General features: G+C 46.8%; 4 protein-coding genes across 13 annotated transcripts; 2 read left to right on the forward strand and 2 right to left on the reverse strand.

Moving 5' to 3' along the window:
- Positions 1-467: 467 nt before the first annotated feature.
- LOC132334031 (pre-mRNA 3'-end-processing factor FIP1-like) lies at positions 468-21776 on the forward strand. 7 transcript variants are annotated; one of them, XR_009488320.1, is made up of 18 exons: positions 468-912; positions 1669-1708; positions 4562-4646; positions 5790-5896; positions 6608-6666; positions 7688-7798; positions 10015-10145; positions 10860-10984; positions 11952-12057; positions 13050-13248; positions 14077-14103; positions 14640-14697; positions 15105-15160; positions 16250-16454; positions 17974-18132; positions 20461-20651; positions 20872-20996; positions 21114-21776. XR_009488320.1 is itself a non-coding variant. In XM_059859724.1 (17 exons), exons 1-17 carry the CDS (start codon positions 819-821, stop codon positions 20591-20593), a joined length of 1614 nt encoding a protein of 537 aa, XP_059715707.1. In that variant the 5' UTR covers positions 468-818; the 3' UTR covers positions 20594-21776. The 7 variants fall into 7 exon arrangements, 3 of the variants coding, with proteins under 3 accessions (XP_059715707.1, XP_059715706.1, XP_059715708.1); XR_009488318.1 differs by having other exon boundaries at positions 20872-21776; XR_009488321.1 differs by lacking the exon at positions 20872-20996.
- A 1397-nt stretch (positions 21777-23173) lies between these two features.
- Positions 23174-52149, reverse strand: LOC132334030 (ligand of Numb protein X 2-like). 3 transcript variants are annotated; one of them, XM_059859722.1, is made up of 11 exons: positions 51992-52149; positions 39405-39843; positions 36750-36976; positions 35251-35447; positions 33676-34041; positions 31607-31789; positions 30420-30594; positions 30039-30249; positions 26199-26357; positions 25116-25279; positions 23174-23909 (listed from the first exon to the last, which is right to left on the reverse strand). In XM_059859722.1, the coding sequence occupies exons 2-10, from the start codon at positions 39791-39793 to the stop codon at positions 25144-25146; spliced, it is 2043 nt and encodes a 680-aa protein (XP_059715705.1). In that variant the 5' UTR covers positions 39794-39843; positions 51992-52149; the 3' UTR covers positions 23174-23909; positions 25116-25143. The 3 variants fall into 3 exon arrangements, with proteins under 3 accessions (XP_059715705.1, XP_059715702.1, XP_059715703.1); XM_059859719.1 differs by having other exon boundaries at positions 23174-25279; XM_059859720.1 differs by lacking the exon at positions 51992-52149 and adding an exon at positions 47706-47835 and having other exon boundaries at positions 23174-25279.
- Positions 52150-84764: 32615 nt separating this feature from the next.
- LOC132333881 (ras-like protein family member 11A-like) lies at positions 84765-96477 on the reverse strand. The gene is made up of 4 exons (XM_059859413.1): positions 96070-96477; positions 94672-94728; positions 92315-92397; positions 84765-87465 (listed from the first exon to the last, which is right to left on the reverse strand). Exons 1-4 carry the CDS (start codon positions 96212-96214, stop codon positions 86998-87000), a joined length of 753 nt encoding a protein of 250 aa, XP_059715396.1. The 5' UTR covers positions 96215-96477; the 3' UTR covers positions 84765-86997.
- A 6237-nt stretch (positions 96478-102714) lies between these two features.
- Positions 102715-131748, forward strand: LOC132333655 (ubiquitin carboxyl-terminal hydrolase 12-like). 2 transcript variants are annotated; one of them, XM_059858947.1, is made up of 9 exons: positions 102715-102827; positions 115973-116053; positions 119658-119731; positions 120536-120762; positions 121953-122029; positions 122814-122897; positions 123524-123721; positions 125906-125984; positions 129434-131748. In XM_059858947.1, exons 2-9 carry the CDS (start codon positions 116028-116030, stop codon positions 129533-129535), a joined length of 867 nt encoding a protein of 288 aa, XP_059714930.1. In that variant the 5' UTR covers positions 102715-102827; positions 115973-116027; the 3' UTR covers positions 129536-131748. The 2 variants fall into 2 exon arrangements, with proteins under 2 accessions (XP_059714930.1, XP_059714929.1); XM_059858946.1 differs by having other exon boundaries at positions 102721-102827; positions 119518-119731.
- Positions 131749-140134: the final 8386 nt, after the last annotated feature.

Genomic DNA, 140134 nt, shown 5'->3' on the forward strand with positions numbered 1-140134 from the left:
GAGTTCCCAGGTGGAGCTGCAGCAGGACCCTCAGGCGCTGCATCTCAGGCCGTGAAGTCCAGCATTCACCGAGGAGCCGCACGGCCGTACCCGGGAGGTGCCAAGGCCACCCAGACAGACCCGAATATGTCCCCAGCCGTTCGGGAGCAGCGCTGCGCTGACAGCAGTGGCACGGAGCGGCGTTCTGTGCTTCCCGGCGCCTCCTCGGCTATCCTGCGGGACTCCTCACGCCCTTCCCGGGCGGCTCGGAGCGGGAGGAGCCACAGCTGCCGTTCGGGCTGTGCTCCGCACGCCGCGCTCCTTTCCGCGGCGCCTCAGCCCGGCGGGACTCGCGGCGAGGGCCGAGAGCTCCAAACGCCGCTCAGCGGAGCGCTCCGCGCAGCGGGGCCGCGGGCAAGGCCGCGCTCCCCTACCGCGCATGCGCGCGCAGGGTTGGCGGGCCGGGCTTGGCGGGCGAGCGGCGCCGGGGCCCGGCGGGGCTCTGAGGGCGGCGGTAGGGTCTGGCGGGGCCGTGAGCGCAGCTCCGTGCGGCCGGCTGCACTAGGGCCCTGCGGAGCTGTCGGGCGGCTCTAGGGCCCGGCGGGGCACCGCGGGCGGCTCTAGGGCCCGGCAGCGCGGGGCGGGCGGCTCAGGGGCCCTGCGCGCCCACGCCGGGGGTCTCGCCCCCCCTCCCGCCATAGAAGGAGCAATGGCGGCGCCGTAGCGCGGCCGCCGAACCCCCGCCCGAGCGCCGCGCCCGGGCCCGGCGGGAGCCGAGCGGGGCCGCCGCTCCTCCTCCTCCTCCTCCCGCCGCCGCTCCCCGCAGCCCCGCGGCCGCCATGGCCACCGAGCTGGAGCCCCCGGCCGCCGGCGCCGTGTCGGGCGCGGCGCCGCTGGAGGCGGAGGAGGACGAGGAGCACTGGCTGTACGGGGGTAGGTACCGCCGGCCGCGGGGGCAGCGGGCCCGGCCCCGCCTCAGGGCCGCCCCCGGCTGCGGGGCCGTGCGGGACCGGGGGCGGCCCCGCGGGAGGGAGGGAGGGACCGGCATCTCTCCCTGGGCCTCCTCCGAGGGACCGGCCTCTGCCCCCGGGCCCGGAGAGGGACCCGCGTCCGCCCCCGGCCTCCCCTCAGGAGCGCTTGAGCGGCTCTTCTGGGCGGGTGGCAGCGTGTTATTGTCCTTTTATCAATAACACTGGTGCAGGGAGGTTAACGAAATGCTTTGTTAAGAGTTTGAGTTCGCTAATCACCCAAACCTTGTGAACCCCTGGGCTAACGGGACTGGGATGTGGCCTGTATAAACCACAGGACTTTATTGAAACGTCTTTGTCCTCCCCATAGGCTTTCCACATGAATGCTTTTATGTTTCTTCTTCCCTGGCACATTAAAATTTTATGTAAAGACCTTGATAGGTGACTTCAGTTCCTATCTGATAGTTGTCTCTGAGACTTAGGATATACATTTTGAATTTGGTTTGGTGTGAGACATCATCTCTGCCGATGGATGGTGTTTGTTGGGTTGGGTTGATTTTCAGTTGTTCCATTTCTAGTTGAACTTTGTTGAAATGAGCATTGGGGTTACAGTGTCTTGGCACCACTGGTTATTTCTGTACCTGTGATGCGTTTTGTGCTTGAATTTAGCTTTTTTCCTTCCATTTGAATAATTCCTTTGTTCTTACTGTTGCTTTTGCAGATGACACCACTGGTAAGCAAGAGGATGGACCAATTTCTGGGTGAGTCCTGAGGCTGTTTATTCACTATGGCAATACATGGTGTAAAGATTGAGCCTTGTTGAGCAGAGCTTGGTGAGTGCTTTAGAACAGTGCTGTTGCCAGGAACAGCAGCCTGTCCTTTCCCCATCCCATGGGATCATCCCCAGCTGCCCTCATGGGGGTAGCAGGCATTTATGGATGTGGAAGCTGAACTGGATGAGTGGACTGGTTTGATTTAGAACTAACTTTTAGCCCTCTTTTTTTCTCTCAGCAGTTAGTTTCAAATCAGATCTCTTTTCCAGTTTAATTCCCTGGGAAGAATGATGCCCTGAGGATTGGCTTTGTGCTAGCCTGGCCTTGGTAAAACTGGCCTGTGCTTTAGTCTGGGAAAGGTCAAAACATTGAACTTGGGTTAAAATCTTGAGCTGCTCAAACCAGCACTTTCTGTGAGATCTCTCAAGTGGTGTGGGTAAGACTTGGAGATAAAACCAATCATCAGTTTGGCTTTCTGTGTGTGGAAGGGATTGTCTGTCCTGGGTTATATTCCCTCTCTATTTGTAGCTGTGTGCTTTGCACCAGCAGAGCTTGGTCTCAGCACAGGATTACCTGTTTGCCATTTTAAATGTAACATTTTTCAGAAGGCTTGGTTTTCACCGGGCTTGTGTGTGTTCAGCCCCTTCCAAAGTTCAGTTTAGGGTTTATTGTAGGTTCAGTGTCTGGAATGTTGAGGTTGTTACAAATACTGTCCTACTTCTGTGCTTAAGGAGTATGAAAGCTTGTTCAAATAAACAAGTGGTAAAAAACATGGTAAATTGTTACCTAAATACATCAAATGAGCTTTGTGAGGAAGAACAACTTTTAGACAGAAATTTGCAGCTGCTTTACATGAATCTGATGTTCCTTGTCACGTTCATCTGAATGTAATTTTACTTCACAAGCAGGACTAAAAATCTGAATTTCTAGCAACTGTTTCCAATACGTGCAAAATGTAAGAAGGAATATTAGTGGCCATGCTTGCTGTCCTTTTTTCCCCTTTTTTTACTTCCTCCCCCCCTCCCCATATTTCTTCGTTGTACAGTGAGAATCTGCCAAAATGAAGAGCTGTGGGGTGTTTTAAGAAAAATGACTCATTGTTAGCTCTGTTGTCAGCAGCTGCAGCTCCAGGGATGCACTGCTGGCTTGTCTGGAGTGTTTGTCCCCAGCCAGGGAGCAGAAATCTGCAGAGTTTGGGATGCAGCATCACTGACATTCCTGAGCGTAAGGGATGTGTAGAGGCCAGCAGGATGCTGTGCTGCCAGCAGTGCCCAGGATTATGTTGGCATTCTGGGCAAGTGAAATCTCTGCCATGTTTTTCTGTGCCCAGACAGTGCTGGGGACTGTCAGCTGCTTCATTCCTGGGAAGCAGAGAGGTTAGGGAAAGGCTCCTGGCTCCCAAGTGTCTCTCTGAACTCCAGTTCATACATTTTAATGCACACCCACAGATGCTTCATGTGACTTGAAGCTGAAGGTAACACCTGTCACTCTTCCTGAGCACAGAATCTCAGAGATTCGGGGTGGAGGTCAATGCTGAGTTCCTTGGATTGGCCAAAAAGTTTTTGAATCCAACAGAGAGATTTTCTCCTGAGGTCCCTGCTTTGGTCCTCATGTGACAGCCTGTGTCTGCAGCATGGAAATACCTGGAGGCTGATTTTCCCTCTGACATCTTGGCTGCCTTTTATACCTGACGGCGTGTGCAGGTGTCATGTCAGGAACTTGGCACCCCTGGGACCTGTGCTTGGTCAGCTGCCCAACCTTCAGCCCTCTTTTTGATCTTGGCCTGATGAATTTCTTTGTGTATGGGACTTGCCCAAAGTGGGGCTTCAGTTATGCTCAGATTGTTTGTTCTTTGTTTTACACTCAGTAACAGCTGAGTTATTTTGCCTTTCTTGTGTGGTGTCTCATGTCACTCTGAAGTGGCTTTAATGTGACCAGTGTTTGGATTTTGTGAGATGTTGCCTGTTCATTTTTGAAAACAGTCCTGTGGATATTTGTTGTCCACCGTGGGATTTTAAATTAATAGCAACAGCCCCACAAAACACTGGTGGAGAATTGGATTTCTTTGGCTTGGGCTGTTCTGATTGTCGCTATTGAAAAAACTCAGAATTATTTTGAAGTTCTACTAAGCTTTACCTATGACATTAGAGACAGATAAGCTCTCTGTATTTCAGTTCTGTAACACTTGGCACACTCTTTTCCAGTATGTGTACATCAATTCCACTTTCTTGCTTGTCCAGTGCAATAAACAATGCTAACATTTGTACAAACTCTTAAACTGGAGTTAAATCCAAACCTGACCATTGTTTCATCAGGTCTTATTTGTAATGAATGAGAAGAATGGGTGCATAATTTTCCCCATAACTTTTCCTTTTCGAATTTTAACTACTTACTGTAAACTATTTGTAAAAACACTAAAATCACTCTTTCTTTAATTTCTCTGGGACAGATGACTTTGCTGCTGACTAAATGCATGTATAATTATTAGTATCCTTAAGGAGGAGGTGAAATTTTGCTTATTATGGTCTTATTCTTATCAGCTGTGGTTGTGCCAAATCCGAGCTGAGCCAGCTGCCACTGAGCTGCTGAGTGCTGTCAGGTGCTCTTTGGATGTGTGAAACTGATTCTTCCCAGCAAAAGCAAAGCCAAGCCAGGAGGATGGATTTTTTTTGTCAGGTAGTTGAGCAAATGCCAGCAGAACAAACAGAAGAAGAATAAAGCACTGTGTGAAAGTCACCTGGGCAAAGGTTTTAGAAGTGGTTGTAGTGACCCTGTAGGCTGGGCTTGTTCACTTTCTCTTCTGTGTCATGGTCACTTTGTTTTCTCTGTCCCCTCCTCCAGACACACAGAGCCTGCTCACCCACTGCAGGAGGCTCCCCAGGAGAGCCGGCCCGTCAACAACGAGGACAGAGAGATGGCCCAGCACGTACGTGTCCCACTGCCCACGGTGCCATGGGGATTTCTGTGCTCTCAGCACTCCTGGGGACGAGCAGGGAGTGTAAAGATCCTGGTACTGCCTAATACCTGATATCTGCAGTGTTGGGATGTGCTGCCAGCCATTCCCAAAGCCAGGTCCAGAAACAGCCTTGTTTTGTCATCCTGCCTGGAGTGGTGGGGAGGGAACCCTGGTGCAGGCTCTGCTCGTACCCTCTCAGAAGGCAGATCAGGGTCTCTGATGCTGCAGTCTGGTAGGAAGAGTAGATGTGTTCCAGCTCAGTATTCAGTGTGACTTCTCAAGGACCTCTAAATTATGGGAAACACTGGGATGGAAAGCCCAAGATGCTAGGAATCAATTTTGGTTCAGGCTCAGACCTCTGAGAAGGCAATCTGGTGGCTCGGTGCTGAAAGAGGAGGAGGAGGGTTGCTTCTCCCCACCCTCCTCTCCTGGACTCTTTGATGGGTTTGTTTTCTGCCACATCAAGGGGGTTCATTCAGGGTTCGTGCTGTGGAAAAAGTGGGAGGGTGAGGGATGCCTTCCTCGTGTGGGGTGAGGTGCTAATTCAGCTCGTGCTTCTCACAAAACTGCACTTTGCTGGATATCTGGAAGATTTCTTTTTCTATTCCTTTACTTTTGTGCCCAGCACTGGGATTGCACTGGAGTCAAATCTCAAAAATGAAGTGACTTGGGGGCTGTTTGTGCTAAATTAACCAAACCAAATTCCTCAGCAGCTCCCTACCACAGATGTTGTGGTGAGAGAATATTTGTCTTGAGGTTCTTAGGTGAAACCTGGTGAATGTATTTTGGTGGTTTTCATTTGTGGTTGTGTACTGTGACCATGGCCCTTGTGAAGGAGGTGTGTCAGAAAAGCCCCAGCTCTCAAAAAGAGTGGGGCCGAGGAACTGAGGGACGTGGTGAAATTCTTAGAACTGAGCTAAACCTTCCCCAGGTTCACAAATATTACCCCAAATTTCATGGAGGGTCAGATCTTCAAAGGACATGGGAGTTTCTCTGTGGGCAGCTGCCCATTGTTGTTGGAGGCTGCTCAGGAAGCTTCCTGAGATTTGGCTGTGCTGGAGAAGTCTCAAGTTGTGTGTATTGATGAGCTGCTGTGTGACTGTGCTGTTGCAGGCCCTTCCCAGTGGTGAGGATGATGAGGATGACAGTGACAGTGACAGCGATGATGATGATGTGAAGGTCACAATTGGCAACATCAAAACGGGAGCGCCGTCCTACATGTGGGTACTGCTGGGGGTTTGGGGCTGAGGGATCCCAGCATGTGGGCATGGAAAGGGATGAGCTGAGAGCTGCTCTGGCTCCTGGGAGCAGTGGCCAGAACACCACAATGGGCTCAGGAGCTGATGGGCAGCTCTGCCCTGCAATTGCTTTTTGGAGAATCCATCTGTAAAATGAGAATGATAAACATGGGGCTGCTGCTGGAAAATTAACTTAACTAATTCCTGGGCTCCCTGGGGCAGAATCAAAGGTGGGAAGTTCTGTTTAACTCATCTGTGAAAACTTCCAGAACCAAAATCTCTACTGCTAAGAATTTGCATAAGCTGTGAACTTACTAATTTCCAGCTGTCTGATTTTTTGTGGCTCAGAAATGGCAAGGCTGGATTTGAGAGGCAGGAAATGATACTTTCTACAACTCTGCCTAATGTGCATTGAATAAAAATAATGAGAGAGCATTTTGCTTGCTGCTAGCAGCCTTCCTCTTACACGAATGACTTACCTGTGCTTTGCTGCATATTTTAATTTTTCCACTTTATGGATAATTTCCTTCTCTTGTTGTAGAGGTGGTTTCACTCTGATGGATGACTCTGAATAGCAAACCCAGGTGAACTAAAGCATCTCCTGAAGGGTGTCAGGGCTTGAATATATTTTGCATGAGAATCTTTAGCCAAGTAATTTATTCAAATGCCAACATAGTGATTCTTTTCCAATAGGGGAACTCCTATGAATCTAAACTTAAAAACGGGTAGAGGCTATGGAGCATCAGCTTCAGGTACTGCCATTATTTTTATCCTTCACCTTTCCAGTGTTTCACCTACCTGGCGCTGACAGCTGCAGCAGCTGCAAATTTTGCTCTGTTTAAAAGAATATAGAATTAGTGTAAACCAGCAATAGGAAGTGCATTTCCTAAAAATCAGTGCTCCCTGCATAGTGTGAGGGGGCAGGATGCAATGGAGTGATTTAATTACCCATCACTAAGCAAGGTGATTATAATTCTGTTTAAACTAGGAAAAAAATGTATTGATTGATACTTTTATAGTAAAACCCCAGAATATTTCTAAAAATATTGTTGCACTGGGGCTGCGCATTGCAGCTCTGGAGAAGGACTGGAACTCAGTGTCTTGAGCTACTTGCAGTGTAAGATGCTAAAAGAAACAAACTCTGGCCTTGAGTAACAGCTGTGTTTATTCGGCTACTGAAATTTTCCACACCATTCAGTTTAGTTGCTCTTGTAAATTGAGTCTGGGATTCTGTCCTTCCACATGTGTGAGACTGTCCTTTCACGGGCTTCATCTACTCCCTTCCACTAATTGCTTTATCCAAATGAATTCTCTTCTGATTGAGAAAATAAGAACAAATTCCCTTGTAGGTTCTGTACCTGAAAGATTTTTGCAAACTCCTGTTAGTCCACTAAAGACTAATCTGAAAAAGTCTTGTTGTGAGAAAATATGTCTGTCTTGGGAGGGGAAAATAGATACTTTGCCTGGGGAGAAAAATAATTTCATTTTATTTTCATTAAATTTCATGCATGTCCTAATGATTTACTCTGTCTGTAGTACCAATCTGGGTTGAATTTGCTTCTCTGCTGTTCAGCTGCAGGTGCTGCACACCCTGTTTGTTTATGGAGTGACTGGAGTCCTTTTTATTAAAAAGCTGATTGTGGTTACCTGCGTGCTGTAAACCCGGTGATTAATTCACTGCAGTGCTTTGTTTTTGCTGGAATAATTTGCTGAGCAAATGAGTGGATTAAAGGCATTGCATTAAAAGTTGTAACAGTCCCTCTCTCCCCAAAGCCAAGTTGCAGCCCAAAGGTATTGACTTGGATGCCGCAGGGAATATAAATGGATTGCCTGTGATAGAAGTGGATTTGGATTCATTTGAAGACAAACCGTGGAGAAAACCAGGTGAGGCCTCACAGTTCCTTGTAGTAAATATTTTCTGCACTTCTAGTTGTGTCTCTTGATTTCCACACGTAATTTCTGTCCATTTATTGTTGCCAGGGAACAGGGAAGTTGGAACAATGTGTGTTGCTCAGTCTCTGCTGCCTGGCTAGACAGTCAATGGCATTTACTGATTGAACAAGCCATGCTCTACGTGAAATTGGGTTGCATTTATTCTAGTAATTGAACTTCCCTAAAGGGAACAGCTATTTTTTTAATTGGTCTATTTTATTAATTCCCTACTTCCTGAGAACATTGCACTGATACCAATCCAATAATGTTTGGCCTCAAAGGCAGCTGAGTGGGGTCAGGATTTGGCTGTTGATATTTGTTTTCCTTTTCCTGTGCAGGAGCTTGTTCTGTGTCCCCAGGCCAAGCCCAGAGTTGTCCCTATGGTCCCTCTTCATTTGGGGCTGCCCACACTTATTTGTATGAGAGAGATTTCTCCTCTTACAGCTGTAGGATGCTACAAATCAGCTGCTGTTTTTCTTCTAATACAGAAGTAATTGAAGGAACTAGACATCCAGATTTTTGCTGTGCTACTCTCATAAAATGTGCTCTGATGAAATGTCAATTGAAACAAAAAGTCCACTTGCCTTTTCTCAGCCATCATTATTCTCCCTGCCAGCTCCTGTATTTTATTTATCTTTCAGCAGTATTGCTATGCTGAGTAAGTAGAGCTTTCCTGATGTTGCCTGTGGTGTGGTCTGGGTATCTGTTGCCCACATGAAGGGCACTCCAGTGCTGGAAGCTCCGTGGGCATGTCCAGGTATCAAACCAGCACTGAAACACCCTGCAGATAGTGCAGGCAGAATGGAACAGAAGCTTTTCTTCTGCAGGGATTTCTCCTTGATTGCGAAGTGAGACAGAGGGGAATAGGAAGAAAATGAGTTAGAAAGAATGCAGTGAAGTTCAAAGATAAAGCGTGGACATGGTTGTGGCCATGCTGACATCCCTGGACCAGAGTAGAGCCAGCTGGCCCTAAAACAGTGTTGGAATGCAATAGAGGGAAGATTTCTGCAGAGCTGTGTGGTCTGTAAGTTTATTTTAGATAGCAAGTAGCTCATTACTCAACAGCCTTTCAAGTTTATATCCTTTACAGTTAATTGTTCAGCAGCTTGGTATGTCTTTGAGTGAGGGAGTGGAAGGAGAAATCCTGTGTGGAAGAATTGATAGAGGTCTGAAATAGAAGCTGATAAAATCAACAAGTAAATGTCGTGTTGCTGAGTCGGTGTGGATGCAGTTTGCGTGTTTGGGTGGTACAGCAGGAAGAGTGGCCAGCCCAGGAGATAAGCCTCACTGCTTAGACCTCACAGTTAAACCAAGCTCAGCTTGGGCAGAGTTTTCCCTTGCTCTTGTAGCAGCTCTTTGTTTTGGAGTTGGTCTGTGTAGGAATATCTTTACCTGGGGGATGTTTGAGGGACACCTCAACAGGGCAGGAGGTGCTTTGTAGTGCTGGGAGGGGTGCTCCTGTAATTCCTGCAGCTGGGACTGCCCCTCTGCATCTCTGGTTTCTTGGCAAGCATTTTGTGGTCACCTCTGTTATTCAGAAGTGCTCGTGCTGAATTAGCACACTGCACAGGAGACTGGCAGTGGGAGATAACACTCTGGGATGGTTAATTAGGGTTGTGACTGAACTGTAATTACTTGTGTAGTCTGGGATGCATCAATAAAAACCTTCCACTCTAGCTGCCTTTATGAAATGGGTGAGCCCCAGAATCTCCTCTCAAAACAGCAAAGGCAGTGATGGTCAGGAGGTGAATGTGTGGGCTTAGTCCTGCCAGGAAAAAGGTTCTGTGCCTCCACCCCATTTTTGTGGTGGGGGCTGGACCTGTCACTCCTGTGCTGTGCCCAGCACTCAGCTCGTAGACAATTGGAAGAAACCTGCCTGTTAAAATCAGGCTGGTGAATAAGTGATTGCAGGGAGCTCCCAATGGCCTGTGCAGGTGCTGTCCTGTGTGTCCCAGGGGGTCCCCCTGCTGCTCAGGCCGTGTTCCCGTCCCACCCAAGGTGCAGCCACTGTCTCCTCTGTGGCACCCACAGCTTTCTGACAGGGAAAGGCACAAGCTGGGCTCTCTGGAAAACTTTTGCTGCCTCAACCCTTTATATAAGAAGTTAAAGGACAGCTTGAGAGTGCAAGTGTGCAGAACCTCTGTGTTAACTCCTGCTCCCTCTGCCAGGTGCTGATCTTTCTGATTACTTTAATTATGGATTCAATGAAGAAACATGGAAAGCTTATTGTGAAAAGCAGCGGCGGCTTCAGCTGGGGCTGGACCCTGCTCCTCCCATCAGCACTGAGAACAAGATCACGGTGGGTGACGTGTGACTCCTGCTCCTGGCTCCAGGAAAACTAGGATTGTGTTTGTAGTCAGAGAGATGAGGGTGTAAGAGCAGGAGATACCGCAGTTCTGAACTGTTCTGTGTGCTTTCAGCAAGCAGAAATCCAAAAATTAATCTTTAAAAAGTAAATCTCTGTTGAAAATCTTTTCTGTGTTGAAGGAATAGTTCCATCAGCCTGGCAAGTTTGAACCACTCCAGCAGCAAGACTGGAGTGAATTTCCAGTTGACTTGTAGGGGTGTTTGCTTGGAAAATCCTCTGGATGAGAGAAGTGCAGGGAGGGGAGCTGAGCCCCCAGGGTTGTTTTGCTTACTGCTGGAGCCTGCTGCAGTGGTGTGGCTGCCTTTTGTGTTTGCAGACTGCTTTGGGCATCAACCTTGCAGAAGTCCATGATGGCCATCACAGCTTCAACCAAATTGTCAGTACAAGTATTGCTCATTCCAGTTTTGACTTAGTGACTCATGGAAAATGAGATGAGTTTAATAAACTCATAACAGGGCTTCTGGTGGGAGACAGTGGACAGCAGGCTGAGGCTGGAATGGCCATTAACTGACAGAAATGGCTGTGCCTTGACTGAAGAAGAGGTTGCTGTGATTGTTTCTTTTCTTTTGCTGAGGGTTAATCTCTGGTACTCCATTCAGTTAAAGGAAGAGTACAACACCCTTGTGTTATCTATTTCCTTCATAGGTTCAGCAGGGAAGAACAGGAAATGCTGAAAAAGAAGTGGAAAGCAGCATCATCAAAACAGAGTTCAAAACAGACTTCTTGGCTCTGGTGGGAGGACGAATGAAGGCTGGGCCTCCTCCCAACAGGTAAGAGAGGAGCATGTGTTTCATGGGGGCACCTAAGAACTACCTGGGCCACATCTGAATCTCCTCAGGCCTCTAAGAGAAGCTTTTAAGCTTGGCAGGAAGCTGCTGTGGTCACTCATTCAGTGTCACCTCCAGCAGTGCAACCCCTGCCTGTCCATTCCACCCTCCTTGGTGCAGGGAGGGAATCCTGGATCTCAGCTGATGGGACACATCTCTGGGAGTGGAAGGAGCCAGGCAAACACCTCAGCTTTGAGGGCTCACACTGCTGACATTGCTTGTGCTTGCTTGGCTTATTCCTCCTCCCACGATGTTAATCTTTGCCTCCTCAAGTGGAAGTGGATTACGAGTTTGGCAGAGGATAAGAGGAGCTGTTGGTTCCTGAGCCTGTGTGCGACGCTGCTGGATGTGTGGTAAAACAACTGAGTCATTCTGAGGGGCAGCCTCTGCTGGGGAAACCACTTGGCCCTTAGGAGATCGATGGGGTTTCATCAAAAGCTTCAGAAGAACACACCAGACGAGCCAGAGCTTTGGGCTCAGGGTGTTTCTGTTGCTTCATTCACAAAACACCTTTTGCACACAAGCCTTGCAGAAAGCAGCCCTGCATCCCAACTTTACCCCTTGTCTGGGAACCAGCTCTGTGCCTCAAGGATGAGCATTAAAGCTCTGCTCAGTCTGTTGGATTTAAGCATTTTGGGAGCGTTTCTGTCCCAGTGTGTAATCCCTGTTTTTACACCTTTTTGTGGTGGTTCTTTGCATAACACTTCTGGGTGCTCAGAGAGCCCAAACCCACCCCTGCTCAGAGGGAAACTGTTCAGGAATTCAAACGGGCTTCTCCTTGCCTCCTCATCCCCATTAGAGAGATGTTTCCCTGGTGGGAAAGAAAGCATGAAAGAAATCTGCTGACAGCAGGGAAAATTGCTCCTTGTGGTGCTTCTGAGCCTAAAAAGGTGCCTGTGCTTTGTCCCAGGAAGCTGGGTGGGACCATTGATGTGATCGGGGGCCAGGCAGGCACAATCCGCAGGGTGGAAGGGAGACGCCGGGATAAGCACGCCTCGGAGGAAAACCCCATCCAGGTAAAGCCTCTGCAGGGGCTGCCTCGACAAATTGCTGATTGTATTGCACTTCTGGTGAGCCCTGGGCAAATGTCTGTGTGCTCCTGACCTCCTGTGTCCCAGTTCATACCTGCAGAGCAGCAGGTAATGCATTGACCCTGCTGAGGTGTGTGCATGGATCATTCCCTTCTGCAGGCTCAGTTAATTTCTGGGTTAAAAGCTTGGTCTTGCTACGAGCCAGATTTGTCCTTTAAAGACCAGTCTTCCCTTTGGAATGGTAAGGCCTGAGTTCTTTCATCATCAGCCCTCCCAAAGTATTACTAGGAGTGTGTGTTCCCTTCCCTTCCACTGTGGGGTTGGAATCTTCAAATCTGCAGTGAAGGGTTTGTACCTGGGGCTGGTGTTTCTCTGTACTTTAAAGTTGCATTTAGTCTCAAATCAGTTGGTGCAGCCCACACCTCAGACTGAGTCTGGGCCTGTGTTACTGGATCTTGTCCCTTCTAAGAAATGAAAGCCTGGGTTTAAAACTGGTCTTAGTTCTGGGCTTGCCTGCCCAGTGTGTGACCATAATGTTCTGGTTGGTTCCTAGGCAGAAAGCTGCAGGGTCTGAGGAGCATCTGCCAAACCCCCTTCTCTTAACCACCTTCCTCCTACCAACTCTGCTAACTTGCCAGAAAAACCTAAACATGGAACCTTTCCCTTCCTAGGCCAAATTCCTTGGGTTTTTCTCTATGGTTTTGTGGTCCATTATTTTTTTTAGTTGTCAGTTTCCCAGATTTTGCCAACAAGAAGAGTTTGCCTACGAGACAGAATTTGTTGGGAAAGGGTGGTTGTTGTTCCTCCCCCTCACAGGCAGTGCCAGCTGCACTTCAGGTCACTGTGGTGCCTCTGTGTTTTGGTCACTCTTCAGGCACGGCCACAGTCCTGTTGTGGTGATGCTGCCAGCACTGTGAGGGCCCTGCTGCAGTAGCAGAGGGATTAAAACACTCTCTTCTCATTTCTGTGCCCCCAAGGTCCTGGGAGACCATGGCAGTAAGCCCCAGCCCCCCCAGCAGCCCCAGCAGCCCTCCCAGCCCCAGCAGCCTCCTCAGCAGCAGCCGTTTGCTCCACCAGCAGGGCCTCCGCCTCCCCCACTGGCCGGGCCTCCTCCTCCACACTTCCTGCACCCTCCTCCTCCAGTGACTTCTGTTCCACCTCCCCTGCATCCTCCAGGTATGTGGTCACTCCATGGAGCCTGAGTTGGGATGTCCCAGGCTTGGAGCAAATCAGAGCTTTAATGCTTCAGTGCCATGGCATGGGTGAGCACTCAGGGAACAGATCCTTAGCCCTGGCCAGCCTTTGTTTGGTCTCCATCAACCTATTTAATATTTGCCCTGAATACTTAAAAATGGCAGCTGGTCCTTGAAGAAGAACCTCTGGGCTTTGTTTCCCTGAGGGAACCTTCCAGTGCTGAGCCATTTGTTTTATTGATGAATGTCAAGAAGCAGGTTGCTGTTTCTCTGGAGGAAGCTGAGAGCTGTTGCTTCTGCTTAAATACACCAGGCTGAAGTGAGGGGGCCACACTCTGGGTTTCCCCTGCAGCACCAGGAGCACTTCATGCAGTGACTCCTGCCTGAGGAGGATTTGCTGCAGCACTCAAGGTTCTTTTCCCTAGTAACTTTTCCATGGTAGCTTTTCCTCCTGCCTTAGATTAAAATGCTTGGTAAAATCCAGTTGGACACACTGGAATGGAGCCTGCAGCAGGTTCTCCTCTCCAGCTCTTTCAGTTGTTCTGAAGACCAAATCAATTGTTCGTGTGTTCACACTCAGAAAAGGAGTTCCCCAGCAACATTTTAAATTATAAAGGTAAAGAGATTTGGGAAAATTATATGGTTTATATGCTAATTCCTGCTTAGTAGCACCAATTTTTCTCCTGCTCTGTTTTCTCCAGTATGTGAGATTTATTCAAAATTGTGCTTTGAGGTACAGAGAGTCCATGCAGTACAGAGAGGTCACGCTTTCCTTGTTGTCCTCACTTGTTTTCCCTGCTTATTTCCACAGGCCTGCCACCTCCAGGTCCAATTCCAGGTAGGTGTTACCTTGTGCTTAGTAACAGCAACAATTTTGATCACACAGGTTCAGAGCATTTGGACTAAGTAACATGAAATAGGATGGCACCAGTTTAGAGCACAGCTAATTTAAGATGAATAAACTCCAACTGAGCATTGAACCTGAGCTGCTTATCTTCTATTCTGACACAAATCTGTAGAACAGAATAATTTGATTGTTGTTTTCTGATCAGAATGCAACATGTCTGCATCCCAAGAACCACTTTTCCTCCCTAGGGCTGTAAGAGTTAATTTTTACTCCTTGATGAATCTTATGTTCAGTATTTATAAGCCAAAATAGAAGGCAGTTTTTGCTTTGTTTTTCTTTCTGTATCCCTACAAAACTAACGGAGCTTTAGTGTGTGAATTTGGGGAGGAGATCCTATCCTGAATGAAAATTATTCTATTTTAAATAGGGCCTTGTTTAGGGTAAAAAGATGCTTTATTTGTTTTTAACTGTGAACAGCACTCATGAAACTGCAAGATCTTGGTGCTGATTTACCCTTGTGTATCTAGGGCTGTTCCCACCACCTCTGGCACCACCACCAGCTCTCCTCATCCCAACCTTGGATGGGTAAGACCACACCTGGGTAAGATCACACCACGGGAGCAGCTGCCCTGGAGGGAGGCGAGGAGGAGAACAGGTCCAAAATCAGTGCTGGGGATGCATGGTCTGGTCTTGAGTTGGGGTGGGGGAGAGCAGAGTCTGTCAGGAGTCCTCTGTGCATTCACCTGGATTTGTCATATTCAAGGCACAGGAAGGAGCCAGTAAAATCTAGGTAAAGCCTAGAGTAGTTCATGGCATGATTTGTTACTGCAGATGCTTTCTCTGAAGTGCTCCAGGTAGTTTGTGAGCAGTGGTGCTTTCCCAGGGCAAACAGTGGGATTATGGCAGGTTTGGAAGCTGTGGCAAAACTTGTGAGCATTTCTGGTAGTGGGGGTCCCTGATGTCAGTAACTCACCCCCTTTTCTCTCCCAAAGGCAGCCAGCCAGCTACAACAACAGGCAGCCTCCTCCCTTTGGCTACAACTCTGCAGGTGAGCACCGGGCAGGACACATCCCACTGCTGCTCTCTGTCTTCCCTGGCTCTTGGGAGCTCAGGCTTTTCTGAGGCTGGCACACCATGTCTGCCCCAGCTCCAGCCTCTTGCTGTGCCCCAGAGGGTGCCAGTCAGGAGCACAGGCTGGGTGTGCTGCTCTGAGTGCTGTGCAGGTGTGGTGATGCAGTTTTGTGACCCAGTGCTGAGGCTCAGGTCGCTGTTCAGGGCAGATCCCTGGCACAGAGAAGCCTCCCCAGTGCCTCAGCAGTGTGTTCTCCTGCCTGTTTGCACACATATGTGCTCACCCTCACTCATATTCTCCCTTTTCCCCAACCTCAGGGATTAGCACAAGCATCCACAACTACTGAGCTTGGCGTCTCCTCCCCAAGCTTTTGAATCTCTCCCCTACTTCACCCTTTCCCTTGCCTACAGGCACCATCTCCTGTGGTTTGGCAATGGGAGAGGCAGTGCCAGGATTTCAGCAGATTCCCTTCCCTGGTGCAGCCCCAGTTGTCTTCCAGTCCTGTAGTGACCAGGAGTGGCTGCTGGCTGTGCTGAGCAATGGAAGCACAGGCAGCCCTGCAGAGGCTCCCTGCAGGACAGGGCTGGAGGAGTGGCAGTGCCAGTGGCAGTCCAAGGAGAGGAGCCTGCAGTGCTGCCAGATGTGGCCCTGCTTTGGGATATGACCTTGCCAGTCCAGCTGGCCACCTCTGCCTGGGAACTGCTGGTGGCTCTGGGCTCTCCAGGTGACATCCTTCACTGGCAGCTGGTGCCCCTGGACCTCCCCAGGTGCCACCCCAGAGCAGAAGGTACCTGGTGGGAGGTGGGACCTTGTACAGGTGACCAGAGCCCAGGGCTGACAGAGGCTGTGCAGTGCTGCCTGTCAATGCCTGCTCTTGGGCCTTCCTCAGGGAGGAGTTCCCTGTTCTTAGCAAACTGCTGGGAGCTGAGGGGAAGGACAGCAGGGAGCTGGGCCATTGTTTCCTTGGATCCAGCTCTGCTGCCAGAGGGGATCTTTGGAAAGGGAGGGACAGAGAGGGTGCTGGGCCTGCTCTGGATGATGGAGGGTTCTGCTGTCTGGCTGCAGATTCAGGTTTCATCAGCTACCCCCCCATCTCCACGTCCCACACGCCCTGGGTGACCACGGTGGACAAGGGCACGAGCAGCTCCAGCAGCAGCCACTGGGAGTACTCGGGCTCCAGGCGGGACCGGGAGCGCGAGCGCGAGCGGGAGCGGGACAGGGAGCGAGACCGGGACCGGGACCGCACCCCCACCACCAGTGAATACAACAAGTGAGTGCTGCCCTCCTGCTGCTCCTGGGCAGCCCTGGGCCACCTCGGGGTGTCTGGCCAAGGGCTGGGTATAGAGGACACCAGCTAAATTCTCTGGAATGTCTGGGGAGGAGCTCCTTTGGATCAATAACTACAGCACCGACAGGGAGCTGTGCCACTGGCTGATTTCCTGTCTCTGGGTCTGGGATTTTTTGTTTAAATCCAGCAGAACCAGTTCCTCTTGCTCTCCCACGAGGCCAGTCAATGAAATAGCCCCTCTGTGTTTACTCGGTGTTTCACAGCTCGATGTGAAGCTCTGGCTGCAGGAGCTGCTGCTTCTTGTCTTCTAAATGTCAGTGTCAGATCAAAGGACAAACAGCCTGCTCTGCTCTGCTCTCCTGTGGGGCTGGGAGTGCCATTCCCTGGGAGTCAGCCAGGAAATGGGAACAGGACTGGAGAGATCACCTTGGTGGGAGCTGCTGTGGCCTCAGCTGACAGCAGTGCTGGGAGCACTTGGGAAAGAGCAGGAGCCTTGGAGCCTCCCTGTGTTCATCTAAGGTGGAGGCTGGGCTGCAGAGACTTGCCAAACCCATCCCTTTGGTGTTCAGTCAGCAGCAGCGTCGGTGTTTTGCAGGCTCCAGGCTCAGAAATGCCAATAATCATTCAAAACATGATCAGAATGTGCATTCCTGGCACAGGGTATTTCCTGCTGGGGAGCTTCCCAGCCCAGGGAGGGAGCAAACAGGGCAGTGTCCTCCTAATTTTTTTTTCCCCCTTTATAAGCTTTTGGGCACTGCGGATGGGAGGGGGGAGGAAGAGAACAGAAGACAAACTTGCTAAAATTGGAAGACCTCAGACTCCTCCACTTCCTGGTCCATGCTGGAGCCAAGGCCTGGTATCAGCACTCCTGGGCACATTGCTGGAATTTCTGGGTGGTGTGGAGCACTCTGGTGCAGGTCAAAGCAGGGCAAGTGGCCATGCAGTCCTTTGGAGCACTCCCAGCTGATTGATCCTGGGCATTTATTTGTCCAGCTTGTTTCCAGGAGTGTCAGAACAATGTCTCTGATGTCCTTTCTCCCAAGTCTTGAGTGTTGTTCCCACAGAGGGTCTGTTAACCCTGCAGATTTTGGCTTTCAGGAGTTGAGCAGGGGGCTGTAGAGGGGAGTGTGGGATGTGCCTCAGTTTGGGGTACACCCTGCCCACTCCTGTGGATTGAATGAGGTGCTTTGAGTAGGTAGAGGGGTGCAGACAGAAAGCTGCGCTCACAGTTTGATGTTTTGAGCTTGTGGGGAAGAAAAGAGCTGCTTACACCAAAAGGTGGGGGGTTATCTGGGGTGTCTGTGCTGAGGGACCCCAGCAGCAAGGAGGGAGTGATGGAGGAGCGTTGTGTCCTCGTGTGTGCTCCTGGTGCCGGTGCTTCAGGAGCACGCCCGGGCAGTAGGAGGTGCCAGATGTTGCCGGTGAGGGTGGTTGCAGCCCTGCCCGGTGGCTCAGGCCCGGGGGCCGTGTCCCTGTGCCCACGTGTCCCTTGTCCCCCCAGTGACGATGAGCGGTACCGCTACTACAGCCGCGAGCGCAGCTACGACTTCGAGCGCGATTACCGGCGCAGCCGCGACCGCAGCCGCGAGCGCGAGGAGCGGCACCGCGAGCGCCGCCACCGCGACAAGGACGACGGCAGCAAACACAAATCCTCCCGCAGGTCAGTGAGGAACTCGTGGTCTGGGGGTGAACGGCAGCCTGGCTCATCCCAGCTCCCTCTGTCCGAGAGTTGTGGGCAGGAGGAACCCTCTGGGACAGGGAAAGGAGACCTTGGGGTTGAGTTCCTGCTCTGTGGTGAAGGAGGGAGGGATTGAGCTGGGCTCAGCCTCTCAGCAGAGGCACCATCTTAATGAAAGCACTCACAAAGGAAGTGCAAGGCCATGACAGAAGCATCAGCTTTTGGCCCTGCTGCTCCTGTGCGCCAGGACAGAGCTCACAGAATCAATTAGGTTGGAAAAGACCTGGAAGATCGAGTCCAGTCTGTGACCCAGCACCGCCTTGTCACCCAGACCATGGCACTGAGTGCCACATCCAGCCTTTCCTTAAACATCTCCAGATCTCCAGCTACAGTGACTCCACCACCTCCCTGGGCAGCCCATTCCAATGCCCAGTCACTCCTTCTGTAAAGAACTTCCTTCTGCCTGCACTCAGAAATTGCTTCTTGAGCAGGAGGAGCAGAGCTCTTGGCTAGAGCTTGATAGTGAGGGGCTGATGGTCTGCACCAAGGTGAAAGTTCTGGGGCAGAGCAGCATGTCCTGAAACCACAGCTTTTCTGCAGAAAATGGATTTGCAGCAGGTGATCTTCCTGGAAGAGCAGTCCCCAGCAGAGCAGCAGCCCTCTCTGGGCTGAGGCAAGTTCTGTGCTCTGGTCCTGTGTCACTTCACATCTCATTAATGACTTGTTCTTGCTCTTTTTTTTTGCCGTGTCAACTCCCTGCTTTTAGGGGAAATTCCTGTCAGCTCCAGAGGTAATTACCCTTATTTTGAAGCTGGTATCAGAAAAACTCCCATGTAGTGACTGGAGGAAAAAGGCTGTTTTTATCCTTAAGGAGATGAGTAAGTTTTCAAGGAAGAACTGATTGCTAAAGGGTTGGAAGCAAAATGATAGGAAGAAAGACTAAGACCATAATAAAAAGTTAGTACAGGGCAACTAGAAGCTGAGCTGGTATCAGACAAAAAAGCCATTGGCTTTAGGGTTATTTCTCAGCTTTCTCTACTCAGAATTGAAACCTTGGAGTAGATACCTCACTGCAGGAATCCCAGCCCATGGTCCCCTCCAACCCAAACCTTCTGGTATTCCCTGCTTGAGGCACACTGAGGTTTGAGCCTGTTTGAGGTGCTGCAGATGAAAGGGTTTCATTTCCAGCTTCCTGCAAACAGAGCAGTCTGCAGGAAATCACTGACGCTGGTTCAGTATTAGAGGACAGTCACAGTGTCCCAGCATAAACCACTGACACATCGGCCACAAGGTGGCTGAAGGTGTTTTGTGGAGAGGCAGCAGCCTTTTATTTTTCCCTATTTTTCTTGCCTTTAATGGCTGTGAAACCATTTATTAAACCAGCCAGAAAATTACTTGAAGCCAGGAGCTTTTCAGCCAGGTTCAGCCAGTTGAGTGTCTTCTGCTCAACTGGAATTCCAGCTGTGCTAACAATTGGTCTGTGCACCTGGTGCTGTCCCTGCTCATGGAGCTGTGCCTGCACAGTCACAGTTTATCCTGGGATAAATTTATCTGCTTGTTCCTTTACTCTGGGCTGTGCTTTGACTCTGCCACCTTCACACCACAGTCAGCTCCTGAGAGCTCCTGTGGTTTGAACCTGAGAGAGAAGCAGCAGAAAATCTCCTCCTGGTGGGGACCAAACCAGCACTCTGCCCTTTTCCTGGTGGGAGGCAGAGCTGCTCCTGAGGCTGTGTTGGCTGCATGGAGCACAGGCTGAGGGCAGGCACAGCCTGCTCAGGCCTCTTCTGCCTGGGATTGCTCCCACATCACAGAAATCCTGGCTAAACATCCTCAGTTATCCACCCACATCTGGAAAACTGGGGGAGATAAAGGAGTTCCAAAGCATGAAGCCAGTGAAGAGCCAGGTCAGGTGTGAGTCAGCAGAAGTAGAAACAGGATCTGCCTCCCATGGGGAACCCACATTTCTCTCACTCCACTGATCCCTTTGCTGCCTCTACTCCAGGGATTTCCCACACACGTTCAGAGTGAAAGTTTCAAACACATCTCTGGTTTAGGAGTCCTCCTCCTCTCAGCTTCAGAATTGTTGGAGCTCGCTCAGGAGTGGAAGAACAGCAAGGTGTTGCCTGTGGACACTGCCAGGAGTGGCTGTGCAGTGTGGCAGTGCTGATGCATCCCGAAAATCCCTGCCGTGCCCTCAGCACTGCAGAGGTGGCTCCCATTGGTGGGGATCAAAGCCCCTGTGCCATCACTGGTCCCTGCTGTGGCAGGGCTGTGTCTGATGTCACTTTGTCCCCTCTGTTCCCTGCTCAGGAAGCAGCACGAGAGCGAGGAGGGCGAGAGCCACCGGCGCCACAAGCACAAAAAGAACAAGCGGAGCAAGGAGGAGAAGGAGGCCAGCGAGGACGGTGCTCAGGAGGGTGAGGAGCAGGACACCAAGGAGTGAGCCAAGCCCCCTTCAGCCCTCGGCAGGAACTCTCTCCTCTGGAACCAGCATGGAATTGGTGATGTTTTGTTTGGGGGGGTGATTTTTTTTTATTATTATTTTTTACTTTTTTCCAAGGGAAGAGGCTGACTGGGCGAGCCGTGGCACAGCCAGCAGTGCTTCAGGAGCTGAGGCTGCACGTGCCCTTAAACTTCCTTTTTTTGTTTGTTTTTGATACAAGACAATACAGCAGTACTAGTTACAAAGCACTGAGCTACTCTACTCATCCACATCCCTAGGGAGAACTTTGGTGTATCAGATCCTATGGTTTCTGATGGAAGATGGCTTCAGCTGAAACTAACGCAATTAGGTCATAGTTCTTGGTTCTTTTTGGCATCATCATTCCTTTTTGAGAACTAGGACAGTAAGTGCAACTTGAAATTTATTGTCCAAAGAACAGCGTGACTTAGATCCCGGGAGCCAGCTTAGAGTCTGGTGTCCAGTAGTGAAAAGTCTCATCCCTGAATAAATTTCTTTATAGCTACAAAAACAACTTCTGATTTCTCCGTGGCCAGCTGGGCGTGTCAGGAGGAGCTGCAGGATCTGCTCCAGGTGGGCACAGAGGCTGCCTGGATGTGGCAGCTTCCAGAAGCTGCTGAGGGCATTCACACAGCGTGTGCAGAGACTCCAAAACTGGTTTTTTATCCATTGCAAAGGCAGTTCTGTCATGTTACCACCCCTGCGTGGGGAATCAATGAAGATCCACAGCAAGAGCGTGAATTTCTCTGTAATTCTTTTTGACATAACTTTTATTTCCTTTTTTTACTAAGAGTTGACTGAATAACCTAGAGTACAGTAGAGAACACCAAGTCCCAGTTAGCAGTTTGCCCTCATGGGACTGGTGTTTCTATTTGGGTATCACCAACACTCCTGTCCAATGCATTCCTTTCCCTTAGATCCCAAAATAAATTTAGTCAAATTCCAGAGTTTCTTTGGATTTAGTATTGGTTGGGGAAGGGGCAACAGAAATGTTTCTAGGTGGAAAGAACAGGGGAAATAATTTTGAGGGGTTTTTGTCTGTCTGGTCATTAGGTTCCTGCCCTTCTGTTTGTGAGTCCACAAATGTCTCACTTTCCTTTGACTTGTTATTTAAAACTGTCTGAAATATTTGTCCTAAAATAATATGTTTCTGAAATGTTCTGTATTTTTTGGTATTGTAATCTTGGAAGTCTTGAGCATGGTGGGAAGGGTCCAACCTGTGCCAGAAGAGCCCTTTGGTTTGGGTTCAGCATTGTCACAGTGCAGTGATGGTTTGTAACTGCAGAGCCCAGGGGAGGAGGAGGAGAACTGGGACTTCTGCTGGGTTTGGGTTTTCATGGAGTTTTTTTAATGTGCTTGAGCTCGTGGGAAATGTGTGTGCACTGAGCCAGGGTTAGCTGGGATCAGGGTGCAGGCCCTTCCTGCCTCTGCAGCCACGGTGGAGCCCAGATTTAGGAATATCTCTCAGTGCCCCCTGGGCAGCTCTGCCAGCTGCAGCACTCCCAGCTCCTGGCACTGGGTGTGCAAGGAACAAGGGAATCCTCCTGGCAGCTTCTGCTCAGGGCTGGGCTTCAGCTGGGAGTGCCCAAAAGCTTTCAGGAGAATGGGATGAACTTGAGGAGAAATGCAGACCAGAGTGGTGAGGAGGATTCAGGAGTGCTTGCTCTGTGCCCCATGGCACTGCACACCTCAGAGCCAGGGCAGTGCCAGGGCAGTGCCAGGGAGGGGGGCCCAGAGCCCTGCCCAGCCTCCCCCGGGAGCCTGCATGTGGTGAGGGTGGGACCTGCTGGCTTTTCCAGCACAGGAGCTCTGACCTGGCTGGGGCAGCCCGTGCCAGAGGGGCCTGGCAGTGCCCCCAGCCCCCTCTGAGCTGGCTTTTCCTGCCTGGATCAGGAACGGTGCTCCACTGGAATGCTGCACCCCGGGGAGGGGGTTGGCCCCAAACCAGGACGTTTCTCCCACCTTTGCATGCTCAGGTGTCCCTGCTGCCTCCCCAGGGGTGGCCAGGGCTGTTCCACACCCACTGCCTGACCTCCTGCAGTTAATGGTGGTCACACCCAGTCTCCATCCCTGCACCTCGGGTGGTGCTGGGGGACTGCGATGGGAAATCCAGCATGGATTCAGTCAGGGCTGCACCTCCTCCTCTGTTATTTGAATGAGTTGGAGCCAGGTCACAGAATATTCCCAAGTGGGGGCAGGCTTTTGGGGCCAGGAGCAGCTGTGAATTTGAGGTAAGTCGTTCTAAATTGGTTTCTTTTCATTAAATAGAGGTAAATTGTTTGCCTTTACTATCAGGGCAATGTAAAGGTGGGGTGTTGGAAATAATCTGGAAGCTGCTGCAGGTTTAGTGGTGTTGGGATGTGGGGTTTACTCTTGCTGAGGGATTTTTCCCAGCCCCAGTGTATTTCAGGATAGTCCAGCTCCTTTCCTGGGAGAAGCAAAGACAATTACACTGTTTCCTGCCACAGGGTCACTTTTTGCAGCAGTCTTGCTGAGGTGACCTATTCTGGGGGCATTAGTTACTACATGGAAAGAAAGGGTAAAAACCACACCTAATGCATGTTTTTCAGCAATATTACAATAATTTATAAAGGCATCAAAACAAACTCAACATCTATTAACAAGCTGATTTTGGAAACAAAATTTAAATTATGAGGACATTTTGGTGAAGTTGAAGGCACCTTGAAAGGAGATGGAGTAAAAATGGTTCTGCAGCCTCCTCCTCCCTCCACTGCCAGCCCAGCAGCTGCACAGCTCTTCCCTGCTGCCCTTTCCCCACGTTTGGGGCAGGCAGGGGGAACCCCTCTCTCTCTGCCCACATCAGTATTTACTGTTCCAGGCACAGATTCTGCACATTGATTGGAAAGAGATAAAAAATTGCTTCATGTTTTTGTGTCCCAGCGAGGTCAGTGATGAGTTTTCTTTGTGGATTATTTTGCTCTCAGCATTGCCCAGTAGAAGAACAAGAAAGCAGCCCTGGAGCCCAGCTAGCCCCAGCTGTGCTGCCAGAGTCCCCAGAGGTGTTCCTCAGCCCAGCCAGGGCTGCTGGGGGATGGAGCTGAGGCTCCTGCAGTGTCCTGGGCTCTGGGACAGGCCCTGCTGTCCCTGCAGCTCCCAGCACAGGAGGTGAAGTCACTGTGAACAAGGCCCAGGGACAGCAAATGTCAAATTGCCAGTCCAGGAGATGCTTCAGCCAGGCCTGGGCTCTTCCTTGCAGGGCAGCTACAAGGAATTAAACATTCATTCCAGGCAGCATTTGGACAGGGGACAGACTCCTTGGATTCTTACAAAGCTGGTCCTGCAAAAGGTGCAGCAAAGGCAGCACAGGAGCAAAGATCTCTCAGTGCAACCTGGTTTGAGAAAAACCCATCATCTCTACTGCTCATTAAACTGCTAAAAAGGAATTGCTGCAGGTGGAGTTTGCAAGTAGGAACTTTCACAGTGTCAGAGGTCAAAGCACCCTCCCTGGGCTTCAGTTCTTTAATTGTAAATTTTAACTGCACAGTGGGTTTGAACTGAAGCCAGGCTGGGCACAGTCTCCTTCTGGAGGTGACTTTTCCTGCAGCCAAGGATCCTTTGAGCATCCCCTGATCCCATCAGTTGATATTTTGCTCCAGCTGCAAGAGGGACATGAAGGGACCTGTAGGAGAAATCTCACCTGCCTGGCAGTACAGGTGCTTCTGCCCCTGCCTCAACTCTGCCCTTCATCACTGGAAACATAAAAATAAGACAGGCATCAGGCTGGGCCAGGGCTGTCTGACACCAGCCCCTTCCCTTCTGGGGAAAAAGCTGCTTTTATCAATCTTAAAACCAGGGAAACCTGTGTGCAATAAGTGAACCTTGCCCTTGACCCTTGGTAAAGTCACATTTTGTGACATCATATTTCAGTGAAACCCCTCTTGCTGATGCCTTTGAGGGTGGTTCTTTAAGCTGTTGGAATTGTCCCTTTGCAAGAAATCAGTGGAGTTGGCAGGATCCTAAACTGGGATTTGTGCCAGGTCCCTCATGCAGGTAACACAGCTCCACCAGGCTGCCCCAGCAGCTCTGAGGTACTGTGGGGTTTTCTTGTGTTAAATCATCCCTTGGGTTACTTACACCTAAAAATGAAGACTGGGAAATCCTGATAGGCAGAAATGCCTAAATTGGGTCCCCATCCTTACAGATCTAGTAGCTGCTTCTAAAAGCCTCTGTTTTAACCTGTTCAAATACTCAAGGGAAAGCAGAACCCTAAAATCAAGGCAAGCCTCCAGGGCAGGTAGTGGAGAAACACTGGGAAGAGCTCTCTGTGCTCCACCAATCCTAAGGAGCTTTAATGAGCCTGGGAAGCTCAACAGCTGTTGGATTAACTCTTACTTTGAATTCAGCATCCAGATTTGTTGGTAAAATGTTTTCCACAAAAAGGAAGCAAGGAGTCTGCTGTGGCAATGCACCAGGAGCAGGAGTGGAGCAGTCCCTGCTTCCCTGTCAGGTGTGGCCTGGGTGGTGCCCAGCTGCTCTTGGATACCTGGAAGTGTTGGGGGTTCTTGGAGCTGTCACACCAGGCTCCCTGGCCAGGACACCACGGTCAGGGTGACTTTGTTCCTCTGCTCCTTCAGCATTGGGATTAATTCTGAGTTGCTCATTCCTATTGCTGGCACTCCGTTCACTGCCACGATTTCATCTCCACACCTGCCCAAAGACAGGATCCAGTCAGGACTGGGTTCATGATTAACCCAGCACCCATCCCACCCTAAGCCAAAGCATCAACTCCTCCTTGAAAGAACTTTTCCCCTTGAGTCAGAGGGCAGAGAAAAGGAGAACACTGCCGGTGCTTGGGTGACAGCAGTGAGGGTCAGGCAACAGGGGAGGAGCTGTGCTGGTCAAGCCCTGCTGGCCCAGGTCAGTCCTACAGCTCCAGGCACTGAGCTGTGCTGCCACCACCAGAGCTGTGAGAGGGCCCTGCCCTTCTCTGGCACACCCAGCCCCTTCTGAGGGGCTGAGCCCCCACAGCCCTGTCCCACCCTCCAACAGGAGCCCAGCTGAGCCCAGTGCTCCCAGCTCAGCTCTGGGAGCAAAGCGCAGCTCCCTGCACCCAGCTGTGTCCCCTCCCTCTGTCCGTGGCAGCCCTTGGTGCCCCGGAGCCAGCTCAGCCCCCCTGGAGTGCCTGTGGGGTCCTGCAGCCCCACCCTGCTCCTCTCACTGGGATCTCAGCACAGCCACCTCAGCAAAGCTCGAGTTAAGGTCACTGCACAGGAGAGCTTTTGCTGCTTGTATTGGGATACTTTTCCTACTCCAGGAGGTTTTATAGTCTGGAACCTCCAAGATTCATCTCAAACATCCCCTTTTTACTTTTACCTAATTACTAAATTAAACCCTTCAGAGTTAGATTTTAAAGGGCTGTAAATTCCTTTTCCTTGTACCTTTTTGGAGAAACCAAAACACTGCTTAACGCGGGCCTTAGTTTGTTACAAGCTTGGCAACAGAATTAACTTTCAAACTGTGCAAGAGTCATTAACTGGAGCTGAGCTCCTTCCAAGGCTCAGGGAACCCCCAGCCCTGGTGGTGGTCATGGTTCCCACACACCTACTTGAGGGTACCTCACACCTACTTGAGTTTCCTGTCCCGGAAGGCAGGAGTCCCGGGCACGATGGTTTTGATGAAGAAGGGTTGGTTTCCTTTGCTTTCCTCAAAGCCTCCCACGATGCTGAAGCCCCAACTTTCCAGGTTTCCTTTACTAAGAACAATATCTTGACAGAAGTGAAGGTAGCTGTGTCAAAAACAGAGAAGTTATGAGGAAAATTGCCTGAGCAGGAATTTATGTTTTCCCTCATGGAAAGCACAGCTATGAACAACCTCATTTTCCTGGTTTTTAGGATTTCAGACACTCCTTTGCAAGGTGTGTCTGAGGGTTAATTCTCAAATGGGATGATGCCAGTCCTTCAGAAATCTTTTCTGAGTATTGGTTTAAGAGCTAAGAGGAAATCACCCAGTTCTAGAGGAGTTTGGGATCTGCAACACTCCTGAATAACTTCATGAGTTCTGCTAATAAACACCCTCAGCAGCAGAGACAAAGCCAAATGAACAGCGAGCAGCAGCTACACCCGTGCAAGTGATGAGAGTGGAGGGGTTTGATCCCCTCTGTGCCCTGCATGGGTACAAGGGAGGCTTTCAGCATCACTGGCAGCAGCTGCCAGATGAGAGCAGGGGAGGGCTTTCCTGCAGGATCCAGGATGTGCATTCTGCTATTGGGCTCCTTGGTGAGAGCTCCTGGTTCTGGATGCTGGCCAGTGAGGTCTGTGTCCTCAGGGAGCCTGGGCACGGGGAGATGGAAGTGCCAGCAGCTCTGCCGGAGCTGGTGGCACAGAGCCCCGCGAGGTGACACGGAGGGTGTGGCAGGAGCTCTCCTGGGCCCCGGCTCCCAGGCTGGCTCCAGCTCAGGTTGTATCCTGGCACGGAGGAGCTGTGAAACTGCTGCTCATCATCACCCGCTGAGCTATTCCAGCAGCTAAACTAGCTAAACTTTTCCTAATAAACGTTTTTGCCTCAAGGGCTTTGCTTGAGCGGTTTGCCGAGGAGTTTCAGATTTCAAAAGCCTTCCCAGTTAACTTCTCACCAGGAGAAAGATCCAATTATCAACTTTCAAACTGTAATTTAGTTTTGTAGGAGTTTTTCACACATAAACACCAGGAGACCCAGCTCGAGCTTACTGATTCCTCCATGCTTCCCTTCCACCGGCACCACACAAGTGCAAAAATACAGCTCTGAGCCACGGCCGTGGCAGCTTCTGCAAATGAATAGCCCCGAGAGCAACAGTGGCAAGGACGACGTCAGCACAGAACATAAACAAAAACATCAGGCAGTTCCCCAGGAGCTGGAAAGGGCTGTTTGCTAGGAATCCGTATTCCATATTAAAAAGGGGTTCGAGGAAGAGAAACTTTAATTTGCCACAATCAAAAATGACTGTGGGAAAAGAATTGGAGAGTTTAGGGAAGGTCGAGGTGCAGGGTTTATGGTGCCAAGCACGCTGCTGAGCTGGCAGTTCCTGGTCCCTGCTGGAGCTGCAGGGGTGGGACTGGGAGCTCCTCATGGTTCTTGTGGGAAGAGTCAGACTGGAGTCAGATAAATCCCAGGGAAGAGGGAGGCAGGAAAACTGCTTTTCCACCTCAAGACTTCTCCACAAGCCACACAGTGCACTGTGCTTTCAAGAAACAAAGGTTTTAGAGAGAAAAGATAATCAATCTAAACTTTTGTTTCTGGTACCTTTGGGATCCAGGGTGTGCTGGATTGGAACATGGGCCCAGTCCAAACCAGCTTTTGAGATGGTATTTTATACTGTCAGTGGCTGGTGTGGATTTAACACAATGCTAGGAAGAAATCAAAGTTTCTGTTTGACAGAAACAGAAATCACAGATACAAGAATCATTGCCTGAATGAAACACTGTGGGCTCAAGTGTTGCAAGGATCAAATTCATTTCCCTAGCCCTGAGCACTCATTTCAACTCACACCTTCCAGCATCATGTCTGGGTTCAAACTAGAAAGAAATACGTTCCTCTAAAAGAAAAGGGATACTTCTGCTGGAGCAGAGGAGTAACTGAGGGAAAAAAGCTGAACAAACCCGAAATTGCACATGGAGTTAGCTCTGAGCTCTCACCCTGCAGGACACACCAACACTGGGGCCAGGGCAGCCACAAGGAGTAGATCCCAGTGGAACAGCTGGTGCTGGCTCCAGTCTGGGCACATTTCTGGGGTTTTCTGTGCCATTGTGGTGCACACAGGGTCTGTCAGGGCCACAGGGCAATGGACATTCCCCTGCAGCTCTGGGGGTTTGGTCCTGTGCAAAGGAAACCAGTTTGGGTGGGTCAGGAGCTCTCTGCAGTGGAACCACCCCACAGCAGTGATGGCTCTGGGATCTCACTGCAGCTGCACCTCCCTGGGCCAGCCAGAGGTGCCAGAGGCACCCTGAACATGCCCAGGTGACAAACACCATGTGGGTGACCAGCCAGTGGCCACCAGGTCTCACTGGGAGCAGCTGGGAGAAGCAGGAATTACAGCCCTCTTTAGTGCTGGAAACAGGAGAAAGGTTCTGTCAGCTCTCAAAGTGGGATCCTTGCTGTGTGCCTCCTACCAACCCTCACAGCCAGAACTGCACACACATTCCAAGGCCAGAATTCAGGCTGGAGTAAAAGGAATCTGGAATCACTTCTTGCTTCAGGAGTCAAAAGAAGGGGGAACATCAATACCAGCAGCAAAGGAATTCCCAGCAATGCATTAAATGCAGGTGATGTCAGGACACTCCTGAAATGAAGGCAGGAGACCCAGGAGCAGACTCTAGTCCCTGCAGCAGAGCGTGGGGAGGCTGCAAGTCACCTGACAGCCAGAAAAATTGGGAAAGGAAGAAAAGAAGCCCAGCCAGGCTTTGCCTTGCTGCAGTTCACTGCAGCAGCAGCTCAGGGAACAAAGACCAGGCAGCATCTGAGGGTTTGTGCCCTGCTTTGGGCTGTCCAGGTGCAGCTCAGGGCCAGTTCACACCAGACCTGCCTGGAGCAGCCAGGCCAGTGCCTGGGGGAGCAGAGGGAGATGGGAGGAGGTGCTGAGGACAGGCCAAGTACAGGAGACACAAAGGCTGCCTTTCCTCGGGCTGGTTTGTTGAGCATTTCTTTACAGGCTGCTAAGTAACATAACAGAGGCTTTGTGAGTGGTTCTTCTTTAGGTGTCCCAATGAACAGGGCTGTAAATGAGCCAAGCTTCCCACAGAAGGTTTGGCTTTATGTTCCACCTGCAGATGCTCCTGCAGTCGGCTGGGATGACAAGTGACTCTGCTTTTCAAAGTGTTTTGATGTAACTGCTAAAGGGAGGGAGCCAGAGGTTCACCCTTCCAGGAAGGAGAGGGAAATTCAAGCTTCTCTTGGAGCTTACCAGGTTAAAACCTGTGCTGTAAAGCTTGGCAGCAGGAAAACTCAACTGTGCAGAATCATTTCTGCTTCATGCTGAAGATGACACAGTTACAACAGCCAAGAAGAGTTAGAAAGAATGTCTGCCCCTAAGTGAGATGATCAGATTAGAAACTCCCAGACAGCCCAGGTGTCTCTTGGCTTGTGTTAGGGGATGCAGAAAGAGCCACAGAGGGATTTCAGTCAGTACTTTAGCAAGGACTGTATCTAACATTGACTACTTCTCTTTAAAAAGGGGGTTTCAGGGCCTCCAAAGCATGGTTACTGTCCAACAGGAGTGTGGGAATGATGGGTCACTCCAGAACAGCACTGGAATTTCCTTATGTACTCATTACTCAATGATCTCATTGGCAAATGAGGCTTGCCACTGCCTTTCAGCTAAACAGGAATACCAGGAATGCTTCCAAGTTCATCAACAAAGTAATTAATTTCTAGTGTTTGAGTGAAAGTCAAGCCTGTAATTAACAGCTCTCCATCCAGTCCCTGACAAATATACCTGGGCAATCCAAGCCACGTGATCCAGAGGGGAGACCAGCTGAATCCCTGCTCCCTGATGTCCAGGGCTGGCTCTGGGGAGTTCAGGGACAGGATTTCCAAGGCTTTCAGTGTGACTGAGTGGGAAGCTGCATTGGATTTCAGAGCTGAGACAGCTTCGTAGTAGTTCAGATGAGTCAAATCGATGCCATTTATGCTCAGAAGTACATCCCCTGTTGATGAAATAAAATGGATTATTACAGACCTGGCCTATGGAGCCCATTTCAGCCTCCAGGGGTCATGGGAACTCCCTGTTTCCAGCCTCTCTCAGTGTCCAAGTCCAGCTTCCATTGAAAATACCCCACAGTTCCTAAAGGAGAAAGGGTCTCAGAGCCTCCCTTACCTCTCTTGATTCTGCCATCTCTGAAGAGGCATCCAATGGGCTGCACACTTGTCACATAGATAGGGAGCTTGTTTTTGTTATCCCTTCCACCTCCAATTGTGATTCCCAGAGATTCCTTTGGCTCCTTTTTTATTGCAACTGTCTTCTCATGACTTACATATCCCTGAGGCAAATCCTACAAAGCAATGACAGCACAAAATGCACTTCATTAATGCCTTTAACAGAAGCCCAGCTCTGGAAGACAGCAACATTTGTCTCCTTCATCCAGAGCATTCCAGCAATGTTGCTGGAGGGCAAAGTCAGCTTCCCATGTCCTTGCTGGGTGGGAATACAGAGCAGCATTTCTGAGGTGAACCCTCAGTGCTGTCCTAATGATCCCAAATCCATTTGCTGCAGGGAGATGCTCCCTCTGAGGAGGGGAATTTTGCACTGAGGAAGAAGCTGTGAGCTCATCTCAGGGCTGCTGCCAAGCAGTGAAGCTCTCCCTGACTGAGTGTTTAGGTTGCAGTGAAGGCACACATTAGAGCACAGGCTGTACAACAGGATGTCAATGCTGCTGAGGGATTTAAATGCAGGAACACTCCAGCCACACAGGTCAGGAACACCCTGAGCTCCAGGGACTGAAACACACCACCCTGAGCAGCTGCAGCAGGTTTGTCACTCAGCTGGAAGTTCTACACACAGATTATCTCTCTGGGTTCAGCACCCTGGGGATTGTCCTCTTGCTCCTGCAGTTTATTGTGCCCCACGAAGGGGTGGCAGAGCCACACTGCAGTCACAGCAGCACCACGGGGCCACCTGGGGATTCTCCTCCTGGACCATAGAGGGCTCTGGCTCCACACCAGCTCAGCTGGGTGTCACTGCAACACCCTCAGTGTGCAGGCTTGATGGATGTCAAGAACCAAATCCCAAAATATCTCACGGATGGCAAATTCCTTATTGCCCTTTCCAAATGATTAAACACCGGCTCTGCATCAACACTGAAGAAATTTTGTCACCTTTTTCCCTTAAAATGCTGTTTCCCTATAGATGACAAAGGGGTTTTTCAGTACCAAAAGCCCCAAACCTGCCAAAGCAGGAATGGAGCTGCTGATCAGCCTTCTGTGATAAAACACCATCCCAGAACAGCACAATGCATTTGCTAAACCAGGAACAAGCAGCACCTTGGCCTCATTTCCCAGCCCCACCTTCTGGTAGTTGGATTTCCTCCTGTAGTGGTTCTGGTCTGGTCGCCTCCGGTGGTGCACGGGGCTGCCCCCATTGCTGCTGCTGCTGCTGCTGCTGTTGGAGGTGCTGCCATCCTCCCCTGGCTCCCCCAGCTGCAGCCCAGACTGCCTCAGGATCACAAAGTTCACTCTGGATTCCGTGGTCTGCCCAGAGAAACAAGGAGTGGAAATTAAAAAGACAGAGAAATGGGTTAGAAATGAGGGACAGCCCTCATTGCCCTGGGGAGAGAGAAGGGCTGGCATCAGTTCCTACAGAGGTTCTCCAACAGGTCCTCAATGTGATGCAAAGTCTTTTGTGATGAGCCAGGGAATGTGATTGGAAAAAGAAAAAGGGAATTAGCAAACATGAGTCAGAAGGAACAGGAGCAGAGACAGGCTTCACCTGTGCCTCCCTCCCCCACAAATGCCAAACAAGAGGAGGTGGAAAGGGATGATTAATTCCTGCACTTTGGTACAAACAACCAAAATAGCATCTTGTGTTGTGCCACAGAGCAAACAGAGCTGGAACCCTGGCTGGTCCACACACAGTGACCACAACAAGCACTGGATGCTTTCATTGCACAGGAAGTTGTTAAAGCTCTTTCCCTCCCAGCTTTGTTCATCTATTGTTCACCATCTCCCATCCATTTTTTCCCCAGGGTACCTCTGGTTAAACACTTCACCAGCTGCTTGGCTGGCCTTGGCAGGGCTGCAGGGGAAGTGCTCCATTGTTCCTGCTGCCCTCATTGGGTTTGTTCCTTCAGGTCACCTGACAGAACCTCACTCGGAGGGACTCACTGCAGGGAAGGCCCACGTGCTCACTTGGGGCGTTTCCTGCCCTGCATGGCAGAAATGCAGCTGCTGCTCTCACTCCTTGCCACAGGACCCTGCTTCCCTGGTGCCAGAGTGAATTCCCTGGCCTTGGAAGAGGGATTTTTTTTAAGTTACATTTAAGCAAGGATTTCAATCAGCCCTCAGAGGAACAGATCACGTTTGGAAAACTGTCGCAGTTTTCCACAAATGTCACTTCCAAAGAGATTCAACCCCCAAAGCTCATGAAGCCAGTTCTGAGACTTTGGTAGCTGTTCCAGTGGGATCAAAAGAGTTCCTCATATGGGAGTTGTGTGCACACATTGCAACAGGAATGCAGCAGCACTTGTGGGATGCAAACACATTCTAAGAGGCCACAGAACAGAAGCACGACATGAAAAAGGACCTCAGGGCTGGAACTGCTCTTTCTCCCATGCACTGCATGCCTCTGACAACTGTGAAGAGAACTGCCTCTCCCTCCTGCTGACCTCACATCCTTTCTGGGATATAAACAGAATGGGATGAGGTGCATTGTGTCACAAACTGGAGGCACTTGCCTGGGGAGATAAAGAATTTAAACTGATCTGTGTGATATCTGCTGCACATGCAGCAGTCCTTAATCCTTTAACTAGAATTCCTTGCCCACTTCTTCCACCAAAACATGCTGCAACAGGAGCACATTCCACAGGGAAAGACCACCCCTCTTCTACCCATTCAGTACCTTGGAATGCTTTTAGCCTGAGGTGCCCCACATTGTCTCTTTTCACAAATACAGGTAAAATGGGGAGAAAGGGCTTCAAATCAGTCCAAAGGAATCTGTTCTGATCCCATCTCCAGCCAGCACCTTCAGTGTGACAGCTGGAAGCACAACAGGCTGCCCTGATCCCTCCCTGTCTGCTGCATGAATCCACCCAGTGCATCCCAACATTCCCTGGGCAAGGCTGAGAGGCTGCAAACGCCACACAGGAGCTGCATTCTCCTCAGCTGAACTCCTGTGCCATGAGCCACTGCTTCCCCTCAGACCTGTCAGGGCTGACTCACCTCAGATTCCCACTCTTGGTGTTTATCTTCATTTGGAAGTGGTGCTTCCCACACATCCAGAGGGGAGTCACTTTCCATGACAGATATTTGGGGGAATGCAGCTCACCCTGGTGTGTTCTGTTAGCCCTGGCTCAGAACAGGAGCCCTGTCATCAGCCCCTCACAGCCATTTCCACACAGCCTCTCCATGTCTGAACTCACCTGGATTATCTGGGCAGCAGCCTCAGGAGTTCCTTGCCTCAAATCCTGACCATTTATTGAAAGGACTCTGTCATTCCGACTCAGCTTCCCATTCTTGGCTGCCAAGCCCCCCTCTAAGAGATCCAGAATAAAAATCCCTGCCTCGTCAGTCTTCCTGATCAGTTTGATTCCCAAGGGCTCGGATCGGTCTCTCTTCACCAAGGTGACGTGGATCACTTCCCGGCTGGTGGAAGTGGAATCCTGCTGGGCAGTCCTGTTGGAAAAGCCCTTCTCCTGCAGGACCATGAGGTGCAGAACAGGCCCTGGGTGGCGCAGGAAGGAGACAGCCTGGCAGTGAGTCACGCTGCTGATGTTGACGCCATTCACCTACAAAGACAAACAAAGCACTCACTAATCAGAGCCCACATTAATTAGGCACTGTCCACAGTGGGGCCTGGCCAGGCTGGGGCAGCATGGAAAACTCCATCCTGCAATCCTGACTCTGATGCACATTAGGGAGCAAAGTTTTCTGAAAAAGAATGAAGAAAGCTGATGGAATTAGACTGTAATTGGTGAATAACTGAGGCCAGGGACAAGACAGGACAACTCACACAGCTAACAAACCTAAAAATGTTCAGTCATTCCTTCCATGCCATGTAAATGTAGATCTGCTTTTCCTTAATTTCCAGCATTCAGGCTTGGAGAAGACCCAAATTTCCACTTTTGAGTGGTCCATAGTCTACAGGCTTCTGGAATCATCCACTTAATTATGTGATTATAGGCTGACTCTGAGAAGGACATGTTTTGCTTTGCCTGTTATCACATAAGATTCTGTGCCATCTTTTAGGATGTAAACAGGGCTCCTAAGTGTGGGACCTGCCCTATTTGCTGAGACTAAGACATGGGCAATCCAGCTGGATAAAACAGGAATCACTCCATTGGTCTGCCTGAGAAAGCAGCTCAGAGATCTCATCAGCCACCTGTGTGGGGGCTGCCAGCCCTTCCTGATGCCCAATCCCATGGGACAGTGAGGATTTACAGCTTGGCAGATGATTGGGCAACCATGGCTGGAGGTGCTAACAGTTGTCACCGTGTGTACAAGGTGTCACCTCAGTCACCCAGGGCCACACAGCCCTGCCAATGTGGGCAGTGCCCTGGCTGTGGGTCAGGTGGAGGCTGGAGCTCTGCATTTACTCACATTTTGGAGCTGATACTCACTGCCAGTCAGCAGCTCTCACCCTGGACCTGCCCACGGAGAATATGCAGCTTAAGCAACACAGTGGAGCAAGCAATTATGAGACTTCCTAACTAGAGCAGAGAAATGGGGCTGCTGTGTGAAATTTATCAGGTAGGGATCTTTTACTTTATCCAAAAGGGCCTACATTTCAAAAAGCTGTCAAATATGCAAGGGAAATACGAGTCTGACTGGAAGGAATGCCAGAAGTGCTCCTGAGCCCCAGCAGACACACAATGCTGCTGACACAGAGGTCTGAGCAGTGCTCTAAAACCCTCAGCTGCAGAGATTTCCCAGTTTTTGCAGGCACTCTCCTCCCCCAGTCAAAGGAAGCAATGGGGCTACCAGGGGGTTTTCCCTACCTCAAGGATGTGGTCTCCAGGAGCAATTCTTCCATCAGCAGCAATCACAGAGTCCCGCAGCACTTCCTGAACAACGATGTTCCCCAGGGGGGTGTCCTTACCCCCAACTATCCTCATCCCCAGCTCTTCCTCAGGATCTTCCCGGTGGATTTCAATGGTGGTAGTTTCAGCCACAAGACTGGTTCTCTGAGGAAGGTCTGGTTGTGGAAATTGAAGAGAAAAAACAACACATTAACAGAATTTTCCTTTTCACAGCACCCCAAGATTCAGGTTGTGTTCAGTCTGGAACATCTGGAGGAAAACCAGCCATGAGGAGACATAAGGTCACATAAAAAGCTTAAAACCCCTCTGTTTCTTTAGAGCTTCTCCAGATTTTTTCCCATTTTCTCCTAGCTTTTGGTGAACTCAAACTCTAAATTATTGTTGCTTGGGATTTATGAAAAGGCATTCAGTATGGTTGGGCTATATTAAGAGATTTGTTTTTCTCCTGTGATAGCTTCGCCTGCTAGAAGCACACACATAACAAATTCCAGTTTCCATGATGCCCATGAGGGAAAGGGACTACCCAGCTGTAATTACTGCTCTGCAACTTCCTTCCTCTAATTTCCTTTGCTCCCCTTTTCCCATCCCCCCTGTAGAACAGGAGGAATGTTTGGCTGTTTCACAGCATACTGGAGATGAAGCAACGCTGCACTTTGAAGATGAAAGTTGCTGTTAGCAAGTGGGCTGAGATCTCCCAGCCTGGGGACACTCAGGCAGGCCCAGCACTGCCTGGCAGAGTGAAGGGCAGGTGTCACACCAGGGATGCAAAACCTGCTCCAGGTGTGCTTTGGGAAAATGCCAACGGGGAACTGAACTGACCTGTGAGTTACCTCTGTCCCAGGCACAGGGGCTGGCAGTTGAGCCTAACTTTGAGACAAGGCACTGAGGTTTCCACGCTGCTGCCTCCTACCAAGCTGAGACAAGGCTGCTACACTGAAGTGGAGATGCTGATTTGATCTGCAAGGCTTCCAGAGCTGCCTGTTAATCAAAACCTAACTTATGCTAGAAAAACACCAGGAGGGAGGTACTGACCACTCCAGGAAACTGCCTGTATATTTAACTTTCCTAACATGATTAAACAAGAACCTGGAACACTTCCTAGTTACTAATTATCTGGGTTCTGCAAGGGCTTTAAGTGCTCCACGTTCACATTGACAGGGACTGCCTTTGTTTCTCCACAGAAAACTGCAAATACTCACTGCAATCTCACAGAGTTTCTCCAAGTGGCTTTGTACAGTTTTGTGCCTGTGAGCAGATTCTGCCACCCCTGATGCACATGAATGCATCTCCCTTCTGCTGAAGGAAGAGATGCCTCTGATGACTACTAATGGCTGAGTAGCATTAAGGATGTCTGACAGTGCTGGGGGCAGTTAAAAATTGAATTTTCTGAGATAATTGCCTCATTGGTATATCATGAAAGGTAAATACATAGTTCCACTTCTGTCCCAAACTCTCACCTTCTTCAGTCTCCTCAAAAGCTGGATTAACCAGTCCAGGCTCTGCAGTCCCCAGTGACACCACAGCAGCTCCAGAGCTTTCTGCCACAAGTGAGGAGCCTCCACCTGGGAGCTCTGGATCCTTGGGTGTGTTTGTGTCCCCCTTGGCAGGAGGCTCTTCCTTCCCTTTGGAAATGGGATTCCTTTTCCGCTGGAGCTCAGATTTGTATTTCTTAAACCCAGGACACCTGGAGAGAGATTGGCAGGGACTGTCAGTGACTGTCTCTGCCTGGGCAGGTGACCCAGCACACGAAAGCTCTGACAAACCTGTGGGAAGAAGCTGGTTCCAGATCTCACCAGAGCAGTCCTGGTTTCTCAGATGATAAAACTGATTCTCATTTGACCTTCAGTTTCTACTTATACAAGTATCAGCTTAAGTGCAGTGGCTTATTATTTCACCACTTTTGAAATTATTAAGCAAATTATTTGAAAAATAAGAATGTAATAGAAACAGAAGTCTCCTTTGCTAAATATTTACCTGGCAAACAATCCATAAAGAAAACAATCCTTCTTAAATATAAGCAAATACTGAGCTCTGACGTACAGATCACTATGAACTGTACCTTGATACAAAGAAAGTGGCTCAAGTTTCAAGCTCAGCTTTGAATTAGGCTTTGTTTTAACACACCAGCTACACACGAAAGCAGCAAGGGAGGATTGGGCATTTTCTGTTGTGGAATGAGACCTGACCCTGGACCTGGTGCACTCCCAGGCCATGCAGGTGATGGCTCTACCTGAATGGGAACAATTGAATTCCTAATCCCACTGAGTGCTCTCCAGAGGTCAGAGGTCCCAGAATTGGGATGTAATTGTGCACACAGAGTGTGCCCTGGATGCAGAATCATCACCAGCCTGCCTCAGCACTAATGGATGACAAAGAACAGCTCTTTTATCACAAGTGTTTATAAAAAAGTGAGGAGGTGATAAATGCAAAAACATCACTTTCAGAGACATGAGTAGTACTGGGTGTTCACCAGAGTCACTTTTCAAATTAAACTGAACTACTTACACTCTGGCTAAAGAAGTCTCATCCCAGTATTACTTCCTCTGGTTTATTCCTACTCATTTATTCTCCAAGCAGTAAAATAACCCCAAACATAATGACAGAAGCTGAATAATCTTCTTGTGCACATGTCCCTCTTCAGATATCAAAACATAAATTCGATTTGCAAAAGGCAGGGAAGTTTCCCGAGAAAACAAGTTACTGTGTGCTTCTTCTTTCCTTAAATCTTCTCCTATCAGTTAATCTCACTTAAAACAAGAAAACACCCAAATCCCAGTGCAATTTTCTTTTTTTTCTCTCTCTGTTTTTCAGTGTGATGATCCACTTGCACTCACAGCCCAGGTGAAATAGCCTGGAATCCTAGAGTACTCTGTCCCCAAGAAAGATTCAAACAACGGTGGAATATAGAAGAGAATGATACAGTTTCCAGGCAGGTCTCTAATGTAAACATCTGAGGTGCCTCTCTCCCTCCCCTATGTGTAACTCCTGTGCCAGAGGGATTGCAGAGTGACAGGAGTTTACTGATAGCAGGGCAGATTTGCAGAGCAGAGGAAGGCCCAGCCCTGGTGTGAGCCATGGCCCCAGCCCGAGCAGCCAGGACAAAGGGCTGCTTCAAGAAAAAGGAGAATATAAACTTTCACTGAAGAGAAAGGGGCACCCAAGCACCCTCCATCCCTTCCCCTGGCTCTAACACAAGCTCTCAGCTTGTGGGGACTGAAGACAATGAAAACACAAAGGTTCATCCTTGGCTGGAGCTGCAAAGGTATCCTAAGTGTACCTGCTCCCTGGTTGGCTTATTTTTAAAATATGTCATTGCCACAACAAACTACAACACAGCTGAATGAAACAAGCCTGTGGCATTTCCCATTGCTGACAAATCCACCCTGCCAAGGAAGGTCTGTTCCACCTGCAGCAGGGCTTGCACTTAGCCCCCCTCCCTGCAAATCATTAACCAGGTAGGAACAAGGGTTCTCCACGCACCACTGCAAGAGCTCTGTCACCTGCACTCCTTTTAAAGTGACAGTGTCCTGCCTGCCACCAGCTCAAGCAGCAGGGAAGCACCAAAAAGTCTCCCTTCCTCTACACAAGAGGAACATTAAAAAACATAGTAATTTTCATTTGCTTCTCTTTCTCAGCAAAAGAATGAGAGAAGATAATGGAATTATAAGTAGGTGTTTCAGCAAGTGCACAATGTGCAGCTTGGAGGGACTTGCACTATTTGAATCAAAGACTTACGTATTGCACATCTTAATTGGACCAATTAAACTGGCAGCACTGCACAATCCCTTGCTTTCAGAGCCTTGACTTTGTGCCTTTCTTCTCTGCACAAGGGAAACAAGAATAAGCTTGTTTGCAACAACTCCAGAGCTGGTGGCCCAGTTGAGGACCCACAAATGTCTGGGTGTTTGACAGGTTTAGCATCTGCAGACAGGCTGAAGGTGAGCAGCTCAGAGCAGACAATTACACTGTCCTCACCCACCCACCTCTGCAGCCTCACCCTGGCTTCTCTGGTGTCCCACCTTGCCCCAGTTTAGGGAGCTGCTCTGAGAACAGAGGGCTCTGATAAGCAGCACAGCAGCCCTGGCAATAGCAGGATGGAAAGGGGAATGCACCTGTTCTGCAGGTGAGCTTCCAGCTCACAGCGCTGCATGGTCTGCTGGCACTCAGCCTTGAAAGGACACAGCACAACCAGCTTATCCAGCAGGTTCCTCACCAGCAGGCTGGACTTGTGGCACTGCTGGAAGGAGAGCTTCTTGCGATCCATGGGACAGAAGTTGTACTCCTGCATGAAGTTCTCGAGGCACTTGAAGCAGTACGTGTGCCCACAGGGCGTGTCCATGGGCTGCAGCAGGGGCTGCAGGCAGATGTGGCAGATGAGCTCATCGTCCACCTCGTCCTGGAAGTTGTACAGGTGATTGTCCAGCAAGGGGTGGGCCTGGCCACACTCACAGCACAGCTCGGGGACTTGGGGCACGCTTTCCTCAGTGACGGGGTCAGCCATGGCAGCCAGCACCAGGGAGGAGATTGTCACACAGCAGCTCTGCCACAGACCTTTAGGGAAAGGGAGAGACATTTCCAGCCAACCGCCTGCTTTGAATGTTAAAAGTTAAACTGTATTCCTGCCTGGAGCTTCCTCCCCCAGAACCTGCACCCCCAGCTGGCCCCCAGAGAGCTCTTCCTTCCAGAGGCACCCTGTGAATGAACAGCCCAGGCACCAGAGGATGCAAGACCTCATTCAGCACAAGGTTCAAGCACGTGGATAAACTGAGGCTTAAACTTTACACACACACACACACACCAGAGACAGACTAAATAAACTCTGCCCAGCACAGGGACTAGAAAAGCTGAGACAAAAACTGCATGTTTTTGATGGAGAACAACCCAGAGAGGGAAGGGAAAGGAAGGATACACAAGACAGTGATTTTTAAACTTCCTCTGGCTTTTCTGATTATACCAAATCTTTTAAAGACGCGTGTGGTGAAAAGCCAAATTGGGGACTTCTGGTTGTTAGAATTTTTGTTTTGTATTTGGGGGGGTAGGGAGGATGAGGCAAAAGAAGAGGAATAAATTTCAAAAGAAACTTAAATCTAAACCACATTTCCTTCCTTTCAAGCCCACTCCCTTCAAAAAAATTTGTTTTAACAAACAATGCATTGTTCCCCACTCATCCATGCCTAAGTTCCCCCATGGAAACAAATTTCCTATAAAAAGACTAAAGCTTCCTAAGTGGAAAAAAACATAAAGAATAGTCCACATCATTTGTTGCAAGGTTAGAGAGAGGATTGAGCCTCAGCTCCTCTCAGCCAGGGAGAGCAGGATAAGGGACAAACTGAGTCCTTGTGGCTGCTGCTCTGATTTTAACAGAAATCTCTTCAGTCACATCCATTTTGAATCTTGCCTGTTGTAATTAAATATAAAATTCACTTGAGTTTCCTAGCAGATTACAGGCACAGGGATGACTGCAGGGAGGATTTTTTTAACCTGGCAGTTATTTTAATGAAGTAGGAAATGTGGTATTAAAGGAAGCAAACTACATTACACGGTGGGGGGTGTTGTGGTGATGTTTTGAGGAGTTTGTGATTGGTGGAGTTTTTTTTAAGTAAAGAATCCCAGACTCTGAAAACAAAAAAAATTACAAAACTGTGATGAAATGGAAAATTTCTGACAGATGATGTGGAAAACACCTGAAAACAATGATTTTATCTGGAACAGGTAAGCAAGAAGGAACACTGGTCTGCACCAGTGCCTGGAGGACACAGCTGGCACACAGCAGAACTCAGGGGAGACAAGAACAATAAGATAGCAGGAACAGCAAGAAAAAATTAGTCATGAGTTTCTAATAAAAATCATACATCACTCCAATTAATTGTCAAGGTAAGTCAGCTATTTAATTAAAGGAAGAATGTATCACCAACAGAATCAGCCATTTCACAGGCAAATTCTTACCCAGCCATAGGAACATGTTCACTTCAAAAGATTAAAACATCACTGTCACGGTTCCAGGTGGGTACAACAGGAGTTATTTGCTCCTCTCTCCCTGCTGCAGTGCCAAGAAAGCATCTTCCCCTTGAGGGAAGCACTCAGGCTGGGTGAACATCCCCGAGTCCTCTGTTTGCATTCCCTCCTCAACTCCTGCATGGCTGGTGCTCCCCAAACAAAGCACAGCTCTCAGACAGCACCCATGGAAATGAAAGCTGAAGTGGCCATGACCTCCTCTCTCAGAAATCTGCCTGCTTTTGGTGCTTGCCTCCACCTGAAACAGGCTGCCCTTCTGTTTGCCTTACTGGCCTTTTTGCCAGCCTTCAGCTGATCTTGAATGATCTTACAGGTGCAAAAGGAGCATTTCAACATCAGACCATCACTTAACATCTCCTCAATTCTAATCAATCAACTCAGCACCAACAGGTAATAAAACAAGGAGCTTCCAAGGCAAACAGTACCAATCAGAAATACTTGTGCTTCGGGTTGGACTATTTGCATAAAACTTTGGCAGGTGATGAAACAAATCCACTTTCTTAGCAAAAACAAACCTCACAGTAATTTTGCTGATAAACTACTTTTATTGGGGTTTTTTTGGTTTTTTTTCAGATTATTTATCAAATTCATTCTCTGCTCTGTGTTTAAAGGTTACACAAGATGAATCCCATTGATGAGTAATTTCTAAGTAATAACTTGTGGAAGATAAAAGTGTCACCAAAATTTTGCTGCTCCAAGCCGATCTGCTGTCTCACTTCCAGATCCTTGAAAACAAGGGGTGAAGATTTCATTTAAAGGTGCCCAGGTGAATTTTACTTTTCCACCACTGTCCCTTCAACAAGGAGGACACTCCTGCAGACACCAGGGAACCCAAGGCTGACACCTCTGTGATGAAACCCAGCCCAGAGCCTTGGGCAAGGCAGGGCTGAGTGAGCAGCACGAGGAGGGCAGCAGGCTCAAACAAGCCTCCCTTGCTCAGGGACTCAGGCACTAAGCAGAGCTTCTGTAAGGGAAGAATTGCTAAAATCTCATCCAGTACAGATGTTGCTGCAGCCCAACAAGGCAGAGTTGAAGTATGTAGAAAATCAGTGTTTCATCATAACAGGCATGGCTCCCCTCAGCTTCAATGAGCCACGTCAGAAGTCAATCCAGAGAGCCCACAGGATCCCAGCTTTGGAGGGGAGTGACACAAATTCCATCCTTTGCAACCCAATCCCAGTTCCTCATTCTAACCTCCAAAGGCCAGACCAACCCAATCAACCCCTCCATCCTTGTGCTGCTTTTTTGTTCCATCATTTCCCACTCTCCAGCTTCCTTCCAGCAAAGGGTGGCACCTTCCCTGCTGTTGCATTTCCCCAAAGTTCTGGAATCTCTCCGTGGCTTTTCACCCACATCATGAGGGAATCACAACATCAGGATCCAGCTTGGTCCCCAGTTACTCCACGCTGACTGCCTGGAATTGTTAAAGCCTGACACAAACATGTGCTGCTCTAAGGGACTCTGCTGCTCTAAAAGGGTGATACAAGAAATGCCTCTGGAATCAGAATTATTTGGAGAGTAACACACCCTATGCCTAACAAAGAATTGAAGGAAATAGACCAGCAGAAATCTCTTTATATTTCCTAATTTCTTATCCCATAAGGATTTCTTTGGGATCACCTTTATCTTTACTATATTAAAAAAAAAAAAAAAAAAAAAAAAAAAGAATACCAGTGTTGGCTTTTTTTTTTTTTTTAAGTAGGATTCCTGGTACTGTAACACTGACTCAAAGACTAGACTTTTTTTTAAAAGATGACTTATCAGGTAGTCTAATCTGTATTCCTGCCAAAGCAAGACTATTCCTGACAATATTAGCACATTGCCTATTCTTGTTTTAGCTCTGCCAGGGCCCAGAGCCTCAGCTCTGCCCCCCTGCACATCTACAACACTGTTAACAGCTCTGGGAGGGGTCTGCCAAGAACCACACCAGCACTGAAAACCCCGGCACCATTCCTGGTGGGCAAACTGTTCATTCCCTGCTCAGCAGCCCAGACTTGGAAATAGAACTGATGACTCACAGCTTGGGGGAAAAAAAAAAAAGCCTTTTAAAAAAAGCGTGATTATCTAAATCTTCCCAACCCCGTGCCTCCACTTGTGCTGTGACTGACTGAGCAGGAGCTGTGCCTGTGGTACCTGGCTTCACAACAGCAGCATTCCAGCTTCCCAGCTTATCACCAGCATTCCCAAACACAGCTCTGGCTCCTGCTTTCAAGCCATTTCACCGAGCCACTCTTGGTGTGGAGCACAAAATAAAGTTCTGTTCAAGCCAAGCCTGTCTGCTCACATAATTCCAGCATTTGGTATAAGTGAATTTTGGCCATAGTGTATCTACCTGAATTTCATTTCTTTGAGGGGTAGCACTGCTGCTATTTCCATTTAAAAAGTGAGAAATTACATCACCAGAGGCTAAGACAGACCCACAGAGGCAGCAGCCCCTGAGAATTTAACACTTTGTTCTGGCTCTGAAGAGGATCTCAAGGGACCCACCTAAGGCCACATAGGAAGCTCCCAGGGAAAAAGAACAACACAAACAAAAAAGAATAAAGTCAAGCATGTGTCTATTAACTAACTGATTTCTAAAACCACAAATATGGTGAGTAAGCAGATCACATTCCATATTGCAAAACACAGAACCACGCAAGCAGTCTGCAGCAAGGACACAAAACAGATATGTAAAATTCTTCCTGAAGGATATGGGTGACTAGAGAATGTCTCAAACAGCTGAAGTTAAGAAATAATTTTCAAAAAAATCATCAAATAACTGGTTCTCAATATTAAAAAGAGAGGTGTGTTGTGGGAAATATTTTAGAAATGCCATGGTTAATGCTTTGGGGCAGCTGTAGGTTAGCACTGACATGGTGATAAAGAAATATTGGGCTGAAAACCCAAATAAAAGCTGGTTTGGGGACTGTGGGGCACGTGCCCCACATCTTCTGCTATGTAACACTTCACTGCAATAATTATGTCAGTTATTATATTTATAACAACATTTCCCTGGGAGACTGGATTTGCAACATTCCAACTAAAGGCTAAACAATAAATAAATTTTTTTGGGGCTGGCCAAAACAAGCCAGCACAATCTGGATGGAGATGGCTGAGGGCACACACCAGCAGGGCACTGACCAAACCTAAAAGCAAGTTCCAGATAGATTCTGATGGAGCAAACCCAATCCTCTAGAAATAAAACATGAGAAAAAGGGGCAGAGCTCTTCCTCAACTTACTTCTAACAGTTTTCACTCAGTTAAGAAGTTTTGTGTTTCACAGAATGGCATTTTTTTTACATTCCAGAGACAGAAAAGTGCACTGAAAATTGTTCTATTACAGGGGGGCTTTTGCTGAATTTAATCACTGCTGGGAAGAAGGGTTCATGAAATGAGACAGGTTTTATAGGACAGGCACTCCAGTCCTGACTGAGCACTTCCAGTGGGTTACCACAGCATTTCACAACCATCACTGAGCTGCCCTTAGTTTACAACAGTGGCACAGAAAAGTGTTGAAATAGCAGAGGATTTTTATAAACAATATTGAAGGAGGTCAATTTTACAAAAAACCACAACACCAAACTCAAGAATGGTTTCAGGTGTTGATACCATTTCCTACTATCTTTATTATTTTCTGATATGGCTAAAGATTAGGCCACTGAATGTAAAAATCTTCTGGAAATGCTGCATTTATACAGCTAAATAAGAAGCAATCCTTTCAGTGATTGAGCTTGCCTTGAAGCCACAGGATTTCTAATGAGCCACCTCCAAGAGAGACTGCTCAGCACTTGTGTGAACATTTTGACTCAGAAACTCTAAATCAAAGCTGCTTTACTGTAATCAATATCAAGAAAAATGGAAATTTAAATTTCCATTGTCCCCATCATTTTTATACCCATTCTCTAATCATAAATGTGAAAATAAGTTGTATTTAAACTCCCTGGTGTTTCTGTGCTCATTAAACAATTTGGTATTTTATCCGCCTCAGCTTCTGGGCAAGTATCTGTTTTCTCCACCAGAAAACAGAAAGCCAATTGTATTTCCATTAATTATAATCAGAATCCTTATCCTGTTAACAACCTATCCCAGGAAACCCTATCCTGAGAGATGAGCTGAAAGGCTTGAGTAGAGCACGACAATCCCATGGAGTTTTCTGCTGAGCAACTTGTGCAGGATCAGCTCTGCAGCACTGATGGATTTCCATTTTTAACATAACTCACTTCCAGACAGATTTTTAAAAATTCTAAATTTTATTTTAAAAGTCTGGTTAGTATATCTACAAAGTTCAACACTAGGAAAGATTTGTAATCCTCAGTTTAAAAACCTTGCTAGCAATCAACAGTTTAAATTGTGAGCACTTTTAATATGAGCAGAATGAAAAACTGACATGAAAACTTAAGAAGCTGGTACTCATAATTTATTTCTCAGAGTACCAGATGCTCAGAACATTTGTTTCTCTCTCAGTTAATGATTGCACAGAACAGTAACTGTCTCACAGGACCCAGAGTGTTAAAGTAGCAGGGCTAAACAAGTGTAATCTCAAAAATTAATCCCAGTTCTTTCTGCAGAGCAGGAGGTTCTGGGATTATCATTCTGTTAATATTATCTGGGTAACAAGAGCCAATAAATTTCCCCTCTCCTCCCTTCTTTAGGAATTAAGCTTTCCACCTACACTCTTCCTTTAAAGGGGATCAAACAGTGACTATTTTAACATAGTGCTCAGAAAAAATGGATACATTAAATGCCATCACATTGAAGACAAGTGCTGCAGAAAAAGCTGTTTTATTGATGTATTTCTTCCTGCTTTCTCACCCTTGCTAGACACTTCCACTATATCCACCCTCCTTTCTACAGCATATTCCACACAAACATGCATGTTGCTCATTTTGTGCTCACAGGAATCCTTCAGTCACTTAAATCCATTTGCTTCTTTGCAGAATTTGACCCAAATATTCCTAGGGAAGTTTTACCACCACAGGGGTGGATCGTCTTTTTTTTTTTTTTTTTTTTCTATTGTATCTATAATCTTCTCTCTCCAGGAAATTAAATACTCCCACCTCCACCCTCACCTACATTTTCAATTTGGCAGCTATCTGCAACTCTATCCCTAAAAATTGGTTTGATGTTTGTGGGAGAAGCTTTCTACAAAGAAAAAAGGAACCCAGTGCTATCATTTAAGAATTTAATCAGTAATTAATAATCAAAGCTTCTCCTGCCACTCCAACAAACAGCCCAAAACCAAACAAAGAGGGATTAGGAGATGTGATGTTGAGATTTGGGTTCATCTGAATATCTGGGAGCACACTCACTTTCCAAAGAGCTGTGCTTGCTCCTGGGAGCACTAGGTAAAAATCCAGTGTCTAATGGCTGCAAATGAGTATCAGATGCTGTTAGCTCATCCCTGTGTGTCTACCTCCAAATTCCCTCTTTTTAGAGAGAGATGAAAGCAAACCTGCACACCACTGTCCATCTGTGATCTCTAGCTCAGCACAGCACTTCCAAAGGATACAGGGGAAGAAGCAGACTGTGCACTGTCTTTTATTTAACTGGATGTTTTTAAAGTCCCTGTTTGAATAATCTCACCAGGGTGGTCACATAAGAGATATTTAAATGTAATGTGAGAAGGGAGGAGGCGGGAAGAGAGAGACTCTTGCTTTTGGGAGACAAAAGGTATTTCTGTAGCTCTAAGCCTTGCTGTCTTGTGAGAAACTCCTACAGAGCTTTAATCTTTATCACATTCTATCAAAGTGCTACTTTAAAATTAATTTCAGTTAAAAGAAATTAATCTTGGCTACTCTCAGCCTTAAGCACAAAACAACTAATTTTCTAAGTTCGTTCAAACACAAACAAGGAATTGTTGTTTTCTACAAAACTTTACCACAAGCAATCCAGCAGCATGAAAGCAGTTCTGCACCTGGAGATGAAATATTTCCTATCAACAGTCACAGTTTTTAAACATCAGAAGCACCAGATTAGGGCTTTGCTGCAGGATAAAGTAGCACAGAACTTCTCATTACCTGGTCCAAGTCCCAGTTTCAGGAGCACTGGTTTTTTAAATGTTCTGTTTAAAGAGTTTGGCACTTGCAATCTCAGCTCTACAAAATAAACCCAAGGCAGGATGGCTGAGGGTCATTCCAGAGGGTCCAGCAGATTTCCCCTGGCTGGCTCTTCTTTCCCAACAGTTCCTGTGCCCGATGCCATGGGTGACAGCAGGGTGACAGCAGGACACGTTACCCTGCTCAGACTTCCTTTCACGGGGTAAGAGGGCTTTTTATGCAAAGTACTTTCCAGCCCAAGCTTGTTCACACTAACTAAAAAAGCTGAATTAAGAGCTAATCAAGTCTGTAATTCCCCTTTACATTCCATCTCACCCTCAGATCGTGGTAAAGGGGAAAGAAAGAAAGAAAACATGTTACCTTCATTTAAACAAAATGAAACCTTCTCAAACTGTGGCTCCCCAGGGCAGCTGCAGCTGAGTTTGAAGTGAACTTAAACTCTGCCAGTGCCTCTGGGTAGGCAGAGCTGCTGCAACCAGTAGTGTAATGCCCTTCACCACAGGTGACAGCTCCTACGTAAATAATGAAACAGCAGAAGTCAAAAAAATAAAAAATAAAGGTCTCTGGATTAAGATTACCTTCCCCTAGAGACAGACAGAACAGTATTATATCTCATTTTCAGAAGTCTTGAGACATATTCTGCTGTTGAAGACCTCTGTGTTAGTGGTTAATGAGCTTACACAGTTGCACATGGCATTGAAGGTGCCTTTTCATCCAATTTCATGCAGTTTCTCTGGGTGTATCTTACTGACTTCAAACAACCCTCACAGCTGGAAGAAGCAGAACTGCAAGAGGCATTTTGGGATATGCTTCTTTCTGTTCAAATCTTATCCTGGTACCAGCAGCAGGACTTTAAAACCCGTCGTTATCTTGCCGTATGGGGCACATATTTGCAATATGAGTGAATTGATAATTATATTTTCCCTTGTTCTAAAAATAAATTTAAAATGGGAGTGGCTGCCTCATCAGCTAAGGGAGCTGAAGCAACAGAGCAAAGTCCTTGAGCTGTTCCCAAATCAGTGAGCAGCCACATTCCTCCTGAGCCGGCCGCGAGGAACCTGCGCTGTGGGGAGGGAAGGGGGAGGAATCTCCTTTCTCTGCTCGGTTTTCACCCCCGGAGATTCGTGCTAAAGCAGCCCCAGGTGTTGCTCTCACAGGGAATTGGGTTTTAGCCTAAGGACTGAAAGGCCCAGGAGAGCCATTATGTTTATTTTTCTGTATCCTCCTCGAAATAATCACGAGGCAATTTTTGCTCCCGCTCAGTTGTGACCATGTACAAGAGGAAATCCTCAGCTCTCAGTTCCCAGGGAAGGGACTGCTGCCCTTATTTATTTGCTGTGTAGGGATCTGCAATAGCATTTATTAGGTGAGAAGAATTTCTCTGCTATCAACCTCCCATCCCTAGATAAGTCTGAGAACTTTACAAATAGGGCTGCTTATGATTTACTGGGCTTTCAGCAACGGCCACACGCATGTCACAGGTGAGTCCCTTGAACCCTCAGGGGAACAGGGCAAGTTTTATCTCAACTCCTTTTTAACTGACAGAAAATCAGCTTTTAAAGAGACTCTGCTGCAGCTGTTTACAAAACTTTCATGATTTAAGGTACAAGTAAAGAACAGGCAAAGTTAGACAACACTTTTAAAAAACACACAATCCCTTTTAGTGCTACCATTGGAGAATATTCCAAATAAAGAACACTGCAGTCTCCAAACAAAATTTGCACAGGGAACCTCTAGACTTAGGGGATCACTATAGAAATATATATATTAAAAATATTTTAAAAGCCTTTGCCTGTAAGCTGCTGATTGTGTCTCCAAATTAATCCAGCTTTATTCCATTTCCCTCCTTCCAGCTTTAAGTGCTTTTTCCTGGACCAGCACAGTAACTCTTACTGCTCATTCATCTAAATCCCCTCTAACCCTTTAGATGGCTTGTGAGATACTGACTCGTGGGCAATTTCTTATCTGAAATATCAGAAAAACTGCCAGATATTTTCATATTTTCAAACTCCATTGGTGTAAAGAAATTTCTAAGCCAAGAGCAAGGTTTTATGTGCTATAAATCAGGGACCATAAACTGATGAGGGACCATCAAATGCAATTCCTAACAACTGTACAAGCAGCACCACTAAAGTAAACTGAGAAGGAAAAGCCAGACAAGAGGGTTTTGTATCAAACCAGCAAAACATATTCAGGCCTGTGAGTAAGGCAACAGCTGCAACTCCTCTGGGGAGATCCACACGAGCAGAATGAAATGATGCAGCTTCATTTTCAAAGTGAAATCAATAGAGCTGTTGCAGCAGGAAGTTTTTATTTTAATGCAGAAAATAAGAGATTTATGGCAGTGCCAGGAGAAGAGAAAATACAGCAGAGGTGTTTCGTGAGCTACAGGTACTTCATTATGCAGTGATATTTATTCTTTTAGGTATGGAAGTCTAAGACTCTACAATCCCATAAATGAGTAAATTCTTTTATTAACCACATTTGGGGAAGTACTGCACTACTGTAGTCTAAAAACCCATTATTAAAATTTCTAGGACTTACTGGAATTGCCATTCAGGGAGCACTAAGTCTATCCAGAATCAATCTCAACCTGTTTCATCAGCTATCTTCAAACCTCAGGGGGTTTTTTAGAGGTCACGTAGCTGCCAGGTCCCTTCTGGAGCTGCTTTTTCCACCTTTTTGAGCCCTCATTCTCCAGGCCATATGGTTGGTTTCTCAACTCTTGTTCACCTCCCTCAGTAATGATTTGGTTAAAAACTTGAAATTTGTCATTCAACAGATGGTCTTTTTTGCTGCACACCACAGGTCCTCCTCTCCCGTTCATCCCATGGGGTTTATGCCAGTGTATCCTTGTTATTTAAATGAAACCCATCTGCACCCAGCTTACATGATAACTCTTAGAGTGAAGGTGTGGATTTCCAGCACGGCTGACTTTTCCAGCTGGGGAGTCCCCAGAGAAGGTTGGCCTCCTGTTTATCATTTCCCTGCTTCATCCCCAGCCATATGACCCCTTTGTTTTGCCCTGCACAAGCTCTGGTGCTGTTCTGACTTCATAAACTGGTCCAGGGAACAAATCCCTTTGGGGAAGGGAATAAATATTCCCACTGCCTTAGGCCCTTTCAGCAGCAGACACACTACATCTGCTCAGGGAAATTGTGAAAGACGACTTGCAGTGTGCAAGAAAGAAAGAAAGAAGTTTTGTTTTGAAGGAGCCATGTGTGCAATCTGCTGTCCCCTGGCTGGAGAGCTGCCAAAAGAGCTCCGGCATCAAGGACAAACGTCAGCGCCGTCCCTCAAAGGCACAGCACACAACTGGCCCGGCTGCAGGAGAGCTCCAGCTCTCTACACCACCCAAACCTTGGGCTGCCTGAGCCCCCAGGGGCTTAAGGATTACACAGGACAACCCTGGGCTTCTGTGACAGGGACAGAAACTTCTCTGGGCTGTCAATTATCGCCACTGTGCCCCTGCTGCGACACACTCTGCACAGCAGAGACCTCCCCTACCACTTACATCTGCACTTGAGCTGGAATCGTTTTTCCTACGGAAACTTTATGTTCTGGTCCTTTCGCCTTGGCTAAAAAACTGGAGCAGAAGTTTAAATGTGACACTTTTTCCGCTTGGTAAGCAGCAGGGAAGCACTCATTCTGCATTTCTTACTTTCCGGAGGTAAAGTAGATCCCAAAAACCGCTCAAGGAGTTGAAAGTGCCGTTTCAAGCGGGGCTTAAAGCAAACTAAGCCTGCAGTGCCACCGTAAGGGGCAGTCCCGCTGTCCCTGCCACCTCCTGCGCTGGCATCAGCTGGCTGCTGCCTGGTCTGCTCCTTCTCCATCAGATCTCTCTCCTTCTGACATTACCCTCGAGATAACAAGTGCACCCAGCCGAGCAGAGCAGAACCAGCCCTTCAGCAGCACACAGCCTCACCCCGCTTTACACCCCTCATAAAAAAAACTCTCTTAAATAAAAATCTGTACAGATAGAGGGTTTGTCTTTGGGTTAAACTAAGCCTTATCATCACCTGTACTTCTCACCTTTAAGGTATTTCCAAAAGGTCCACATCTCACCTTGCTGTGCTTTGCTTGTTTATCTCAACTCCTATTTATAGTCTTTTTTTTCCCCCCCTGCATTAATTACCAGCAAACTCGCCGACTTCGCCGCTCTCCGTCTCCTAGCAAAGACATTTTTGCCCCGCTGCCTCCCTGCGAGCCCCACGAGCAGAAAATCGCCGGGTTTGGTGGGTCCTGCCCAGGCACCAGCTGTGAAGAGTTAAACCCTGGGGCCGGCAGCCTTCACCTGCGCTGCCCGTGTCACTGATAAGGGACATTGGCCGCGGTCACGGCCGAGTCCTCCGCTGGGAGAACGGGAGCTTCGGGGATCCGCGACTCCCGACCTCAGCCCGGCGGGACCTTCAGGGAACCCCGCATCCCTTCAGGGACCCCCCGAGCCCCTTAAGGGACTCCGCATCCCTTCAGCCCCGGTGGGACCCCTCCCGAGCCCCTCAAGGGAGTCCCGCGCTCAGCCGGCCGGGACCCTCCGAGTCCCTCAGGGAGCCTCAGCCCGGGGGAGCCCCGCGCCTCCTCAGGGACTCCCACGTCCCTCAGTCCCGGCGGGACCCCCTCACGCCCCCCACACCGTCCCCGCTCACCTGGGGCCGCCGGGGCAGGGAAGGGCTCGCTCACCCCCGGGATGGGGAGGGAAGAGGCGCTGCGAGCCCAGCGCCGAGCCGGCCTGCGACGGCGGCGAGCGCGGCGCCTCCACCAAGTTTCCGGGCGGGGAAGAAAGTCGAAACCTACGTGAGAGGAGGAGGAGGAGGCAGCGCAGCCGCCCAGGTGTCACTCGCCCGCCCGGCACGGCTCAGCCCAGCCCTGCCCTCCCCTCACCGCCTCCGCCTCCTCCCCCTCCGCCGCCGCCTCCCCGGGCCGCGCGCGCCCGGCGGCCTCGGCCCGCCCCGCCAGAGGAGCCGCGGCGGCTGGGGCGCGTCCGGGCCTCGGCTTCCCGCTGCCCCCAGGGCATCCTGGCTGCCCTCGGGGCACGTCCCGGGCCTCGGCTTCCCGCTGACCCCGGGGGCATCCCTGCTGCCCCCAGGGGCAGGTCCCAGGCCTCGACCGCACTCTGCCCTCGGGGCACGTCCTGGGCCTCGGCTTCCCGCTCCCCTCAGGGCATCCTCGGCACCCTCGGTGTGCATCCCGGGCCTCGGCTTCCCGCTCCCCTCAGGGCATCCTCGGTACCCTCGGTGTGCATCCCGAGCCTCGGCTTCCCGCTCCCCTCAGGGCATCCTCGGTACCCTCGGTGTGCATCCCGGGCCTCGGCTTCCCGCTCCCCTCAGGGCATCCTCGGTACCCTCGGTGTGCATCCCGGGCCTCGGCTTCCCGCTCCCCTCAGGGCATCCTCGGCACCCTCGGTGTGCATCCTGGGCCTCGGCTTCCCGCTCCCCTCAGCGCATCCCCGCTGTCCTCAGCGCAATTCCCCCTCGAGATATTCCCACTCCCCTCAGAGCATTCCTCCTTCCCTCAGGGCATCCTGGCTCCCTTCGGGGCATCTCAGCTGCCCTCAAGGCAATCCCCATCCCCTGGGGGCACCCCTGCTTCCCTCATGTCAATTTCCCTTCTGGCAATTCCCACCGCCCTCAGGGACAATCCCTGCTCCCCTCAGAGGAAAAGATGGCACTGGATACCAGGGAGTGCTGATTTACCTGTCATTTCTATAAACTCCAAGTAGTTCCAGGTTCCAGTGTTCCTATTAAGGCAACTCCCTGGAACTCTCCTGCTTCCAACCAGCAAAATGACAAACCACACACATGGGGTTTAAAAGTTTCCAAACTGTGTTAGCACTATGTCCAAGCTTGGAATTCCTCCCAAAGGAAGAGACCAACCCCGCAAGGCCCAACCCACCATAGCCTCTGTGTTACAACTTCTTTCTCTTGTTCATCACACAGCCTTGGAATTGCTCTTTCTGCAGACAAGAGGGTCATGAAGTAATAAAGAAGATGGCGTTTGTGACAATAAAGAGAAGAAAATAGAACTTTGAACCAGAGGAGGATTTATTAGGAAGGGAACTTTTGTACACTGAGAGGTAACGTAGTGTGGATGGAACTAGCACACGCCTGTCTGCATTTGATCATTTAGGATGTCACAGAGTTGCTGATACAGACCTAAATGGAGGGAGGAGAAAGTCCTTTCCATGTCCTGAAAACACCTCTGCTTTAACAGGGCTGGGCATCTGTGTTATTCATTCCTATTCAATAAATGAGAGAAGAGACCATCTTTTATTTCGAGACTGGAACTAAATGATATTTAAGGTCCTTTCCAAGCCAAGCCATTCTATGATTTTATATCAGTTTTTAAATTCAATTTGTCCCTTTTGTGTCAAATTTTCTATGGAGTCTTTCTGGTTCATTGCTACCTCATTAATTCATTCTGTTCCCTGTTTTTTTCTGTTGAAGTCTGACAATGAGGGACTGTGAGCTGTGCTTGAGAGTGAGTGAGGGATCTTTGTGTTGCACAGGTGAGGCTGTAGGAGGTACACCATGTACTGAAAAAGCAGCAAGGTGCTTTCATTATTTTATTTACTTTATTCTTGGAAATCTAATGGAACTGAGGCACACCAGCAATCCATCTTTGCCCACATGAGATCCATGTTTCCACAGGACATGAAGTGTAAGGTGATTTTGTAGGGCTCAGCTGAGAATTATGATCCAGCTTTGCACACTCATTGATTTTGGTTCGGATAAATTAAATGTCAGATAGGATTTCCTTTGAAGCACCAAAGCTTAGGAGGCTGGGTAGCATCCATCAGATCATTGTGAACAAAAAATATTTTAGGAATAAACCTGGAAGTGTATAGCCAGCTCAGACATGAGCACCAGAACCTGGTGCAGAGACATCAGGCTGGGTGTGCACCCCAACCTCACACCTGAGCCTGAACTCATCAATCCAGAGCTCATTTCTACTCAACAGCCTGGCCTGTAAACAGGCAAAGCTTAAGCTGAGCTCTGTAGGGCTGGAGAACTCCCAAGAGAAGAGGTTTAAACCTTAGCACAGAACCATTCCCTCTTCTGTGCAGCTGTGGTGTGAGGCCAGGAAACGTGTGGGTGAACCTGGGGAATTGGGGAGACAAACCCCAGGGAAATCTGAAATGGATGCAAATCTTCAGAATGAGGAATTCTGTCAAGTTAGCACTCTCTGGAGATTTTTATCAGGTGTTTCTGGGTGGACAGTGTGACCATACATAATTAAGATCTGGTGAAAGTTTATTGTATAAGCGTGCTGGAATTCTGGTTTGGTTTTGTAATAAAGGAATCCCACTGAGTCATGGCTACTAAATGGACTCATAGAGGACACAGGTCTCTTCTGCAGAGCTAACACAAATGTAAGGAACTGAAATTAGTTTGTTTTTTAGCCCAGGCAAAAGCAGCCACATCTTAAATAAGGCTTGCCTTGATGACACGAAGACTTTACTGTGTTACTGGTTCCTACCTGCTCCTGTTCATGCCCTGGCAACAAGGCACATCAACCCTTAGCTCTGCACTATGAACCAAAGCAGGACACTGATCCAGCTGAAAAGCAAACCAGGTGAAAATCTCTATAAATATATTTGATCTTAAATATATAAACACATTTAAAATCGATGGATATATTTATGAAGCCAAATGGAGTTCCCCAATCTAGTTTATAATTCATAGGTGGAATGGATGGATGAGATTCTTCCCTAGAAATGCTAAGGAAGCAGTCAGAAGGGCAAAGTGGCTAAATATGAAACTGATCCTGGTGAAGAAGGATCCCAAGCCACAGCTGAATATTCAGTTTGCAAAGTGTAAATTAATTGCTCCACGGGATTGTTGTGCTGGCAATTAATGTGTTGTGTAAACCTGAAGAGGAGGCTCAGATGTGTTTTGCATGGAAAGCATCTCAATATTTGGGAGAAAAATAGTTTCTGGGATAACACTCAAATGTTGACTTTGGTTAAATTGGTGTTGGTGAGAATCTCAGCCAGCTGTGCCTTCTCTGGCACCTCTCACAAACCTCACACTCTGGTCTACTGATTTTGAAATGCCAAAGTTCTGCACAACTCAAGGAGTGTTTATTTACTAGCACTTCTGCTGAATTACTTGTGTAGCTTTTGAGAGCTGCAAAGACTCTCTATCACAAAATCCAGCAATCTCTGGTTAAGTTTTATCTGCTTTCACTGCTGATAATTTCCTCTGTGTGATTTGTACAGTAACCTCTGTGTGGGAAAGATTAATGTCCATACTCCTGTGCAGTGCATGTGTCAGGATTAAAATGCAGCTTTCTGGCAAACAGAATTTAAATATCAACTGAATAAATTTGTGTGTTTGCAGATTATGAATTCTTTTATTTCAGAAGATTCAGACAACTTTTTTTTTTAATCCAAAATATGGTGTTCAATAAGCAAAATAATTGGAAAAATAACAGCAGGAAAATTGGATGAGAAAGCAAAAACACATCACACAAAGATTTACAGATGAGTTTAATCCCATTAAATTTGCATGAACCTTGGTAGCTGTGTGTGTGGCTGTCCTCTTGTGGGAAGGTGCAAGAAATTTACAACTGCACGGCATTAATTTGGGACTCAACTTTGATGTTTCATCACAAACAAAATTCCCAACCCACACACAAGAATGTAAACACAATTAAAAACCAAATCCCACAAACAAGGAGAGAGAGTCATCCCAGGAATTTATGATCAAATGCCCTGGAATCTCCCTTTTGTGGAAAGCAGAGTGATGGAAGCACGTGTGCATGAGGAGCAAGGGCATTCTGGTGAGCCCAAGGTCCCAAACACTTTGTTTGGATTCATTCTGCCAGATTCTAGAACTTTCTTTGTTGCTTTCACAGTGTTTTGTTCTGTTTTCTATAAATTAGTGCTACCTGTGCATTGCACATAGTGTTTTATAGGGAGTAGCTGAAGGCCCAGTGTTTGGAATTTATAAATGGGAGCAAACAGACTGTTAAGAAATAAAACACAAGAATCTTGGATGTGTTAGTAATGATTTAGGACTATTTTACATTATCTATCCTGGTGGTGTTTTATTAACAGTGGGCAGTTATTAACAATGTTGGAGTATTTTATTTGATGGATCTGTAGGATGTTTTCATTAGATGTAAACAGACTAATTCTCTGCTTCCAGAAAAGTGCCTGTTGGCAGATAGAAAGAGGGCATCTGGCTTTTCTTAGGAGGGGAAAAACCCATCTGGCTTTTTGCAGCTGAGCAGGTATGATAATATAAGGATAAAAAAAAAACACATGAAGAAAATCCCTTTCTGGGTTTGCTCTTGTGAATGATATTGATGTCTGTCTCTTAATTTTTAAATGATACAGTTGAAATGCTACAGCTTCTTTGTAACCAACTCAGATTTCTTTTTGTCATAATGCTTCTGTTGCAGCATTTTCCATGAGAGTTCAGAAATACTTCACCTACCAAAAAATGATACTGTAGCAATAAATAAAATAATATTTCATTAGGCCAATTTCAGGTCCCACTAAATTCTCCTTTATTATTTTACAGGAGTGAACTTATCTTTGTGGTGCTTAGCCCAAAAGCCTGACTCCCCTTCCTTATTAATTTCTTGAAGAAAAGAGATAAGGTAGTGAGTTTCCAGCAATTATTTCTATATAGCAACTATGGTGCTCAATTTACTTTATAGCCTGTAATTACACCACTATTCTTTTTGTTAAAACTGATAACAGATACTAAGGAGACTTGATCCAATTCAGGAATATTATCTATACAGTTTTGTGCCTTGGAGGTACTGCTGCTCTCTGATACAGAGTCTATAGTAAATAATGTGTTCCTGCAGGGTTTAGAATTTGACCTCCAGCCACTTTTGTTCTGCTAACTGGTTAAAAACAAACTTGATTTTCTGTGTTTATGAGCTTCTTGGGCAGCTGGGCCAGAGGAAAGGGCTGTGTGTGTCCAGGGGTGTTATCCTGTCCCTGACAGGAAACACTTCCCCTTGGAGTCCCAAGTGGGGCTGTGCAGCTCTGATCTTCCTGGAGAGGCAGGAGCCAGGGAAGTCTGCAGCACTGCTCCTGTGGGGGACAAACTCCCTGCCATGAGTGTGGGAGCAGCAGCAGTGACTGTGGAACACAGAGCACATGGGGAATTCCTGCAGCCATTCAGGCCTTGCTCTGTCACTGCTGCAAGGTAATAGAGCACCTTTATTTCTCCAGCATAAATGCAAAATGCTCAGTAGGTGTGAGTTTGGGGATTTGATCACCTTTCATCTGGACTTGTCTGCCAGAGGATAATGCTTGGTCCAGGCTTCTTCCACTTTTCTGCTTCAGCAAGGGCTGCTTGGCCATGCAATGTGTTGAAGACACCTCCATTTGGAAAACTAAACCAGAGATCCCCTTGGTTTATGCCACCACAACATCTTTCAAACCATTTTCAAAAGCAGAATCTCTCAAGGTGTCTTTTTTGTGGTATTTCACCCAGCCATACATTTACAGCCCACACCTGGGCTCAAAAAATGTCCTGAGTGTCAAACCAGCCATCAGCAGTGGGACCAGGAGCTGTGACAGCTGTGCAAAGAATGGTAAAGGATAAAGATAATGATCCTAAAACTCATAAACTGACAGGTTCCTCTCATCACTTCTTCATCCATAGCTTGCTGCAAGCCCTTCAGCACAGCAGGTGCCAGAGGAATTTAAATGTGCATGTAGAAAATATCTCCATAGGGATTACTCCTTTGGTGCCTGATTTTCACTTACTTCTGGAACAGAAGAGAGGCTCAGTGTCCATTGATTTCACTGTGCTTAACACCATCCTCCAATGGAGTGAAGAAGCATCTCAACATCAGGAAATGGCTAGATGTTTGTTAGAGCAGCAAAATGTACTGAAATAACTTGACATTTCTCCCTGGAGTTTCCAGTTACTAACGTTGCCCTGGAATACCTTAGGTATTTTCAAATCAATTTTTAATAACAGTAATATACATCCCAAAGGAATGTGGGATGGCTGCAAGTCTCATCAAGCTGTAACACAGATCTGGAGCCATACTAGTTAAACACACTTTTCTTCAAAACTCTGCTCAGTCAAAGTGACATATTTCCAGCGAGACTGTTCAGTCTACACCAGAAAAATAGACATATCCTGAGGAAAAACAAGATCCATCCAAATAATTGCTATGTGCTGCAGCTGGAGCTCTGTTTCCAGAAAATAGCTAAATATAAACATTCCAGACTGGATGGGTGGGAAGCCAAGGCTGCCTTGCAGCACAGATACCCACTAAATAGGATTTTCTATTAACAAGCTAATCCACAAGAATTCATTCTGCACTGAGAGGAGATCAGAGAAAGAAGCAATACAGCTGCTTCAAGTACAGTTATATAATTAATAGGACTTCTCTGAAAATGCCACTGTGGCCTCTGCTAGGAGTTATTTCTCACATTCCTGGACCAAGCTGCTCCATTTCCAAATCCAGAGGTTACATTCAGTTAGCTGTCAGTCAGGAACTCTGCACCATCCCATCCCTGCAGCTCTGGTTTTCCTCTGCTTGCTGCAGTGCCACTGGAGATGATGTGAGAAGGAGCCACCACTTGGGTGCTGCTGTCCCAGATTCCTTGGAAAAGACACTGCAACCCCAGCTGTAGGACTTTACATAATCTTTGTACTTGTACATCACTTCTGCTTTTCTAGGTGACCTCTAAAATAGAAATCTGAAGAGTCACAACAATAATACAGCTGTAAAAATAGAATAAACCTTTCATAGAGATACTTCAACACTTGTGTCACAGCTTGGAGCTGGGTTCTGGCAGACCCAGTCATTAAACCCTATATGCTTCTGTAACCTGTACTTTAGGCTCTTTTCTGGAGAAATGCAATTCTGCAGAGCTGCCACCTGAAATTCAGGACCAGATGCCACAGGTTTTTTGATGGTTTTCAAGGATGTATTACAGGAGTTTGCTGGCCATAATTATGGATCCTTGCAGTAATGAAAGTCTTCTGTGCTTCGCCATTAAGCTGAATTCATATGCAAGGGATGGTGGAAAGTCCAGCCACAAACAAAGGTGCTGCCTGTGACACAGGACATTCCAACAACGATTCTCTTCCTGCCACTTCTCCCCCTGAACCCTCAAGTCACCATCTGCGGAAACTCAGGGTTTTGTGCTTTTGTCCACAAGACTATTTGAGGGTGTTTTATAGTCAAACGCCGAGAGCAGCCCTCAGAGACTGTTCTGACCAGTTTTAGTGGCCTGCCCTGAATTTAAGCTATGCATGACTTAGGAAGAACGAGCTCGTTAAATACATTCCAGAGGTGACTTAGCATAAGAAAAAAACACACCTCTTCCGTGCAGCACTAGCAAATGTGCTGCTAAGTCAGGTGGGGTTTGCCTGTGAATAATTTGCTTGGCTCAAGTTAAGATTCGGCTGTCTGAACATAATAAAAGAGGTTGGAATGAGGCACATCTGCCTCCAGCCCAGTCACCCATACTTGTAAGATCTTCAAAATACTGATAGAAGTAAAAATAGTTTTACAGGAAAAATGAAGGGATCTGGTATGAAAGAGTTACTTTCAGAAATGGAACGTGTCTGTGACTGCAGATATTTTAAATAGATCTCACCAGAAGAGCCTTCATTTGTGTTTTCACCAAGATGTTCCTATGATGGACCTGGAAAGAGCGTGCTCCACACCAATTCTCTCCTCATTATTGCACAGTAAAACAAGAAATGTACTCAAGAAATTAATAATCATTTTAATGACAACTCAGTTGATGTCAGGTGAAATGGAACACACATCTGTCATATAACAGTCACTGAAGTACATAAATTAAATCTGCTCTTTTGGTCATAACCCCCTTTAACTTCCCCTTTTGGCTGAAATGTGGAGCCCAGCTCTGAATTCAGAAGAAATGCAACAGCTACCCTATTTGTCCTCCTCAGAGAAGGGATGTTTAGGAACCAGCTGCTCTGGGAATATCATCTGCTATATCCCAGTGTGTTTGCTGACAGGAAGTGATTTGACATTAAATCTATTCCAGATCAGAAATCACTGCTCACTTCTAGTGTTATCCTTCCTACATTTTTCAGATGATTCAATGGTCAAAGTAATGATCATTATATATTAAAAACTGGGGAAAAAAAAAAAACCCAAATAAAAAACCAACCAACCAAGAAAAAAGGCCAAACCCACAAATTCTACCTCCATGCTTAAATGAGGGATATCCAAACTATTAATCTGTGTACCAGGGTTTAGCTGGTTAAGAATTTCTTCAGCTGTGGGACTGAAATATATCCCCAAAAACGAATCACCCGAACAATATTATCAACCACCTACTCCATCTCATAGATCCAGCAATTCCCTCCTGTGGCTGAAGATGCTGTTTTCCAGTTGTGCATCTCACAGGACATCTTTTGTCACAGGACATCTTTTGATTTCTGGCCCAGCTGCACTCCTCACCAGCCATGGCAGCTCCCCTCTGCTGATGAGTCCACTGGCAAGTTTGTCTTTTTTACTCATAACCCTTGGTCTTTCTTAATCTCCTTTTCCCCAATCATCAAAAAGCACTTTTCAGATAGTAATGTGCAGATTTGCCTGCTGGCAGACTCCCAATTCCCAGTTCAGGTTACTGATTTAGAAACTGTGCTTTAGACACTACAGGACAACAAAGAACATGTTTAATAGAACTCAAGCAGCTGCTTTTATTCTTATTTACATCTGCTTCTATCTGTCCTTATTCTTTTGCTAATTGTGGAAATCAGCTCAGCACTTCTCTTGCTTTCTAGAAGAAGGAAGCTTCCTGAGTGTCTTCACTTGCTGCGGGGGTGAGGAAAGCTCATGTGTGGAATTTTGGGAAGAATTTGCCAGATAAGGCCCCAAGTCCAAGCCAGGCATGCTATTTTTATCCCTGATATGACTGAGTTGCAGTAGTGATGTTACAGTAGCAGTTAACTTAGGGTTCAAAGCAAGGTAAAAGGCAACTTGATACTCCGTAATTTTGTGTTATTAAACATGGGCTATGAAATGTTGCTTCTGAAAAGGCTATTTTGTAGGCACATAACAAGAAAATTCCTTTTTCTTGGCATGGAGATGTTGCTTCCAAGGATCTTGGCACAGAACAGTGTGAATCTATCACTTTGTTGCAATCCAAAGCAAAATTTGGTTCAAAAAAGATAATAATAAAATGAAATAAGGGGAATAATCTGTGTTAATTAGGGTTAGTTGTCTATGCACAAACAAAAATGCTGACACCAACACAGACTTTTCAGTTCAGCAGAACCTCTGCAAACAGGGGTGTTCTCTGCCTGGCTACAACAACGCTGCAGGGGGTGGGTGTGAGTAAAGGAGCAGGTCAAAAACCTGTCCCTGGATGACACCGAGCTCGGGTGGAAAGAGTCCTCCAGCCCTTGCCGTGTGGTCACAGGACAGCAATCAGAGGGTACTCTGAGCCCTGCAGCTAAACTTTAAGCTGCTCTTAAAGGAATAGATCATGTGGCAGCTGAGGCATGAACTTTCTTGCTGCTCTCTGCTCTCAGGCTGCCTTTATAATCAAAAAGATCTCACAGTCTACTTTCCCTTTCCCCTGAGGAATGGTTGGGGTTTGGGCTTTCTGCTGGATATCCCGGCTACTCCCAGCTCAGCCCTGTGGTGGAAGCAGCATCTGATGGAGAATGAGCCCTGCTCAAACCCCATGTTTTGTAGTGGTTTCACTGCTTCAGCAAAGAGATTTGTGTGTTTATTTGTCAAATCAATTAATGGCTACATTATTTTCATATTTATTTCATATCAATTAATGTCCACCAGCATAGGAGGTAAAGTGCTTATATTCCATTTTTTCCAATCTGCACTGCTATGAGCACTGATAATATTACATGTGGACTTTTATTCCCTTAACTGAAACACTTTAGCTACAAAGCATAAAAAAATCCATTAGGATAATTCCATCAATCCAGCTGTTTTGTAACAGTTGTGACCTTCTGCTTGTCCTGGAAGCCTGAGGGTTAAAGAGCAGCCTTTTGGAAACAGCCATTGTGTTTGGCAACAATTTCAAAATTTGATTTATGTTCTTTGCCTTACTAACGAAGCTCCTTAGCGACAGGAGAGCTGTGAGCGTTCCCTTCAGTCGCTTTGCTTGTCTCTGAAGGTCCCCTGCTGTCCCAGGGCTGTCCCTCCCTTGGGAGCACTGCAGAGGTAAAGTAGGAGTACCCTCTGCTGGCACGTTTTGCGCTGGGCTCTGTCCCACAGCTCTCCAGCCTGTTTCTGTCAGTCCATAGCACATTTCCCAGTTACCCTTACCTCCGTTTGTTCATGGACAGATTTCCCTTCAGAGGCATTTTTATACTTTAGTAACTTTTACTATTCTACCTAAATTTTCTGGTTTTTCCATCATAGTGTGATGTTGTCATTGTAAATAATTTCTTTCCCTGCTTGGCTTTCAGGTCCTTGAGTTAAATATTTTTCCAACAATCAGCAGCTGGACAAAACATATTATAATTTGTTTTTAAGTGCTGATACACTTGATACCATACATTAAATATGGGATGCTGATGGGATTCCAGATCATATACCAGAGATCACAGATAAACAGTAAGAGTCTTGAGGAAGTTTTTACAACAGAAATCTAAGGGGGAGAAGAGTTTTGGTTTCTTTTCAATCACAAAAGTAAATAGCAGAGAAGAATCACTCTTCTGGGACTGGGAAATAAAAATTGTCTTGGGCTAGAGGTGAATCCAGGCCCTGTTTAGCCACTCTTAGATGGAATTCAGAGAGGAAATCCTGGGATCTGAGCCCTTTGATGAGTCTGAGTACAATCGAGCATAACTTGGGAGAGAGGAGTAGCTGCAAACCAAGATTAGAAATCCCCTTGGGGCAAGGAGGAGGGAACAGATTTTACTGCCTGTGGTTTGCCCCAGGGCTGGTTCTGAGCATTCCCTCTCCCAAAGCCTCAGCAGATCTTTAGGAGAGAAAAGCCCCGGTTCCCTCGGGCCCCTCATTGTCCTTCCATGTTTAACCCTGCTGTCTGCCCATCTCTGGCACAGAGGAACCACCTGCCTGCTCTGGGGCCCCTCACAGATGTTTGAAGGCTGCTTTATAATGGGGCAGCTGCCGTGCATTGATGGAAACCAACAGAAAACCACAGCAGTTGTTCTTTCAGCTTCTTCAGGGACAAGTGTCTAAAGCAAAACTTGGTGCCTCTGGCTCTGTAACAGCAGCAGTCCCATCCAGAACATCAAAGCTGTCACTGAGCAAGCAACACAGAAGACATGACAAAATCACACAGTAGGCTGCACATAACATGGTAAATGATTGTATTTATTTTCTGTGTTTACCTCAAATAATCCTTTGGAGGTCTGAAACAAAGTCAAGGCTGTGCTTGGTAGGTGTCAGTCCTTCGAGACTGATCCCACAGCTCCAGCACCGCACCCATCAATTGGGTAACAGCTGAGCTGGGGAGGAAAACAACTCAGCTGGGTTTCCTTTCCTGCCCTTGACACCTGGGGATCTCTGGTGACTGGCACGGCCCTGCTTGGATGTGTCACCTTGTGAGACAGCACACCTTGGGACAGCACGTTCCAGAGGTGTTGCATCAATTCACTTTGGAATGTCTGTGTTTCTATTGCTTGTTATTGGCTATGAATTATTAATCACAGCTTTGCAGTTTACACTGCAGCCCAAAATCCCATTGTATTCCCAATTCTGACAAAAATAACCATTTCAAAAAGCTTTGACATCTGCTTTTCTGGAGAAATGGGATCTGCTTTCTTTCCCTCTGTCACACTGTGAAAGGTAGCTGGGAAACACCTGGTGATTTACAAATCCAACACCGCTGTAAGAGTTTGCAAGTCTGAAGCTCTGTGATTACCACAGACCAAGAAGTCTGTTAAATGAATAGATTTGGATTTTTTCTTTCCAGGAGGAAGTTGAGCAGTTGGCTTTGCTTTGCTGCTCTGGTTCATATTTAAAGTCAGACATAAGTAGAGCTCACCTCAGCCCCTTCTTTCTTGGATTCAAAATCTTTGCAAGGTTGCAGATTTTTGACTTGAGATCACTTGGCTTCTTTTCTAGGGTCTTCTGATCTGAATTATTTGTTTTCAGGAGGCTTATCTGTCTTTAACAGTACTTTGTAAACTGAGGGGCCAGATCCAGCTGAGATCAAAAGGTTCCCACCAGATTAAGGGAGGGAGGTAAATGAGGACCCTTTCAGAATTCAGAGACACAGACAGAGCTGTCATTAGCAAGGCAGACAGTGAGATTTCTCTTCTCCAACCATAACTATTGGCCCTCTCACGCTCCTATGAGGTTATCAAACCTTGTACCATATTAGGATATTAATATCTCATCCAGTATCCCACTCTGAGTTATGTTGGATAACTGTGTTCATCTGAAGGACAGAAAACAGAAATGGGAAATACCTGTTAAGGTATTGGTCTAATAATGCATTCATTAGGGGCTTGTCAGATGAGAGTGGAAAAAGGTTTAGTGTTCCTTGGCTTGACGCTTTCTAAATACTTGTTTTATCTCCCTTTTCCTCCTGATCCTCTAAAAACAACCCTCACATCAAAGTGCTTTGGCTTCAAAACTTCAATCTTGAAATACAGTTCCATGATTTTCACCTCTGCATCCCCAGAAGTCTCACCCAGATCACCTAAGCTATTTCCTGAGTATATGCATTGAAAATGATACAACTTTTAAAATTTTTGAAGTAACTTCAGTCATGGTTTTGTTCGCAGTTTCTGTGACATCTGCAGACCCCTTTAAAGTAAATGAATATGGCAAACTTCCAGCAAATTTAGAGATTTGGGTCCTGTCCTTGCCCACAATGTAGTGTCAACAGCACACTCAATATTTATCATTGTCAGCTATCAAAAAGCAGTCGCAATATTTGCCAAACTTCTTGAAACGACAGAAATCCTTCAACGAATTAAGTCTAGGTGTGAGATACTTCCTGTAGCTGGGTGAGTGGTAATTGAAATAGGCGTCAGTGCATGGTACGGTGTCCAAGAGCCTGCCCTGACCGCCCTGCCATTCCCGAGTGTTCAGCCGAGAGACAGCGAGCATGTGTGTGTCTGCGAGAGGGTGGGGAGGAATATTCATGCCATTGAAAAGACTCGCGTTGTTACTTAACAACTACATTAACCTCCTGTCACGAGTCATGACCTTGTGGTGACCCTGGCCAGCAGAACAGCCCAGTTTTGAAGTACAAAACATGAAAGAGTGAGAAGGAAGGAGCAGAGGAGGAGGAAAGCTCAGCTCTCCATGGAAGAGGCTTCCAAAGGCATTCAGACCAACGCGGAACAAAAGCCGCTGTGCGCGGGCCATCCTCACCCAGGCACTCACTCGCTGGGAAGGGTTTTCCTGGGGAGCCTTTCAGAGCCAGCTGCAACCTCACACGACCTTTCAAAGAGCACACAGACAGCAGCCTTTCGATCTCTTGATTCTGTCCTGCTTTGCTTTGCAGCACAGCCCTGTTTGCACAAGCGCTGCTGGAAGATAATCCCACCTGAATTTCAATAATTCGGGGAAGGGAAAAGCTTCACTATCCAAAGGTGCTCTTTCTGTAGCTGTTTTGGTCCCTGGAGTAGTTTTGGTAGCAGTGGTGGAAATTCAAAGCCTAAGTCTGTAATGTCAGTTTCAGGAAATGGGCAAGGTGACCCCAGTTTTAAGCAAGAAGGAAGAAGGTGGGATCTGATGGGCACAGGTGGAAGGGCAGCAAGAATTTGTTTTGCAATGAACAGTTGGAAAAGTTTTGTGGAGCTGTAAAATGGTACGATGAAGGCAGGCTGGGAATCTCAGTGAGGGCTGTGGAGAGAGATGATGAGAAATTCCTCTGGGTGAAGGGCTCTGAGGGGAAATATCAACTCACAGAAGCTCAGACAAAGTGGGTTTTTTCCCCCCTTATTTTCTAACAGAGTAGCAACAAAAGTGGTGACATCTTGGGGTGGCTTCAGTGAGCCTTGAGGAATTATTCAAGTTTTGCTGAGCACAGTTTTTGGTCAGCAGGCACCTCACTGCTTGGGGAAGTGCTGACCCATCTGACCAGTGGCTCATTTATTCATTTGCCCTCTCCAGCAGATGTCAGGACAGGATGTTTTAGAGGAATTTCCATAAAGAGCCTTTCTAAAATAACCTGCTTCAAAAAGAGGCTCTTGGTGCAAGCAGAGATTGGCTTCTGTTCTGAAGCTTGAGGTTTATGAAAATCGCTGTTTCTCTTTGATTTTCCAGTAGTAAATAATTATAGGTTTGACATCCTCAAGCTTTTAAGTATCATGAGTCAGACATCCAGCTATGAGATGGTTCATAAAATTCTCAGTAACCTAAAAATAATAAACACTGGGTTATTTTTGCTTTCTTCCTGGATTTGCATCCTTTAGGGTTACAGGTCTTTGGTTTTCTCCTGTGGCTGTTTTAAGTGTCCTCCTTATTCCAAAGGCCAAGGACTACATGTGCACAGCAAGTTCCAGGAGTGAGGTCATCCAGAGAAGCTGGACAGCTCTCAGGAATTGCAACAAAACCCTGACAGCAAGCAAAGGAGACCTGGCACCAAATCCTGCAGGGTAACCATGTGCCAGGCCAGGAAGTTCCCAGATGTGTAAAGCCATATATTCTCCAGGGCTGTATCTGCTGTTTGATCTCCAGGAGGCAGCAGCAGAGAGCCCTTCCCGTCTGACAACAGCCAGGCCAGGCCAGCTGGGCCCTGCTCCCCTCCCACTTCCCTCTGCAGCTCCTGCCTTCAGCTCAAAGCTGCTGGCCCAGCTCTCCCTGTTTACATGTCTCCAAATTCAGGGAGGAAAAGGGAATATCAAACAGACCTGGGCTCTTTTGAAGTGGCTGGAGGATGCTATCAGGTCCAGGGGGTGTGTTGTGCCTTTGAGGCTTGTTTGTCTTTCCCTGCCCCTTGTGTGCAGACCTTTAACCATTCCAGTCTCCAAACCATCCTGATTCCAAAGGAGCTTTAACCATTCCAACTTCCAGAGCCATCCCAATCCCAGGGCAGCAGCCCTGGCTCCATTACAGGGCTGGGGTGGGCTGTGTTGAAACATTTCTCTGTGTGGTTTTCAGACATGGAAGTTTCTGTATTCTTTTGAAATAAATGATTGGACTGAAATAAATTCTTTTCTGCCAGGAAGAAGATCAGGGATTAGATTTGTTTTTTAAGGAGGAGGTTTTGTCCCTTGGCAGAGAACTTCCTCCTGTAATGTCAGCTGCAATGTTTGCCATTTGGAGACCTTCAATCATACACACACACCCCCCATTAAATAATGGCCTTAAAATCACCCTGCTCCTTTTCTCAGCTTTAGCATTTAAACCAGGAGCTCTCTGCGACTTCGGGCTGCATCCTTAAACCCTTGTCTGTGCCTGCTCTCTCCTGGTCGGTGGCTGGAATTGCTGCTTGAGCGCTCCAGATCGTGTTGAAAGGTGAAACTCAAAGCACCTGGGATTTGCTGGGGCTTATTTCAGGACCGCCCCACTTTACCAAACCTCCTTTCATGTGAGCAATCTTTTAGAGGTGAAAAAGGGTGCTCTTATCAATTAGAAAGTAGCGAGGCAGATAAAATTTTGAAACTCCAAATTCTTGAAGTGAGTTACTGTTTTGAATATCAATACTAGGGAAAAATAACCAAACAATAAAAATATTTCCGATTCATTACTAAGAGCTTTTTTAAATGCAGGCTCTGATTCATCGAGTCTTTTTTTAGATTTTCCAGGAACTGGACTAAAAGCAGCTCAGCTGTAGAATCTCAGAATAATTGAGGTTGGAAAAGACCCTTAAGAACATCGAGTCCAGCAGTGCCAAGGCCACCATTAACCCGTGTCCCCAAGTGCCACATTTACACATCTTTTAAATCCCTCCGGGGATGGGGACTTCCCTATGCAGCCTGTTCTCTCCTTCTGGCACAAATTTGTGCTCTGGCCATATGCAGGCAGCAACAGGTTGAAATATCCTTACTTTGATAGCATGAACTCCTGTGTTGTGCTACTTGCATAAAAAAAAGTTTAAATTCATTTTAGAAATTTTTTGAAGACCAAAATTATCAACAACGTCTCTGAAAAAAATGCCAAAAAAATGAAAATATTTCTTGACTTTTTTTCAAGTTTAATTTTTCCATTTGTTTTCAATTTAAAAATATGAAAAGTATCAGTTCTATTTCTATGAATAATTTTAGGTATTCTGGGTTTTAGGCAGCTGCCTAACTGCTATTTCTGTTTGTAGATAATTAGTTATGCCCTAAATGGAAAGCAACAGGAATTTTTAATTCTTTAGTGTTCTAGCCAGTGAGTCCAGGTAACCAGGAAGGGGAGCAGGGTTGAAGTTTTAGCACAAGCTGGATTCTTTATTATCTGGGCTATAATGTTTCTGTGATCAACCTTTTTTCCTCCCCTCTCTAGGCCTGGTGAAGGCAAAGTTGGGTTCTACAGGATCCTCCTTCTTTGCTTCTCAGATTTCTGGGACACCTTTGCAGAGCTTAGAGTATAGCAACAGGAGGAAAGTATCTTTTCTCTTCAGCTAAAATTGTTTTTCACATCCCTTTCCTGTTGAAAATCACTGTTGGGTGATTTTTATGTAGGAGCCATTTGCAAAGGTTTGGAGACCTGGGGATTGCACAGGGTGTCTATAGCAGAAAAAGTCTGCAAGATTCAGATTAAAATTATCAGAAATCTTCCTGAGAACCTTATGTTCTGGTGTGGTTTGTTCTTAGATTTTGGGGTGTGATGCTTAGGAAAAAAGGTTGGAAGTAGCCTGAGATGGCCTGGCCAATCTTGCCTGGATGATACAGAGGGATTGCATTGAATCATGCAAAAAAAAACCTCCTGCAGATTGGTAGACTTTGTACTTGAGTGGTTATAAAGCATGGGCAGAGATTAAAGAGTCATCTTTAATTGGATGCCTTTTTAGGGTCCAAAAACGTTGTGTGATTTCTTTTCCTTCTAAGTATTGTCTTATGCCAAAATATTCTCCTTCTCTATCTCCTGTAATTTGTCATAAAATTCCTATCCTAGTCTTAGGGACGTGGTGATAATTTCCATGACAACACAGAAAGCTTCCAGAAACAGAGATTTCTGACTAAATATATGAAGGTTGTTGAAAAGCACAACTGTGAGAGTTCTGCCTACCCACTGTAAATAACAGACAGAAAAGTTAAGGTTACATGATCTCATCTTTTGAAACTGAAATGTTCTTCACATCATGTTGATTAACTGAATGCCAGATTTTTTTTTTAATTGGGTGAACAAGCATCTCTCCAAACAATAGCAATAAGCCCTTCATGTGCTGATCCACAAAGCCTTGCTCTGTGTCATGGTTTTAAATAAAAACACACAGAACAAATACCCAGAACTGAGGCTGTCTGACAAGATGGCTGGAAACCATTGAAACACTTCTAATCCAGCATTTGGTCTGAATGTAAAACTCTGTGAAAGTGCAAATGTAATTGAAAAATGTGCTCAGATCTCAGCCCGCAGTTTTAAACCCATGATAAATCCTAAAGCCTCATGTTTGGAAATGTTCAAAACCAGACTCCAACCCTGAGCTGCGATTCCCCTTGTTGGCTGATCTACCTTTCGATGGAGTATCCAGTTCCTGGGTGTCAAATGGGTTTTTATAGCAGTTTTCCAGGATTTTAACCACCATTCCCTGTTACATGAACAGCACCCCTGAGTTTGATGCATTCTGAGGCAGGATCAAGTCAATCCTACAGCAACTTAAAAAGAGAAGAAGCCACTGGGCCTTGCCCAGGGGTGCAGCATGATAAATTCAATCGAGTTCCATGTTGGGGAAGGAATCAACCTTTTCATAAATGTACTAATGGGTTTAGAAAAGCTCTCCCTGAAAGCCATGTTCATCATTGCCTGTGTGCTGCACCCACACTCTGCAGTGACTAAAGGTTCCTAATTCATGGAGAATGGGAATGCTTGGCCTTTCACCCTGCCTTGCTCTTTTATTGTGGCTCCTCTTTGCACATCTCAAGCCATGCAATTTAACCTGGTGAGAGAACTGGCCATTTCCACCTTTCTTGATAAGTGCTCCATTTGCATGGAAAATCATGCAAATCAGCTGTTGAATTTTTGTCTTACTTAATTGCAAAGCCATGTGTAAACAAGCTGATGGTGTTTTGTTTGCTGACAGGAAAAAAAGCCCAGAATTGGGACAGTTTATATTTGGCAATGCTTGATTTTTGTGGGTGGCTTATGGCCTAATCCTGATGGAGACATTTGGTTTCTATTGTATGCAAGAAAATAACAAGATTTTAGAAAAGAAATCCCGACTCTTCTTGGTATGAAGTGTTTGATTCAGCCCTGATCCATTCTTTTCCCTTCTGTTATATTAATAAAATCTGAAGTAACAAATGAAAAGGGATTAATTGCTTACTGGCATCCAGCAGCTTTGGTCCTGGTTCTCCAAATTTTCTGTTGCTACTTTCATTGCTAGAAAGCTGTAAAATGTTACAATGCTCTGTGGGTGAAATTTCGTTTGCAGAGGTAGAAATCATTCCAAAAGGGGAGGAAAAGAGACTTTTGCATGTTAGCTTTTCTGTGTCAAGCCTTGTACCCTGGGAGAGTCCGGGAGCTATATCCCTGTGCATGGCAGCATACAGGGACACCACCCCTCTGCCCACAGCACGAGGATAATGCTCAGGATTGGGGCTTGAGGGGAAAAAGATCCCTCACCACGTGAGGCACTGGCCTTTGCCAAGCAGCCTCAGGTTCTCCAGAACCCACTCCCACCTTTCCTGGTTTGCTGTCACAGTGTGGCTCAGGATGTTCTGAGCGTTGCCTTTGAGCAGACTTTTCAGAGAGCTCCTTTGGAGGTGTCTGCCACATTCCAGGGAATTATGCAATGAAAACCTCCCTCGTTTCCCCTGCAGACTTTGTGACAGACTCATGAGATAAATTCAGGAGATTCCCATCTCCTGGTTATCCAGACATCCACAAAATGGGAGCTGGCAGCTCCACTTGGGTGCCTCAGGATCTGATCCACAGAGAAACACCTGGCTGGACAAGAATTAATGATGATGTGATCTGGGGGAAAAAGGAAATCCATCTTTTCATACAACAGAATCTTAAATTGGATCAGCCTCTTGGATTTCCAATGATCCAAAGGACATTGGCTTAGCCCCATGACTCCTTTTCATTCCACAACAGCCTGTGGTATTTTAGTGATAGGGAACTGTGGGGAGCTACATAAGCCATGTTGTTCTGGGCCAAAAATAGTTTCACAAGAAGTGACTCCTGCCAAAGAATTGGTTCACTTAAGTCACAGACTTTGGCCTCAAAGTGTTGTGGAATGCCATGAGCTCTAAATGCAGGAGGAAAAACATATTTGCAGGCAGAGTTTGCATTTGATTCTATCAGTGGGGACGCCGAGTAGAATAAATAAATGAATTTCAGGAACAGACCGTATCTAGCTCTAATTAAAGGAAGATTTCAAAAATTGCCAGATTAAGTAAATACTGTATTAGCTCTGTCTGTTACAGCCATGGCAAACCAGCCCATTTGGAAGCTGAATTGTTTCCTGGAGGCACATAAGAAAGAGAGTGTGTTCTACATGTTAGCACAGAAAGTCTGGGATGAGCAAAGCACTCCTTATGCCCAAATTAAGAGCCCAAATACTGCTCTTTGGGCTGTGGTGGTTTTCTGTGCTGGGTAGGAATTGCCCTTCAGTTACTGTAGTAACACAGCTCCCAGAAACATCTGATGTGAGGGAAAACTCCTGGGAACTGCTGTAGGAAATTTCACTTCCAGCTCATTTTGATTCTGGTGTCTCAAAGAAGAGAGACTCTGAACCATGGGGAGATTTGATAGAAAAACAAGAGAAATATGATGCAGTTGTACTCCTCATCTGTGACAGCTCCTTGGTACAGCCTTGGTTCAGAGGTTTTGTGCCACAGGAAGAGCCACTGGAGCTCTGGGTGCCCAGTTCTTGTGGGTGTCATTTGTCCCACTTGAATTTTTCAAAGAGGTAATGGTAAGCATTAAAATATGTGGGCTAATGAGATCATATCAAACCTATTTTCTGCTGAAAATTTAATTTAAAAATTGTAATCTCTTCATAAATGGAGATAGCAGGGTCTCTCTTCAGGTCTTTGCAGTAGAAGTTCATGCAATGTACAGCAAAGGCTGAGGCAAGAAAATCTCTCTTGCACCATGAGGGCAGAGCTCATCTCTCCACACTAAATATTTGCCACACCAGAGAGTTGTCCAGACTCTCCTTACAGGATCTTTTAGACAAGGTTTTCTATCTATTGTGTAAGGTTGATCTATATGGTGTGTCCAAATAAGGGAAAAATAGGTTCCTCTCTGAGGCACAATCCATCTCACCCTGGCAGAGATATTTCCAGATGTCCAGGATAAGACAAAGTGTGTCCTTCAAGTGCTTACTTCTCCCAGTTGTAGAGAGAAGTTGGAAAACTGGCCCTCAGATATATTTATGTGTGCTCTGGAGAGATCCAGAGGTACTGACATTAATCTGGGCTGCGTGCTCTCCAGGGGTGCCAGCAGACAATTCCTCTGTCCAGCTCTTTACCTATTAACAAATACAGAACATTCTTACCCTGGATTTTCCTTGCAAATGAATAATTTCAAGTGTTACAGTCTTAGAAATAATTTAGGGAACTTTCATTATTTGTGCATGGCTGTAGTATCACCCAGAAATATGTTAGAAAAAGACAAGGAGATAATTTAATATTAGGGACAAATCTGAGGAATTCAGTAAGGAACACTCAACTGGGATTCCTGAGTCTAATTACTCTGCTTGGATTTCTCCTGTAATTTATGGCAGCCTGTCCAAGCAGAAACCACTCTGGCAGTGTTCCAGCAGACTGACAGGATACAGGTTAAAACCCATCCAGCTTCCAAAGAGATGGTTCCTCCCTCCCCACTCCCTTTCTTTCCACATTATGTCTTCAAAATGAGCAAGCCCAGTGCAAATCTTTGCACAGTCTGGCCACATCTCCTGCCTTCTCCTGCCTGCTGGAGTGCTCAGTGCACCACCAGTCCTCCATAGATTTCAAAGTCTTCATCTTAAGGTGGGAATAAAAAGAGAGTTTTGAGGGAAATATTATCACTGGCTCTGAGACTTTCCAGTGTAAGATCAGCACCCTTGCTTCCCACTGCTCTCTGCATTAGGACTGTTTTATTGGAAGTGCTGCTTGCTTCATGTCATCAGTTCAGGGATGGTCTGGGTGTTACCTGGGGCAGCTGCAGATAAACAGGGTCACCTTCCAAGGCTTTCAGGGAGCAGGTGTGCTAAGGAGGAAGTTTATGGGTAGCTCCTGTTCTGTAGGATAACAGAACCATTTGTGTGGAGACACAGGAGTGGTCCAGATGTCCATGCCACCCACATCTGGCTGGGCTGATGGAGAGGAGCCCTGGGCTCCCAGTGCCCACACTGACAAATCCAACATGGATTTTCAGCTCAGACCAGGAGACAGAGATTGAGAACGAGTGGTTCGAAAGTGTGGCTTAGCAGAGTGCAGCTTCCTGTGGCAGGATGTGCAACAGCACTGTGGGGATCTGGGTGCTGGGATGCCGGGATGTGAGATCAGTCCCTTCGGCTGGGAAGGAAGCAGGCTCGGTTTGCAGGCAGGAACATCTTTGGTTACCAGTAGGTGTCATTGCAGGTTTGCAGTCACTGGGGCCCAGCACTTGTGACAAGCACCCAAACCATGGCCCTGCTTCTTGGAACTTCACCTGCTGCCATGGATGGAGCCAGTTTCTAATTCCCACACCGCTGGGAATCCATGGCCACTTTCTTCAGTAATTCCTGCTCTGTGTTGTTCCTTAGCTGACAAATTTGTCCCCAGAAGTCCCAGGGGTGTGGAGCAAGCAGCTTTGTTTCTTCTGGGCATACATTCCCCACACCCAAAGAGGGCACCTTTGGGACCCTCTCTCTACAATGATGATATGACTTTGCCAAGGTTCCCAAATCACCATCGACTGAGCCATCTCAGATTTCAAAGAAGCCCAGGCTGCTTCACTGTCTGGAGACTGGATCAAGAAAAACAACCTTTGTATTACTGCTGTATTGTTCTTTGGATGGATCAGTTTTCTGCCTCCCTTGCCAGGTGGCTGCAGCATGTTTGTGTCAGCAGGAGGAAGGTGAGCAGCCCGTGAGGCAGAACAAGCAGGTGGAGGTTGCAGTGGGGCCCTAAATCCCACCCAGTTCCTACCTCCATGTGCTATCTCACATGAACATAAACCCATGTTTGGACCCACTCCAGGCTCTTTGGATGCCACAGATTAAAAATACAATCAGAGCTTCAGGCTCCTGTGGTGGGGCAGCTTTCCTGCCCCCAGTATCTCCTGTCCTACACCAAGCATGGGTGGCCAAGGCTGGGGCAGGAGCAGGGAAGGTCTCTGGCACTCTCTAAGTGCCACTCCCAGCCCCAGCTCTGCTGTAATTATTTCACCCTCAGATTCCATTTCCTTTTTCAGAGCTGTAGCACAATGACATCTATACATGTGTGTAATATACTCTGGCCTTTTTCTTCCTGTGTTGCTCCTGACTGATTAGAGGAGAAATTCTTGTTCTCAGTCCCAAGGCATTTGTTCTTGCTTCCCATTACCATGATCCAGATCTCCAGAGGAATCCATTCTTCTTGTAGTGCACTGTATGTTCATGGTGCCTCCCAGCTTTACAGCATCAGCAAGCTTCACTCACCTGTTCTGACAATCCCTGCCAGGGTCCTGCAGAAAAACACTTTACAAGTCTGATCCTTCAGCAATTTGAGTAACTGGCCAACACCAGTCCAGTCCTTTTTGAGCCATTCTGTTATTTATTTTTAAAATAGTTCTCTATCTACAGCAAAATTCTTCCAGCAAGCCTTGTTTTCTGTGGTTTAACTCTGATGTCCCAGTGGGTATTTTGCCAAATTCTGCCCTCATGTCCACATGGATCAATGACACACCCGTGGACATCAGGTGAACTTCTATTCCCTTACATTCCATCCCCAGATGCTTGTGTTGATGCCTGAGTGGGAGCAGTCAAAGCCCATTTTTTGGGGCTCTGGCAGTGGAAAATGTTGGCCCTACAGTCCTGTATAAAGACCCCCCCCTCACACATCCCTTCTGTCCCTCACAAGTGGCACAACAAAAACCTGAAAAGTGACACAGAAAAGCCTCCGTGGAAAATGTAAGGAGGATGTTACAGAAATGAGGGTGAAATGAAGAACCAAGAATAATAACTTATAGACTTAAAAAATGCAAAACTGACTTGCTGTTATCCTTCCTTTAAAGCCTAATCTAGCCTAGACTCCCAAGTCTCAGATTTGTGGGGTCTATAGAGTGCTTTTAGCCAGAAAGAAAGGACTGCCATGCACCTGCCCAGCATTTTCAGCTGAAAGACTGAAAAAAGAGAGTGTGGTTCTGCAGGGCAGCTGCAGGTCTTTTCTCATGGCCTTGTAAAATGTCAGTGATCTGGGAACCACAACTGTAGCACCAGAAAATGTTCAAGCTCCTTTTTTCTACTTAGAATTCAGGTTAAGTTATTTTTCTTAACAGGGGGTGGAATTTCAAGGCAAAAAAATTATTCAAGAAGCTGATCCACTGAAATCAAGTGAAAGATCTCATGCACACAGAAGTACTAATAGAAAAATAGGTTGACAATGGCAAGGGGTTTTTTTGGTGGGGTTTTTTTGGGTTTTTGGTTTTTGTGTTTGTTGGTTTGGGTTTTTTCTCTATAATTGCTTGAAATAAGGTGGTGCTAAATTTATGTTTTTAAAATTTTTGGCTGCCATGAAACTCACAGAATAAACTGGGCTAAGTAGCTCTTTATAGTTCATTTTATTTCCTGCTCTTTTCTTCACAGGTAGTGATGATCTCTTTTTGGAGTACCTGGACTCACTGCAACATTGAGAGGTAAATTTCGTGTGAAGAGTCAGAAGAGCACTCAGAGATCTTGGTGCTTGTGCAGCTGCCTTCAGCATCAGAAACAGCAGAGGGAGGGAGACACACCAAAGAAGGAACATAACCAGAAAACTGAATTTAAATAGTATGACCCAAATTTTCCATGACCATTTTAATCAGTATCTCCTCAGTTGCTTCTATGCCCTGCTAAGTAACAGCCCAAGAGAGCCCTGTTTATTTTTATGTGAGAGCTCCTTCTGAGACCTGGATTTCTGGGCAGGCACAGCTCCTGCCATCACTGATGTTGTAATAAATGAAGATGTTTGGTGAGCTGGGATGCTCCCAGGGCACTGCCACATCTCCAGCTCATGGCACAGCAAGTGTGCAGCACTTGGAAAGCTGCTCATAGCAGAGAGCATCTTTTAAACACTGCTTGATCTTTAAAGGCAGGGAGCTGCTGCTGCTGCTGGGTTCAGGCTTTGTTTTGCTCCCTGAATTCTTGTGGTCAGATTATTTACTTTATTGTGCCATTCAAAAGCAGTGGGGAGGTAATTCTTTGCCTGTGTATTTTTCCATTGATGTTGAGCAGGGCTGGATGATTACATGGGTTGTGCTTTGTTAATTATGAGCACTTAGAGAAAAATCCCCTTGCATTGTTGCTGCGGCGGGCGGGTAAGTGTGCAGCCTTTCCAGAACAAATTCCCAGCTGTGCAGCTCCAAGGGCATGGCCACATCACACAGTGGAGTGTGAGGCAGTCAGTCCCAGGGAATTCTGACCAAACCAGCTCCCAAACTGGGAGCAGCAGGGCTGTGTTAGCACAGGGCTGCATTTTGCAGCCAGAATTGTTCATCAGAATGCAGCTTCCTGCTAAGGGAGCTCTGCAGCTTGCAGGGCTGGGCCTGGTGTGGCTGCACTCCCTGGATGTACCAGCAGGACCCCATGACCTTCTGTACCATATAGAACCTATATGCACCTATAAATAATCCATTTGGCTGTTGCTGCAGTATCAGATTTGTTATGTGATAGTCCCGTGGCCCACAGGTGGATCAGGGCTCCCACAGCCCCTGTAGCCACCTGGCACTGCACAAAAGGGAATTGGATATCCCAAAGCCATCAGTCCAGGAATTCCTGGGCCAGGGTGAATCTCACTGGGCTATTCCTGGAAAGTGAATGCAAAATATGCACGAGGATTTTAGAGCAAACCAGCAAGGCCACTGAACAGGAGAGTTTTGTTTACACAGCTCTGAAACTTTTTCCGTGTGATTTCATGGAGACACCCAGAAGATTCCAAGGCTGCCCTGCACAGCTCTCTCTGCAATTCCAGCTGTACCCTGGGCTTGGGGAGATGGATGCCCAGCTTCACCTGCAGGGTGGAACTGCCTCACCATCCCCAGCCTCAGAGAAGGCTTTTGCTAGGGATGATTTTCAGTCTGGGTTAAACCCTCAGCTAACAAAAGCCAGGATTTCTTTCGATCCCCAAAACTCTCGTGGTGCTGTGGCAATTTACACCACTCAAAAATGTGGCTTAGGCACATTTTAACAAAAATCCCAGGCTGCAGAGAGCATTTGCAACAGGAGACCCTGCATCAGGGTAGTTATATTCCAGATCCCTCCCTTGGAGAATATGCACAAGGTGAAGAGGAGGCAGCCTGCCAACCCGACCTTGTTTTAATTCAGCTCCCTGTGAGACATCAGTCTGGGTTTCTACTTCTGGGATTCACTTGCCTTAGAAACAGTTGCTCATTCCTAGGTTTATCCAGAAGCTACAGAGCTCTTATAGCTTTTGTTTGCAATTAGAGAGCAAAGTTTAATCCCCACTTCCTGCCCTATTAATAACAAACCATCAGCTCTTCTCCTGCTCAAGGGAGCAGCAATTCAATATTAAAAACACTGGCACCTGGCTTGCACACAGGGGGTTTGATCAATAGATCTCAAAACACTTTGCAAAGGAAGAAAAAAATAATTTTAATTTCACTGGAACTGAAGCACAGGGGTGGGACAACCACTCTGCAGTGCTCCTGGCCCCTTGGATGACGCTGTACCAGCAGGAAAGCATGCCCAACACACAGGGAATGTGAAGACATGGGATCAGAGAAACTGCTAGTGTCCCATAGAGGACATTCCAAAATACACAGAGAAGCACTAAAAAAGAGATTTAAATTAGGATCTTCCAGTTCTGTTCGAAGGCTGAAGCTGGATGCTGAAAACTGGCAGGTCTGGCCTAGGGAATTTTTATGTGGCCCATTTTAGAAATAGAATGTTTGGAGCTGTGAGCAGGAGTTTGACCTTTTCCTAAATCACTCCTAAAAAGAGTTCTAGGATCCTACAGCATCTTTAGCCTGCATCTTTATCCTGAAAGCATTAGAACCCACATCCATCTTAAAAATAGGATTTGTACCTCTCAGCCCACAGAAATGCTTGCTGTCCAGCTTTTCTGGCTGTATCATTCACCACTCAAAATCCACTGTTAGCAGGTCTGTTATTTAAATCTGTCTGAATCCTGGTGACAAACTGGCCTGAGGATTTCCTGCCATGAAAGGAGTTTGTTTTTTTCCTGCAGCTTAGGGACGAGTGTTGAGCAAGAGGATTTGTCAGCTGATTCCCTTCAGACATTTGTTATCATTTGGTGGGAAGATGCAGAATTTACTATTCTCAGCAGCAGGCCAATCTACTGAATGTCTCTGTGTTCCTGCCATGGGCTGGGGAGGGAGGGGATGCCCTTACCTTTGCTCCTTGGGGGGAGTGAATTGGGCATAAATGGTGGGGTCACTGCACTGATGTGCAAGCAGGCAGTTAGTGCAGCTGGGGGCTGCAGAGGTGACCTCTGTGGAGACCATGTTCCTGTCACACCCCATCACATGCCAAAACATCAGTCCCACAAAGGAGCACGTGGTGCCCTTGCTCAGATGTGTTTAAGGGAGAAAAACAAGGATTTGGGCTGGGCTGAGTAACCCAGGGTGTAAACAGGGAGGTCAAGACTGTTGTGCTTGGCTTAAGAGGGAGGGCATGTAATGCATTTAATTAAGTGTTTGTGTAATTGTTTATGTTTTCTTTTGCTCTCAATCCTTGTATCAGTGATTAGAAGTTTATATTGATGGGCAAAAAATTCAATAATTCTCCAAAGGAAAACTTTTGCCCCTGGCAGGGTAGGCGAAAACTTCAAGGAGAAAGACAAATGTGGTGCACTGATCTGTAGAAATGTATTTTGACATGGAGACAGCCATGACTGAGTGTTTTGTCCTTGCAGGAGGGCCTGCAAAGGAAATCAAACCAGGCCACTCTTGGTGTAAGAAGTGATGGTTGGTACAAAAAATCAAATTAAATTGAAATCTGCTTTAAATTGAAGTTTTCTGCACTGATTGAGCACTTTGGTGCACAGAACGGACCTGGTTGCACCAGAAAGGTCCACACAGGAAGGGAAAATAAATACAGCCAGCAGTATTCCCAGAGGAATCCCATCTCCTGCATGTGCAGGGTGCAGGAAGGACTGGAGCTGCACTTTGTGTCCAGGCAGAGCCACTGTGAGAAACTCAGGCACATTTTGCAACGTGGCGTGGGAACGGTGCCCGGAGCCGAGCAGGAACACAAGGGACAAGCAGAGGGAGCCCAGAGCAGGAAGTCCCCAAAGTCCCACACATTTACCCATGGCTCCATCACAGCCATCCCAGATGGGTTGAGGCTGCTGGAGAATCCATCTTTTTTATTTCTCTGGATGTGTCTCTCTGGATTTAGCAGCTCACCACTCCATGCTCCCCCTCTGCTCTCCCCGTCTCTCCCCCACTTTGACCTCACACCATGAAACTGTCAGAGTGAGGAAACAGTTTGAGCTGAAACATTCATTCCACATTACGTGATTCTAGATTAAAGGCAGGAAGCAGTTAACCCTTTGAGAGCCTTTCCCCTCATCCTGGGATGCCTTGGCTTTCAAACTCCTTGCAAACCACGTGTAAGTGGGTGATGAGAATTGGTGGTTTTTAGATGTCTGTTCTTGTCTTACCAGTGGCTCTTCCCAGAAGCCACAGCACTGGAATTCAGGAGTGTCTGGACTTTGCAAACTGAACATATTCTACCAGCCCTACTCAAGATTTTTGATTCTTCCAGTGCAGAGATGTTCTTGCAGTGTGGTGAAAATGTGCATTTCCAAATGTACAAAGAGATGAACCTCTGGCTCCATGTGTTTCACTTCATTCCACAGTCTGAGGTTCAGAAGTGCAAATGGACAAAATTAAAGCTACAAAAACAGATAAAATGAAGACTTTCAATGATTAGCACTCAGGATTTAGAAACAAAACTTCTTGCTTGCTTTAAAGCTGCCTAATAAATAACTCCCACAGAACAGCACTTACATGTAAAATGTATCATTTCACAGGCCTGACACAAATATGTATTCTGGGCTTTAAAAGCTGCTCTTTTGGCAGATTAGGGCTCTCCTGGGAGCCAGCTCCTGCTCTCCAGCACAGACTGATGAACACTTGTCAGATATATTTGGTGTCTGGTGCTAACTCTCAGGTTCTGCACTTCATAGGTGGTCTTGGCGGCTAAAAGGGTGGAGGAGAGGGACAACTCCAACCCTCCATTCCCAGTGTTTGAACTGGGAACAGCAGCACCATGGCAGTCCTTCAGGAGCAGAAGTGACTTTGACATCGGCCTGATGGAACCTCATGGGCTGGAAGGTGATGAAGACTTTGGGTTTTCCCCACTGCTTCCAAGGGATGTGGATGGGAAACACTCATGGCTCTCCAGCCTGGATTCTGGGTTTCCTTTTCAGCACAGCATCTCCAGATGTATAGTTCACAGAAAGAACATTTTGGTTCAGCCTCAGAGAGCTGATAGCTCCCAGTAACATTCCTTTGGGCATTTAGAAAGTTCCAACAGATGTTGACCTCTGCCACCTTTCCCAGATGGAGGGATTGGAGCATGGGCTGTCGAGGCAGAATTGCCACCATCACCTCCTCCATATCCTGCAGCACCACCAGCCTGAAACCTTTCCCAGAGCTTGAGGGAGGGTCAGTCTCCCGTGTGGAAAATCCAAGGCAGAGGGGAGAGTAATTCAAAGATTGGATTCCTCTTCTATTCCCTGTTCCCACTGCTCTTTGCTGACAGTCACAGAACTGCTGGGGTGTGCCTTGTCCTGCTGGGTAAAGAATGAAGAGTCTTGTTCATTCAAAACCATAGAGTCAAGGAATAGTTTGGGTTGGAAGGGACCTTAAATCCCATCCAGTCCCTCCTGGACTTGGCTGGGACAGCTCCCACTGCCCCAGGCTGCTCCAAGACCTGTCCAGCCTGGCCTGGGACACTGCCAGGGATCCAGGGGCAGCCACAGCTGCTCTGGGCAACCTGGTCAAACACTTGCTGAAGAGCATGAGTTTGAGTTCAGGTCCTCAATAAATGCAAAACCATGACCTTCATCAAAAACAGGGAATCAAAAGAATTGGCTGTTACATTATTAATATGAGGTTCCAACTTAGCTTTTTCATCATGGCATAGGAAAATACTGATTTTTGAAGTGAAATACAATGCAGAACAGCAAAGAGTGGTAGCCTCTGCAAGCATCTGGAAACCTGGATCACAATCAAAAGTGAAATAATTCAGCTCTCTCTGTGAGAGTTCAAAGGCAGCCTCAGAAAAAACCCAACCTCAGCTTATCTGGTGAGCTTTCTAACCATCAGAGAAGGTACAGAGTGTCTCCAGATTCAGCACAAACCCCCCTCGTATCTTTTCCAAATGGCCAGTTACTGATTGTGAGTGTTCTGCATTACTGGCCAGAGAGAAGAAAAACGTCCTTAGGAACAGTCTCCACAATCATCCCTCATAACAGCACAGACATGCATAGCTCCACCCATCAGCCCTGGAAAATGTGCAGCTTCCCCTGACCTGCTGGAGGGGATGGAAGTGTCTGTGTGATGAGATGCAGAGGCTCTGTCTTGAAACCCTTTTGGATAAGAGGGAAAATGTGAAAAATGTATCTTCTAAAGAAGAGATTGGTGTGACAGCTCCTGAATGAACTGGATCCCAGGGTTTACAGTCTATCAGCTCAGCTCTCTGCTTCATATTTGGTGTTTTTTCCATCTGTAGAAAAAAACATTATCATTTAGGATGAACTTTGTCCACTTCATGACAGATAGAATTATTGCACCAGCTACAGATGAAGGGAGATGAGAAGTGGGTTTGGTGCATCATTTTCCATGCTCCTGTTTATTCCAAAATCTTCAATAATGGGCTAAAATCTGACAGAGCAGAAAACCACCAGCTGTTCTGAGCTGCTTTTCCAGTTGCACAGCTGCTTAGAGAAGAGAACCTGTCTGATTAAACGGAAGGGATTTCAGAGAGAGCAGCAAAATTGAAGAACTGAACAGGTTTAAGTAAGCAATGACTCTGCAACATTAATAAGCCCAACACTGTAAGCACAAAACAAGGGGAGGAAATATTGGGCTAAGCCAGTGAGAGGTCTTGGGGAGAAGTGGCAGGAATTCAAAGCACAGAGCTGTAGCTGTGATTTAAAATGCTTTTGGTAAATAAGGTCAAAAGACTAAGTAGACACTCTTCTTTTGTTATAAACCGTGCTGGGAGTTCAAATATTTGGAAATAAATTTCAAACTAGCCAGCAAAAGTGTGTTTCTAAGGCAAAGAAAGAAGAATTGCAGAAGTTTTTGCTTGCTAAGTGAAATGAGAACAAAGGCATGAATGGAAAGGGGCAAGGAGGGCAGAGCCAGTGAGAAATTATCAAAGGAAGAGTCTTGCTTTGTCTCCATTAGTGATAGATTGGATCATCTTCTCTAGCCCATTGTCCCTGCTTTTGAGCTTTTAAAGTGAAGCTGGAGATCTTTTTTAACTTTAATTCTGTGGTTTTCCTGTGTGAGCCCCAGAGGAGACAGGCACAGCTCAGCAGAGCTCTGAGAACCCATGAACATGAAATATTAGCAAGTATTTCATTGTGTTCTGCAGGCTCTGCAAACACAGCATTGGGATTTTGCCCCAAATCCACTTTGCCAGTGGGCAGAGGGAAATGCAGCTGTAAGAATCAGCTGGCAGCCACCCAGCTTGCCTTGGAAAACAATTAGACAACTGTTTTCTGGTACAGAGCAAGCTTCTTTTGATGTCTCAGAAAATTATTCCTTCTTCATTTGTACACCTGACACAAATCCTGGGAGCAGCCAGGTACTCTGGATACAAATATTTCTGTCTGAGCAGTTCCCTGAAATCGGGACCTGAATATTCTGGTTTCATCTTCTGCTCCAGGTAAATGTGGATCCAAACAACAAAGGAGTTTTAAAGGAATGCAGAAGCAAGATGTGAGTTCAGATGTAAATATTTCAGCCATCCCTATGCAAATGGGGCAATTCCTTTATTTCTCCTTGGTGATTCTATCCCAGGTGTCTGTGACCTATGGGCAGAGTAATTCAGATGAAGGGATCTGGCCAAGGTGCAGCTGCCAGGAACACAGAAATAACCATTAACAACATCTCCAGTGGCTCCCAAGCCTGCCTTGGTGTCATTGTGAGCTGCCAGCCTGCCACTGAGACTTTGCTCAGTCCCCTGCACAGGCAAAATTTAAGAGGAGACTTTTCCCAACTTTTAATTACATTCCTGTGCAACCCAGCTCACTGTGCTTTGTGCTTACCTTGAGGGAGGTGTAAGGTCTGAGAGTTGTTGTAGAGAGTTGGGAATTAATTACAAAGGACACGGGGTTGGAGTTCCTCTCAAGTACTTGCTCAGCTGTGTAACCTTGGGGCAAATCACTCCACTGCTTTGTGCCCAAGTAAACCCAGCTGTAAAACCATCTTGAAAACCAGATGGTGCACAAAGATTTAAAATGCTCAGGAGAATGATGAGGGATGAGAAAAAAAAAATTGAAAGAAGGAATTCTACAGTTCACTGCTGTTGGTATTGATTCCAGCAGAGTTAATCTGGACTAAATCAATAGAACTGAGAGGAGAATTTTCTTTGATATCCAAAAATCACCCCACACTCTCAAATCATTGTTTTCCTTCTCCCCTCTTGACTTTGTGTCAGTTCTTTCTCTCTAGAGGGTTAATTTTAAACCTTCAGTAGAATGCATGTTTTCCCCTGGCAGCCTGAAGTTTCTAATTCAGGACCAGGTTCTACATGACTAAACTTTGATCTCGTACAGGATTATTTTTAGGCACTTCATTCTATAGCATTCTTTTCTCCCTGCTTTTTGTGCTGCCCTTCAGCCTGGCCTCTGGGGCACAGTGAAGTGTCCTGGGGCTCAACTTCTGCACCCCAAATAAAAACACTGAGCTTTACTGCCTTCTGTAGATGGTTAGTCCCAGCTTAAAACCAGTATTTGTACTCCTGGTCAATTAACAAAGGAAATACTAAAGTGTCTGTAGCAGAATAAATGTTTGCCACATGTTAATACCTAAGAGAAGACTTAAATGTTTCAATCTTTTTTGGCTTTAGCATTTCCCCACCCCCCCACAGGAATGTGGGAATACTTACCTGCACAAGGAGTATTTCCTTACATAAGGAATATTTCCAAAGCAGGGTGTCTTAGGTTGTAAGAAGGGAAAACAATAAATTTCAGTGTAAACAAGGGATATTTAAATATGTGACACATAAAGAAACCATTTTATTCACTACTCAGGGAAGACCTTGCATGTTTTTATTAATCACTATTGAAACTAAAATATTGACAGGTTTGAATTTTGGTGACATTTCTTCCCAAATTAGAAAGGATTTGAGCTGAAGGAAGTTGCAAACAAATCAATGTCAGCAATATGTCTTCAGCAAATTTAGCCCTTGTTATGCAGTACTGGAGTGGCAAAATTGTTAATTGCTATTCAAAACTGGTGATCATTTGTCCAACACAAAAATACTTCCATTTCTGTGTGTCTGGCAAACTGTTCTATTTCTTGTTATTGAATCTTTAGACTCAATATTTGAGCCATTGAATCTCTAGATTCAATATTTGAGTTATTGAATTTCACATTCAATATTTGAGCAGTGCTATTATTAATTTAAAACATTGAAATTCCATGCCATAAATACCAGAGTGCCTGGGATGATTAATCACACTGCTCAAACATCAAATTTTTAATTAAGCCTAAGCCAAAGTAAAAATTCCCTGATATAATTTGAGTCCCTTTTCGGATGATCCAACTTTTCCCCTCCTGATACCACTTGAAACTGAATTTAATACCAGGTGCAGAGCATTTTTGGGAATGAAAGACTCTTAAATGAATCAGAACACAAGACATTCTCAGATAAGCAGCTGTGGAAAACAATAAATAAAACATAAAGTGAGCTGGAGATAAGGCAAATCCAGGTGATAAAATCATGGCTAGAGCTGTCTAATACAGGGAAATGAAAAATACAAAGTACACTTTAAAGCCCTGAGCTATACAAATACTCATCAGACTCCATTTCCATTTTTGCTGCTCTTAATGAGGAAAAGGTTGATTTAGCTCAGTCTTGCCAGATGAAACTGCAGCTGGGAGTGTTTTTCCAAATCCATCAAACTCGGGTTTCCCTCCAGTGTCCCTGAGTATAAATCACTGAGCTTGATTTCATTTCATGGAAGCAATTCCTTGAATTGCTCATCTTCTCTGTTTGAAGAAGAGGTTGGTGCATCATGAATTTTACATGGTCCAAGCCTGTTCCTCCCCATGTCACTGAGAACAGAGTGCTGGGAGCTCCCTGTGTTGGTACTGGTTCCATAAATCAGTTCACAGGATGCAGCCCCAAATCCTTGGACGTGCTGAGGCACAACCAGATGCTGCCACTGGGATTTGTCCTGACAGGTTGGGATGCTCTGGGAGCTGTTCAGGGAAGCCTGGGTTTAACAACAAACACTCAAACAACAAAATAATGAATTCCCAAAGCCAAAAATTTCAGGCATCATAAAACCTTTTCTTCTTAAAAAGCCCCCAGACAACCTAATGATGTAAATATCTTTCATGTGAAGGCTTTGTTTCTTTAAAAGTGTTTTGAACTTGAAGTCTAACTAGTTTGGGGAAAAAAAATTAAGAATTTAGGTGACCTCCTCGCTCTTGATCAGTGAAGCCCATTTTTTGGCAGGTTTTAAAACACTCTGATCTATTCTTCCCTTTTGCCATGTAAGAAACCTTCAGAAAAATGAGAAATGCCATGGAGAAACTGACTACAGAACGCTGCCACAAGTTTGTATTTAGCCCAAATAATCACCTTCAGGAGCAGTCACTGTGCTTTTAAACAAAAATAATCTGAAAAAATAGTGTTTTTTTTAAAAAAAAATCTCCCTTTAAAGAGACACCGTAAGGCTTAAATTTGCATATGAACAAATCTCTCCCCATTGCTCAGAACTCTTTCTTTCAATTATTACTTTTCACTATTTATGCTCTTCATTTAAATGAATTAATTCATTTATTTTCCAGTCTTGCACTGAAGCAGATCTGGTCCATTTTTCTTGCTCAGCACAGCTCCCGTCACTCTCCTGGTGCCCTGCTGTAGTTCACTGCCTGTGTCTGGGAACACAACCATCCCCAAGGGAAGTCACATCTCTTAAAAGCAGGATTTCATTATTTTCATTAACAAAACCCACTTTTTAACACCAAGATATTTGACTGCACCCCTTTCCAAAAAGAAGTAAAAAGATAGAATGAATTTGGGATGATCTCTTTTTTAAACCACAGTTTTGAAATCCTTGCCCCAGAGAGCAAATTCTGCGAGTTCCTTTGCTGAACGAGCAGGGGCTTTTTGAGGAAGATGTGAAGACCAAAGGAAAGAGTCTCTCACAGGACCTGAGAGTCTCTCACACAACCTGATGGCTGAACTGATGCCCCTTTTTCCCAGCTTGTTGCCCCTTTACCCAGGGCTCCAGAACACAATTCCCAGGCTGGCGCATCAAAGCGTGGTGGCAGATTTGCCTTTGGAAGTCAGAGCCTGCTTCAAACGCCTCTTCAAGTCCTGCATGTTGGGCGACTTGGGCCGCACCAGGTGGAGACCTCTCCTCTTCTCCCCGTTGCAGCTGCTGCCGCTCCTGCTGAGCTCCTGGCACAGCTGCTGGAAGGCCTCGTGCACGCCCTCGCAGCTCTCCCGCGCCGACACCTCACAGTAGGTGCCGCCCAGCTCGGTGGCCAGCTGCAGCCCCTCCTTGGAGGACACCTGCCTGGCCCGCAGCAGGTCGCCCTTGTTGGCCATGAGCAGCAGGGGGATGTTGGCGTTGGGGTGGATCCTGCGGATGTGCTGGTGCAGCGGGCGCAGCAGGCGGAAGCTCTCGTAGTCCGTGATGGAGAACACGAACACGAAGCCGTCGGCCCAGTAGATGGAGCGGTTTATCTGCTCCTGGCAGCAGATGCTGTCTGTGTCATCCTGCAAAACAAGGGGATTTGCACATCAGGAATCAGCCCCAGACAGAGCTGGATTTGAGCACGGGCCTGTTTGTTAATGGACTCCCATAAACCTCTCTGGAGGTACCAGGGAAATTCCCAGTGTTGGTAGCACTGTGCTGGCTTGTCCAGCATGGAGAAAAGTAGGGGGATAGAATCTAAGAAAATAAAGATGGTGTAGAAAGTAACCTTATCCCTAAGGAGTTGCAGCTGGGCCAATTATCAAAGATTAGGAACAGGCCTGACTTTACCAGGCCACAGCTGTAACCAACAAGAAGAAGAGTGCTATGAAAGAGAGTGGTGGCTGGTTGAGAGGGGAACTGGAGTCAGGTGGCTGCTTTGTGAAGCAGAAAGAGCCAGTGCTTGGAGGAGCTGCCCATGGGAACCACCAAGAAGGTGTGAAACCTTTGTGATAAGGAGACAACAGTATGGAGCCCCTGAGATAAGATGACAACAGAGAAAAGGATATTCTGGGGGGACCTGGTTGTCACCGTTGAGCCAGAAATGACACAAATTCACTCAGAGGCTGACTTGCAGGAGAAGTGTTTAATATGAAAAATCCTCTCTTTTATAAACAGATTTGACACATTCTACTTGATTCGCTAACTAACAAAACATCTTTCTCACTAACAGTCCTTGAGAAGAACAGAAAAACAGAGTAGGAAAACACCACCTGCAGGTTGTTTATACTGTTATCATCGTTTCTACAACTCCCTAAAAAGTCTCACAACTCCACTGTGAGAAAACAAAACCCGTTTCTCACTCTGACCAGGCTGTTGCAGCCGCACCTGGTCATTGTAGCCGAGCGTGGGCCAGGCTCTGCTCCCAGGGACAGGACAAGAGGAAACACCTCACTGCACCAGGGGAGGTTTAGGGTGGCCATCAGGAGGAGTTTCTCCATGGAAAGGGTGGTCAGGCAGTGGCAGGGGCTGCCCAGGGACGTTTGGGGTCCCCATCCCTGGAGGTGTCCAAGGAATGACTGGATGTGGCATTCAGTGCAAGGAGGGAATCAGTCATGGGTTGGACTCATTCCTCTTTTTCCAGCCTCACTAATTCCATGATCCTCTCATCCCATACTACAGGAAAGCAGTAATGTGGAGTGGAGAGGGGTCAGAGCAAATTGGCTGAAGAGAAAAGCCAAAATACTGCTTTGATAAGTTAGTTCTGAATTCTCTTCTACCCAACCAGTCAGAAACTCACTCTCTTATTATGGAAAAAAACTGATAGGCACAGTAAGAGCACTAAACATCCATCAGGTTTGTCACAGCATGACAAGTGAACAGCTGTCCCCCCAGGTGACTTTTAGGGCTTTTTCCAATTCTTTATTCAATGTCTCCATGGACAGAGGCTCTCACTAACTCTGTTTGGTGAAGCCTGCCAGGTTTTCCTGCCTTGCAGGTCTCCAGATAGTCAGAGGCAAAGTTCTTTCAAAGCTCTTACCAAAAAGTAATTGGTTACCAAGAACCAATGACTGGAACTGAAAATCAGCTGAAATCTCACTGGTAATTTGTGGAGCAGGGATGGGTTTATATCACTTTTTTTCTGGTCACATATTTCTTGAGTCCATCACCCCTCCTATTTAGAGCTCCAACAACCACCAGCTCTGGGACTACAAAGCTGAATGCAGCACTGTGGGCTTGAAAAGAGATCAGCTCCCTTGTCAGGATGAAGCTATTTCCAGCTAATCCTCTCCTCTTTGTTATCCCTACTGGGACAGGGATAACCCAGCCAGAGAGGGAGATCCCTGCTGCAGCCTGCTTGCTTTGGAAGAACTGTCACTCCTGCCAATATTACATTTCTGCAACATTGTAATTTTTTAAACATCCTTTATCCTATCCTTTTTTAATATCCTTTATTTATGTTCTATTTTATATAACAAGCACATTCTGTGTACAGCTCTTCATGAAGCTGGTAGAAATTGTATATTTTCAGGGGAATTCAACAGCATAAATAGAATGCTTAATTTTTTATTATTGTTGCTAAATTCTACCCAAGAAATTTTCATCAACTTCAGTAAGACTAATAGAAAACACATTCCATTATCTATTAATCTATAGAATACATATCTGCCATGCACATTAATTCAAACAGGGAGAATTTAGTACTTAGCACTCTCCCCAGACAGATCACTTTTATTTAGACCTAAACATGAATGATAAAGCCTAACTTCAGAGAGCAGAGGTGGAAAAGAATGAGTAAAACTATCAGTTTTCTTCTGGTAGATCAGACAGTAAAAGAACTACAGACAAGCTCTTCTGTGAGGAGGAGGAAGCAGAATTTCTGAAGGGTCAGAGTGTAAATTAGGCTTAAAGTTTTCCCCAGGAGTTCTGCCAGCCAAGTGCCCTTTGTAACTATTTCATTCTATTATATTCTAGATTTGCCCTCAGAGACACTGGCTCATCACAACTTGAGGTTCTCTGTCCTTGCCAGCTCACAGCTAAATCCTGTGAGCAGTGACATTGGTTATCAGCTGCTCTTATCACTCCTCCCCAAACCCCTCAAACCCCAAAGCAGAATGATGCAGAGGGATCCCCCCCACAGCCTCCTTGGGAAGGTTAATGAGAGTGAACTCCAACAAGGCTGGGGCAGGCTGTGGGAAGAAGGGCAATTTGCACTGCTGGGGTCTGGGTTGTAGCCAGTCTGGGGATAATTAGCCACTCTCCATGTCCTGGAAGCCTCTTTTCACCAGCAAAACCCTTTCATGGCCAAAAAAAAAATGAACTAATTGCACTGGCAAGCTTTGAAAATGGGTTTGCAGAAGGTACACATTCAGAGAGCCCTAAGAGCAGAAATTCTCCCTCACTCCAGCTAGCCCACCCAGCAGTGAGATGGATGGATGGATAATCCCAAGTGGAATGCTTTATTCAGGAAATCAAAGGTTAATGGGCTACTTTTTAAATGGAAATCTCTGCTCCAGAATGAATTTTGAAACACACAGGCTTTTGCAGTGTACAGGCCAAGCAGCAATGAATCACCCAACAAAACCACTCATCTGCTTCTGTTTCTCTCTTACAATTTCACATTTCTGGGGGCTTGAGTCCTGAGGGTTTCCACATTATTTCCTCCTGGAACCCTGTACTCAGCCTGCAGAGTGCAGGAAACTCTCTTCCTTAAGGATTTTAATAAAAAAATCCAGCCTTTTCTCAGTCTTAACCTGTTCTGTCCCTTCAATTATTGCAGATTTACCATTTGAAGCAAACAGACACAGGGGGAGATAAGGGTTTCTGTGGGAGATCTTGGAACAGCACAGACCTTGGACTGGGACAAAGAAAATGAAATTCCTTTCTAACTAATTTAAAATAATTTCTGACTAAGCAACCTCAGCTGTAGGCTTGACTAAATTTTGTGCAGCTCTGGAGTCACTGGACTGTAGGACACAGCTTTAAACAGTAGAAGAGCATCTATGTGGTCTGAAAACAGGAGTTAAATTATTCCAATCCCTCCTTTTTCCACGGGACAGAAGAGAGAGGGGATTCCCTTTGTTTAGTGTTTATCAGGCAACCCCAGTGGTGCCCAATCACCCCCCAGCTCCTCTCTGCAGGGCAAGCTGGCAAGGCCTTTGTGCTGGTAAATCCCACTTGAATATTTGGAGAGCTTCCACTGCAGCTTTTGTTTGCTTCTGAGTGTGCAGAGCAGATGAGGGCTCCTGCCCTCTGCTCTGTGCACCCAGCACAGCAGAGTGGGATTGCATCAAAGCTTTCCCACTTCCAGGCAGAGAAGCTGGAAATGGAACTTTGGAAATTGGAGCTCTGCTTATTCCCTCCTGTGACTTCAGGGTGGAAGAGCCCCGTGGCACAGAGATGCACAGGTGGCTCTGTGCAGGTAAAACAAGGGTGCAGAGCTGTCCAGGGCAGCCTGGCACACGAGGAGAGAAGGTGGTGCTCCCATCCCAACATATATTGGCCAAATCTAAGTTTAGTCTGAGGTTAAGGCCACACCTAGAAGTTTAAGCTGGGTGGTGCAATGATTTTATAATGAAATCTCTGCTGCTCTGTAGGAACTCATGAGATTTCCACCATTCATGTAACCCCAAATTTCACTACATTTCCTGTTGCTTTGACACTATTTTCATCCTCTTGTTCTGCACGTGAAGCAGATCTTCAAGGAGAGACAGCATAAATCCTGCTTGGAAAAATATTTCTAGAAAGAGGTTTCTGTAGAATATTAAATCTAGAATATAATAGAAACATCAAATCCTTAAGATTGGAAAAGGTCTTTAATATCACAATAGAATTATAGAATCATTAAGATTGGAAAAGGTCATTAATATCATTGAGTCCAACTATCTAGAGGGCTGATAGAAAAAGGAATGTGGTAAATACAAACACCTTTTAAAAAAAAGGAATTAATTACATTTAAAACCAGAGTAAGGAAAGCAGGATAAATCACCATAGCTGGAAATGACAGCTGCTGTGAAACCTGGTCCCTTGGAAAGAAACACTTCTCTAAATCTGAAAGACTTTGGATGGGGAGGAAGGTCCAAGCTGAGCCAGCTGGGCCTCTGGGCAGGTGAGTTTCCTGCCATGCAGGGACAGAAACCACTTGACAGAAAATAAAACAATCAAGCTGCTGGCAGGAGGGAACCAGATTGTGATTTTACTGCTGTTTAGTAACGTGTTAGAAATAAAACTGTTTTAATTTTGGCTTACTCCTGAAGGAGCCTGATTTAACACCTTCAAGAGCTCGTTTTGGTGGAGTTTAAGGTACCTTGATTAGTCTTGGGTTTGAGCCCAGGTATTTTCCTGCTGCTAAGCAGAGTTAATTACAGATGGACGTGCTGGCAATAAACATAAGACAGAAGTGTGTTGGAAAGCACAGAGCAGTTGTTTTACCTCCAATGAGACAAAGGGAGTGTCCTGCACCTGCAGAGAGATCTGCTCCCCATCTATGGTGAACTTCCTGGAATACAAAGCACCTGGGGGAGAAGGAAGATGTCAGTCAGGGACTGTACCAGGGAACCAAGATGACAAAGGAAAGGTAAAATGGGACTGCTGAAATGCAGAGCTTTGAGGTTCAGGATGTGGAGCTGCCTGGAGGAAAGTGACTGGCCTGGGGTGTTTGTGTGGCTGTTAGCTCAGCAGAGTGGGGTTGTGTTTGCTGGGTGGGGACATGTCCTGAAGGCACAGCCAGCCTGGGGGCTGGGAAGAGCCACTCAGGATTGAGTCACAGACACAAAGTGGGCACATAAATCTCACTCAGGTTTCCAGTCCATACTGTCTAAATAGAAGTGCAGTTCACTTTTATAATCACAAACAAAGACATCCAGGTGGGGTTGGTGAAAGGAGTGAGTGTTTCTTGCTGCATTTTTCTGAATGCCTTTTAAAAAGTGCTCCAGTTTTGGACACAGAGTGAGTGATCATATACAAATCCCCCAGGTGCTCTTTGGGGTTTGTGTGGTTTAGAGCTTGGTTGAAATCCCCAAAGACTGGACACTTTAAACCTGACTTTGGTTAATCTGGAGGACACATATTCACAGGCAAGTACCAGTTCTACCCACCTAGGCCTGATCTAGCTCTGATCTAACCACTGCTATCCTGGGCTCAAACTTCATTTTGTTACTGCAGCTAAATGACAATGAAAATTTAAGTCTTGATCTTGTGAACTCTCTGTGGTTGTGACAAGGACAGCTTCAAAGGTGGTTGTCATCATCATTTTTCTTTTGAACTTAACACGAGTCACGTGGGGCTGTGAGGAAATGCTAATCCACAGCTGTTGTGTGCAGCCCTTCTGTCCTGCCCCAGTACAATTGTCACTGCTGCCTCCAGAACAATGTCAGACGTGGAGAAATCCACCCACTGGAGAGCAAGGAATTCACATTAACAGGGAGCCCAGCTAGTGACAGTAATGCCCTCACTTCTGAAAATCAGCTTTGTTTCAAGGAAACAAGTGATTTTATTCCAGTGGAAAAAAGCCTGAGCTCACAGAGCATTTTCAGCACACGGAAATTCAGCACTGAATCCCACATTATCATATCATGGTTTAATACTGTGAGGGGATCCAGCCCTGGTGGGATTTGGTTTGTATTTAAAAAAAAAAACCAGCCCTGATTTAAAGGTGGTTTGATGAGAAGACACTGCACCCCTGCACCAAGACCAGACAGCCCCATGGTCCCATTCCATGATGCCCTGCAGAACAAAGAGCAGGTGTGGCCCCTGCTCTGCCAGTGATGCCTGGCACAAGGACAAGCAGGGCTGAGTGACCCCAAGGGCAATCACTGCCACCTGTTCCTTTTTGCTGCAATAGTCACCTCTCCTGCAGCATGGCCATGGGCCAGGGAGCTTAATGGGAAAAGCATGTGGCTCCCAGCACTGCTCTGGCAGCAATCACTGCAAAGCTCCCAGCTCTCACTTGATGTACAGCCTCCCAGAGAAGAGGTGACAGAAGAAAAGGAGCAGAAGTGCAGCCAAGCATCAGGGTTACTCGGGGTCAGGGAGGGGGAGCTGGAAGGAGGAGCTTTCAGAGTGCATTTCCTCAGATCAAAGGTGTCTCATGCTGCTCCCTCTTCATCCTGAGCTCAGCAAGCATCTCCAAAGTCTCCAGATTGAAGCATTTTCTGAATTCTGCCCACTTTCACCCCAAAACTGTGAGGTGGCCAATGTATGGGGTGTGCAGTAGGGGTGAGCATGGAGGGTACATGGATCCATCCTACAACAGTGGCCAAATCAGTCAGTGTTTGCCTGGAACAGTTCACATGAACACACCCTCTGGATTAAACGAGGAATGAATGGTTGCTTTGCCTGTCTTATGGAGAGAAGGTTTCAACTTCAAGGTTTCCCTGGATATAATAGCCCCTGAAATAAAGGGAATGCACAGAAAAAGTTCTGAACTGCATTTACACTCCTCAGAATTCCTCTGCCTTCCCTGGGGTTGCAGGGGGAGCAGCATTGGGTTTCCATGGTTTAGTTGATGTGTAGGCTGTTCCTTGAGCCTGTGTTTCACTATAGGTATGTCCCCAAGCAAACCTTTTACTCTGATCCTTTTCCATCAATTTGGGAAAAAAAACAGCGGAAAGGATCATAAATAATGAGCCTTTGATTTATTGCTTTCATAGCTCGAGGCTATTAACTGAAAATATGCAACTTATGGACATCTAACACCACTTGGCTTCCCTGTAACGTGCACCAGTCACAAACCAGAGAGGATTTCTTTCCCAGCTCCCTGCAGTGCTGCTGGGGAGAGCAGAACTCACCAGTGTTGGCTTCGTAGTCCCCAATAAATCTCTTTGTGAGGAAGCGCACGACCAGGGCTGCAAAACAGTGACAGAAAGGTGGGTCCTTAGTGAGAGAGAGCCCTGAGCCATCCTGCCCAGCTCCTGTGGCATCCTCCTGCAGGAAGGAGTCTCACACAGAACCAGGTTAATCTCTGCATTGCTCACGTGTTGCTCTGCAAGTGCTGCTCTCAGCTCTCACAGACAAAGATCTGGGGCCAGCCTGGGATACCCAACATAGAGTTTTGCACAGTTTGAGTTGGAAATGAGCCCTGGGATTCAGAAGGTTGTTTCCCTCTGACTGCAGGTAAAACAATCTGTCCTTTGCTCTGAAATAATTTAGGAGAAGAGTACCAAGCCAGTAGACTGCAGCTAATCCAAATGTAAGCATTTTCTGTCATGCAAGAAGTGAGGCTGATGGATGGAATGGTTCCTTCCAGCCTTAAAACCTCTCACAAAACCCATTAGTGATATCTAATCACACCCAGCAAACAAACTCCATGTGCTCTGCACCCTTGGGTTATGCTGGAGCACCCTGGCTTCTTATTCACCTTAACCTGAGCTGCTTTCTTAAACTCTTTGATAAGAACATTTTCCTTTTTCTGCATGAAACATTTAAATCCCATCATGGCAACAGTAACTTATATTCCTGTGGTGCTTTGATCTCAGTAGATTTCTAGTAACTTGCAACAAAACTTAAGTAAGAGTTAAATGAAGTCTTATTTTGCAAGCAACATTATTTTATAATAGATTTCATTTCAAGCAATAATTTTTCTCACAGTGATACTGGGGCATCCTTTAACACCCTTAAATGAAATCGCCTGTGCAGCTGTCTTCAAAAACTATTTTAAAATAATATGAAGATGTGGCTGCTTCAAAGCCAAAACAAACATTTTGCTGAATCCCGTGGAACAACAGATGTAATAAATAAATCTGCTTTTCATAATTCCTGAAATCATGGACCAGATATTCAACAATGCTCCCTCTACCCTCTTTTTTCTTCCCCTCTCCTTTGGAGAATAATAAAGACACATCTTGTATGCTGTGATTTGTCTGCAGAGCATAAAACACTTACAGCAGGAGGATAAAAGCCACCTTTTGGGGTGTGGAAATTTAGCTACGGTTAAATAATTTGCTCAAGAGCAGCTAGGAGCATTTGTGAGTGCAAAACTCGCTGCTGGCTCATGCTGGCTTCTCACGCATCTACAGGAACTTCTACAAATTCTCCTGTGCCTTTTCTTTAAAAAAAAAAAAAAAAGAAAAAAAAAGAAAGAAAAGAAAAGCAAATGGAAATAGTTAAGCTGCGGTAAATTTCGTTAGTTTGGGTGTGTCTGGCAGCGAAGGGGGAAGGAAAAAGCGGGGCACACACCTGTGCCTTACCTGTCTTGCCCACGCCGCTGCCGCCCAGCACCACCAGCTTGATGATTTTGTTGGGCGCGCAGTCCAGCACGGGGTACTCCGGGATGGGCAGCAGCAGGAAGTTGGTGGAGTACTGAGACATCGTGTGCTCAGGGATGAGGAGCATGCCAGAAGGGATGGCTGCTCGGCCCGGGCTGCGGGAGAAAAGCAGGAGCGCGGCTCCGCGGCGCCCGTCCTCGCCCGGCTGTCCCGGCAGCGAGAAGCGCTCTCATCCCACTGCAGCCGTTCTCCCGAGGAACGCGGGAGCGCCCGGCCTCCTGCAGCCGCTGCCTCCGCTCAGACAGCGACTTCGCAGAGCCGAGGGGAGCTTTTTGATCGGCCCCCGTGAAAGCTGACTCCGGCAGCCCGCAGCCAATGGCGAGGGCAGCGGGACATTCCTGCCCCGGCCCCGAGCGGGCCGCGCCTGCCGCCCGCGCCGCTCGCCCCTCACGGCCCTCCCCTCACGGCCCTCCCCGCGCCCGCTCCGGGCGCTGCCCCTGGCCCGCTGCTCAAATCCAGGTTTTGGGGCTTTGCAGCCTTCACGGGAGCGCTTGGAGCGCGGTGCGGTCACGGCCGTGCTCTGCTCTAATTCGGCCGTGAATAATCCGGTTCTGCCTGTCCGGGTCCTTCGCCCTTTCCGTGGCCCCAGCCCCGCGCTCTGTTGTTCTCCCTGGGCCCTTCATTGTGTGCTGCCCCTCCAGAGCCCCGCAGCTCATGGCACCCCGCTCTTCAGGATAATAAACACTTCCATCCCCCCTCAGAGCTTTCGGGCAGCTGTGGGATATTCCAAAATCCCAGCTGACATCCCGTGAATCCCCCGGGATACATTTGATCCGGTGCTTTGTGAGTCCTGAAGGGCGGCAGGAGCGTGGGGCAGCGTTGGGGTGGGACACTGCGGGCTCTGCCAGCGCGGGGAAGGGAATCTGGGGCTGCTGACAGACTGGGGCTGGGCGGCTTCCAGAGGGAAGAATGAGGAGAGAGTGAATTCTCTAGGAAAACTGAGTGGGGTTTTAGGGCAGCTGGCAGGGTCTGTGGGATGACGGCCTGAACCGAACACTGGCTACAATCGGCTCTCAGCGCTCTGGGATAGCAGGGAGGGAAGAACACTGGGGAGGGAGTGACCCAGATAAAGCAGAACTGCAAATAATACAAAACAGATGTAAATTAAACTTAAAAAAATAGTGTAGTTGGAGCATTCATCTTTGGAAGACTTCTCAGACGGGAGCAGAGGCGAGGCTGGGACATGGACTCTGTCAGGCTGTGTGGGAGATGTGGATGGGAATGGAGAGCAAGATAAACTCCCAGAGCTCATGGAGACCTGGGGATGCAGATTCTCTGCAGGCAGGAGATGGGCTTGGCTCACTCTGGAGAGGCTGCAGCCACCAAAAAGGCTCTCTGTGCCCAGCAGCTCTCATGGCTCAGCTCTGACCCACAGCGCACACCTGAGCCCTCCCCAGCAGGCTCCAGAGCCAGCCTGGGCTCCCGGGGGATGGGAAATCAGGGCAGGGCTCTGGATCACTGCCCCTTCCCAAAGCACCCATCCCAGCTTCCACACCAGCATCTTCACAGGATATTAACTGCCCTGAGGAAAATCCAGCCCTGGGGCTCAGCAGTGCAGTGAAATCAGCACAAGAATCTCAAGATTTATGGGCATGTCACCTTTCCAAGGTTCTGTTTCCCCTCTGAAACCTCATTGTGCAGCAGTATTTGTGCAGTGATGCTCTGCAAGCTCCCAGCATTGCTCCTTTGACCATGCTGGCAGCTGATGAAGAGGAGGAAGAAGAGTCTGGAGGCTGATGCAGCTCGGGGAACTGGGAGGGAGCTGCTGGATCCTCTGTCTTTTGGGACATGTCTTCTGTGGGAATGGTTTGCAAATCTTCCAGTGTCAATTTGCTTCCAGATTTTTGCAAAACGCCAAACACTGAGAAAAAACCAAAATCTTTTCCAGGAAATTTCTTTACCGGGGTGCTTTAATCTCACACTAGTTTTGTAAGAAGAGGCAAAATTAGAGGAGGAATAGAAAAAAAGCTCAAAATCTTGTGGTCAATTAGTAGGGCAGCACTTTGAAATGTGTTATTGAGCAGGACAGTGATAAATTTGGGATTAGTTAGCAGCAGTAAGTCACTGTCTGCCTCTCTGAGTGCTGGATCCTTTGTTCCCATTTGCTATTAAAAGCATATGTTAGTGAGTAATATAAAACCATTCATCACAATAGTCCTCCTCCAAAACCAAACAGTCATAGATCTGTCAGCTCCTAGGTGGCCAGAAGAGCTCCAGCCCAGGAAAAAAAGCCAGATAAGTTCAGAAAGACCATGAAGAATATTCTATATGTGCAAAGACGTTCCTAGAAGAAAACAGCTCTGCTGGCTTCCTCCAAGAGGGAGGCACATTCAACTGAAAAAAAAAAAAGTTAAAATCATTTTGGGTAACCAAATGTGGTTCTGAGGAGCACAAAGGGAGTCAGAGGCACATGGAGGGTGAGCTTTGGCCTGGATGAATGTGAGGCAGACACAAAGAATGCAAACTGTGCTCAAAGGATGCTGAGCTTGGATGTGGCACTCGAAAATCAGGAGTCTCAAGCAGGGGCAAGGAGCAGCTGCTGCTGTGTGAGGAGGGGCAGGGAAGCTGCTCCATGTGCTTGCAGGGCTGGATCTGCTGCTGACATGGGAGAGGGGATGTGTGGGGGCAGGAATGAGACAGCAGTGCTGCAGGAAATGTCAAACTGCTGCTTTTGGCAGCTCTGAGGGCTTCTGGTTGCTTAAAACAAATGTGAAAGCAGTTTCAGGCTGCAGGTTGGAAGCAGAGTAGTGGAGTTAGAGTTCCTTTGCTGATATGGTTCAATATTAATTTCTTCTGCACCAGCCCTGGCTTCTTGTGCTTCTCCCCAGATCTTGTTCCACCACGTGCAGGAATCTCTGAGCAGAGAGGAGGGCTTTACGTACAAATAAAAAAGCTGTGCATTCTCCCAGAGTTTTCAATCTACTCTCAAGAGCTCCCCTCTCCTCTCAGCTTGGAGGCTTTCATTCAGAAAGGATTCAAGTAGAATGCAGAATCAAACCCAGAGGTTTTCAGATGTGGTCCTTGTCTGATTTTCTAGATTGCCAGGGCAGCTTTTCAGGGACTGAAGGCACTCAGAAGGATTCACACTCTCTGAGGTTGTGTAACCCTTGGCATGTGGAATAACAATTGTTTTTAAAGGAGATATTCATTGTTTGTGCACAATGGACTTATATTTAGCTAAAAAGCCCATGTTTTAAATTCTAATTCTCTTGGAAAAACAATAGCTTAAATTAGAGGGGGAATGTTTGCAAAACTGAGAGCGACTTTGGAAACATTGGATGGTTCTGGAGGTTTCACTTTACCACCCCTTGGGTTGCTCATGCAAAGATCTGTGCCTTTGCATGGTGCACAGAGATTATTATTTCCACACCAAATTTTTTACAGATCTATTTACTGCTCTGTGTTGCTTTTGGCTCTGTTTGTTAGAAGATTTTCTATTTATATTGTTGTTGGCCCTCCTACACATTTTCAGAGACGAAGCTTGCTAAAAATAAAAGTATTTGCCATGACCGTAGTGCCCGTCACAGGAGGATGTCAGAGTGCTTTAAAACTGGCTGTAATTATTCCTCACGCATTGTACAAAAGGAGTAAGAGATGAGCAGAGCCAGAGAGACCTTGCTAAGGTCCCTCATGTTGGAAAAATGTTTCTCCTTCTGCCTAGCTCTGGCAGAAATTATTTTTCCTCCAGAACTCCATTTGTAAGCATTTCATTTGCCTCTGGTACATCTTTCATAGAATATATTGATGTTAGGGGGACTTGGAAGGAGAAACAGGGCTGGTTTTGGAGCAGAAGTGGGAATTGTGGCTGTGGGGAAGTGCAAGGGGCTGTGGCAGGTGCTGAGACAGAACTCATGGCTGGCAGCTCGTGCACACACCCCTGAAGTGACTCCAACCAACAAGAATTGATCCCTGCAGCTCTCTCTGCCCCTCTTTGTGGCAAACTTGGGGCCCAAAGGTCACTTCTGATGCTGCATTGCACAGAAATTGTCTTGGAACCACCTTTCTGCTCCCAGGAACTGAGAACCTCCAAGCAGGGAAAGTCAAAGGAGGAGGAGATAAGAAAGGATCAAAAATGAGTGTGGTGTGCTCAGGGAACCAGCCTTGGCCTGTGTGCTCAGAATTCCACCTTCCTGAGTTTAGATGAATTGAAAGTGCATCTCTGTGCTCCAGCAGTGACCTCTGAAGACATTCAGGGACAAGACTACGATTTTAGCCCTGTAATTCTATTCAGCACCGAGTTGTTCTGATCCTGAGGCCAAAGGGCAAGGAAATGTCCTCAGATGCTGCTGCAGCAGCTGTGATAAATCATCTTTGACTCTATTTTGGGATGTAAGAGAGATGAACATTTAAATACACACTTCAGTCTGGTCAAACACTGTACAGCTTCCACAATTCCTGCATTTCCTGTCCCTAATTTTAAAGCACTGCCATTCATGGCAACCCTGTGAGGAGCACGTGGCCCTTTTCACTTTGGGGATTTTTGGGAAGGATTGGGGTTTTTGTGCTCCTGAGCCCTGTCCCTGGGGAGGCTGGAGCAGATGACGTGGGAAGCCCCACGTGTATAGGAGAACATCTCTGCAGGCCAGCAGCTCAAACAGAATGGAAACATCTTGGCCTCATAAAAAAGTTTCTGCTTTGGAAACAGAACCATTCTCCCTTCCCCACGGATATTCCCACAAGGTCAGGGCTGGAGAGTGGGAACATCCCTGGCACAGCTGGGACTGTGAGCAGGGAGCTCCCAGTGCCCTCACCAGCACTCCCACAGCTCGTGGGGATGAGGGGAGGCTGCAGCCTCCAGACAGGCACAGCTCTGGGTCAGCATCAGCCCCACCCTGGGTTTCTGCTCATTCCTCGCTGCTTCCCAGGGCTGTTCCTTCTGAGGTGTGTTTGCTGTCACTGTGCCCTGCAGGGTGGGCTCTGTGGTGTCCAGGAATGGTTCCCACTCCTCCCACAGGATTGACAATGGGCACTGTTGTCATTCACAGAAAGCCCAGGTTGGAAGAGACCTTCAAGATCATCGAATCCCAACCCCTCAGCCAAACTCTGGCCCCCAGTGCCACATCCAGGCTTTGTTAAACACACCCAGGGATGGGGACTCCACCACCTCCCCGGGCAGAACATTCCAGAACTTTATCACCTTTCTGTAAAAATCTATCTCCTGATTTCCAACCTGTATTTCCCTTGGCACAGCTCGAGGCTGTGTGCTCTGGGTCTGTCAGTTCCTGGAGGAAGAGCCCAGCCCCAGCTGAGCACAGGCACCTTTCAGGAGCTGTGAGAGTGATGGGGGCACCCCTGAGTCTCCTTTTCTCCAGGCTGAGCACCCCCAGCTCCCTCAGGGCTTTCTCTCAGGGTTTGTGTTCCCAGCCCCTCTCCAGCCTCGTTGTCCCCTCTGGAGGTGCTCAGTGTCCCAAGGTCCTTCAAACTGAGGGGCCACAGCTGGGCACAGCACTCAGGGTGTGCCCTCACCAGGGACAGGGACAGGGACAGAATGAGCTCCCTGCTCCTGCTGGGCACAGCTCTGGGTCAGGATCAGCCCCATCCTGGGTTTCTGCCCATTCCTCACTGTTCCTTCTGAGGTGTGTTTGCTGTCACTGTGCCCTGCAGGATGAGCTCTGTGATGTCCCAGGAACGCTTCCCACTCCTTCTGCCACTGGATTGACAATGGATTGACAATGGGCACTGTTGTCATTGCAGTGCTGAGCTCTCAAAGAGCCCTTTTGTCACCGTGCTGGAGTGGGATGTGTGGTGTGGAACAGCAGAGGATCCCTGGGCAGCACCACTGCCCCACCCCATCCCAAAATACTGCTGCCCACAACCTCTGCAAGGAGTCTTGGGAATCACAGAGTTCCATGGGCACCTCTGAGGGTTCTGGTGCTCTGGGCTGGCCGTGGTGTCCCTTGGTGGGGTTTTGGTGACACCCCCAGTTCTCAGCCCCTGACCTGTGGGGACAGTGCCTTCCTCCAGTGTCACAGAGACCTCTCAGTCCCCATTCCAGTGGGGCCTCCAGCCTCCTCCTGAACCACAGGATATCCTGAGGGAAGGGGCGCACAAGGATCATGGAATCACAGCCCCACAGAATGTTACGGGTGGGGAGGGACCCTAAAGCCCACCCAGTGCCACCCCTGCCATGGGCAGGGACACCTCCCACTATCCCAGGCTGCTCCCAGCCCTGTCCAGCCTGGCCTTGGGCACTGCCAGGATCCAGGGACAGCCACAGCTGCTCTGGGGAAACTGCTCCCCATAATGAGCTCAGTCCCATCCCTGTCCTGTTTCCATCCCTGTCTTGTTCCCATCCCTGTGCTGTTCCCATTCCCGTTCCCATTCCCATTTCCATTCCTGATCCCATTCCCGCTCCTGTTCCCATTCCCATTCCTATTTCCCTTCCCGTTCCTATCCCATTCTCGTTCCCATTCCTGATCCCGCTCCCATTCCCCATTCCAATCCCATTCCCCATTCCCGTTCCCCATTCCCCATTCCCGATCCCCAGCGGGTTCCCCCGGACCAAGAACGCCTCGGAACGGTGGTTGCGCGGCGCAGGCGGCGCCGTTTCGGCGGCGCACGGGCCGGGCCGGTTAGCGGGTGCGCAGCTGGCGCTGTCAGTCGCGGCCCAAGATGGCGGCGGCCGGGGGCGGATGGAGGCGCTGGTGACGGTGCGGAGACTCGCCGCCGTCTGTACCATGGTGAGAGCCCTCGCGGCCGCCCGGCCCGCGCGGCCGCTCCTCAGAGGCCCCCGGCCTTGTGCCCCGCGCTGAGCGGCGGGGAGAGCCCGCGCCCCGGCGCCGTGCGGGCAGTTCAGACCCATCGCTGCGGGAGGCCCCGCCGGCGGCACCGGGGTCTGAGGGGCCGGGGCGGAGCGGCTGTGCCGGGGCAGGGCGAGGGGAGCGCGGGGAGCCGCGGCCGGGCTGAGCGCGGGTGCCAGCCTGGCCGGGGCTCGCAGGGGTTTGGGGTAATCGGGCTGAAATCCGGTGGGAAAGGTGCTGGAGGCTCGGCAGGACCGGGAACCCGGCGCTCCCGGTGGGTGTGTCTGTCGCCGCCTGTGCCCTGAAATGTTTTTCGGGCCGGTGGGTGCTGCCTTTCGAGAGAAAAGGAATTATCGAGCATTAATTGGCCTTGTGCCCAGGTCGTAGTGGGTTGTTGTGATAACTGAGTTCATTTTAAAGCTCGTTCTACTCGTTTGTCAAAGCTCTGCAGTCGCTCCACGTGCATGCGTGTACCGGGACCGTCCCTGCCGCCAGGGAAAGAGGCAGGCTGGTAATTGCATGATTATGCAGAATTTTTTATGAAGCTCCGCTGCTGTGTAAATAGAGCCCGGAGTCGCCGGGCTGGCACTGAGCACGGCTGAGTCCCAGGGAAATATCTGAGCCCGGCCGTGAAACACCAGCGCTGTGCTCAGAGAACCTTCTGGGAGGAGCTCCCTGCTCCCAGCCCCGGCTGCAGGGGCTGCAGCTCCCAGAGCCAGCAGGGCAGCGGCCGGGGGTGCTGTCATGGTTTGAGCACACCATCCCAAAAAAACTCATTTCCTCTCAAACCACGACAGGTGCCCACTGGAGCAGTTTGCTTTTCACAATCCCACCTTTTCATTGCTCAGCTTCCATCTCCCTCTGCAGCCTCCACACCAGTTCACTGGCTCTGTTTTCACCTGTGTGGGACAGGAGCAGGATTTTCCTACTGTTCCATGCAGGTGGTGCCTCCCAGTGTAACTCCAGGCCCAGCTGATCTGAGCCAGTACAAACTGGGCATTTGCAGCTTCACAGCCCTGACAAGAGACATTAATCTTTGCTTCTTAAATCCCTGGCCATGGAGATCTCCCTGGAAGTCTTTGGGAGAAGACTTCCCAGGACTTTATCCTTCCCTAATCGCACTAAATGGGTTTTGTTTTCTGCATAATTTGTATTTTTTAATTGCCATCCCAGACCCAGGTGAGATGAAGGCCATGAGAGGTGAGTCAGGAATTTGCTGAGCAGTTCTGCATCTAGAGGCAGAGATTGACTCAGTCCCTGGAATATTTTGGGTGCATTCCTGAGAGCAGCTGGCTGAGTCTGGGACTGAGAGGGCAGAAGGAAGGCAGAGCATTTCCCTGGGACTGTGCAGCCACACCTGAGCACATCCCAGTGGGCTTTTGGCATTTTTGCTCCTGGTTTTGGTTGGGAGGGTGGATGGAAGCTGGGCAGGTTCCTCCCATTCCCCTCCTGAAGTTCTGGGAGTTCTTTTCCAAGAGCTGCTGCAGCTCTGGGGAGGCAGATTCTCCCTGTTGTGTTTCAAGTGGAGAGTTTGCTGTTTCAGTTCTGTGCAGAAATCCTAGAGCAGAGCTGGTAGCACTAAATAATTGCATGAAACTGGCTTCCAAATTTCTTAATTAGTCATTTAATCAAATGCTGTGGGATCTGTCAGCATCAGTGTTTTAGGTGCATGTGTACCTTGGCTAAACTTACTTTCAATATTAACATTTATTCCCTCATCTAGCCCAAGAAATTAAGGTCTGGGTGCTGTATTTTCAAACTGGATCAGTTTATTTGCATGTCCAGCAAGTAAAAGTACTGTTTGGTTTGTCATAAATGTAGATGAAAAAGCTGAGCCTTCTTTTTAAAAACATTTAAATACATGAACAAAGTCCCTTTGGGAGCTGCTTTCTCCAGGATTATGCTAAACTGTAGTGATTGTACAGGACTTTACATATTTTATTTTTTTTTAGTAAAATATGCAGTTTTTAGCAGCCCTTCCAGTCATCATCTGTGCTCCAGGCTGGAAAAGTGAAACCCAGGTTTGTGACATTGTCAGACCCTTCAGCATCACAGGGACTGCTGTTCTGACTGCTTCTCAGCCACTCCATTCCTCTCAATATCTCTTTAAAAATGAAATTCCAAGCTTGAGCTCATTAGCAGCCAGTAATGAGGTTGAACTGGGATCATTTCCCCTCCCTGGAATCACTTGCCCGTGGATCAGCTCTGCTGTGCCTCAGGGTGGTGGCATTTCCTTGGTGGGAGCACCATCTCTTTCCCAGGATTTTGATGCCTCAGGTTTAGCTTTTCTATTTTTCACATTCTGTGCTGCTTTGGTGTGTGGGTCTGGGTTCATATTATGGGATGGTGAGCTCTCTGCACCGAACAGGGAGACAAAGCAATTCCTGCTCTAACTGGGACCAAGGACAAATGATCCAAATCTCAGACCCAAGAGCACAAACCCCATGGGCTGGAGAGAGAAAAACAAGAAGGATGGGACTGCATGGGCTAAAGCTGGAATGGGACAATGAACTCCAACATGCAAATGGAGCAGAACTGATCAAAGTGAGAGCCCCTGTGAGCAGTCAGGGCTTTTGTGACCATTTTGGTTCATCTTGGGTGCAGCCCTGGTTGGGCTCTTGTGCTGCCCAAGGTGCATCCATGGAGGCCTCCTAATAAACCCTGCTTTATTCTTTGGCTCTGCCCAGCCTCTGCTCTAGCTCAGCCTCCACAAGGCATCAGTTTCATCACATCCCTGTGACAGCTCCAGCCTGGCCAGGACTGGGAGCAGGGAGGGAGCAGGGATTGTTCACTGGGATGTGATTCATTGCTTGGGGAGGCTGCTGGCACCACGTGGAAAGCACAGCCATGGCCAGGAGCCAGTGCCCCAGCTCTGCTTCCCTGGCACCAGCTTTGTGTCCCAGCCCTTCTCTCCTGCCCAGGAAAGAGTGAGGAGGGCAGAATTCCTTGGGTCTGACTGCATCCTCTGACCCAGGATGTGTTTTCTGTGCTCAGGATGTGTTTTCTGTGGTCTGAGGCAGTTGTACAACTGAGTTTCTGAGTCAGAACTCGAGGATTTTGTTGAATTGACAGAACTTTTGGAAGAGGAGACCAGAACTTGAGAAGGGAGCAAGGTGCAAAGCCCAGAGCTGGGCTTTTCCTCTCTGGCAGTTTGTGAGGAGTCTGTAGTAAGCTGAGAGCAGAATATTGTTTCTTGTAGGCAATTAGGGCCACTTCCTCTAGATTCATGTCTAATTGTTGGTTAAACCAGTAGGACATGCCTGAAGAACTCCAATCCAGGCTACAAATTGGGGGTAGTCTTACACACTCTGAATCAGGACATAATTATTGACTTCAGTGCTGGAGGGGAGGTGGCTGCAGCATTTGTAAGTCCCACATTTCCATTTGCCACCTGAATAATTTACACTGGGCAGCTCAAACAGAGCTGTGGTGTCCCTGGTGTATAATGTCACCTCCCTGCTGTCACCTGTAGCTGTAGGACTTTGGTTTGGCTCTATCAGAGAATTAACATTTATAGCTTTTATTTTTATCACTGGAAGAAGGGAGGGTGAAGTAGAGCTGGCTAAGCAGATTTCTGTCTCTAGCAGAGCTCTGCTTCTTGACTGACTTGTTAAGCTGAAAGAAACCAAATATTCATCTTTTCACTTAGAACCCTGCCTGAGAATAATTGTTTTGGGGGGAAAAGAAATACATAACCCTTTGCAAAGCAGGGAGGAGAGCACTTCGTGGTTTTCCCACGTGCTGTTTGTGTTCTCCTTTAATGCTGTGTGTGATGGGTGTTTGTTGCTGCAGATTTGGGGCTTCTGACAGTTTGGGGCTGGAAGCAAAGGCAGGCTGCAGTTCAGGTGGACCTTGGAATGAGCTTTGGGATTTTACAAGAGTCCTGAACACATGAAGGAGCTTTTGTGCTGTTCTGGTGTCTGCTTTGATTGTCTATAAGCTTTGAAAATGTCATGCTTTAATTGTCCTCAGGAAAATGAGAGATCATGAGAGATCCCAGCTGTGTTGTGCCATGGAGCTGGGGAAAGTGGGCACTCCATGGTTCATTTGTTCAGAGCAGACCCTGATTATATTAGAGGACTTGTGCCTCAGAGCTGCTACCATGTAAAAATGAAGTGTGAATACCTGGGAAAGGATGCTAAAATAACAGTGTAGCTTGTTCAAGATGTGCTCTGTTGTTGAATCTCTGTTGTTTGGTTCTTTAATCAGGATTTAGAGCAAATGCTTTTATTGCCTTGGAATTCATCTGTTTACATGCACATCACTTGCTGTCTTGTTGCCATTAAAAAAGAAATGGCTTTCAATGCTTGCTCCAGCAGATGTCAGTTTGGGGGATTCCTGCACTTGCTGCCAAAATAAAGGGCAGCTCTGTGCATCATTATGGTTTGTTTGTATGTTGTATTTTCTATTTTCAGCTCCTTTTATAGTGAATACTTAAAGTGGGCTTGTAAAACAGATGGGGAGAAACTTGTTGTGAAAGGACAAGAGGGAATGGTTTTAAACTAAAAGTGGGTTAATTTAGACTAGAAAGGAAGGAATTTTTTTCCATTAAGGGTGGGAAGGCTCCTGCACAGGGTATCCAGAGAAGCTGCCCCTGGATCCCTGGCAGTGTCCAAGGCCAGGTTGGACAGGGCTTGGAGCAGCCTGGGACAGTGGGAGGTGTCCCTGCCCTGGCAGGGGGTGGCAGTGGATGAGCTCTAAGGTCCCTTCCAACCTAAACTATTCCATGATTTATCCACTTAACCTCTCACACACTGAGTTGTGAATATATTTCCCCATTCAGATCCATTGATTGGTCTCACAGCTGAATTTTACTGCTCTGTGCCTGTGTAATATCTGAGGTTATAAATGAAATATTATCCTATTTATAAATCTTTGCTCTTCCTCAGCATCCACTTCCTCACTCTCCACAGCATTGTCCCTGCCCTGTTTGATGTGTGAGGCTCCTGATAAAATCTCCCTGCCAGCTCACAAAAGAACAATGCTGGTAAACACTGGGCCTTGCACAGCTGGGAGCTGTTTGTGTTTGTTCTCTTAGGGAGCTGCAGAATCCCTGGGAGCTGAGCTGGCAAAGCCTCCTCTCCTATGTGTGTTACTGGGTCACTGCAGAAGCACAAGGTCACGAGGAGTCTTGGGGGTGGAGAAATCAGGGGGATGAGCTGGGAGCAGTGGTGATGTGGGAGGCAGTGGCTGAGGAAACTGGGATGGACTGGGAGCAGTGGTGATGTGGGAGGCAGTGGCTGAGGAAACTGGGATGGACTGGGAGCAGTGGTGATGTGGGAGGCAGTGGCTGATGGACTGGGAGCAGTGCTGATGTGGGAGGCAGTGGCTGATGGACTGGGATGGACTGGGAGCAGTGGTGATGTGGGAGGCAGTGGCTGATGGACTGGGATGGACTGGGAGCAGTGCTGATGTGGGAGCCAGTGGCTGATGGACTGGGAGCAGTGGTGGTGTGGGAGGCAGTGGCTGATGGACTGGGATAGATTGGGAGCAGTGCTGATGTGGGAGGCAGTGGCTGATGGACTGGGATGGACTGGGAGCAGTGGTGATGTGGGAGGCAGTGGCTGAGGAAACTGGGATGGACTGGGAGCAGTGGTGATGTGGGAGGCAGTGGCTGAGGAGGGAAAGGAGCTGCTGACAAAGGTCAGCCCTGAGCTGTGGTTCAGTTTTTCCTGCCCTTTCTCCCCAATCCTCTGCACGTGTTCTTTCACTGGAGCCCAGCTTTGCTGTCTCACTTCCAGAGCATAAAGTGAGAGGGTTTCCCAGGAGTGTGGGCCCTGCTTTCCTTTGGGAGGTGTGGATCCTGTGGACCTTGCAGGACCAGCTCCTCACAGAATAAACATGTGCTTGGAGGAGTTTACAAAGCACCCTGCTTTTCAGTGATTTAAACCACTCCAATTAAGGCTTCATAAGAGGAAATTTCTTTGGAAAAGCAGCACTTTGGAGTTTCTCTGGGTGCCATGGCAGCAGTCAGGATGCTGTGTGAGCTCTCCTCCCTGCTGGAAATGGGCACAGCCTTTCTAGGAGGAAGATTCTGTGGCATTTGGAAGCGTGGAGCCTTGGATGGTCTGTGACACTGCTCCTTTCAGGATTATCAGTTTGTTTGGAGTGCTTATGCAGGCAAAGTGCTGCAATCCAGGGCTCAATTTACAGTAATTTGTTATGCCTGGAACACAGACAGCCTTCCCAGATCCATGAAAAGGGATCCTTTCAAACCTGAGCTGACAACTCTTTTTATCTGACTTCAGTGCTCCACAGCCAAGGAGTTTTAAAGGATGGGGAAAGCAACATCTAATCTGTGTTTACAAACCATGCCAGTGTTTTCTGTAAACCTGCAGCAATACAACCCCAGTCTGCTCCATTTCCACTTCCCCCCAGGGTAATTTTAATAGTCCTGAAGCTGGAATTTTTTTCTCAGCAAATACAGCAAGTGCAGGCAGACTTCTGCATCAGCTCATGCAGATTTCTTTCCTGCCAGGTTTTAAGTAGCTCTAGCTTGGCCTACTTGTTCTTTTTCCCCTTTTTGTTTTGATTTGTTTACTCCCTCTTAAAACAACTGCTCAGCAGTGGGTTTAAGCAGCTGCTCTTATCTGGAGTGCTGCATTTTGGTGTCCCTGGGAGCCTTTTGCACAACCTGAAAGATGCTTCCCAGCTTGCTTTAAACCCTGAATCTTCTGCTACTCTCATTTGTTCAAAGCCAAAAGAGTAATTAGAGAGCAAGACTTGTGCACCAGGCACGTTCTGGACACTGAAATCCTGGAGGTTTTTTGGCCTTTTTTGCCTTTCTTTAAGGGAAATGTTTTTTGCAGGCAGGTGCTCAGTGGGAAGCAGCTGGTTCCAGTCCAGGAGTTAAGATGGTGTGGAGTCCAAGCCAAATATACTCAGGGGTTTTATTTCATCAGGTTTTTACTCCAGTGATGCCACACAGCTCCTGGGTGTGCATCCAGCTGCAGGGAAAGGTTAGAGATCTCCTGAGTTATGAGCCTTTAATTCCTTCACTTGAACTGAATTAGATTCATTGCAAAGAGAGAAATGCATAAAAATCAGGTAATTTGAAATTAATATTTTGAACTGAGCTAAAATAATAGTAATAGTAAAATAATAGTTATCCTTAAAGAAAGGCTGAATATTCCAATTTGCATGGGCTGTATGGAGAGGGCTTTAAATTAACTGATTGTTAAAAGTGAGCTAATGGAATTGATTAGTCTTGGGTGTGTTTTAGGCCTGAAGCAGCTGAAGGGTGGAGGCAAGCATGGAGAACTACAGTTTCAACAGGATACAGTAAACAAATAGAAATTTTCTGAAATTTTGGGACACGCATCCAGATTCTGAGAGTTCTCTTCTGACAATCTGCAAGTGTCCACAGATGAACTGTAAATGGAGCATCTGATGGGGTGTGTATATTTATGTGTGTCCATCTAAAGTAGTGGAGTGCCCAAAATAAGCACAGCAGACTTTAACAACAAAATATAAATTTAAGTTGACTTCTTGTAGATTTTGGTAGGATTAATTTTGAAAAAAGACCAAACTGTGAGTTTGTAGTTGTATTTTTGAAAAGATTGGAAGGACTGCACCATTTCAGTTAATTCCCTCATACTTTAGGCAGCTGCTGCACCCCTGTTAAAAACCATCGATGAAAACCTCATGAGGCATTTGTTTGACAAGTCTTTCTGAATTTCTGTGTCTGTTACTGACACCAGAGAAATCTGGAGTATTTGTGGTCATTACTTTGAGCCAGTGGTGGGTATGGAATGGCTCTAAACCCACTGGCAATTCAAAACCTGTGTAATTAGAGCCTCTCAGAACTTGTCAGGGGTGAATGCCACGAACTCTGAGGGCACTGGGATCTCCCCACTCCTGACTCCTTCCCTGCTTTGTGGGTTTTTCCCTCATTTTCCAGCTCACTGTTTGCTGAGCAGCAGCACAGCACTGACCTGATTATTTTGGCAAGAGCTGAAAATAGCAGTGAGGGTCCTGCCCCAGAGTTGTGCTAATTCTGGTCCTTTTTTCCCTGGAGCTGCAGCAGCAGCTGCTCCATGCTCAGGTCTCCTCACTCCCTTCTTCTGCTTTTCTAACCATCCCCACATGGGCAGAGTTACCTCCAGAGCACAGAACGCAGATATTTGGGAATGGAAATGGGGATTCCAGCCAACAGGGGAAGTGTGAATTCAGGGTGAAAAAATGGGTAGTCTGTAATAACAGTGCACTAATTGTCAGCCAGGGTTTGTGGTGGATCAGGATTTCACTGAAACTCAGTAAAACTCATATTGCTGGGAAGGAGAGAGGTTGTAACTTGAAGCAGGAGCCACGAGGATGCTGTAAATGTGGAATTCTCAGCTGACAGCAGCTCCTTTTCTGAGCTGTGGGATTGTTCATAATCACTCCCAGCTTTTATTCATCCACAGCCTCACCAAAACTCTTCAACTCAGAGCCTGACTGCAATTTCTGCCATAAAGCAAATTAAACATACTGCAGACAGAACTGAGCACTCCTCTGATTCCTGCCAGATAAGTGAATGCAAACTAGGAGCTTTTGTCTGTAAGAATAATTACAAATCCAGTAAGTTTAAGGTCACCAAGTAGTGAAGCCCCTCTTGTTTGATACAATTCCAGTTTCTGAAATCAATTAAATCTAGGCTATGCAAAATACTCAATTTCTTTGCAGGAATAGGGTGGTTTTTTTGCTAAGAAGAGGCAGTAATGCCTAATTATCCTTCTCTATGATCTCCTTTTGGTGATGCAGTGGCTAAGAAACAAAAGTCTGATACTATTTATTCCACTTGCATGGTGCATTGAACTGGAAATAAATCTTGAAGACTTCTCTAGTGAGCAAAAATCACTCAGAGCTTACAAGCTGGAAGAGTTGATAGATCTCTCTTCTGGTTTTGATGGGTTTTTCAGTTAAAATTTCAGGAATACTGTGGGATCACTGCCTCAGTATGGCTTGGTTAGACAGCTCCCTCAGGTAAGTGGGTTTGAAACTGCTCCTTTCACATCCCTTTTCTTTAAAAAATTCAACAGAACTTGCCTTGGGTGTTCCCTGGGTGGATATTAGTTTACCCCAATGCTCTTTTCTCTATATCTCATGCAGCTCTAAGCATGGAATAGAATCCCAGAGTCATTTAGGTTGGAAAAGACTTCCAGGATCATCAAGTCCACCATGACAATCCCCACCTTGTCACCAGCCCAGAGCACTGAGTGCCACATCCAGCCTCTTCTTACCTTTTTAAATCAGGATATTGGTGTGATGTCCCTCACTGTGTTGGTATGAAAAAGTGAGGAAAACTTGAATATTAGCAATTCCCTGTGCTGTTGTTTGGTACTTCAATATTTGGTATATTAGATTTTTTAAAGGGTATTCTTTGTCTTTTCAGACGTGGAATGTTCTTGGATAGAGCCTTCTTTAAATTAGCTGATATGCATAAAGTGAAATGACTGCAGCTGTGACAGGAAATATTTTATTGTTGTTCTTTGGGGGTTTTTCTGGCCATTTTTAGCTGTGTGTATTCCTGCTGAGGTGGTGATAGTTGAGATAGGCCAGGCAGTTTTTCATTTTCCTGTTTGACTGATAATTCCAGAGCTGTGGAAGCACAGCCAGTTCTGTGAGTGGGCTGTGAGCAGAAAAGGAGAGCTCTGAGACAACACTTGAAGTCCCAGGAATTTCCAGAAAATGGAAAATTCTGCTTACAAGTGCTGAAACTTCCCTTGTCACCTTCCCCACCTCTGTGGAACACTAAACTCACGTCTCATTATGTAAGTCAATCACTATTGCCACGTGCTTAAGTGAGGAGAAGTTTTCCTTCTGGGGTAATTGTGTGTTGGAGAAATCTGGGTTTATTCCTGCTCACAGAGCTGAGTTTGGTGATCCTGAAGCAGAGCAGCTCCTGGAGAGCATTTCCTTGCACCTCCCAGAAGTCAGGGATGTACTCTGGGCTTGTTAAAACATTCATTTATTTGCCTTGCACTAGCAGTGAGAAGTCATTATCTTTATATTCAGCTGTATTTTAGTTTTTAGTGGTTTTGTTTAGCTGTTTTCTGCCAAGCAAGCTCAATTGCTATGGATGAAGGATTTTTTTCATGTCACATCTTGTTGTTCCACAATATGTGACATAGTATTGATTTTCTGATGGTTTTAGGTGTGCAAAGTACCACAAGATGCAGAACACTTTGGCTGTGGCACCTCAAAGAGGAGGATTTAATTAATTCCCCAAATAACAAAATAAATTTTCATATTATGTACACTTACCCCTTTGGTTAGCTTTTTAATTCTAGACTAAAATGTGACTTTTGTATTTCCAAAATGATGAAGTGTGGATTGTTTCTCGTGAGGAATTATTTCTGTGATCTGTGGCAGATGGAAAAATCTTTTAGCTGGGGTGGGCAAATGGATGTGACACCTGTCAGTGTGACAGCAAAGCCTCATTGCAGCAGGACAGGGCTCAGGCTGGACCAGGTTTCAGCTGCACTGGGTTAATTGGCTAATTGTTAATTGAGTTGCAGAGATCCCTGGTTGGGAGGAGCTGGACTTTGCCTGCAGGTCTGGACCTTACCCCAAAACGTGACTGAGGCCAAGTGGTGCCCTCCCCATAAAGTGGATTTTCCCCCACATCCCTGTTCAGTGCAGCTCTCCTGGACATTGACTCTGGGGTGAATCATCTGTGCTTCTGCAAGGGAGTTCTTTTTCCATGAACACTGGGGCATTGCATTTCCTAGAACTTTTTTCATTATTCAATTTGCAAGTTTGCATCTTCAGAACTATTTATGATTCATCTCTGATTTTTTTTTATTCCTCCCACAAGCGCTTTGAGTTCTGTTTTGGTATTTTTATGATTTTATGATTTATTTAAAATACTCTCTGGCAAGAAACTTTAGAATCATCACAGAATCCCAGAATGATTTGGGTTGGAAGGGACCTTAAAGCTCATCCCATTCCATGGGCAGGGATACCTTCCACTATCCCAGGTTGCTCCAGCCTGGCCTTGAACACTTCCAGGGATGAGACATCTACCACTTCAGTTGTAAATAATACATTAAATATAATGTAATATATTAAGGAAACCTTAATTTTTCAATCTGCCTCTGCAGTTAATTTACCCAAGTTTATAAAGTTTGGTCAATAAATACAAGGAAACCCTTGGAAAAAAACTCACCTGGGACCTGTCAGGTTAAATGGATACAGGTTGGTGGCTTGGTTGACAACCCTGGTTCATGGCAGGTTATTCAATTCTTTATAGCATAGCTTTATTCAAAATTGCAGTTCTTATGGTTCTATTGATTTGTTCAGATATTTATTCTATGTGTTGCTTTCCTGCTGGAGCATTTGGGCTGTCAGGTTTCACTGGTTTTGGAGGTTTGGTACCTCCTTTAATGGGCTTTTCTCCAGTGTTTCCCTAATAAAATACTGAGATCATGGAGGGGGTGACGAAACTCCAGAGAAATTGAAACTGAACTTCACAAGCTCTCAGGATTTACAAATCCTCCTTTCCTAGTCTCCAAACATGCAGCATGGAAGAGCAAAACAACCTCAGCAGGAGCCAGTTCTGATTTCCAGGCTGAAAATTCCGGAATTTTCCCCTCCTGTGCATTTCCATGAGTTTGGTGCTCATCTCCAGTTAGAGCATTTCCCAAAGGCAGCGTGGGTCAGAGCAGTGGAAGTGGAGAGCTGAGGCAGCCCAGGAGAGACCCCTGCCAGCAAATCCTCCTTGCTGATGGTTCTCCTTTTATTTTAGGTTTGATTTAGGTTTGGTATTGAGGGGAGATATTGGAGGAAGACGAGCTCCTTTTAAGCAGGGAGTGGCTGCAAGGAAACAAATGAAAGGAGCTGCCTGAACTGGCACTGATGCCTCAGAAATGTTGTGTGTAATTGCTGCTTGAACAGAGCTCTGCTTGTAAATCTGTCAGCACCCTGTGAGTGTTTTGTGGGGTTTGGAGTACCCAGTTCTGAGCCTGCCTCGTTTTATCTGCTTTGAGAAATGTAACTCAGAAATGTAAAACTGATGTGGGATATCCAACTACAGCTGTTAAACCAGATTGTTTCTTGATTTCTCTCCTGTTTTTTAGGAAATTTTTAGTTATTTCTCTGTTAAAAACAATCTGGATGGAACTGTCCATACAGTCTACTTGTGGTTTGTATTAATAGGGAGTTGATGGAAATGTTTGCTCAGCAATTGAAAAGCATTGATAGCTTCAGGGGAATAAATAAATTGAGTTGTGCTGGACTGTAATGTTTGGTTTAATGTTTTTCTGAGGTGTCTGAAGGTGGCTCATCTGTACAGGAGAATTTCTGTTTGGGCAAGGTTACAGTTGGAGTCACTTGGGCATTTAAAACAGAATTAAGAGTCCAAAGTGTTTGGATTTTGCACAAAGGAGCTCAGGAACGTTGGGGCACCAGCAAGAAGCATTAAAGAACAAGGTGGAGAGGAATGAGGGAAGGAAGCAAGCCCAGATATTCCCATCCATAAGGGGCTGGTGGATTGAAAATGGAAAGAGATGAAGAAACCACTTTGAATATGAAGTGAACCAAGTTAAAATTCAAAATAAAACATTGGAATGCTTTAGTTATTGCTTTATGTGCCAAATGAGAGCAGTGGTGGTTTTCAGATGTGTCAAAATGCACTGTGAGCTTCATACATCACCTTGAAATTAAAGGTAGCCAAGCCAAAGCACTTCCAGGTGATCTGTGATAAAACTCTTCCTTCCATTCTTCACTTGTCCATAGTATTTTGCAAAATAAAGCTAGAAAAAGACAGGATCAGTTTCTTTATTTGTACAATGCATTCTTGACTAAATTAAGTTGCTGTTTCTAGATCACTGTTGCCAGCCTGGTGTTTGAAGTGAGAACAGTTAATTGTGGTAATTTCCAAAGAAACTCAAATGTAGAAAACCCTTCTGTTAGATCAGATTACTAATTTTGGCTGAGGGAGTTGAGATTTTAAATGACACCTTGGTACATTTTTAATAATAAAGCATCACATTCATTTAATTTTGACAAAATACTGACTTTTCAATGGAAGTAAATTGTTTCCTAAGCTTTGGGGTTTTTTAGGAAATTTCTATTTTCTCTAACCTAAATATTGTTTTTTGTAGGGCGCCAATGCCTCTGCTTTGGAGAAAGAGATTGGTCCTGAGCAGTTCCCTGTGAATGAGCATTATTTTGGCTTGGTCAATGTAAGTGAATTTTCTATGCTTAAAATGCTGGGTTTTACTTCACATCCTAATTTGGAGCTTAGCAAGATTCTCTGAGAACTTGATTGATGAGACTTCTCACTTGGAGTGGGACTGAGCACAGACACCACATCCTGCAGTGTGCTTATTAACCAAGTTAGCATTTCATCTGAAACACAGAAAAATAAATGTATTTCTTGTCAAGTCCCTGAAAGAACTCTTCCTCCTCCAGTACATTTTTAATTCTAAGATTTTAATATTTAGCTGGAAATTTGGAAATAATGAAGTGTGTCCATTGTTCATATGCTGTTCCAGAGAAGATTTTCCACTGATGCTGCAGTGCAGGGGAGGCTTTAAAATTAAAATGTGTTACTTTTTAGTTCTAAAAACACCCCTGTCGTGGGAGGAGTGGAAGTTTTGTGCAGGAGATGAATGACATGGACTGGGTGGATAATTCCTTCATGTCGTAATAGTCCTTCTGGATTTTTGGTGTAGCCATGAACCCTCCAAAAAGCTGGATTTTTGCAGTTTGTGTGGGTGTGGGCTGGGAGCTGTGGGGCAGCAGAGCTCTCTGCCAGCATTAGCTGTGCAGAGGATGTTGATCCTGCTGAGTTCAGAGCAGCAGTGGTTCTGTGGCATCCTGTTCATGATGGGAAAATGCAATTTTGGCAGAACTCTCTAGAAACAATTATTCCTGTGCTCTGCTCGTCAGAGTTGTGTTGAGAGCTGGGAGATGCTCCATGTCTTCACACACCAAGTAAGGCCAACTAAACAGTATTTATTGAGCTCATTAGAGACCCAGTTAATTGACTTTGTGTGGGTTTCTAGCAGTTTATGTTTCAGACACCCAGCTATCCAAACACCCAGAATTCTGTTCCCTACGTGGGGTGTCGGTGGCCATTCCAAAGCTGCTGAGGTTTGCACCATAATGGCAAAAATGGAATTGTAACAGAAATAGCAAAGCACTGAATGGTGTGAGGAGGGAAAACAGCATCCTAAAAATAACCAGAATTATTAGAACCCCATCCATTCTCTATTTTGAAGGACAAAACATGACTAACACTGTTCCTGTTGTGCTTCGTTTCTTGCAACTGGTTTCTTGAGGGTGGTATTTTCACACTGTTGTTCTGCTGAGCTTTTTCTGAAGTTATTTTTGGTTCTTTCATGATTTGGAATTAATTGGAGCATTTTAAAGAGGGCAGTTTCATGGCTTCAGCATCAGTGCTCTTAAATGTGTGATTTGCACTGCAGATACAATCAGGTGTTGAACTCGTGGGCAATGGAGGCCAAAACTTTGGGTTGAATAGTTATTTAATTTTTGGATCAGTGAGCTAAAGCAACCTGACTCTGTTAAACTGTGTCTAAAGCCCCTGCAGAATATGTGGGAAACTGTTAAAATAGTTTATATTTACTAAAGCCCAAGAGGGATGGAACAATGGTGTCATTCCAGAATTTCATCTCAATTTTCATTTTAAGAAGCTCCTATCTTCAAATAAGCTTTCAAACTTAGGATGCCTGTTTTGTGTTGTGTGCAGATTTATTTAGCATGAATGATTCTTTGTTTTTCTAGGTCACTAACAAGCATGTGAGTGATTCCCTCTCCTAATTCATGTGTTTGTTTAGTTTCCATATATATTTTCCTCATTTCAATAAGTTTTAACTGTTGTTCCCTATTGTTTGCATGTGCTGTAAATCAGTGTTACTGTAGCTATAATCTCTGACCTTTTGAGCTGTACGAATGAAGCTGTTCATTTTCTGTTCCAGTCAAAATGATTATTACCTTGAAACCATTCTGCTGCAGTAACCACACCAAATTTGGGGGAACAGTGGCCATGTCTCAGTGTATCACCCAAAACCAGTCTTCTCTGCAGACAGGTTTTTATGCTTTTTTGGTTTATTTAAAATATGTTACCCTTGGGGTGCAGAACCTCATTACCAGAATATCTGGGGACTGAAAGCTCAGAATTTGTGTCCCTTTTTTGAAGCAGCAGCACAGTAGATTGCAGAGCAGCAGCTCTGAAGCCATGGTATGTGGTTGTGGGTGATAAGCTGATATCCTGGTGTCCTCCTTGCTCAGCCAGGGGGAGCAGCCTCTGCAAGGCCTTATCTGTGCCTGACACTGTCTGCACACAGGCCAGATGCAAACCAGCTGCTCTGGGCCTGGCCCTGCATCATGTGCTGCTCAAAACATTCTGTTATAAGCAGGAAATATTTTTTTTATTGTTAATTTATAATAATTTTTGCCCCTGGCAATGGCTCAGTTGGTCAGAGCAGGATGCTGGTAATGCCAAGGCTGTGGGTTTGATCCCTGTATGGGTTGTTCACTTTAGAGTTGGACTCAGTGATCCTCGGGGGTCCCTCCCAACTTAACTTAAAATATTCTGTGGAATTCATTATTTATTTATTTAGTGTCCTTGCTGCCTCTCCCTTCTCAGGATGATTAGTTGTGCTGTGTCTCTACAAATTTTGATTCATTGCTGAACTCTTAATTACTTTTTCTGTGTATTCCCAGTGTCCTGTGAGTGTTGTCTCCTTTCTCTTCCCTTCCTGTCACAAGGCTCAGCCTTTCCCCCCATTCCAAGCAGTGTTTCCCCCCCATTCCAGCCAGTGTTTCCCCCGATTCCAAGCAGTGTTTCCCCCCCATTCCAACCAGTGTTCCCCCCATTCCAAGCAGTGTTTCCCCCCCATTCCAAGCAGTGTTTCCCCCCCATTCTAACCAGTGTTTCCCCCCCATTCTAACCAGTGTTTCCCCCCATTCCAAGCAGTGTTTCCCCCCCATTCTAACCAGTGTTTCCCCCCCATTCCAAGCAATGTTTCCCCCCATTCCAACCAGTGTTTTGCCTATCCCAACCAGTGTTTCCCCTTACTCCAAGCAGTTTCCCCCAGTCCAAGCAGTGTTTCCCTCCATTCCCCCCATCCCAAGCAGTGTTTCCCCCCCCATCCCAAGCAGTGTTTCCCCCCCCATCCCAAGCAGTGTTTCCCCCCCCATCCCAAGCAGTGTTTCCCCCCCCATCCCAAGCAGTGTTTCCCCCCCCATCCCAGGCAGTGTTTCCCTCCCCATCCCAAGCAGTGTTTCCTCTCCATCCCAAGCAGTATTTCCCCCATCCCAACCAGTATCTCCCCCCATCCCAACCAGTGTTTCCCCCATCTCACAAGCAGTGTTTCCCCCCCATCCCAACCAGTATTTCTTCCCCCCCCATCCCAAGCAGTGTTTCCTCTCCATCCCAACCAGTATTTCCCCCCATCCCAACCAGTGTTTCCCCCATCTCACAAGCAGTGTTCCCCCCCATCCCAACCAGTGTTTCTTCCCCCCTCATTCCAAGCAGTATCTCCCCAGTAAATGACCTCTGCCAGATGTCTCCTCCAGTTTCACTGTGTGACATTCTTGATGAACTCTTCCTGTCATTCCTTTTTGGCAGCCCTAATGCAAAGCCCTTTGTTTTCCCTGTGTTCTGTTTTTTGACCAGTTTGGCAACACCTGCTACTGCAACTCAGTCTTGCAGGCCCTGTATTTCTGTCGGCCCTTTCGGGAAAAGGTTTTGGCATACAAGGTGCAGCCTCGAAAGAAGGAAAGCCTCCTGACCTGCCTCTCTGATCTCTTCAACAGTATTGCCACACAAAAGAAGAAGGTGGGAGTCATCCCACCCAAGAAATTTATTTCCCGCTTGAGGAAGGAAAATGGTAAATGAAGAAATTATTTTTGAAATGCGTTTTTAAGGATGTAAAATGTTAAATTAGGGTTTCTTTTGGAGTCTGAATTGTCAAGTTTTAACAGGTTTCTTGGAGATTTTTGTGGTGGGAAGTTCACCACCTGTGTGCTTGTCCTGTGAGTTGTCCTTATCTCAGTGTCTGTGTTTCTGGACATGCACATGTCCAGATATTCCACGCTGGCATGGTGTTCCCTGGAGGAACAAAGTACACTGCAGGTCCTTGCTCCAGGCTCTCATGAGCTCTCACAGGAGACCAGCCACTCACAGCCTATTGCCTTGCCTTTGTGGCAGGATGAATTCCTCAGGATCAGAACCGGTGGTAATTTCCCAGGGCTGTTTGGTGAGGAGATTTCTGCCTGTTGCTATCTCCTCTGCCTGAACTTGAAAAGATAACAAGCTTCCAGTAGGGGATTTTTGCCCCTTGGTGCTGAATTTAATGAACCAGGGGCCCAAGGCAACACATCTGAATTTCTTTATTTCTCTCCCTTTCCAAAGAAAAGAAGAAAACAAATTACAAAAAGCCCCACACCAATCATGGTTTTCTTCAGTTCTGAGAAATGGCCAAATGAAGTTTCCTTAATGGTGTTTTTCAGCTGTGTGTTTCTGGCAGCCTGAGGATAATCATTGAGAGAACAACAAAGTGCAATTCTTCCCAAACTCACCAGTGCCACCAGAGCTGTGAAACAGGGGAGAGGAGGGAAGGGAAGAAACCACAGTGTGCTGGTGGTGGGAAGTGTCTGTAGTTGTTCATTCTCCTCCCTGTCTCCCTTTCCAGAATTATTTGATAATTACATGCAGCAGGATGCACACGAATTCCTGAACTACCTACTGAACACTATTGCTGACTTACTGCAAGAGGAGAAGAAGCAGGAGAAGCAGAATGGGAAGCTCCAGAATGGCAGCATTGAGAGTGAAGAAGGAGACAAGCCTGATCTGACGTGGGTCCATGAAATCTTCCAAGGAACACTAACCAATGAAACCAGATGTCTTAACTGTGAGGCTGTACGTGCACCACCAAACCACTCCTCCTTAGCTTTCTCCCAGCTTCTGGATTGGTTTCCCTAACACTGAGCACCCTTTCTCATTCATTAGGGTAGATGAAATTGCACTGTCTCTATTAAAATATGGAGCATATCCTATTTTAGGACTCTATGTTCAAACCAGTGCTCATTAAGGTATGTTGCCCAGAAAAAGCCCAGTGTTTTCCCTGTTTCTCCTCCCTGTTTCCATCGAGGCAGCTGCACCTGGCTGACCCAAGCTGCCTTTTTGTCTCCATGTTATTCCCTGTGTCGGTGATTGACAGTTTATGTTGTGTTCCTACATGAGAGTTGCTCTTAATTTAACTCTGGCATGAACTGAGTTGCTTGAACTGGAATTCTGTGCTTGGTGCTGGTCCTTGGCCACTCTGTTTGACTGCAGAAAAAAGTGGCATGAAGTCTAGAATTAGAACCACAGCACCTTCAGACCAGGGATTTGTAGTTTGTCATATGCTCTGATTTAATAGTGCTAAAAAAAAAAAAGAAAACCCAGATGGGGAGAGAAATAAAAAACCCAAGAAGTGATTACAACAGAAAAGAGTGCTCTTGGCATTTAAAATCTAAAGTTATGGCTATGTGGTGAGGAGAAGCTCTAAAAATGACATTAATAGGATTGTCTCAAGGTTTTTGCAATGAAATGTGGCTGTTCCACAAATGGAAAGATGGCTTTCCTCCCTGCTAACCCATTTAATTGAGGAGCCATCTGCCTGTTTCTGTCTTGCCTCTGAGTATTGACTGTTACACCCTGAAATGCAGGAGAAGGCTGCAGCAGGCTGCAGAGAAAATGGCATGTGGTTAAAACCTCTCCAGTGAGAGCTCTGGGTGGTTAAAACCTGGGTTTGCCAGTGAAATAATCACAAGTGCCTGGAAGTCTCGAGGGGGAGAGATGTTTCATGAGGAAGTGTTTGGGTTTTTGTGCTTTTTTCTATGGGTTTTTGGCTTTGTTTTGTTGTTACTTCTTTTTTAATGCTCCTCTACAGATTTTAACACCACACCAGATTATTTAATCACTTGTAGTTTACCTCAAGAAAAAGCCTCTTTGTGTGCGTGTACATTTATTTTTAATCACATTGCACCACTCCAGAATTGGATAAAAGAAATCTCTCAGCTCTAAATTGTTACCAAATATCTCTTCTTATTACTTTTGTTTTCAAGGTTAGTAGCAAAGATGAGGACTTTCTGGACCTCTCGGTTGATGTGGAACAAAATACATCAATTACACATTGTCTAAGGTAAACAGAATTCTTTGGGAATGGAAAAAATACCTGCCCTGGTCAGAAGGAAAGAGCCTGGATTAGTTATTCTCTGTAGGCTTTGACATGAGGTAAAATATTGTGAGTTTTGGAAGAGTTCTTAGTGGATTTGAGTACTAGTGGTAGATAAGATTGATTTTCACTTTCTTTTATGGAGATTTGAATTTGTCACATCACACAGCCAGGCTTTATCAAAAATAAACATGCAGTGTTTGCTTTCACAATAAATTCCTGATTATTTTCGTATTCTTATTGAACTTCAGTTGCCTGGCCCTGATGTTAAGGGTCACTTTGGTTTTTCCTGGTAGACATTTGCTCCATGTGTTTGTCTGCTGGATCCAAGGCTTATCAGCTGCTTGGATATTTAATTTGCATCCAGCATCTGGCTATTTAATAGCTGATAATGGATCTCTAATTGCTGGGAGCTGAAGGATCATCCAGACTTTGCTATTTAATGGCTGGAGATGTGAACATTTAATTTCTGCCACTAAAGAAAACATGGAATGGCTACTGATGGAAACAAAGCTCACCTTCTTGCTGTTTATTACCTTTCCTAGCCAGAAAATAGGCAGTTAATAGTGCAAATTCCAGATTTTTCCAGCTGAACACCCCAGGAATGAGACAAATACACATCAAATGGCTGGGGGAGCACCATGAATGAAAGGAGCTTCATCCTCTGTGTGTTGTTTGGGGGTTTTTTTCAGCATTTTCAGCCTGGATGCTCTAGAATATCCCTGCTTATGCCACTCTCTGATTTCCACAGGGGATTTAGTAACACTGAAACTCTATGCAGTGAATACAAATACTATTGTGAGCAGTGCCGCAGCAAACAGGAGGCACAGAAGAGGTAAGGGCCAAACATTCAGGCTGAGGGAGATGTCCTCTTTAAATTTCTGGGCAAATACACCTGGTGAATTCAGCAAAGAAAAGGTGAGGTTGTCTAGGTCTGTGGTGAAGGAGAAGTGGAGAGACCAAGTAACTTCATGGCAGCCTCATCACAAGGAGATTCATTCTGTGATTTTCCCAGAAGAGTTTTCTATCTGCTATTTCCAGACATCCACATTTTCCCCAGTTAGCATTAATCAGCTTAAAGCCACTGGAAAACATCCCATCTGTTTTGTCTGGGAGCACTGGGTACAAAAAATCTTATTTCTCCCCTCAGACTTGGTCACAGCCAGAGCAGCAACACAGATTTATTCCAGCTCTTTCTTCCCACTGATGGGTGAAAAATTGATGTTTTCCTGCAGTTGTTTTGCATTCAGATGTCACTTGTGCTGTTAATAATTTGGAATAAATATTGCCTGTTCTCACTAAGAGAGAGAAAAAAAAAGATTTTTTAATACTATCAATATTTAGGATTATAAGGGATTCATTTTATGGCGCTTCCTCCTAAGGAAGCCATTCTTGAGCAAATCTTTGTCTGGAGTGGTTTGCTAATCCTTACCCTTTATCTCCCACATTTCTGTGCTCCAGGATGAGGGTGAAGAAGCTGCCCATGATCCTGGCTCTGCACTTGAAGAGGTTCAAGTACATGGACCAGCTGCACCGCTACACCAAGCTGTCCTACAGGGTGGTGTTCCCCCTGGAGCTGAGGCTCTTCAACACCTCGGGGGATGCCACCAACCCCGACAGGATGTACGACCTGGTGGCCGTGGTGGTGCACTGTGGCAGGTACCTCTGCACATCCCCTGCCTCTCCTTGGAATTCTGAGGGAATCTCTCATCCCTCTGCTGTTTTATAACGTTGCTTGGTAATGCAGGAGTGCTGGCAGAGCTGCTTGGCTGGAAGTGTTTTGAGTTTTTTAAAAAATGTCTGTGTTTTTTTACTAGGTTTTTTTGCTGTTTTAAATTTTACTTTAAATTTTTTACTGTCGCTTTCTCTGGGTCTGGATTGAAGGCACTTGAGGAGGTAGTTCATGTTGGGACCCAGGTGTTTATCATTTTTTATCAGTGAAACAGCCTCACAACCACCAGTTCTGCAGCCTTTCATTAGAAGGCACAAAATGGCTCACTATCTCTTGTTACAAGGTCTTTTAAGACTAAACTAAACAATTAAGAAAGGACACCTGGATTATTTTCCCTTTTAACCCAATAGCTGATCCCACAGAGCCCTCAGTGAGGACTTTTCTGACCCATTACAAAACATCACCCAAACCCATGGAGAAGGAGGAAGAAGAAGGTAAAGAAGAACAGCCTGCCTCCACCCTGAAACCTCCATCTTGCTTCATATTTATTTCTATATTCTAAAATCCCAAACTCTGAGTTTTCCACTCTGTCACATTACACACTTCTAACCAACAATCCCAGGGCTTTCAATCAATTTTGGAGACTTTCTCCACGGCCTCAGTGGAGAATGCAGTGTTCTCTTGTGGGTCTGTGCCTTTCAGCACAGAAAGTTAAAAATCCTCAGCATCCAGGGTTCCAATATTTTACTATTTAAAATTTTACTTTACAGGCTCAGATTTGTCATTTTGTGTAATTTGTGTCATCAGCATGGTGGCACATCAGACAAGTTCTTTCTTTGAGCTGTAGCAAAGAGCAATCATTAAAAAACCCAAAATAACAAAAACCCCCAGCCCTAATCCTGCTTTCCTGGAAATCTAAATGGAAGAAAAAGAAATCTTGGAAAAGCACCTACTGAAATAGAATTAAATTATGTTTTTCATCTTGCTGCTGCCTAAACCCTTGAAGTTTCTTTAGAAGCTGGTGCCATCATGTGGAATAAGCTGTGCACTGCTGGATTTCTAAAATATCCTTATTTTCTTAATTAAATTTTAGTTTTAGCAGCTTCAGTTCTGGTTTTAAAAGCAAAGAGGAAAAAAAAATGTAAGCATTTTAGGAAAAAAGCTCTCATGGAAGGGAAAAAATATTTCTAACTGCCTTCAGGAGGTGTGAGTTTTAAAGTAACCAGTTGTAACAGCTCATAAATATGAAATATTTGGAAATATTTCAAATTTGAAAATATGAAAATTTGAAATATTTTTGTGAGGAGAAAAATGCTAGAAATGCATAGATTTCGTGTAAATAAACTTAATATAATTCTGGAAGATTTTTGTTGTGGTGCAGTTGTAGTTATATATAATTTCTATCATTTTAGGATCTCATGCAATGCATTTTCTTGTGTAGTTTTTATTTGCCACACCTGTGCCTACACTTACATGTTTGGATAATGGTGATTAATAATTCAGATTATGAAATGGTTTTCCTTTTCTTCCTCAAACCTTTTATCCTATGTGGGGCTTTTAGGATTCCTGTAACTCACCTGCTCTCAGTTTTTACCAGGAATTTACCAAAGGCCTGAGATAAATGAGATTTTCTGAATATTTTGAGTTCTAAGAACTTGTTTGAAATATTTTGCATGTAGGGTTTTACTTTGGTTTAAATTTAAATTAGGTTTAAATTTAGTTTTATGTAGTTGCCCTAAACAAAGGAATTCCATTCTGTGAATTGGAAACTTCCACCAGAAAAGTGGAAAGAGCTCTCCCAGAAGGTCTGGCTGTGCTCAGGTTAAAGCACACTGAGAACTAAAAGGAATTCCTGCTGTGAAATAAAATATTTCAGAGCTGATTTAAATCAAAACTTCACAGTGGTCAAAATACTCAGCAGTGGTGAATGCAACACAGCAGAGATTGAAATATTTTTAATTTTGGGTTTTAAAATCTATGAATGATGATATGAAATATTTACAGCATCGTGTGGTTTTGTATTTTCAAACAGCCAACAACAACAACATTTTAATTGAAACAGTTTGACAAAAATCAAAAAGCCTTCCCAGAGAAAAGCTGGGAAGTGGAGCTGGGAGAGCAGAGGTGATTTTGGCTCCTGGCTAATAAATCTGCAATTCCTTTTCCTGCAGTGGCCCCAACCGTGGGCATTACATCACCATCGTGAAGAGCCACGGCTTCTGGCTGCTCTTTGATGATGACATTGTAGAGGTGGGTAACAGAAAAACAACAAAACACCCCAAAACTCTCATTGCAGCCCATTTTTAGGCTCCTCTCCATTGCTGACTTGCATTTTGTTGCTGCACTGAAGAGCTTCTCACTTTTTTTGGGTCACTTTTCAGCAACAAATTGTAGAAATAATTATTCTTAGTGATGATGTGGAAACAGCTCAAGCAATTTTTTCTTTTTCTGCCAACATATCTGTAAAGGCTGATATCCACAATATTTATACATCCATGGATTTCACTTAATTATTGAGCAAATAGAGACAGTAGAGCAAATGCCACAGCACAGCTGCTTTTTGTAAAGATGAAAATGCTTTGTTTGTCTTGGAGGTCCTGTGGTCAAGGCCTGATTAAGGGTCTAAGTAGCAAAATCCATGCTTGTGTTGAAATAAAAATGTAGGACATTCCCCATTTTATCTTTGCATGGCTTTGAGCATCAGGGGTGGCTCCCCAGTGTGTGTGGCTATCAGCAGTTCCCTTTTTCCCATTTTTGTGTTTTTGGGGTCATTTTCCTCTGTTTCTGTCATAGTCCAAGTACAGAATTGTGTCACCTAATTTGGAAATAGTGATCACTCCAATATTTTAAAATGCAAGTATTCTGTGTATTTTCCATCCAGGAGATGAACTTCACATTTTAAAAGATGTAAAATAACCATCCTTTTATTCTGTATTTGTTTTCTATCTGTCGTTTCTCTGTTGTATCTTCACTTTTAGGGCAAAACCAAATTTCTGTTTATCTGCAAGCACTGTTGACACTTCCATAGATGTGCCAAAAATGGCTTTTAAATGTGTGCTGCCTTTTATGGGGCAGTAAATCCAAGGAGCTGTCATGTAGTTCCTCTCTTCTGGGAAAAAAACCACATTTTTTTTCCTTTATGTTGCTTTTCTATCTTTAATTCTGGCTTGCTTTTGGTTTTCAAATTCATCTTTTATAGAATTTTTTTTAAGTGCTGTAAAAACAAAGAGGGTTTAAATTCTAGGTGTGGCCACCTAGCAAAACAGGTTTGAAAAGGTGGGTGGAAAGCTCTTGTTCACAGATATTGCTGCTGAAAGCCAGGAAAAGCCTTTTCCCCCTGAAATACAAAAAGCTTTCTTGCATTTTTGGCAAGTGATGTGAATGAACAGCTCCAAACTGAAAATAGGAAGGAGTTTGTCCTCATTACCCACTAAATGTCAGCAGTGGGGAAGGCAGATTTATTTGTCTGTTAGGATTTCATGGGAGGGCCAACTCTCAATTAAATTGGAGATTGATGATCCCCAAACATCCTGCAGCATATGGGGGAAACAGCAAATCCAGGGGACAGCTCAGTCCAAGGGGGATCCTGAGCCAAGCAAAATGGGCTGAGAAAGCTGAGGCAATGATCTGGGGCTGATTTGAGTTTGACACTTGTCACCAGAGCAGCCAGGGGATGCACCCAGTGCCAGAGTGTACCTGGAAGCCTCCATCCATGGAGCTCTCCACACTGAGGGCAGGCACAGAATGGTTCTGCTTAAAAAATACCTCAGGGATTTGAATGCTGGCAGTGGGATTGCAGAGCTGCATTTGGCTTGGAGGGCCAGAATAGATGTCTGGAAATGAGCAAATCTCAGTTCATAAGAACACATCATTTTTAATGCCAGGTGAGGTTGCAGAATCTTGAGAGTTGTAGCTTTAGAGTAGCAGCCATCCACTGGTTGTTACTCCAGAGTTACAACTGGGTTAAACTGTATCTGATCAATAAAAATGGGAAAAATAGAATCTATATAATCCCCTTTCAGTTCCACTCTGTTTTCTGTGCATAGTGAGATTAAAGGAGGAAGTCAGTTTTGCTGTGCTGAAACTAAAAATATCTGAGGCATGAATTAATATGGATCAAATGTTTGAGTTGCATTCAGGATGAGTAGTGGAAATAGGCTTGATTGCATGGCAAGTGAGCTGGCACTTAAAATAAAACATGTTTGACTTGTCTGCTAAATATACTGCAGGAGCTGAGGAGTGTTCTTTCACTAGATTTCTGTTCAAATGTGCCTCTAACAGTCTGTAGTAACATTATGTTAATAAATGGTGTGAAAATGCACCAGCCTCAGCAGGGGACTTCAGCTTCCCCTCACTCCTTGAATGGAGAAAAGACAAAATCTGTTTGGGGGGATTTTTTCCCCCCTCTGATTTTTTAAGAGAAGGTATTTATTAACAAATTCTTCAAGAGAGAATTTCTGCAGTTGATGCACCTTCTGAAAACTCATATCTGCTTTTACTTGTGCTGGGAAAAGGCTGCTTCCAGCCACAGGGAGAAGCCAGTGCTGCTGAGCTCGTGGTGATGCCAAAATCTGCTCAGGGAGCAGAGATTTCACCTTCTCCAAGTGGGTTCTGCAGCTTTTTTTTTTTTTTTTTTTCTTTCTTTTAAGGTGTAATCACAGGTTGGTCTCTGCTCCTCCTGAGCAGGGCAGGTGTTCAACCCAGAGCTTCTTGTGTTTGCAACATTTCTTTGCTTCCTCGACTTTATTCCTTGGGAATAAAAGGAAACTTGAGGCTCATCTCCTCCTCATCCTCTCATTTCTGTGGATCCAGAGTCTTAAAGGGATTAAAAAACTCCATCCCAGTGGAGTGCTGAGCAGCACAGGTGCCTGGGAATGTTTTATTCCAGTCTCTGGGCTGCAGGATCCAGCTCACTGATGGGGGAAGCCAGTTGTGCTCAGGATCTGGACCAGGACATCTTTAAAAACCATTTAAAATTCCCTCCAGTTGCTGCTTGGAGTATGAGAGCAAAGCAGCTTCACTGCACAGAGGTCACAGCTTGAAATGCAAGCACATTTTAATTCTGTTAGTGCAGCAAATCATAATTTTTCTTAAGACACAAACCTTGTGATGATACTCCAGAAGGCTTTGCTTGGTAGAAAAGCTCTTTTATTACCAAAGATCATAATTGGATGAGACCCACAGAGCTCATGAAGCACTTGCAGGACTTTTCTCCTTAAAAGGGTCGCAATAACTTTGAAATCTGGACTTATTTTAGCTGGATTTTCAATCTGCACATCTGTACAAAAACCTCCTTGCCTGATTAGTGACTGGTTTTTTTTTTTTTTTTAATTATAAAACAATTAATTTATAAAATACTCAGGCAAGGTACCACCAGATGAGAAGAGCAAGTATAAAAATGTCATGCAGTCCTTTAAGGGTGCATTTTCATGGATCACTTGTTTTGTAGTCCAGCTTAGGACTGCACCCCTTCTGAGAAGTTTATTATTTCATCATTTCCTGGTTTTTTCAGTAGTCAGTAAGTAATTAAGTGGGGAAAAAAAGGTTTTTTTGGATTGAATGATGTGGAAGGGTCACCATGTCAGCACTGCTTGGCTTTCCAGATCACCTCCAAGAGCTGGGAATAATGGTTTATCTGGGAAGAGGCTTTCAGGGTGGTGATGTGATTGAAGCTAATTCAAACTTCCATTAATTTTCAGAAAATTGACGCCCAGGCCATTGAAGAATTCTATGGGTTAACATCAGACATTTCCAAAAACTCTGAGTCTGGATATATCCTCTTCTACCAGTCCAGGGACTGACAAGAGACACGAAGGATGGACACAAGGAAAAAGGGATCAAGCTTTGTCCAGGTGGACCCTGTCTGTGCCAGCAGAGCAGCTCCTCGGTGGTGCTGCAGGACCAGGACAGACCCAGGGGAGGGGAGAGCTCCCTCCTCCCTCTTTGGAGGATTAGTGCTGAACTGCCCTAACAAGAAGAGCTTTTGTTCCAGTTTTCTTTCTGGGCTTTTTTTTTTTTCTTTACGTGCTATCTTCCAAAATCTGTGTTACCTCTACTTGAAACCCGGCTGCTTATTTGTTCATGAACTCAAGAAGAGATTTCAAAGTAGCATTGTAGGATTTTTACCATTTAAAGTTGGCCTGAGGCTATACCTTGGTTTCTGCCATCGTTTTTCTGTATTTTAGCAGAATGATTTCAATATTCAGTGTCAGCTGAAGGCATATTTTAGGATATGAGCAGCAGCTGCTTGCTGGATATTTTTGGTGACTCAGACTTGAGAAGCAGTACAAAGCTAAGACATATTGGAAATGTCAAGTCTGTAATTTTTATAAAGAAAAAGCAGACAAACCCTTCTCTCTGTAGCATTGTAAATCTCCCCATTCTGCATTCTCTTGGGTTTAGAGAACACTAACAGCACTGCTTCTTTTTGTACTCTTATTTGTGCTGTTCTGTTTCTCCTGCAGAAGGCAGAGAACTGTCTCCACATCCAGCCTCTCCTGCTGTGCGTTTTCCTTTGGAAGCAGCACTTTTGCCTCCAGGCCCCATTGCTGCAGGTTCCAGGGGAGCAGAGCAGCCCTGACCTGTCAAAGACCATCTCTGCTGGAGAAAAGTTGGGAATTCCAGCCTTTCTTGGAGCTGTTGCATAAACCAAAAGTGCCCTCATTCTGAAGCAGGATCTGTTCCACATTTCACTCAGTTCCGAGCAAACTGATGCAAGTTGCATTTTGAATCTATGCTAATCCACAGAAACAGCACCAGTTGGGAAGGGTTGGCCAAGGGAAGGGGTGTTTAGGGAACTAATCCTGGAGTTCTGAGTCTTCAGGGTAATGAACAGGTGAGAAGGAAATCCAGCCAACCCAGCAGACATTCCCTGGTCAGTGTTGCAGCCATTGTTGGTGATGTTTGTCTCCATCTGGGAATTATAACCTTCCCCTAAAATGCTTCTGATTGTTTTACTTCTCTAGGCCTTGCTTCCCAGGGGAAATGGTTGGTCTGCTGAAGGCTGAAATGAAGCAATTATCTGTTATATGTATGTATTCTAATCTCAAGGATAACTGGGAAGAAAAGACTAAGGAAGTTGGTGAGAAATCTCAGAAAATCTTGTGCAAGTTTCTTTTGGAGAAGTCCTGTTGCTGTGCCAAAGCCTGTCACAGCTGGCTCCAGCCTCCCTGTGGGAAGGAGTGTTCTGCTGGGTCCCTGAGCTGTGTGTCCTCACTGTGGCTGTCACAGCCCCTCATCTGTCCCCAGTGCTTGTTGTTCTTGAGGATCTTTAACTTATGCAATTCTGTGGCTTGTGCAGGATATTCAATATTTTACCAAAACACTGTCCTCAGGAAAGCAGCATCTCACAGCTCCTCGTGCTGCCTGTGTCTGTTCCTTCCTCTCATGACCACAAAGGTGAGGTTAGCAATTAACTCCTGCCTTCAAAATGCAAATGAACCATTGCCATTGTGTTCCTGCTGGGTACAGCTTCCATTCTCCTGGCACATCTCTTCCAGAAGATAAAATATGGACATTGGGTTTTTTAATTCTTTTTTATTATACAGAGTACTGTCATTTTAAGAGACACATTCAACAGCAGCAAATGTTCTTGTCATCTTGTTCCTGTTGTGTGACAATTGTTCCTGGCTAAGAGTCTTCTCCCCTTCTCCACACACAAGCTTTGAGTCCTCTCCTGGTGAAGACTCTCATCACTGAGTCTTGCAAAAAATGAAAAGAAAAAAAGAGAGCACTGAGTTAAAAATAATCTAAACAGTAAATACAAAAAGTAATGTAGTACACTAGACATGTATTTTGTATATCTGGTGATACCTTTTTACAAATAAAATACCTGACTGAGAGATAATATTGAAAGATATATACTATAGATTAAAAACTGTTCAAAGTGCACTTTTGCTACAGATTTATAAGGAGACTAAAGGAATTAAATGGGAAGAGAATGGTGTGATATTACTTCTGTATAATAAATAAACCCCACCTGTCTCCAATAAAGATCATTATGATCAAACCCACAGCACCCAGAGGTTTTTCCTTGTAGTTCACTCCTTAACTCCTCCCAGCCTGCTGGCTGGCTGAGGATGCTGATCCTGCCGTGTTTGCATCCCTATAACCCGTGCAGGAATGGGTCAGAGCAGGAGAACTGAATAATTCAGTGTCAGAGATTGTAACTGCTGTGCTGGTGCAGCAGGGAGAGGTTAGCCAGGGCCTCTGTTCCTCCTTCCCCCATCACCCCTGGAGCTCTGCTGCTGCCTTTCCCTGGGATTTCTGCTCCCTCTTCCCCCTGTGTTGTGCTCCCTGAGACTTTCTTGCAAATATCATCTGACTGATCTGGAGCAGAGACATTTAAAGGCAAAAGCAGGAGCCTGTGCTTGGAGCTGTCGAGGTTCATTGCAGGACAGGTTTTCATTTCTTTGTGGTTCACTGCAGTTCACCTTAGCACAGGGAAAATGGGGTCCTGTGAGTAGGAATTGATGGGAATACAATGCAGTAGGAGCAGGGGAGATTGGAAGGTGGCAGCTGCTCTGTAAAACCACGTTGTAAATCCCAAAGGCTCTCTGGCCCTTGTCCTGCTGGGTCACACCTCAGCAGGAAATAAATAAGTGAGCTAATTTTAACTGCAGTGAACATGAGTTGGACTTGCTGGAAACTGGGAGAAAACAACCAAACCCAGAAGGGCTGAAAGCAAAGAGGTTTGATCTGGTTTGAGCCACTAGGGCAGGACTGATGGAGCTGGGATTTGGGAGCTGGGTTGGTCTCTGCAGCTCTTCTCCTGAACCTATACTGGAGTGAGGGTGGAGACCATCCCATGGTTATTTTTTCTCTATTAAATGATATTTTGCTTGAAATTCCACATTTGTGGGGATGCTCTGCCCTTGGCTGTGCAGCACAGAGGTTCTCTCTGACCTGCTGGTGGTGCTTAGCACGTTCTGGGTACCAGCAGGAGCTTTTGAAGTCCCCGTGCCAGCTCAGTTTAGGAGATACTTTAAACAAACCCTGTTTGAGTGGTACAAGAAAGAAAATGGACTGACAAAAGCCCCTGAGACGAGTCAGACCTTCCTATTGTGGGGCATTTAGCAAAAGGAAACAATCCCTGAAACGTAATTAATTCCCGACGTGTGAAATGCTGCCGGCTCTCACTAGTTCACCTCGGGGCTGCTGCTGCTCTGCTTCCCTCCTGCTCCTGCAAGGCCCGGCCTGGCTGGGCCATCTCTGCTGTCCCCAGGGCACAATCCGGGCGGGATGGGGTGTCCGGAGGGAGAGCTCAGGGTAGGGAGGGTTAGAGATGGAGCAGTGCCAGTGGGGTGGTGCCCGGGTCATCCTGTCCTTGTGCTCTGCAGCCAAAGCTGCGAAGGGAAATGCTTTGATCTTTACACGTCGTTTGTGGCAGAATGAATGGCCTCAAAGTGACACTGGGGCACTTCAGCTGGGATATTGGGAATCAGGAATTCCTCCCTGGGAGGGTGGGCAGGCCCTGGCACAGCTGCCCCTGCATCCCTGGCAGTGCCCAAGGCCAGGCTGGATGGGATTTGGAGCAGCCTGGGATAGGGGAAGGTGTCCCTGCCATGGATTGGGATCATCCTTAAGGTCCCTTCCAACCCCTCCCCTCCCTCCTGGTGCTTGTTTGGATCTGCTGGAGTGTGGGGGATGTTTCTGCACCCGCAGGAGAGGGAAAGCTGGGAAGGGAAGGATGAATTAATTACACAACAGCAGCAGCTGTTAAATATTTGAGTTGCTAATAATGAGTGCATTAGTGGTTGTCAGTTGTTTTAAAAGCTCCTAAATACAAATAACAAACACAAATACAAAACACTGCAGTGGTTGCAACACTTCAGCTTGTGTAAAATCAATTAAAAACATTCAGATAGTCCCAGCTGGGTCTTCCCTGGTGATTTCCAAGTCCAAGGCAGGGTGAGGGGAGGCCAGAAGGGCAAGGATGGGGTTTGGGAGCTGTTTGGGGTCAGAAACATCCCAGACCTACCAGAGTTCACTTTGTTTTCCAGGTGGTTTTTAACTGAGGTGAGCTGCTTTAACAGGACGTGTTGTGTGAGGGATATTGGTGTAGGAAAGAGACATTTACTCGCATTTAAGGCCTGGAATTAGCAGGGCCGAGCCATCAAGAGCTGGGCTGAATCTGGGGCTGCTGCTGCTGCCAGCCCGTGGGAGGCTGAGGCCAAATGCAGCTGAACTTTGTGTGTCCATGAGATCGCAGGTGGAGTTCAGCAGGAGCTGAGTCTGGAAGTGATTAAGTGCCCTAATTAGCACTCAGTTAAGTGTTTTTGTTTCCTCCTCCTAGGAGCAGCCACAGCTACTCCAGCAAATCATTGCCAGGGAAGTGCTGTGGGAGATTGGATTGGATTGGATTGGATTGGGATTGGGAAAGGATTTTATTGGGTTGGATTGGGGTTGGGATGTGGTTGGGATGCCCCAAAGGAAGGGAAATCCCATCTGTCAGTGCTGCTGTGCCGGCCCAGCTGTGCCAGAGGCACTTGGGAGCACAGGGTTGCTCTCTTGGAGATCTTTGTGGGATAAACCCCACTCAGAGCCAGCAGGGAAAGGTGTTTGGCCAGGAATCTCACACTGATGGCAACTCAGAGACCTCCTTGTCTGGACTCCTTTGCATCCCCCACAGTTTGGGTCTGTTGGTCCTTCTGGATGGTTTGAAATGATTGGAATATTTGGGTATTTTGGAAGCATCAGCTGCACAGCAGGGTCGTGGGGACTGTGGCAGGGGGAAGTTCCATCCCTGCATCCCAGAGAATCCCTGGATGGTGAAGCCCTTGTAGGTCCAACCTTCACCTGTAAAATCCTCCCTTTCCCATCAGCTGGACCAGCTGAGGTGAAATACTTCAGTGTTTTGCTCCATTTGGAAACTGCTCCAGGTCCCTTTGTTCCCTCCCTCACACCCTCAGCTCCTCCTCAGCAAATTCTCAGGGAATTGCACGAGGCAGCACAAGGGCTGGTCAGGGAAAGAGTTATTCTTGGCCATCCTCCCCAGGTCCTCTTTTATTCATTTTTCTTTTTTTTTTTTTTTTTTTTAGCATTTAACTGCTCATTTTCAGATTTTGAGTCACAATATTTCTCCAAGCAAAAGGCCACAAGTCTGGAAAAAATCCAGTTTATTCCTTCAGAATTCTCTGCCATCATTTCACCCCAGAAGAGCCAAAGCAGAGCTGGGACCTGCTCCTGCTGGCATGGAGGGACAGTCCCGACACCTCCAGGGTGCTGAGGGTGCTCATCTCCTGTCAGAACCTCCTGCCAGATGTCCCCTGAGACATGGGACAGATGTGGGGTGGTGAGGATCAGGAAGGGGCATTATGGGATGTCTGAAGCCAGCACGCAGAGCAAAATAGAATTATTGTATTAACTCACCCCTAGGGAGTAGTAAAGTGAAACAATGAATGGAGATTTTACTTTTTTTTTCCTCCTGGTTTCTCATGGATGGTATAAAACTGAACCTAAACCCAGGTTGAAATGGAATTTCTTGAACCTCAGACCCAGCAGAAAAGCCAAGCTTTGGTTTTATTAACGTTTCCACGGGAGGAGGTTGCTGGATTTGGGAAAACCAATTTCTCCTTACTGTTTCCACCCAGTCCGAGCCAAGTGCTCCGAGAGCAGTGACTCGGGGACAGGAGGATTCCCGGGAGAGCTGGCAACAGCGTTATCTTCTAAAAATATCTCCAACCAACCTCAAACCTCTCCGAAACAAGGCGGGGAAGGAGCGGGACGGGATCCTGGGCTGCGGCTGCAGGGATTGGAGCAGGGAGCAGGAGATGTCCGTGCTGGGAGCAGGGAGGGGACAAAGCCGAGGGACAGGAGGGCAGCGCTGGGAGGCAGCGGCTGCAGGAGCATCCTCCGGGAGCTGGGGGAGAACGGGAAGGAAAGAACCAGAGCATGGGGGGACTCTGTGTGTGGTGGCTGTTAAAAGTAGGTTAGAAACTGTTGTAAAATGGTTGATAGATGGTTGAGCCTGTACTGTTAGTTTGGTTATTATATTGTGGAAGGGGTTAAAAGGGCAGTTATAAGAAATGCAGTACTCAAGGTACCACAGCACATCTCAGTAAAGTGCACCACGAGCCAGCCTGGACAGAACTGTCATGGCCAATCGAGCGCCTTAAACCTTCATGCAGATGGAGGATCCAAAAGGAAACCAATCCAAAGGGACAGAAAACAGGATCAAAAGGGGCTTCTGACCCACTGAATCCGTGCTGCTCCATCGGGGCCATCGCTGCTGAGCAGCCCCAGCGCCGGCGCTGCCCCATCCTCGGCGGGAACGCTCCTGCCCGGCCCGGGCCCCCTGCTTTAGGCCTTTCTTTTTATTGTAATAAATGCTGAAATCACTTCAGCACCGGCAGCCTGCTCTCGTTTTTATCAGCGGCATCCCGGCGCTGATGTTGGCGCGGCCATCTCCGGGCGGTGGCTCCCGGCAGCGGCGCTGGGAGGAGCCGTGGCTGACTGGAGGCGGCTCTCTCGCCCCTCCTGGAGCTCTGCGAGTGCCTTCTGCTCCCCGGGGCTGCAAAGTGGCTTCTGGACTTGGTTTTTTTCCTTCCCAGGGAGAAAAGAACATATTTGCTCTCCCCTGCGCCTTCCCCGGGCGTGTTTCAAGGTTTGCCTGTTGGTCACAGTCCCGAGGAAAGCAAAAGCTGCGGGATCTGAGTGACAGCTCCTGTCACAGATTTTATCTCGGCCCTGAGCAGAGGAGCAGGGCTGCTGGATCTGCTCCCGTGCTCCTGTTCCAAAACCTCGGAGCAGCCGCTCTGCAGACCCACTGACCCCTCCTCCATCCCCGCACCGTTGATTATCATCAGGGAATCGTCGTGGAATGGTTTGCAAGGGACCTTAAAGAGCATCTCGTTCCACCCCGTGCCAGAGACAGGGACACCTTTCCTCTCCCAGGTTGCTCCAAACCCCATCCAACCACTTCCACGGATGGAGAGTCACCTTGCTTTGGGTTTCAGCCCATCGATTTCCGCCCTGCTGTTCCTCCAAGCCTGCTGGGAGGTGTTTAGGGAGGTCTCCCTCGTCCTTGTGCATCTTTGGTGGACTTGATCTCTGCTCTGCCTTTGGCAACCAGAGCTGCACCATCAGCAGCTCTGTTCCTGTGGCGGGGGGAAGTTCCACCCCTGCATCCCAGAGAATTCCTGGATGGTGAAACCCGTGTAGGTCCAACTCACACCTGTAAGAATCCTCCCTTTCCCATCAGCTGGACCAGCTGAGGTAAAATATTTCAGTGTTTTGCTCCATTTGGAAACTGCTGAGCATTCCCCAGCGCTGCTCCAGGGCATCTCCTCTCCCTCAGGTGCTGGGAGAAGCTGAGCTGCTTCTTTTCCCCCTTTTCCCTCACTCCAGAAGGATTTGGGCCGTCCCAAGAGCCGTGCAGAGCCAGGAGCAGCAGGTGGAGGGCTGGGCTGGCTCGGGGGTTTTCCGGCGGCTCTTGCTGTGCATTAACTCCCTTTTATTTACCCTGCTGAGCAGATTGCCCTGCCCAGACACAGCCCTGCTCCCCACCAGGGTTTTGCCCCTTGCCAGGACACCCGCGGTAGCCCAAACAAGCTGATTTCGGGTCCTTTCCCCGGGCACCCCTCCTGGCTGGGCAGCAGAGCCGGGCACAGCCCCCAGCACTGCAGGGCACGGGGGAGGCGAGGCCCCGCAGCGGGCTGTGCCACCCCCCGGGTTCTGACACCTCGAAAGGTTTAGAGGATGAAAATGCTGTAATTAGAGGGGAAATACCCCTGGATTTGCCTGGTCCAATGCAGTGCCAGGCAGGAAGGGGCTCCCAAGGCCACCTTGGGGTGCCTCTGCTGGGGCACAGGGACGGAGCCCAGCCCTGGGGATGCTCCAGCCCCAAAAGAGCCCCCAGAGCCGGGCCAGGCTGCAGAGGGGGATCTGGCCATGGCCCCACCTGCCCTGGGTGCTCCACAAACCAACCCCGCTGCCTTCGCTTCCCTCCCCTTCCCCACGCACTAATTGAGCCGAGGCACTAATTAATGCCACAGCACCCAGCTGTGCTCCGGGAGGATGCTCTGATCTCCCTGTTCCCTGTTTAACAGGGTGAGGAAATGCCGACAGCCTGTGCCTTGGGGTGAAACCTCTGACATTCCCCTAAATCTGCCGTGAGCCAGGGCTGGGGTCGGGCTGCGAGTGCCCGAGCACTCAGGGATGCTCCCAAGGACCGGCAACTTGGGCTCGGTTTATTTCTCCCAATATCCCCGCGATGTTTTTTCCTGGATGGGGTTTTGTTCTCTTAAAAAGCCACGCAGCTAAAAATAGCCGTGTGCTCACCCGCCCGCGGTGTCCCGGCGTGAATCCGTGTGCGGAGCCGCCCCGGGAGCTTCGCTTGTGCTGCGCTCTTCAGAAACCTCTGGTGCGCCTCAAGAAACACCTGATGGGGAAAACGAGGGGTTTTCCCTCGCTGAAAGAACCACCTGGCTTCAGATTACCCCAAGGTGGATGATTTCGAGTCGGATTTCATTAAGCACAGGGCTGTGATAGTTTGGTTGGGTGGCCGTGGAGAAGCTCTCCCTTCCCAGGGCTGGGGTTGTGCACCTTGGGGTGCAGGGAGACAGCAGGACAGGATTTTGGGGTCAGGGTTGTGCACCTTGGGGTGCAGAGAGACAGCAGGACAGGATTTTGGGGTCAGGGTTGTGCACCTTGGGGTGCAGAGAGACAGCAGGACAGGATTTGGGAGTCAGGGGCTCGCTGAGAAAGAATCTGGGGGACTGGCACTCAGCAAGGGAGATTTGATGGAAGAGACTCAGCAAGGGGGATTTGGGATGCAGGGAGACAGCAGGACAGGATTTGGGGGTCAGGGACTGACTGAGAAAGGATCTGAGGGGTTGGCACTCAACAAGGGGGATCTGATGGAAGAGACTCAGCAAGGGGGATTTGGGATGCAGGGACCCGGCAGGGCAGGATTTGGGGAACTCGAGCAGCCAAGGAGGCAGATTTGGGCACAGACACCCCACGAAGCACGAGAGGATTCATGGAGCAGAGGGAATTCCAGTGCTCCCCCTCCATGGGCGTGGTGTTGCCAGCGTGAGGAGCTCCCAAAAAGCCTGGGGAATTTGCCAGGTTGGGTTTGGCGGGGCCGTGGTGGCTTGGAGAGGACGGAGGTGGTGGGACAGAGCCTTCCCCAGTGCTGGCAGTGCCACTGTGGCATCAGAGCACCCAAAACCATCATGACCCCACAGAGGTCTGGGTCTCTCCCAGTGCCATCTTCTCATTTTTTCCCACCTTTTATTTTTCCCAGTGGAATTGTGGAGGAGTGAAGATGCTCCTCTCTCAAACCCAGAGCTGCTGGGAGCACAATAAGGATCTCTTAAACCCCCTCATGCAGGAGGGATCGAATACAAACACTTTTGCAGAGCACAGCTGAAGGCTGGAGCTTTCTTTCCTCTCTCCTCCCTGTCACGAAGAGGCACCAAGTCCTCCTGATCCGCAGGAAAAAGTGCGAGCGCCAAACTGCATCCGTGCCGGGAGCAACGGAGCCAAACAGCCACACAGAGCAGCGAGGAACAATGGCGAGGTAATTAGCGACTCCCTAATGAGGAGCTGGGGGTGTCCCGGGGACAGCAGCATCCGGGGGTTCCCGAGGGTCTGCAGGGATGGACTGGCAGAACTCCCCCTCCGCAGCCCTGTAAAAGCGGCCGGAGCCTCGTCCGGGTCTGAATCCGGGGATGAATCCCAGGGAAGGGAAACGAGGGGGGCAGGGAGGGACAGACAGCCCTGGGGGAGCCTGGCTGGGGGCTGGGGGTGCTGACACCCCAGGGAGAGGAATAGCGGATTTGTCTTTACGAACAGATAAAACCAGCGCTGGGACATAAAAGAAACAATGGGAAGGATCCCACTGATTGATGAATGGAAAAAGAGATTTGCTTTTACAAATAAACTTTAGGTTTGCTGTAAATGAAATTAGACATTGAAAGATGAAAGAAACAACGGGGAAGAAAACCCCCTAAATTCCATAAGAATTAAAAATGAAAAGGGAGGGTTGTGTATTAGGGGGGAATGTCTGGTACAGGTGTTTTGGGAAGTCTGAACCTCTCAAGTACCTCAGCCAGTGGGGAAAGAGAGAAGGGAAATGTGGCTGGAAACTGGGATAAAAAGGAGGCTGCATCCTCCAAAAATTCGAGAGATCCCAGGGGAATGCCCCATGGGCTCTCCCTCTATTCGAATAAAGTAAAAATGACTCCTCTGTCTCCTTTGTGGACACAAACCTCCGGTGTTTGTGGATTAATTTCCCTAACACGGGGGAGGACGGCTGCAGTCCCCGAGCCGAGAGGAGATGGTCACGGAGACACTGGCCAGTGTCCTAGGTGCCCCGGTGGCCGCATTTCCAAAGGTGACACAGGCACGTCTCCCCCGGCCCAGCGCCGTTCTCACCTTTCCAAGCAGGGCAGCAG

The sequence above is a fragment of the Haemorhous mexicanus genome, chromosome 14 (assembly GCF_027477595.1).
Source record: "Haemorhous mexicanus isolate bHaeMex1 chromosome 14, bHaeMex1.pri, whole genome shotgun sequence".
Classification (NCBI taxonomy): Eukaryota; Metazoa; Chordata; class Aves; order Passeriformes; family Fringillidae; genus Haemorhous; species Haemorhous mexicanus.

Bases quoted from the DNA above. Each gene is read 5' to 3' on its own strand.
- LOC132334030 (XM_059859722.1), bottom strand. From the start codon at position 39,793: ATGGCTGACCCCGTCACTGAGGAAAGCGTGCCCCAAGTCCCCGAGCTG. The intron at 31,790-33,675 runs GTGAGTTCAGAC...TTCTCTGGGCAG, and splicing joins CTGCTGCCCAGATAATCCAG to ACCACGGAATCCAGAGTGAA. The intron at 26,358-30,038 runs GTATATTTGTCA...TTTTTGACACAG, and splicing joins ACGTGGCTTGGATTGCCCAG to CTACCTTCACTTCTGTCAAG.
- LOC132334031 (XM_059859723.1), top strand. From the start codon at position 819: ATGGCCACCGAGCTGGAGCCCCCGGCCGCCGGCGCCGTGTCGGGCGCG. The intron at 5,897-6,607 runs GTGGGTACTGCT...CTTTTCCAATAG, and splicing joins ACGGGAGCGCCGTCCTACAT to GGGAACTCCTATGAATCTAA. The intron at 7,799-10,014 runs GTGAGGCCTCAC...TCCCTCTGCCAG, and splicing joins CAAACCGTGGAGAAAACCAG to GTGCTGATCTTTCTGATTAC.
- LOC132333655 (XM_059858946.1), top strand. From the start codon at position 102,780: ATGGAGGCGCTGGTGACGGTGCGGAGACTCGCCGCCGTCTGTACCATG. The intron at 102,828-115,972 runs GTGAGAGCCCTC...TGTTTTTTGTAG, and splicing joins TCGCCGCCGTCTGTACCATG to GGCGCCAATGCCTCTGCTTT. The intron at 122,898-123,523 runs GTAAGGGCCAAA...TCTGTGCTCCAG, and splicing joins AAACAGGAGGCACAGAAGAG to GATGAGGGTGAAGAAGCTGC.
- LOC132333881 (XM_059859413.1), bottom strand. From the start codon at position 96,214: ATGCTCCTCATCCCTGAGCACACGATGTCTCAGTACTCCACCAACTTC. The intron at 94,729-96,069 runs GTAAGGCACAGG...ACTGTTTTGCAG, and splicing joins CAGCGGCGTGGGCAAGACAG to CCCTGGTCGTGCGCTTCCTC. The intron at 87,466-92,314 runs GTAAAACAACTG...CTTGTTTTGCAG, and splicing joins CTCCCTTTGTCTCATTGGAG to GATGACACAGACAGCATCTG.